General features: G+C 50.0%; 6 protein-coding genes across 18 annotated transcripts in view; 4 read left to right on the top strand and 2 right to left on the bottom strand.

The window, feature by feature from the left end:
* The first annotated feature begins 9,043 nt into the window (after nt 1-9,043).
* EIF4B (eukaryotic translation initiation factor 4B) lies at nt 9,044-34,451 on the top strand. Of its 4 annotated transcripts, none has more exons than XM_079937621.1 (15): nt 9,044-9,191; nt 17,516-17,653; nt 18,905-19,113; nt 21,130-21,246; nt 23,089-23,143; nt 23,827-23,961; nt 26,518-26,655; nt 26,758-26,931; nt 29,924-30,152; nt 31,330-31,421; nt 32,264-32,477; nt 33,010-33,065; nt 33,642-33,747; nt 34,019-34,088; nt 34,222-34,451. In XM_079937621.1, the coding sequence occupies exons 1-15, from the start codon at nt 9,179-9,181 to the stop codon at nt 34,300-34,302; spliced, it is 1,827 nt and encodes a 608-aa protein (XP_079793747.1). In that variant the 5' UTR covers nt 9,044-9,178; the 3' UTR covers nt 34,303-34,451. The 4 variants fall into 4 exon arrangements, with proteins under 4 accessions (XP_079793747.1, XP_079793746.1, XP_079793745.1 ...); XM_079937620.1 differs by having other exon boundaries at nt 33,639-33,747; XM_079937619.1 differs by having other exon boundaries at nt 31,330-31,436.
* Nucleotides 34,452-39,820: 5,369 nt separating this feature from the next.
* Nucleotides 39,821-56,981, top strand: TNS2 (tensin 2). 8 transcript variants are annotated; one of them, XM_079936744.1, is made up of 30 exons: nt 39,821-40,823; nt 43,414-43,587; nt 45,248-45,356; nt 45,857-45,894; nt 46,787-46,825; nt 47,114-47,152; nt 47,306-47,355; nt 47,604-47,775; nt 48,053-48,103; nt 48,396-48,518; nt 48,606-48,670; nt 49,497-49,580; nt 50,137-50,249; nt 50,344-50,404; nt 50,668-50,743; nt 51,000-51,129; nt 51,218-51,283; nt 51,365-51,478; nt 51,674-52,885; nt 53,027-53,177; nt 53,300-53,889; nt 54,005-54,094; nt 54,409-54,534; nt 54,740-54,832; nt 54,959-55,036; nt 55,205-55,282; nt 55,692-55,860; nt 55,951-56,019; nt 56,126-56,155; nt 56,342-56,981. In XM_079936744.1, the coding sequence occupies exons 1-30, from the start codon at nt 40,749-40,751 to the stop codon at nt 56,478-56,480; spliced, it is 4,404 nt and encodes a 1,467-aa protein (XP_079792870.1). In that variant the 5' UTR covers nt 39,821-40,748; the 3' UTR covers nt 56,481-56,981. The 8 variants fall into 8 exon arrangements, with proteins under 8 accessions (XP_079792870.1, XP_079792866.1, XP_079792864.1 ...); XM_079936740.1 differs by lacking the exon at nt 43,414-43,587; XM_079936738.1 differs by lacking the exon at nt 43,414-43,587 and having other exon boundaries at nt 47,586-47,775.
* Nucleotides 56,982-57,105: 124 nt separating this feature from the next.
* SPRYD3 (SPRY domain containing 3) lies at nt 57,106-72,135 on the bottom strand. Of its 2 annotated transcripts, none has more exons than XM_079936745.1 (11): nt 72,030-72,135; nt 70,398-70,544; nt 69,314-69,389; nt 68,728-68,852; nt 68,289-68,424; nt 67,211-67,396; nt 60,375-60,524; nt 59,887-59,944; nt 59,152-59,271; nt 58,894-59,066; nt 57,106-58,570 (listed from the first exon to the last, which is right to left on the bottom strand). In XM_079936745.1, the coding sequence occupies exons 1-11, from the start codon at nt 72,050-72,052 to the stop codon at nt 58,436-58,438; spliced, it is 1,329 nt and encodes a 442-aa protein (XP_079792871.1). In that variant the 5' UTR covers nt 72,053-72,135; the 3' UTR covers nt 57,106-58,435. The 2 variants fall into 2 exon arrangements, with proteins under 2 accessions (XP_079792871.1, XP_079792872.1); XM_079936746.1 differs by having other exon boundaries at nt 58,900-59,066.
* A 7,398-nt stretch (nt 72,136-79,533) lies between these two features.
* IGFBP6 (insulin like growth factor binding protein 6) lies at nt 79,534-83,505 on the top strand. The gene is made up of 4 exons (XM_079937910.1): nt 79,534-80,083; nt 82,189-82,328; nt 82,485-82,604; nt 83,191-83,505. The coding sequence occupies exons 1-4, from the start codon at nt 79,756-79,758 to the stop codon at nt 83,311-83,313; spliced, it is 711 nt and encodes a 236-aa protein (XP_079794036.1). The 5' UTR covers nt 79,534-79,755; the 3' UTR covers nt 83,314-83,505.
* Nucleotides 83,506-84,779: 1,274 nt separating this feature from the next.
* On the top strand, nt 84,780-95,205 carry SOAT2 (sterol O-acyltransferase 2; the record flags this gene model as incomplete). The annotated part of the gene is made up of 15 exons (XM_079937492.1): nt 84,780-84,888; nt 85,341-85,396; nt 85,907-86,043; nt 86,395-86,454; nt 86,803-86,910; nt 89,337-89,613; nt 90,016-90,085; nt 90,659-90,743; nt 91,248-91,293; nt 91,506-91,635; nt 92,069-92,166; nt 93,497-93,595; nt 94,118-94,253; nt 94,801-94,946; nt 95,155-95,205. The coding sequence occupies 15 exons, from the start codon at nt 84,780-84,782 to the stop codon at nt 95,203-95,205; spliced, it is 1,608 nt and encodes a 535-aa protein (XP_079793618.1).
* A 15,496-nt stretch (nt 95,206-110,701) lies between these two features.
* CSAD (cysteine sulfinic acid decarboxylase) overlaps nt 110,702-118,587 on the bottom strand; it is a gene marked incomplete at its 5' end in the record, with an annotated part of 9,049 nt that continues 1,163 nt past the window's right edge. Inside the window, 10 exons of one of the 2 annotated variants that reach the window (XM_079938087.1) lie at nt 110,702-111,081; nt 111,868-111,957; nt 112,118-112,169; nt 112,325-112,524; nt 112,945-113,026; nt 113,310-113,374; nt 113,457-113,573; nt 117,089-117,143; nt 117,457-117,536; nt 118,007-118,122. In XM_079938087.1, the coding sequence (XP_079794213.1) occupies nt 110,908-111,081; nt 111,868-111,957; nt 112,118-112,169; nt 112,325-112,524; nt 112,945-113,026; nt 113,310-113,374; nt 113,457-113,573; nt 117,089-117,143; nt 117,457-117,536; nt 118,007-118,122 (1,031 nt within the window). In that variant the 3' untranslated portion in view covers nt 110,702-110,907. The remainder of the gene's footprint in view (nt 111,082-111,867; nt 111,958-112,117; nt 112,170-112,324; nt 112,525-112,944; nt 113,027-113,309; nt 113,375-113,456; nt 113,574-117,088; nt 117,144-117,456; nt 117,537-118,006; nt 118,123-118,587) is intronic. The other variant, XM_079938088.1, reaches the window with a different exon arrangement.

Genomic DNA, 118,587 nt, shown 5'->3' with positions numbered 1-118,587 from the left:
TCAGAGCTGTCCAGAGGAAATGGAACCAATAGGATACACAGGGATAAATATAGGAGGAGGTTTATGATAGGAATTGGCTCACATGATTATGGAGGTTGAGAAGTCCCATGATTTGCTCCGTACAAGCTGGAGAACCAGGAAAGCTGGTAGTGTAATTCAGTCAGAGTCCAAAGGCCTGAGAACCAGAAGCACAGACGTCTGAGGTCAGGAGAAGATGGATGTCTCAACACAAGCAGAGAGAGCAAATTCATCCTTCCTCTGCCTTTTTATTCCACTCAGGCCTTCAGTGGATTGAATGATGCCCACCAGCATCATTGGTGGAGGTTATCTCCACTCAGCCTACCAATTCAAATGCTAATCTCTTCCAGAGATACCCCCACAGAAACACCAAGAAATGATGTTTTACCAGCTATCTGGTCATCCCTTAGCCCAGTCAAGTTGACACATAAAATTAACCAACACAGAGCCCAGGTTTAGCCAAGGTTCATCCAGGCAGCTTGTGCTGGGTAGAGTCAGACAATTCCTGAAGCAGTCCAGAGGGGAAAGGACAGTCACAGCTAGGGCAGAAGTGGTGGAGAGAGAGCAGAAGACAAAGACGGGAGAGGTGGGTAACCCGCCCCTATTACCCTCTGCCTTGCTCACCAAGTTCCAGCCAAAATGGTCTCCTTGTTGGACTTCAAACATGCCAGGCATGCCTCCACACAGTGTCTTTGCCTTTGCAACAGTCTTCCCCGGAAGTATGTAAGTCTCATTCCTTCACTTCTACTCAAGTCCCCTTGACCACCAAATATAAAATAGCACCCTTCCCCCATCATGACACTCCCTAGTTCTGTTACCTTGCTTTACTTTTCTCCATGGCATTTATCACCATCTGACCTAATATATATTTGTTTATTTTCTGCCCATTCCCAATAGTGTGCAAGCTCCATGAGGGCAAAGATTTTTTTAGTTCACCGTCGTAGCCTCAGTGCCTAGAATAGGGCACACAGTATGAATACTCAATAAATAACTGCATTGGTTTTAGATGGGTAGGTTAATGTGACATCAACAGTTTGAGACTGTGACATGGAAGACAGTAGTACCTTTAACAGAGATAGGAAAGTTGGGATAGAAAAGTGTTTGTTCAACATGGAACATGTTGAATTTGAGATATATGAGATTCATTGAAAATTCAGGACTAGTCCAGAGCAAACCTGCAGGGAAGTGGAAGGCAGAATCCAAACCTCCAAAGAGTAAAACAAAAGCTGAGAGGAAAACGGTTGAAAGGAGGAGCAGGATGGAGAGTCAGGTACAAAGGGCACAACCATAGATGGTCAAGGACATAAATGGGAAAGTAAATCACTAGGTCAGAAACCATGAAGAAACATTCAGGTTGAATATGAAATATGTCAGGAAAAGGTGACTGGGGTCAAGGCCATGAGAAAGAACCATTAGGTCTTTTACAGGCTGCATTTATCTGTGCTGGCTATAGGGAGCCAGGTAGGACTCATGGCTTAGCACTCAAGAGCTGCCCTCCACAAGTTAGACCAGGGCGAGAAACCCAGAGTTGGAGGCATCTGTTGAGCTCATCAGGAGCTGTGATACAAAGATCTGGTCTCTGCCCCATCTGAACAGGAGTGACAACAGAAGCTTTGGGAACTGATGAGTCACTAAGGAAGAAAATGCAGAGCTCGAGTTGCAACTAGTGGCCCCAGGGTTAAACTGACCCCCAGGAATGTTTTTCTTGTGTGTGTGTGTGTGTGTGTGTGTGTGTGTGTGTGTGTGTGTGTGTGTGTGTGTGTGTGTGTGTGTTTTGCGGTATGCGGGCCTCTCACTGTTGTGGCCTCTCCTGTTGCGGAGCACAGGCTCCGGACACACAGGCTCAGCGGCCATGGCTCACGGGCCTAGCCACTCCGCGGCATGCGGGACCCTCCCGGACCGGGGCACGAACCTGCGTCCCCTGCATTGGCAGGCGGACTCTCAACCACTGCGCCACCAGGGAAGCCCACCCAGGAATGTTTTATTTGGGCTACACAAGGTTTTATTTTTCAAGTTAACATCTACTTTTTTATTTAAATTTACTTAATTTATTTATTTGGTTGTGCTGGGTCTTAGTTGCAGCCGGCAGCCTCCTTAGTTGTGTCTTGCGGGCTCCTTAGTTGTGGCTCACGGGCTCCTTAGTTGTGGCATGCGAACTCTTAGTTGTGGCATGCATGTGGGATCTAGTTCCCTGACCAGGGATCAAACCCTGGCCCCCTGCATTGGGAATGCAGAGTCTTAACCACTGTGCCATCAGGGAAGTCCCTAATGTCTACATTTTTTTTTTTTTTTTTTTGGCTGTGTTGGGTCTTCATTGCTGCGCACAGGCTTTCTCTAGTTGTGGCGAGCGGGGGCTACACTTCACAGCCGTGTGCGGACTTCTCATTGCGATGGCTTCTCTTGTTGCAGAGCATGGGCTCTAGGCACATGGGCTTCAGTAGTTGTGGCTCGTGGGCTCAGTAGTTGTGGCTCACAGGCTCTAGAGCACAGGCTCAGTAGCTGTGGCACACGGGCTTAGTTGCTCCACGGCATGTGGGACTTCCCAGACCAGGGCTCAAACCCGTGTCCCCTGCATTGGCAGGAGGATTTTTAAGCACTACACCACCAGCGAAGCTCCCTAACGTCTACTTTTAAATGTTAAGAATTTTCAGCAAAAAATCCTTATTTCTGGTTTATCTTGCAGAAACTGTAAGATCTGGTGACACTGGGCTAACATTCCAGTTGATAATAAGAGTCTGAGCTGAGTTGTGACTGCTGCCTTTAAAGGAAGTGTATAGGGTAGGCTAGGCTATGAAATAGAAGGAGCTTAGAATGAAGATTTGTTTCTTGTTCACTCAAAGTCCAGGGTCAGTCGGGCAACTCTCCGGAGCAGCTTTCCTCCTGGCAATGACTCAGGGATCCAGGCTGCTTACACCTTATGGCTCTAGTTTAACTTACGGTCTCCATGATCAGCAGGGAGCAGCAGCTGTTCAGATCGAGCTGCTCCAGAGCTTTTAACATGCTTCCTACTTGATGGGACACAGCTCCTTCCACTGACTGTCTATCTGCCAGAACTAGTCACATTTCCCCCAGTAGGGAGCTGAGAAATGGGGAGCTTATGGATTTGGGGTGAGCAGTAAATGTCTCTGCCACAGGGAGCAAGTGCTCTGTATGCAGTTTGCCACAATGCCTACCTACCAGGCTGCTTAAATGTTCCCATTAGCTGCCTGACTCCTGGAGGCATCTGCATCCATAGCCTTTGGGGCAAAAAGAGAGGAGGGCTGGTAGAGAACCTTGTGGAAGGTTACCAGAGGCTAGCTCACAACAGAACCCTACACTGGCAGGTGTCTTTCTGCCTTTCCTCTCCTCCCCAAGGTAGCTGGTTATCGAGAGAACCCACACCCACACCTAGCCATCCCTTTCCCACTTTCCTGGGCACACCACTGAGGGATGCCTGCTTTTTCTCCAGAGATGAGGATTCAAAATGTTCTTGTGCTCCAGCCATTGCATATTTCAAATTCCTCATAGTCAAGAATATTCTTCTATATTCTATCCACTTTACTTCCCCTTGCATTGCGTTTTTCTGTTTACCCTTGTTCTGCAGAGCTGAGTAGGAACAGAGCTGCAACAAGAACCTGCACTACTAGGCTCTAGAAATTACGAATCCCCATGTGAAACGTTATTCAGGAAGATAATTTATGTGCTGTCCCTTTAAAGTGCTTGCTTTATATATCTTATTTTTCCCCTCTGGTTTTTAAAATTATTATCATTTGTTCCTCCTTTTCTGCCTTCTTTTGGATTAAATAACTTTTTAAATCCCACATTAATTAATTTATTGGATTTTTAGCTATACTTCTTTGCATTATTTTTTTCCCAATAATATGGGTTTAATTGGGAAGTAAAATTAAATGTCCAGCAAGAGGAATTAATTGGAACAAACTGTTTTTCACAGCTAAGCATAAAATTAAAACATAGCAAACCAGCAGAAGTGAAATAATTGGTTTATAATGAATTATCATTTTTAATCACCGAGAGCCCCCAAACCTACTCATTTTCCTTTTACAGTAAATTTTATTTTTAGATTAATTCTAGTTTTCCTTATTACAAATGCAATACTTACAATTAAGATACAATTAAGTGAAAAAAAGTCATAGGAAAATCACATGCTTCCAGATATTTTAATGTATCCAGATACCACCACTAATAAAACCTTGATGTTTATATTTCCAAATCCTAGTCTATGTTTAAGTTGCTTAAGTAAGTTTTATTGACTTTAGGCACACTATCATAGTTTACACAAGCATCCCATCAATTGTGAAACCCTAAAGGTTTCCAACTAACCCATTCTTTTCTTTCCTTTTTTTTTTAATTGGAGTATAATTGCTTTACAATGGTGTGTTAGTTTCTGCTATATAACAAAGTGAACCAGCTATACATATACATATATCCCCATAGCTCCTCCCTCTTGTGTCTCCCTCCCACCCTCCCTATCCCACCCCTCTAGGTGGACACAAAGCACCGAGCTGATCTCCTTGTGCTATGCAGCTGCTTCCCACTAGCTATACATTTTACATTTGGTAGTGTATTATTTCTCTGCAGTTTTTTTTTTGGCTGCGTTGGGTCTTCGTTGCTGTGCGCGGGCTTTCTCTACTTGCGGCGAGCAGGGGCTACTCTTTGTTGTGGTGCACGGGCTTCTCATTGCAGTGGCTCCTCTTGTTGCAGAGCACAGGCTCTAGGAGCTCAGGCTTCAGTAGTTGTGGCTCACGGGCTCTAGAGCGCAGGCTCAGTAGTTGTGGTGCATGGGCTTAGTTGCTCCACGGCATGTGGGATCTTCCCGGACCAGGGCTCAAACCCATGTTCCCTGTGTTGGCAGGTGGATTCCTAACGACTGTGCCACCAGGGAAGCCCTCTGCATTATTTTTAAAGTTCCCGTTCTAAGGCTTAGAATATCTATCCTTAACCTTTCATAGCCTACTTAGAGTTAATATTGAATCTCTTCAGACAGAAGGACCATCACCCTTTACGCTATAGTTGTAATATACACATTACACCTAAATACATCATAAATCCCACAACACAATGTTCTAAAATTTGCTTTTAACAATCAGATGCATTTTTTAAAAAATAAAAGGGAAAAAAGTCTTCTATATTTATGCAGCAATTTACGATTTCTGAAACTCTCCATTCATTCCTGAAGATCTGAATTTCCTCTGGTGTCATTTCCCCTCAGCTTTCTTCTTCTGGCACTCTAAGAATCTTGTTTCTCTGCTTTCAGGACTCTACAGTTCATGGGAAGCCCATCGCCATTCAAATTATTGTTCCCCTGTATATGATGTCACTTTTTTTCTGAATGCTTTCAAGATTTTCTTGCTATCATTGGTTTTCAGCATTTTGACTATGATAAGCCAATGCAGTTTTCTTTATATTTACACTCTTCAGGGTTTGCTGAGCTTCCCGAATCTTAACCAAATGTGGTTAACCAAATCTACAGTTTGGGGGTATTATTTCTTCAAATATTTACTATCCTATCTCTTTCTCTCCTCTCCTTTCGAGACTTCAGTAACATGTTCTATCTTTTGATATGGTCCACAGGTCCCTGAGGCTCTGTTCACTACCTTTTTTCCAATTTTTTTTCCCTCTCTTCAGATTTGATCATTTCTGTTGATCTACCTTCAAGTATAGAGACTCTTTCCTATCATCTCTCTTCCACTCTTAATCTCATCCATGAAATTTATTTCAGATATTGTATTTTTCAATTTGAAAATTTCCATTTGGTTCTTTCCATATTTTCTATTTCTCTGCTGAAATTTCCTACCTTTTCATTCATTACAAGTATATTTTACTTTAACTCAACAAGCACAGTTATAATAGCTGCATTAAAGTCCTTGTCTGATCATTTCAACATATGGCTCATATCAAGGTTGCCCTCTGTTGTCTTTTCCCTCCAGAATGGGTCACATGGGCTTCCCTGGTGGCGCAGTGGTTGAGAGTCCGCCTGCCGATGCAGGGGACACGGGTTTGTGCCCCGGTCCGGGAAGATCCCACAGGCTGCGGAGCGGCTGGGTCCGTGAGCCATGGCCGCTGAGCCTGCGCGTCCGGAGCCTGTGCTCCGCAACGGGGGAGGCCACAACAGTGAGAGGCCCGCGTACCGCAAAAACAAAAACAAAAACAAAAACAAAAACAGAAGGGCTCACGTTTTCCATGTTCTTCACATGTTGAATAATTTTAACTGTATCCTATACATCATGAATGTTACGTTTTGAAGACTCTAGATTCTGTTATATCCCTCTGTGGCAAGCAGAATAATGGCCCTCTCAAAGATGACAACATCCAAACTTCTGGAACCTGTGAATATGTTATATTACACAGCAAAAGAGAATTAAGGCTGCAGATGGAATTACAGTTGCAAACTGGATGACCTTAAAATAGGAAGATTATACTGGATTATCCAGGTGGGCCCAATGTATCACAGGGGTCCTTAATAGTGAAAGAGGGTAGCAGAAAGAAAAGCCAGAGTCAAAGTGATCAATACAAGAAGGATTCAACCCAATGTTTCTGGCTTTGAAAATGTAGGAAGGGGACCATGAGTCAAGGAACATGGGCATTTATACAGAAGGTGGAAAAGGCAAGGAAACAGAATCTCCCATAGAGCCTCCAGAAGGAACGCGGTCCTGTCAACACTTTTATTTTAGCTCAGTGAAACCCATTTCAGACTTCTGACCCAGAATCGTAAAAGAATAAATTTGTGTTTTTCTAAGCCCCTAAATTTGTGGAAATTTCCTACAGCAGGTACAAGGAACTAAGGCATCCTCCAAAAATGTTCATGTTTTCATTTTAGCAGGCAATTAAATTGGTTGGACCCAAACTACAACCTCTCTCTCTCACATGAGGTAGATGGCAGCTCAGATCTCAGTTCAATTCTCTCTCTTTTTTTTTTTTTTTGCTTTCCTCAGCTGAATAGTTCATGCATTCATGCTTTAACGACCAGCCAGAGACTTGGGCAGAATCAACACTAGAATTCAGGCTCTCTTCTTTACGTATTCCCTCCTGACTTTCTGAGACAGAGACTAAGTAAATTGCATCACCCAAGTGTTCATGCCAAAAAGTTGGGAGAGTTCCCTCTCCTGTGCCCTTCACATCTAATCAATCATGAAGTCCACTTCCAAAATAGATCTGCATCTATCCCTTTCCATCTCTTCATTCATGCCTAAAACACCAACTTCTCTCATCAGGATTACACCAGGGTTGACTTATCCAGTAGGCACAGCAGGCACAATGCCTGGGCCCCACCATACTTTAAGGGGCCCACAAAAACATTTTAGTTTATTTTTAAATTATAAGAAAAAAATAGGAACTTCCCTGGTTGTCCAGTGGTTAAGACTACATGCTCCCAATGTAGGGGGCCTGGGTTCGATCCCTGGTCGGGGAACTAGATCCCGCATGCCACAACTAAAAAAAATTAAAAAAAAAAAGATACCGCACACAGCAATGAAGATTCCGCATGTTGCAACTAAGACCCGGTGCAGCCAAAAAAATATAATAATAAAAATAAATAAATAAATATTTTTTAAAAAAAGAAAAAAAGAAATGTTTAGGTCAAAGAAAATGTATAATATTAATATATTGGTCTTTATACCAGGACAATCATAAAATATAATTTTTAATACTGTTTTTTGGAGAAAAGGGCCTATGAAGGCAAAAGTACCTAGAGTCCATGAAAAGTCATTATGAGGTCCTGGCAGCAAGAACCTTTTAACTGGTCTTTCTCTTCCATGAGCGCATGTGTATAATCCACTCTCCATTCACTAAACTGAGTAATCTTGTTGTCCTTGCTTAAAGTATGATTTCTATACAGTAAGGTGCACAACCCTTAAGTGTACAACCTGACGTACATAAATATACACTTATGTAACCACCACCCACATCAAAATACTAAATAATCCTTTTCCAAATTTTATTCAAGTCATGACATTCCCTTGCATAAAATCTTTCCGTGCTTTCCCAATCCACTTGGAATAAAATCCAAACTCCTAAACCTGGTTCACAGAGCCTCACATGATCCAACCCCTACCTATTTCTCAAATCTCATCTTGTACGACTCTCCCCCCTCCCTCACCAAACTCCAGCTACCAGCTTTTAAATTCCTCCACCTGCCAACATGTTCCTGCCCTGGAGCATTTGATCTGGTAGTGCACCCTCTACCTTCTGCTAAAGCTCTTCACGGGTCTGGCTCTTTGTAATTCAGATCTCAGTTTACATGTCACTTCCTCAGAGGACTTCCCTGACCATGCAATCTAAAGTTGCACAAAATCACTTTTATTAAGTCACCTTAATTACCTGCAGAGTGCTTATCATTTCTAATATTTTATTTATTCACTGCTTATTGTCTCACTGAACTGTAACATCCTTTGGAGCAGTTTTATTCTCCGTTGTACCCAAAACGCCAACAACAGTGCCTGACACATGGTAAGCGCTCAATGAAATTTTTCATTGAATTAACTACTATCTATGATAAAAATATAGCATTAGCTAGAGGTAGCATGGATGGCACTCGGCTGTGAAATCCTAAGGGCCTGAGTTTGACTTAATTTAGTCAGTAAAATGAAGGCTTAAAAGAGGTAAAAGCCCGTGGCAAGTAAGCGTTCAATATTTGTTACTTATTCCTTCTAAACATGCCCAATTAAAACCATCCTTAAGCAGAATACTGGGTTTGTTTTGCTTTAACAAAAAGCGATTTACCAAGAAACTCAAAATCTTCCCTTTCAGGAAACCAATTGTGGCACGCCCATTCTGAGTTCCAGCCCGCTGCCATTCGGTGCCAGAGAGGTGGAACCTGCGATCGCGGCCCCGCCCCTTCCGCACCGGCCGGAAGTCTGCGGATCAGGAGACCCCGCCCCGGGCTCAGACCCTGCCCCTCGTCCGCGCGTAGCTCTACGTAAAGCGGGGTTTCGCGACAGCCCAGGCCCCACCCCTTTGGCCACATGTCGCGCAGGTCTTCCCGTCGGACGCCGCGCCACCTCCTCGCGCTGCTTTACGAACCCAGAGCGGCGCCGCCCCGCCTCCTGTGTCCCTCCTCGCCTCCCCGCCCCCTCCCAGTTTTGCGTCTCCTAGCCCGACGCGCTCGCTATAATCACGTGACTGCCCCATCCGGGTCTTTTGCGTTCTCTCTCCCTCTCCCAACATGGCGGCCTCAGGTGAGTGAGCGGCCGAGCGCGGCCAAGGACCGGGGTCCGAAGCGACTCACCGACCCTGATCCATTGGTTCTCTGGAGTCGGGGGATGGGCGGCACCGCTTCCCTTCGGATTTTGGGGCTGCGGCAGGCTGGCGGCTAGGCCATGTGAGGTTATCGCCTCGGGATGTTTGGGGGGAGGGGAAGGACACCTTCCCCTCCCCCTCACACCCTTTTCACCCCGTATGCGCGAGGTTGGACTTGGGAGCAATGGTGGACTCTGGCTTGACTTGGAGTGAGGAGGCGGCGCAGAAAGAGCCGCGGGAGACGTGAGGCCTTCGCATAGACGTGAAGCACTGTGTCCGCGTGAAGGCGTGGTGGAGGGAAAGAGGCGGTTGGCGCGCGGACGGGTGCACACTAGACCAGGTCTCAGAGGCGCGAGGCCTTTGCGGACGGGAGTGGGGGCAGGGAATAAAGGGGGGGCAGTTAGAACGCGAGCGCGAGTCGGTGGAGGGGCGGGGGAAGGCGGCGGTGCGCGTGCGCGGTAGAAGAGACGAGGGTAGTGGAGACGGGCGCTCCTTAAAAGCACGCGCGAGAGCCCAGATGGGAAGGTTTACGCACCTGTGTTGCTTTCTTTTTAGGTCCTTCCACTTTCAGACCTTCCCCTGTTAGAGTGTGACCCGGCCCTTATATTTTTACAGGGGTAAATGTGTTAGGTTTGGAGGTTGAAGTTACTGGAGTTAGATGGGGATGGGGAACCCGATGTGGGGCGCCCACGTGTTGGAGGAGAGAAACAGGGTGGAGACCTACATTTCTTCTAGGCTGTTTTATACAGTCAACATTTTTACTGAGTGTGAGCTATATACGTGCCAGGCACGATTCTAGGTATTGGAGATATAATGGTGAGCAAGATCTGATCCCTTGACAACTTCCATTTTGATTTTGGTCGAGTTTTGATAGCCCCAGTGGTCGAGTTGGGCTTTTTTTTTTTTGGAAGATATTTGCACAACTGCTTGGGGGTGCTTTTAGAATATTAGTGGTTGGAGTTGATTTCTTTGACTTTGGGAGAGGGACTATCACTGACATGCAAGTCTACTTGCATTTCTGATGGACTTAGTGAGCTGTGCCAACATTTCGTAGCAGTAATTTTAGTTTGGCAGATATGGTCTCTTTTCCCTGGCATGACCCTGCATTCTACAAAACATTTATTGAACAACTGTTATCTCCGGACACTCATTTCTCACCACGGATTTCTCTCCACTGTTACATAGAGATGTATGTCTTTGAGGAAATTGAGGTGCATTTGAACATAATACCTTTTATTAGTGTAGCGCTTGACGTGGACCTAGCACTTTTTTGTATGTTGTGTAATTTGATGTTCTGTGAGATAACATAGGCAGATATTGGTGTCTCCCATCTGAGGAAGATGAAATGATTCGTTCAGGTCACACTGCGTGCTGATGGCAGAGTAAGGTCGATATCTTTGAAACTTCTCACTCTTCTCTATTATCAACTTGGAACTAACAAGGTTGGCTTCCATGTCATCCTAAGTTTGGGATGCTGCCCAAGAGCTTCATCTGAACTACTTATTTGGCCTGAATTTGCCATCCTGATGGCTTAGTGTCATAATCTAGAGAAAAGCCTGTATTCCCTTTCTCAAAACTTGTGTGGAATTTTTAGAGGTGGAAGACACCATTAACAATCTGTCCTTCATTTTACAGAATTGAGTGAAATCCAGACTGATTAAACTGGATGTACTTAGTGAGGTCTCCTCCTGTTCTTCCACTTTACCTGCCTGGAAGCCCTCATCTCATTTCATTCGGTTCCATGAATCTTTAGCTTGTGTAGTATGTGTAAGTTACACTTATGCTAGTATCCAGGTGCAAGGTTGCATCTGACAGTCTGCCCTTGAGAAACTATCAAATTTCTTTCCCCACTTTGAATCCTTTCCCATTGCATTGACTTGGTTGAGTGACCAGTATTCCCACATGACTGTATTAATGAGTCCGTAAAATTAGTGTATTTTCAATATACTTCTTGAGGGTGCCTGGTGTCTTGTTGAAAAAACAGATCTTACATTTTCTTAGTGAAAATACATGATAAAACTTCATAGGCCTCTTTTACTGATAAGTGAGACCCAAAAATTCTTTGCAGTAATACCAGTATCCAGTGTGACCCATTATTGAACTTCAAGAACAGGAGGTGTCCCAGAGCTGACTATTGAATCTACTCTCCTTACCTATGGGGGATCAAATGTATTTGATATGGGTTAACAGTTTTTGAGACTAGACTGCTTTGAGATTGTAAATAGTGTATCTATGCCCACACAAGGCCTTTCATTTGCATAACACTTTCCAGAATTATATGTATCATCTTGATTATTTTTTATGGGGTGAGGATAGTGTCCAATGGTTGTTTTCATACAATTCTGACCCTTATGGTGAAAAATAGTTTCAGTGGTTGCTATTATATGCTCTTCACGTATTACCTATTTTCATATCCCTTCCTGTATCATGTTTGTTATTCTGGGAGTAAGATACCCAGATTCAGAAGGCCAAGGTTAAAACTCCTTATGAAAATTCAAGTACAAATACAGAGAGAAGTACCAAGGTAAAACATCATATTTCTAAGTAATGTCACTTTTTAAAAAATGTATATATTTTTATACAGCTTTGAGGTATGTCACATACCATGTATAGCTTGAGATAGGATACCCTACTACATTGTATTTGTCTCAAAACATCCTAGAATTTGTTTTCCTGATCATGGGGGAAAGAGTTAACTTAAGGATTTGGGGTTTGTTTTTTAACTGCTTGTTTGTAATTAAGTATATGTATGTACATTTATAAGTGCACACACCAAAGTCAGTTTCTTAGGTTTGTAATGGATATTGCTGTGGTCCTAATGGTAGGAAAATGCCTAAAGCAAGAAGTTATTCTTGAATTTTTATAGCTCCTCTCTTAAAGAAAAGCTGCAAGGGCTTCCCTGGTGGTGCAGTGGTTGAGAGTCCGCCTGCCGATGCAGGGGACACGGGTTCGTGCCCCAGTCCGGGAAGATCCCGCATGAGCCATGGCCTCTGAGCCTGCGCGTTCGGAGCCTGTGCTCCGCAATGGGAGAGGCCACAACAGTGAGAGGCCCGCATATCGCAAAAAAACCACAAACAAAAAAAAAAAAAAAAAAGAAAAGCTGCAAGTACTTTGTGTAGTGATCTATCTGCATGATGTTGTATTGGACACTTATTTTATATATTTTATGTAAGTGATCAAATTGAGTAGTGTGGAGAGGTAAGGAAAAGACAGTGTGGCATTTTCCTCAGATTGTGTCAAGATGAAGAAGTTGGACAGAGAAGAGAGGTCCCATAACAACTGAACATAGGAGTCAAGGTGGTGGAGCTTATTGGTCCTGACTTAGACTTTATTCTCTACTCTGCTAAACAGTAGCATAGTAAAGGTTGAAGCCTCTCAACATCATGATACTGTACTGCATTGTATGAAATATCTTTTTGTGCTGGGCTCTAATCAGCAGATTAGTTCAGTTCTAGGCACTCTGGTACTTGAGTAGATTGCATTTGTACAGTATTGTTTCTTTAAGGAAATATTTGTTGATCGTTAACTAGCTTTTAATTCTGGAGACTGGCAGGATTCACTTCCCAGAAAGAAACACTTTTCCCATTAGCAGTCATTTCTCTTCTCCCCTCACCAGCCATTAATCTTACTGGGTTTTTGTATTTACTTATCCTGAACGTTTCATATAAATGGAATCATATAGTGGGTGGACTTTTGTTGCTAGCTTCTTTCTCTTAGCATGTTTCAGGGTTCATCCATCCATATTGTAGGATGTATGGATACTCGTTCCTTTTTATTGACAATTCCGTTGTGTGGACATCTACAATTTATTTATCTATTCATCAGTTGGTGGGCATTTGGATTGTTTCCAGTTTTTTGCCAATTATGAATAATGCTGTGATTTTGTACGGGCTTTTATGACACTTTCTGACTTACTTAGTCTTTTTTTTTTTTTAATAAGTTTACTTATTTATTTGTTTTTGTCTGCATTGGGTCTTCGTTGCTGCACGTGGGCTTTCTCTAGTTGCGGGGAGCGGGGTCTGCTCTTCTTTGTGGTGCACGGGCTTCTCAATGCAGTGGCTTCTCTTGTTGCAGAGCACAGGCTCTAGGTGCGCAGGCTTCAGTAGTTTTGGCTCGTGAGCTCTAAAGTGCAGGCTCAGTAGTTGTGGCGCACGGGCTTAGCTGCCCCGTGGCATGTGGGATCTTCCCGGACCAGGGATCGAACCCATGTCCCCTGCATTGACTGGCAGGCAGATTCTTAACCACTGTGCCACCAGGGAAGCCCTCCTAGTCTGTAGTTGCTAACACATTCAGAAGACTTGATAACCCTGTAAAGTAAGTGGGACTTAGTCTGGCAAGATCTAAAATTAAGAAACTGAATTTTTGACGACTTACCTGAATGTTAAGAGCTATGTGAATTCTCCTTCCTAAATAAGAGATACTAGTTTAAGAAAGATGGAGAAGTAGGGCTGCATTGTACAACAAATAAGCTTTATTGATTAAAGTACTTTAAGGTGTCTTCTGTTTTGTTTAAGGAAAACAGCACTTCCACAGATTTTATCACTCCAGTGTCTGTCAGTTCGTGCTTTTATTACTAATACAATGGAGTTAACAGGACAACATTCTGAGAAAAATAAAGGAAGCATTTTTACTTGCTACAGCCTGATAGTCCTGAAGACTTGGTTGAATGTGGTCACTTTTCTGCTGATGTGCTTTATATAGGGCTAACGTTTCCTTTTGTTTGTCTACTTATTTATTGATATGAAATTACCACTTAGAGCAGTGGTGCTCAATCATGGGCAGTTTTGTCTCACCCATCCCAGAGGACATTTGGCAATGTCTGGAGACATTTTTGTCACAGTGGGGTGGAGGGGTTGCTACTGACATCTAAGTCGAGACTGGAGATGCTGTTAAATATCATACAATGGACGGGACACCCCATCGCCCCCCAACACAGAATTACCCAACCTCAAATGTCAGCGATGCAGAAATTGAGAAACAAAGAGTTAAGCTGATCAGTTGTAGTATTTATTTTTATATGTCATAACAAAGCTTGTTTTTTTAATTAAGAAGACTGTAATTGTAAGATCTTTTCTTTAACCTAGATGAGTATATAAAGACCTTCACAAGAACCTAGTACTTAGTGAATAAATTACAATTGTAATGAGACAGGCAGTTAGAGGATTTAAGAAAATTTCTGGGACATATTATTTTTTTTCCTCTTAGTCCATGTGGATTTGGTCTTAAGTAATTGGAATGTGTTTTGTTTACCAGGTGGTTGGTTTAACTTTAACCAATTCACATAAGATTTAAAGAAAACTATAAGAGTTGGACCAGTTCAATCATTGTATCAAGGGATTGATACCCCTAGAGCATTAAATGATGCTTTACTTATAAAGAAGAGAACATTGTTGAAATCCTAAACATGGAATGGACCTAGATATTGAAGGAGCAAAGCACAAGGAGGATTTAGATAACATTGTTTCTCGGTTACTGAAATAAAATACAGTGGAACAAACATTTAGGTTTATTCATTTTACTTTTTAAAGGCTTGTTCCTTTAAATCTGCTTATATTGTGATTGAGTCAATGCTGCTGCTAGATTTAAAGAAACGGAAGTTAGGGATCTTGTGGAAGAATTTTAGCCTGTCTTTAATTGAAGACTGTCCATCATGCCACAGTGATTCTCAGCCAGAAGTTTTTGGAGGGGCCAGTCACAGAATCAGGGGAGAGGGAGATGTATGATTTGAAAAGACATTCTAAAACAGTGCTTTAATATTTTTCTTTGTCATGATATTTATTATTTTGAAATTTCAAATAACATTAAAGGAGAGTGTGAGACTTGTTTGTCAAGAGTCAAGGGGTAAAAGTTGAGAAACTCTGATTTAGAAAATTGATGTAAGCCAGAATCAGACCAAAGGGCGGGTTAATTCCAGACTGTGCTGTTTTGGTATTAGATTCATATATAAAACAAAGGGAAAAGGGATCCCTCAGTCAAACTCTTACTATTCTTATGTTGGACTTGACCGCATTGTATGACTGACCACCAATTCTATTTTTATTTTCTCAGTGACCAGACAGATCATGATACTACGTTAAGCCCCATGAAGCTAAAGATCTCTAGCTAGCATCATACTAGTCCCAGACACTTATTTTTAAATTGGACGACTAAAATAAGCCTATACATTATAAGCATTCTACCACAGAGGTATGCTTTATGTCTTATTCAAATTAAAATTTCCCCTAGGCCTTTGCATATGAGCTAGGAGCAATATCAGTGCTATAGGACTTAAACTTTGCATAGCTGCTTTCTTTCAAAGCATATAATAGATCCAAAATATAACCTGGTGATCATAAATTATAGTTTTGGAGCAGCGTTAGTGTTAAGTCACTTGAGAGAGACATGGAAACTTCACGTTCAAGACCGTCTTTTCTCTGTATAATTACAGCCAAGTTTGTCTGGTTTGCACATTGAGACCATAATCTCAGTGTGCAAAATGAGGTCAAGTCCAACATAAGAATAATAAGAGTTTGATTGAGGTATACCTTTTCCCTTTGTTTTATATATGAATTTAATTCATATTGTGTCCAGAATGTTCATAACATTCGTAGCAAGCAGGTCTTTAGTTCCTGAAAATGGTATTTTAAAGGAAAGGCAGGTACCAGGTGAGAGAACAATCTTCATTCAGTTAAGCAAATGGTGCATCAAGTTACAGATTCTTCATCCTCTTGGATGGAAAATTTGTTGAGAATTGGAACATGGAGGAGGAACTCATCATTATAAAAGCCATGAAAATGATCTTTGTTAACAGCAGAGCTGCTTGTTTTTTGTCTTAATTATGTCGCAGCTGTTCTCGGGGGCCAGTTTTAGAACTTCAGTTAGTCCTTTCAACTCTTCTGCGTTAGCTGCTGGTGGGTGCCATCTCAGAAGTTCTGAGGGCTGGAGAGTTAAAGAGCCAAGGTCAGGCCACTAAGTGGAGCCATTTAGAGATTCCTAAAGATTTCATAACCATGGGAAACATTTAAATTGTTGGTTCTTAGGGATTTCCTATGTTTTCCCTTTAGTATAATATCTCATCTTCATATGTGGTATTAAGGTAGGGAAGGAGATTTTTTTTTTTTTTTTTCTAGAGGGCAGAGAAATCAAGCTGTGTATATGAGTCTTACAATTTGAACACTTTCAAATGACAGTGAGTACATTTGCCCTGGTTGTGATAACCTGCCATAGAACTAATAACAAGCTTCTTAGGAGCTGGGGCTCCCATGGGAAGAGCCCTAGACTTGGTATCCAAAACCTTAGGTTTAATTCTAGCTCTGCCATCTAATATCACTGTAACTTTAGGATGGTCATTTAACCTCTGTGAGACTTGGTTTCCTTCTCTGTAAATTGATAGTAATGATTCCTTCCTCATGTGGTTATTTTACGAGTATCAAACAATTCTCCAAAGTGTCATACAGAATATATTATTAGGTATAGGGATTTTGTTTTATTTCTTTGTGTCCCAGGAGCAATAAATGTAGTAACCTACAAAAATCTCAAATGCTACACAAGTGAATATAGTAGGAAATAAAAGGTTGCTGCCCCCACCTCAGTTTTACTCCCAGAGTAAGTTTGAAAACCCTTCTAGACCCCTTTGCATCCGTATGCATAATGTATATTTAAACAACAGGGACTTACATAGGGGCTTCCCTGGTGGCGCAGTGGTTAAGAATCCACCTGCCAATGCAGGGGACACGGGTTCGAGCCCTGGTCCAGGAACATCCCACACGCCACAGAGCAACTAAGTCCATGCACCACAACTACTGAGCCTGTGCTCTAGAGCCTGTGCGCCCCAACTCCTGAACCCTCATGCCACAACTACTGAAGCCTGCACACCTAGGGCCTGTGCTCCACAACAAGAGAAGCCACTGCAATGAGAAGCCCGCGCACTGCAACAAAGAGTAGCCCCTGCTCGCTGCAACTAGAGAAAGCCTGCGCGCAGCAACGAAGACCCAACGCAGCCAAAAATAAATAAATAAATAAATTTTTTAAAAGAAAGGGGGACTTACATAATATGTATTCTGTAACTTTTTATTTTTCACATCTCGGACTTTCTGTGCCAGTACATTGTGCTTTCTCCTTTATATCTGCATGGAATTCTTTCACAGAAATGTACCACAATCTGAACCTTTGATGGGCATTTATTGTTGCTTTCTTTATAAATACATTTAACAATAGTGCATTGTACAACTCTGTAAATACCCAAGTATTGATGAATAATCTTTCTCTGGCCCTTTTAAAATAGCAAAAAAGAAGAATAAGAAGGGGAAGACTATCTCCCTAACAGACTTCCTGGCTGAGGATGGAGGGACTGGTGGAGGAAGCACCTATGTCCCCAAACCAGTCAGCTGGGCTGATGAAACAGATGACCTAGAAGGAGATGGTAACTTTTCTTTTGTTTTCCGTCGTGTTTGGAATTTTCATTACCTTCTAGACAAAATCTGTTCCACAATAATTGTTCTCACGTGTAATTTGGAAGGAATTTAACTAATTTTGTAGAACCTATGTTTATGTATTTTGTAGAATCTTAGGTTTAGGCTCTAAGAGTTTGTGATAGGGGCTAAAGTGGTGATTCAAGAGAGCTTAGTGCTAATTCTGGCTATTGTAGTAACATGGCTTTCTCAGCGTACTATCCTTTTAAGCTTTATTTTCTTCATTTGTAAAGTAAGGACTAGATTATTTCATTTTAGGTCTGAAATTCTGTGATGTCCTCATAAAGTAATATGCAGTATTAACCTATACGGTCTTTATACTCAAGAGTCAAGGAATAATTTGTTCTAAGAGCTATTAGTATGAAGTCAGGGCGTCCCTGGGTAAACAGAACTGGTCTGAGGAAAAGGAATAGGAATAGGAATTATGGTGGGAAAATGCAGAAGAGTCATTGGGGTATCATTTGAATTTGTGCCTTCAAGGAATAGCCAGGAACAGGTAGGAGCTATAAGATCGTTGGGTATGACGTAAGTCTGATCACCCATCATTTTTCTCTAAAAGCTTTAATTGCAAACAGAAGAATACTTTTGTGACCTGTTTTTCTAACAAGAAATTTCATCTAGATCATGTTTTCCATAAGTGTTGATACCTGAAGTACAAATTCATGGGCAGTGCAGTAGGGACAGTATCTCCTAGCTCCACTAAGATTACCATCCTACTACACTACCATCTGTGTGACCTTGGGCAAGTTACAAAACCTTCCTGAAATCTTAGTTTCCTTTTCTGTAAAATGGGAAACAAACTCACATGATTATTACAAAGGTGAGTTGGGATATAATGAATATGAAGTACCTGGCACACGGTAACATTCCATAAATAGTGATTGATATTCTCTCATTTCTCTGCTGCATAAGGAATAAGTTATGATTCTGTTAACAAAAGCCTGGGCCTTGAAAGGCCTTGAAATACTTAGAAACAAAGAGGCAGTAAATAGTACTGAGTCTTTGCATTGCTATCTGATTCTGACATTTCAGAAGCATTTTGTCTGTAAAGGGTCCTTATTGCTGAACCCCCCTACCCTTTTTATCTGTTTATTTCCTGATATAGCTTATTTAATACTTGGCGCTTAGCATATGTCCTCTTATTCTACAGTGGCAGTAAGGGAAGTTTCTTCTAATTTCTTATGTCTACTTTTCTATCCTAGTTTCAACCACTTGGCATAGTAATGATGATGACGTGTATAGGGCACCTCCAATTGACCGTTCCATCCTGCCCACTGCTCCACGGGCTGCTCGGGAACCCAATATCGACCGGAGCCGTCTTCCCAAATCACCACCCTACACTGCTTTTCTAGGGAACCTGCCCTATGATGTGACAGAAGACTCCATTAAGGAATTCTTTAGAGGATTAAATGTAAGTGTAAAGGTTTTAGGCAATTAACTAGATATGGAGGGTACTGTATGGGTAGTGAATGTCTCTGAATTTCTGTGTTGAGAAAGGATCTGAGGTTATGTCTATACTTGGAAGAAACAGGTATGTAATTTAATGTTGTTTAGGCCCTTTGGCTGAGAATGTTCTCATCCAAAACCAGTTGGACAGTCTTATCAGCAAATTTAATACCTTATTGATATAGAGAGAATCTCTCAAAAATATATATCCCTTCTCTATGAAATTTAAAGGTGACATACCCAGTTAAACGTTGGAAAGTGGAAGAAAGTTTCTCTGAACTCAGCTGTTCTGTTCTTGACATTCAGGCTTATATCAAAATTACATTTTCATTTTTTATATGAATACGTTTAACTGAGCAGATGTGTAGTTTTTATTAACAGAGTCTGTTCACATATAATGGGATTCACAGGCTTGCTTAAAAAGCTTAAGGCAGGATGTTTGAAAACACTGACCTAGAAGTTTCCAGAAAGACGAAAAAGTGAGTGTGAGGTGCTAAGAATCCTTTTTCTAAACTTTGATGAAAAAATACTTAGGATTTCAAAAATGGAAGAATGAGTAATAATTTCCAATTCTATTCGGTTTTTCTCCAGAGTCTTTGCTGAAGAGAAGACATTAAAAACTAGGTTTCTTCTAAGAAACTGCTCCCCTTTCACTTTTTTGTTTTGGCTGCGTTGGGTCTTCATTGCGGCATGTGGGCTTCTCTAGTTGTGGGCCCCAGAGTGCTTGGGCTGTCTAGTTGCGGCTCGCAGGCTTAGTTGCCCCGCGGTACCTGGGATCTTAGTTTCCCAACCAGGAATCAAACCCACGTCCCCTAAATTGGAAGATGGATTCTTAACCACTGGACCACCAGGGAAGTCCCTCCCTCGTTCGCTTTTTTTTTTATGAATACAGCACGTTCTTATTAGTTATGTTTTATACATATTAGTGTATATATGTCAACCCTCCTTCGCTTTTGCTATGTTGGTTGACTTCTTTACTAGATCCTGTTCTCTGCAATGGGCCATCAACTTCTGTAGCTGGCTTTTCTTGTGTGATTATTTTTGCTAACAACTTACAAATTTTACTCTCTGTTTAATTATGTAGTACATCTAGAAGCATGGCCTGTTTTGGATTCCTCTCTAGTAGCCTCTTTCTTCTGTAGAGTGTTGAATAATCTCTGGCCTGTTCAGGCTTTTCACCTTTATGCTCTAGAATTGGTCTGTAGCTACTTCCTTTTATTTTATTCCCTTTTTATTTTGTTCCTTTTCCTGCTCTCCTCATAAGTTGAGTTAAACTAGAATTTAAAAGCGACTGTGACAAAATCTATATCTCAGGAGCCCAGAATAAAGTATCAAATCAGTGATGCAAAAGATAGCTTGAATATATGCAAAATATTGGAGAAATGAAGAAATAAGTAAAAAGAGTAAGAAAACAGACATAAAAAGTGAAAAGTACAATTCAGTGGTTTACCATCTCAGAATTCGGCAGAAGGGGTAAGTATGGTGAGGGTGTACAATCCAGTGTTTGATTCAGCCAAGCTATTAATAATGAAGACAGTAAGTAATGTTTCTCAGGTAAGTCAGCTTGCCAAAAAATATACTGCCCAGAAAATTTTTTGGCAAAAACTGAGTCAAATTTCTGAGGGACAAAAATTGGAAATAAACTAATTGTGGAACACAGGCAGTTCCTCTTAATTGAAAAACAACTAAAAACTAGAAATGTAGAATGAAGCAGAAGTCAGGGGTACAAGGAATACACTGAACTCCTTAGTTTTTTAAAGGTTAAATTCATATTGTTCAAATTGAAAAGGTTTAACAGGGTATACGATGAAGTCTCTCTTGTATCCCTCTGTACCGGTTTTCCTCCTGGAGACAGCCAGGTTCTTGGGTATTCTTCCGAGAAATCCACTGCATACACAATGGTAAAAAAAAAAAAAAAAGATGATGATAAATGAACAAGAGCATTGAATTAGGAAATATTTTTTGTTTCTTTCCTCCTTAGATCAGTGCAGTGCGTTTACCACGTGAACCCAGCAATCCTGAGAGGTTGAAAGGTTTTGGTTATGCTGAGTTTGAGGACCTGGATTCCTTGTTCACTGCCCTGAGCCTCAATGAAGAGGTAAATAAACTAAGGGTGGGAGGTGAGGGCTGGGAGCTAACAGCTCTTGTGTTTATCAAACTGATAGTTTTTAGGCCAGGTCAATAGCTGTTTCGAAGGTTCCCATAGTACCTACAAAGAAAAGCCTGGATTATTTATCAATATACCGGTTAACATTCAACATCTAGCACGTCACACCTCCCTTCTGCAAGTTCAGCAGGGCCTAGTAATTCAGGAATGTGTTTAGGTGGGAAATTGTGAAGAAATCCACCACGAAGTCCTTAATAAAATCTCACGTTAGCTTACGCACAGCTTTGCCTCAGCTCTGTGGCTTTGCTTTTTCAAAATAATATGACCGGATCAAGGCAAATAGAAAAATCATGTTATTTTAGTATTTAAAGACGTTACCTCATTTTCAGGGAAGTAATTTTTTATTTTTAAGAGGGCTCTTCTGGGAATCTGTTACAGGAGAATGACAGTGAACATTCAGTCCTGCTTTGTAACATTGCCCATAGATATTTTTTAATCCAGACACTAGAGGTTCTGTGGGGAGAGGAGATTTAGCTGTTGTTAATACATGAGGGGGGATGGAGATTAAATCTAATTGAAATACAGTTATTTAAGTGATTGGTGCCAGGTAGGGATTCCTAGGCTAGCCAGAGCAGGATATTGAAACATTTAGTTACTTGTTAGTGATGGAAGTTTCTAATCCAAGAACTGCTTTTTTATCTCTAGTGAGTGACTTTAGAAATCAAACTGATTATATATCGAAAGAAAAAAAGGCTGGTTTTTTTCTCTTTTAATTCCAGAAACATCTCATTGTTCGTTGAGAAGGTGATTTCCAATGCCATTTGTGCCATAATTCTATGGTCCATGTCTGCCATTGGACGTGATTGAAAGCAACTCCTCTTAAAATATTTTTCCTATCTCATAACTTGAGTACCACCACGATAATCTGAAGCAGATGTCAAATAGGAATAAAATTCATGTATTTAGTTAAATATATGAAAAGCAAAAGTTGTTTGAAAGTTTTTCTTCTCAGGTCATTTTAGGTTTTAGTAACATTACTAACTTTTACCTCTCAGTCTGAATAAGAAAAAGAATACCATACAATTGTTATTATCTGAAGTTTGCTGAATTGACTGTTAAATAGTGTTGTCATGGTCCAGACTTGGGAGTTAGTTTGTATTTAGAGATATCATCATAGTGGTATTTAATATAATTCCAGGTGTTCTTAACTAAATTTCATTGTTATCCTTCTTCAACTGTAGATTCTACTATGAAAAGAGAAAAATATCATCAGTAGAAATAATTGGGTTCAAAGTATATAAATAGTGATGTGGGAAAGGGAAATCAGAGGGTATCCTGGAGGAACTGATTTATCGTAAGGTAATACTGAGTGAAAGAACTTGAGATGATAAACAGACCATGCTTTATGCAACTTTGCTGGTGCATAGTAGGGACTCTACAAATGTTTGAATGCATAATTGCCCTGGACCCAAATAATACCTTTTATTTAGCTAGTTGTCTAGAAATGTTTTTAATTTATTACATGTGACAAATTGCCTGTGATAGTTAAAAAGTTAAATCTATTCTGTGAGGTTTGACTTTATAAAAATAGTAAGACAATTGACCTGACATTCATTTAAGCCCAACTTAAATGTTAATTCTAAGGGGTTATTTTATATTCAAGTCTTTATAAAGGATTCTTTAGCCAACAAATTGTAGTGTTGGCTAGATTACAGTGTTCTTCCTTTATCTTCCTTCCCCCAGTGCTTCTGCTATGCCCAGACGTTCAAGGTCACTCATGGGATTTGTGCATAATGGGGCAAAAGGTTGGTTAATATGGTCCTATGCTCTCAGTCTCTAGGTAACAGGAGAATTCGAGTGGACGTTGCTGATCAAGCACAGGATAAAGGTAGGAAAGATGATTGAATGTTTTGTTTTGTCACGGTCCTGGGAAGACAAAGCAGAGGTGCCCTTCCCCAGAAACTTGTAGTAGAGGCAGATAGTGGGGGCCACCTTAACCTTGAGCAGTAGTTCTTGACTGAGGATGGTTTTGCTTCACAGGGCATATTTGTCAATTTTGGGAGACATTTGGGTTGTCACAACTGTGGGGAGGGCTCCTAACGTCTAATAGCATCCAGGGACTATCCTGTAATGCGTGTGACAGCCGCCCCAACAAAGAATTGTCCAGCCCAAAATGTTGGTAGTGTTGAGACTGAGAAACCCTGATTGACCTAGATGAACGTTAAATATATACTAAATAGATTACGTACTTAGCAGCACACTGGACACAAGAGGAGCCTGATTCATGTATATTTCAGGGGGTTCCTGGCCTATCTTTAAAAAATTTTAAGATGCCTATCCAGAAGATGAGACAGGTAAGCATTAAACCAGTAGGAATAAATGTGAGGAAGGGAGTCACTTGGTTGAGTTGGAGAGTACACTTACGGGGCCTGGGGCGACTTCGTGATGACGCTGTGGGGTAAGCAAGAAGTGCAGTATGTGGGGGCAGGAGGGGGCCTCTGTGCATATGAGAAATAGCTGGCAAAAGTTTTTGTGAGCTAACCTGTGTTTTTTCATTTTATATATCTGTAGACAGGGATGATCGTTCTTTTGGCCGCGATAGAAATCGGGATTCTGACAAAACAGATACAGACTGGAGGGCCCGTCCTGCTACAGACAGCTTTGATGACTACCCACCTAGAAGAGGTGATGATAGCTTTGGAGACAGTAAGTTCATTTTTATCTAGTTAGTTTCTTGTGTATTCTGGAGGGTTGTTTTGTAATAGGACAAATGTGTTAATGTAGATGATCACCATAGCAGATAAAGAGGAGGGTAGCAGTAGATGCAGAAAAAAAATTTAAGATGCCTTTTAAAATAGCAGAAAATTCATTACCTTCAAAAATACTAAATGTCTACCACGTGCCAGATACTTTTGTAAGCTCAGGATACAGCAGTGAACAAAACAGACAAAAATACTGTCTTTGTTGGACATTATTTAAACCAAGCGAGAGAAACAATATGCAAATAAAATGTAATTTAGAGAAGGGGAGTAGAGAATGTCATGGGGTAGGAGCTGGGATAAACTTTTACACACACCACCTAAATCCAATAAAAGCTTTTGTAAAACGTTTGTGGAGAAAATGCTACAACTTTATTGAAATACATGAAGAAAGACTCAACACTGTCATTTCTTTTTTTAATGGAAAGGACCTTCTGTTGAGTAAAGAAATGACTAAGTGGGCTTCCCTGGTGGCGCAGTGGTTGAGAGTCCGCCTGCCGATGCAGGGAACACGGGTTTGTACCCTGGTCCGGGAAGATCCCACGTACCGCGGAGCGGCTGGGCCCACAAGCCACGGCCGCTGAGCCTGCGCTTCCGGATCCTGTTCTCCGCAACGGGAGAGGCCACAACAGTGAGAGGCCGGCGTAACGCAAAAAAAAAAAAAAAAGAAATGACTAAGTAGTGGTTTGTCTATATAATAGAATATTTGATAGCATAACATACATGTGATGACAAGGATAAAATTCAAGACCTGTTTTGTTTGGCCGCGCCAAGCCTCTTGTGGAGTCTTAGTGTCGTCCCCCTGTCCGTCTGCATCCCCCCTGCCCTGGTCCGGGGATCAAACCCTTGCCCCTGCACTGGAAGCGCGGAGTCTTAACCTCTGGACCACCAGGGAAGTCCCTTAATTTTTAAAATTTAAACTACCTGCGGATGAATGTTCATGTAGACAAAGTGATGTCCTTTGCAAAATGAAACCATTGTTTTAAAAGGAAGCTGTCATAAAACTAAGATACTTCTTAGGGCTACTCACAATTAAACTCAAAATGTCTTTTAAGTTTTTTTGTTTTGTTTTTTAATTGGTTCATGTTTAGACATTGAGGGTTTTTTTTTTCCATATAAAAATCTGGGTTTCTGACATGTCACCTGAAGCTAAATAGCATGCAACGATTTTAATATTATAAACAACAATCCAAAGAACCTTCTTATATGTATATCTGTATAAAGTGTCCAGTTACTTGCTCAGGTTAAATTCCTAGAAGTTAAATTGCTGGCCCAGAGGGTATACATGTTTTTTAAATCTTTTAGTATATAGTTCCGAAACAACTTTCAAGGCCTTTGAACTATTTTTAACTCAGCAGAGTAGGAATTGACTTATTGTGCTAAACTTTGCCACTACCAGATGTATCATTTATTTTAACCTTTCCATTTGGGCAGTAGAAAACAATGTCCCGTTTTAGTTTCTGTTACTTAAGCAGTAACAGGTAATTAACCAGTTGTCATATGTTACATATATTTTTCTTATTTTGTTTGCCTCTCAGATTTGTGGTATGTGTATTGTTTTTCTGTGCTAAATTTTTTGTTTGCCGGGCCACGTGGCTTGCGGCATCTTACTTCCCCTATCAGGGATGGAACCCAGGCCCCCTGCAGTGGAAGCACGAAGTCCTAACCACTGGACCACCAGGAAATTCCCTCCATGCTAAACTTTTTAAGTAGTCTTTGGTTCTTTGGTATCAGGCATGAAAGATTCCAACTATATTTTCTTCTGGTGCTTTGTGCTTACATTTTTAGTATTCACATCTTTAATCCTGGAAGTTCATTATGGGATATAAAGTAGTCCCCGCGCCCCCTCATCTGTGGGGATACATTCCAAGAACCCTCCTGGATGCCTGAAACCTCAGATATTACTGAACCCTATGTTTTATGCTATGTTTTTTCCTATACATAACAGTATACTGTAATAAAAGTTACATGAATCTGATCTCTCTCTCAAAATATCTTACTGTCCTATACTGTACAGCGTGGATATGCTGGACAAAGGGATGATTCACATCCCGGGCAGGTTGGAGGGAGACGGCACGAGATTTCATCATGCTACTCAGAACAGCACGCAATTTAAAACTTAACGAATTGTGTATTTCTGGAATTTTTCATTTAAAATTTTTGGACTGGTTGACCACAGGTAACTGAAATGTCAAAAAGTGAAACCACACATAAGGCAGTACTACTGTATAGAGATTTTTCTCTCCCCTAACTCCCTCCTAAATTGTTAGCCCAGCAACATTTATTGAATTAGTGGAGAACTTTTTAAAATAAATACCAAGGAAACTTTAATTCAATACAAATTCTTCTACCTTGGATATAATGCGATTTTTTTTTTAAATAAAAACAGACACAGCAGTGAATATGAAATCATGAAAACAAACTGACCTAATGGGCTGTGTTTGTTCTTATCAGTATGTGTCAAAGAAAAAGGAATGACGATACCTGTCTCTTTGCTCTCTAGAGTATCGAGATCGTTACGATTCAGACCGATATCGTGATGGGTATCGGGACAGTTACCGTGATGGCCCACGCCGGGACATGGATCGATACGGGGGCCGAGATCGCTATGATGACCGAGGCAGCAGAGACTATGATAGAGGTCGCTGTAAAACACAATTAAGTTAAATTGCTTTCTTTTAAGAACTCCTTTCTTGCCTTCTCCCTTCCAGTGTGATGATCACAATTTGGGATATGTTTACAGGCTACGATTCCAGGATAGGCAGTGGCAGAAGAGCATTTGGTAGTGGGTACCGTAGGGATGATGACTACAGAGGAGGCGGGGACCGCTATGAAGACAGATACGAAAGACGAGATGACCGGTCATGGAGCTCCAGAGACGATTACTCTCGGGATGATTATAGGCGAGATGATAGAGGTAATCATTTGCTTTTGCTTACTTAATGGGGCATTACCGCTAGAGGAACTGGTTGGGAATTTTTCAGTTATGTTTCAGATCCCTTAAGTGGGCACAGATAGAACCTACACATAGTAAAGGTTGCATTGGAACATAATGGAAAGAGCATCAGATAAAAATGGACATAATGGAAATAAAGTCTAGTTCTAACCTGTTTTAGCATATAGATTTTTTCAGTTAAAATTTAATTGGGGCTTCCCTGGTGGCTCAGTGGTTGAGAGTCTGCCTGCCGATGCAGGGGACACGGGTTCGTGCCCCGATCTGGGAGGATCCCACATGCCACGGAGCGGCTAGGCCCGTGAGCCATGGCCGTTGAGCCTGTGCGTCCAGAGCCTGTGCTCTGCAACGGGAGAGGCCACAGCAGTGAGAGGCCCGCGTACCAAAAAAAAAAAAAAAAAATTTATATTGTATAAACAAAGGAAAAAACATTTGCCAGACGTTCTTATAGTATGATCTCACTTAAAATAGGCTGTTTTAGCCCCATTTTTCAAGTGAAGGAATGAGACTCAAACATGGTCTCATAGCCAGTAATTGGTTGGCACTGTGGGTTAAAAACCAGGTGTTGCTTATTTCAATGCCATTGATACCAAGTAGTTGATACTCATTAATTAATGGTGAGATGTCAGTGTACCTATTCTAAAATTATGCCCCTGATATTGTATCATTTATATAAAACATACAGTGTGTTACAACTCTGACCTCTCAAAAATTATTATAAATGGCCGCCATTTGTTGTTCTGACTTGAGTGATGTCATTTTATGTATGTATGTATGTATGTATGTATTTATTGGTTGCAACGGGTGTTCGTTGCTGTGCACGGGCTTTCTCTAGTTGCGTCGAGCGGGGGTTACTCTTCCTTGCGGTGCGTGGGTGTCTCATTGCAGTGGCTTTTTTTTTTTTTTTAATTTATTTTTGGCTGTGTTGGGTCTTGGTTGCTGCACACGGGATTTCTCCAGTTGTGGCAAGCGGGGGCTATTCTTCATTGCGGTGCGCGGGCGTCTCATTGTGGCTTCTCTTGTTGCGGAGCACGGGCTCTAGGAGCACAGGCTTCAGTAGTTGCGGTGCACAGGCTCAGTAGTTGTGGCACACGGGCTTAGTTGCTCTGTGGCATGTGGGATCTTCCTGGACCAGGGCTCAAACCCGTGTCCTCTTCATTGGCAGGTGGATTCTTAACCACTGTGCCACCAGGGAAGTCCCTAAAATTTATTCTTAAAAGCATTGATGATATCTGTTTCCTCTATTTCCATGCAAGAAACCTGGAAATAATAGCTAACATTTATTGAGCGTTTATGCTGCACCAACAATGAGCTGAGTGCTCATACAGGTATTATTTAAGTATTCTATGTGGTAGATGTACAGTTATCGTCTTCCCTTTACTTGTGAGAAAAGTCGAGGCTCAGATGTAGTCTTCATTGACTACTGACCTTTGCCTCTCATGCCATTTCTTGCCTCCCCCAATGGCTGTACACCTGATTTCCAGCCCCCCTTCCCCCCGATGATCAAACCCCCAACTCCTTCTAAGATCTGTCCCCCTTGTCCTCAGGGTCACTGCCACTACCTCTGTTCAGACTTCATTGCTATGCCCACGTTACTAACATTTCCCTGCCTCACTCCATTTTCACGTTGGCCCAAGTAGTCTTTCTGAAACGATATCTAATTAGGTTATTCTCCTCCTTCTAAAACTGTATCTTGTCTCTTCATGGCCTGAAAGATATCCCTTTGTACCTCTGACGTACAAGGGCCTTCACTGCTGTACCTCTTCAGTGTTGTCTCCATCCCTTCCACAAAAATTGCCCAACCATCATATTCCGGACGTTAGCATGGTATCTGAAATATAGGTGTTCTAGTTATTTGTTGAGTAGGTAAACGAAATTACCAAAGGAAGAAGGAGATATTGTGTACCATAGTGGGAGGAGCAGTGGAGTTGCTTCAATAACGTGGATTTCATTCTTTGGTCCACCAGGTGTTAGCTGTGTGACTTCAATGAGTGCCTCTTTCTGACCCCAGTTGTACCCTATTCACATAGGTAATGGGCTCTTCGCAGGGTTATACAGATGAAAAATGTATCTCGGAAGTTATATAAACTACCAACTTAAAACCCTTGTAGAAAATTTAAATCTTGTTAAACAATACCCTCTTTGTTTGCAGTTGCATAGATATGTAGTAAAAGACCAAAGACGCATAAGAACGATAGATACCAAATTCAGCATACTAGTTATGAGAAGACAGCGCAGCACTAAGCATGTTATCGGGAGGCTTCAGTGGTTTTTGTGGTGTCAGGTGGTTGATGTACACAGGCTTTCTTTATATCTTTTATGTATTTTGTGTCTGAAATACTTAGAATAAACACTGATTTTGAGAAATACAATATCCTTGAAGCACTCAGGTTTATCTTGAAATATTCTGACAACTTGGATCCAGGAAGAAGTCAGACTCCCTTACAGTTTATATTCTAATGTTCGGTGTTGCATGCTTTGCCCTATGAATCACCATCAAATTTATATTCTACCCAGAGATAAGAATATAAGAACTAGAGCCTCCGCATCATACTGTTACAAGTTTGTCTTAACCTACTGAAGCAATCCATCTTCCAGACCACATTTTTTAACAAGATACTTTTCATCCAATATCTTATAGTCAAAAAATTTCCCCCAGATAATAGTAATCATGATAAATGCTTAATTTACCGTTGAAATTTTTACTATTTTTAGTCTTTCCCTCAGTCTGGTACTGCATCGTGGATGTGGTAGTGGAAAGATTAATTGGACTTGGCTCTTTGGGCCACCCATTTTTAAATGATCTCCCTTTTTACCTTTGCTGGATTGGCTAGGCCACTCACTAATCTGAATCCCAAAAAGCATTTCGTTAAGAGGTATGTCTGGAAATCTGGCTTTCAGCCATCGGCTTCTGATGATTTTCAAAAACTATTACTTAGACTTTCATTTAACTTAGGTCCCCCCCAAAGACCCAAACTGAACCTAAAGCCTCGGAGTACTCCTAAGGAAGATGATTCCTCTGCTAGCACGTCCCAGTCCAGTCGAGCAGCCTCTATCTTTGGAGGGGCAAAGCCTGTTGACACAGCTGCTAGAGAACGAGAAGTAGAAGAGCGGCTACAGAAGGAACAGGAGAAACTGCAGCGTCAGCTGGATGAGCCAAAACTAGAACGACGGCCTCGGGAGAGGTGAGGTTGTCTTGTATTACGGATTTCACATCCATGAATCCAGTGATTCTTTTTTTTTTTAATCCTGAGTCTTTATTTTAACATTTATTTATTTTATTTATTTGACTGTGCCGGGTCTTAGTTGCAGCACACAAATTCTTATTCGTGGCATATGGGATCGAATTCCCTGACCAGGGATGGAACCTGGGCCCCCTGCATTGGGAGTGCAGAGTCTTAGCCACTGGACCACCAGGGGAGTCCCCAATCCAGTGATTCTTAATGGGGGGCTTACATCCCCACGGGGCACTTGGAAAATTCCTGTGGGTGTTCCTGGTTGTCACTTACTAGCATTAGTGTGTGGGGTGGGGCTGCTAGGTGGTCTGCAGCGTGTGGGAAAGTTTCTTTACCCGATGAAGAGTTGTTGTTTATCCCTTATGATTTTCGAAAGGCCTCCTGGGCCCTGGTGGTACTTTAATACAAGAGTCTGCAAATTGTGGCCTGTACCTGTTTTTATAAATAAAGTTTATCTGGCCCTTTAAGAAAAAATTTGCCAAACCCTGCTTTATTGTGTAGAGTAAAACTCCACCATAGTGACGTGAATGGATTTACCTCTTTTCAAGTTATTAGGGATGGAGTAGACAAAATGTTTTCACTGATACTAAGTGTAGGCTGTAAATTATTTTCCAGTTATTTTTATTTGTGTGTATGTTGGTTATATTATCTGTTATTTCAGGATAGTGTAAAGGAGTGTTTATTATTAAAAAGATGGCATGACATCCAATAGGGTAGACACCTCCTATAATACGCTAAAAAGCTAGGCCTGGTTTTGAGCAATTTGCGGAATTGTGTTACCACTAAGGGAGGGCAGAGTCGTAGATTATGTAGGTTATGTAAAAGCAGAAATCCTCTTTGGATTTCTTTCGGTTAGCAGCAGCATATATGGATCTTTCTGTAAAAGTGAAGTGGCGTAAAGGAAACTTTGGAAAAGCAGGGGATACCTGTATTTAGAACCAAAGAATGCTAATGTCTGCTGCTTTCAAACGGTTTGCGCAAAAGAGACAGGTGCATGCACCCACACGTAAATAAAGCCAGCACGATAAAATATTAATAAGCGATAGTTCCTGAGGGGTCGGCATGGGTCCAAGGTGGCCTTCACTGAGCTGGACATGATGTATTTTGTCAAATCTCTTTTATACAGACACCCAAGCTGGCGAAGTGAAGAAACTCAGGAACGATCGAGGACAGGAAGTGAGTCATCACAAACGGGGACCTCATCCACATCTGGCAGAAGTAAGTCAGACCAGGGTGGGTATCTTATTATTGCCCTTTTCCATAACCTATCCATAACCAAATTATGCAGAGATCTTGGAGTATTAGCATAGATTGATCTGACTTTCACATCTGCTTTGAAAAGTCTGAGAAATGTGCACCAGAAGAGACTTTCGTTATGGGTGTATGTGCACTTGTGCATTGAGCCTCTATGTGGAAGTTGATCAGTGGTCCCTCGAGTTTACAATTTCATTGTAGGTCCCCTTCACACACATATGTGTATCCTTCTTCAAGTACCAACGTTCTAACATGGAGAATACAGAAAGATGATAATCCTAAAATAAAGAATTCTCATTCCTAGGAGAGGTCAGATAGCTATCCTTGGAGTGTCATTATTTTTCCTATTTCTCTTGCATCAGTAAAACATTTTTGCCAGAGGACATTTGGAAACCAGTTTGGGGATAATTGTATCTATTGGGAATCAAATTCAGCAGGTCTGTATTTAAGAATAATGATGGAGGGGCTTCCCTGGTGGCGCAGTGGTTGAGAGTCCGCCTGCCGATGCAGGAGACACGGGTTTGTGCCCCGGTCCGGGAAGATCCCACATGCCGCGGAGCAGCTAGGCCCGTGAGCCATGGCCGCTGAGCCTGCGCATCCAGAGCCTGTGCTCCGCAACGGGAGAGGCCACAACAGTGAGAGGCCCGCGTACCGCAAAAAAAAAAAAAAAAAAAAAAAAAAGAATAACGATGAAAAGCAGTAAACTCGGATGTGGACCGTTTGCCACTCTGTTGAGGTCTTAATAGATTGTTGTCCAATAAGCCCTTTTCTCCTGATGCTTTGACCTTCCCATTCTGACTTCACAGATGCACGAAGGAGAGAGAGTGAGAAGTCTCTAGAAAATGAAACACCCAATAAAGAGGAAGACTGTCAGTCTCCAACTTCTAAGCCTCCCAAACCTGAACAGCCTCTAAAGGTAATGCCAGCCCCTCCACCAAAGGAGAATGCTTGGGTGAAGCGAAGTTCTAACCCTCCTGCTCGATCTCAGAGCTCAGACACAGAGCAGCAGTCCCCTACAAGGTGAGTCAGCTTGGAAACATAGCAGTTGGTTGGCTATAGACTCTTCAGTGCTGTGCTATCGTGGTGGAAGGTGCCCTGTGGGGTACTGGCCTTATGGCATCTGATAAGTTCTGCCATCTTTGCTGTCATAGTTCAAATTCTGTGGTGTGCCGGTGGTTCAGTTTTCTGGAGTTTTGATAGCTGGTTAACATCACTTTGGTGACTCAGTCTGCACTCACTATAAATCGGAACCCGCCAATGCCACATTCTGGCAGTACAGCCTTGGGGGTCACATCACTTCCCTAAGTTTTAGGATTCTCATTTGTAAAGTAGAGGGATAAGATTAACCTAGCATGACTATAATAATTCTAAAGGACATGACATTTGGTCAAGTTCACATAATTGCTTTCATTGTTGCTTTCCCGTATTTTAATGTTTCACAGCATTAAGTATGTATTTTTGGTTCTCTGTAAAACTTCACTTGAAGTAGAAGTTTCTCATCTGTTCCTTCCCTAAGATAGCTGATGGATGTGATTACATGTTTTCCTTCTAGTGGTGGAGGGAAAGTAGTTCCAGCTCAACCATCTGAGGAAGGACCAGTAAGGAAAGGTAAGGCCAAGAGGGGAATAGGTTATTCGCCCAGATAGAGGCCTAGATAAAAAAGTCCCCATAGAGGAGTCACAAAATACTGAATATCATTGTATTTTGCACCCATTTTTTTGTGTTAAAGGTTCTTTGATTGTCTGCCTTTTCTTTCCAGTAGAGGGCAGGAGCGGCCTCTTTGGAGAAAACATAGAGCCCTGCCCTTTCCCGGTAGAACATTTCTTTGAAAGGGAAAAAAAAAGAATCGGAAGGAAATTGACATGCTCAGTCCAGATTAGAAATGTTGCCATCTGCAAGGCCAAGGTCACTACACAGCATCATAGTCCTTATTTCCACTTTGCTTTTTATGATGGCATAACCCCACGGTGGAATTTTTTAGTGGATCTTGTTTGCGGTGTGTGTGTGTGTCTGTGTCTGATAATAGAAGGGAAGAAGGGCTTAGGAAGGAAATCTGGATTGGGGGTAGTTTTCATTTCCCTCAGTACATATGGGCACACTTCTCTTCAGCTTAAGGGAAACCTGGGAGAGGAAGAGTGTCTATTTTACTGACTTCCATTTATTTTTGTGTCTCCACTCAAGCAGATGAAAATAAAGTAGATGGGGTGAGTGCCCCAAAAGGCCAAAGTGGAAATTCCAGCCGTGGTCCAGGAGATGGAGGGAACAAAGACCTCTGGAAGGAGTCAGATAGGTACGTGTGTTCCCTCCTCATTTGTAATCTTTGATATGATGCTAGATACCTGTGTCTTTGTATGAGAAAGTTCTTGGTTCTCCAAGCCTTGCCAGATCTCCCACTGTGAACCCATTGAAGTCAACCAATATAGTCAGTTACAATTCTGAGAATCTAGATGACAAAATGTCTAGATAGCCAGAACTGTTGATTGGAGGTGCCTATTCAGTACGTCAGAACTGCTTGTGAGTATCGGGAGAGTCCTCTCCTAAAGTTGTTCATGTCTCTGCAGGAAAGATGGCAAAAAGGATCAAGACTCCAGATCTGCACCTGAGCCAAAGAAAGCTGAAGATCCAGCCTCTGTGAGTGTCAAAGACTTGCCCTCAACTTCTTGTAGCTTACTTTTGCCATTGAAATCCTGTACATTTGGGGCTGCAAACAGAGTGGTTGGAAATAGGCATTGCTGCTTGTTCTTATCGATCGTGTCTATTACAGAAGTTCAGTTCTGCAAGCAAGTATGCTGCTCTTGCCGTTGATGGTGAAGATGAAAATGAGGGAGAAGATTACACCGAATAGACCTCTGCATTCTGTGCTTTCTCCTAGTCTCTCACCACCCGGGAACATTCGAGAGCAAATCAAACCTCTATCCAGACAAGATAAAATAAAACTCACCATCTCCTGGATACCTTTCTTAACTTTTTTTTTTTAAAAAAAAAGAAACAAAATGAAATTCTTTTGCATGCTGCTGCAGCCTTTAAAATATTGAACTAACTGGAGACTCACCAATGTAGCCAGAGAGAGGCGTACAGCTTTTAATGCTGTAAGTTTAAAGTTGTGGTGCATTTTTATGACACGTGCAGTTGCCTGTGTGATTAGTGCCTAGGGGCCTCCGTTTAGCAAGATGGCAGTGATAGTGATGCAGTGTCTGGAATCTAGTTGGGCAGTAGGCAGGTATAAGGAAGAGTGTGAGGTTTCTACCTTTAATTCTTATCCCGTTGTGGCATACATGAATTAGCAAACAGTATCTGAATAAACTCTCCATTCTTGGCAAGGTAGGTTTAGTCTCTGATGTTGTTTTAGTCTCCAGGAGGCTGCCAGCCCCACCTCTTATTTAATTCTGAGTTACTGGGGCCAGCCTAAGGGGGAGTTCCTTCATTTGTGCCCCCCAGGGGGGTAGGTGGGAGTGAGTCTACAGGCCACTGAAGAATAGGACTGTTTGGTGACCAAAGTAAATGGGGAAATCGTGATTTGAAAAGAAGCTTGGGGATTTGATGAATTATTTTGCACCAGTAACAGGGAAAATGGTATGACCTCCAGTAAACACATAATCGTTTACCTCCTGGAGCAGGAAGCACTTAGGGGTTGTGGGAATTCCCAGGTCTTTTATGTGTCCTGGTTTCACCCTTTCTTAAACCCTGTCCCTTCTTAAAGTTCAAATATATCCACATTCTGTTGAAATCTTGGAGCTTTAAAAATTTAGACTCTTGTCATCATCTTATGTTCATCTTTCCTGTTAACCTTCCTACAGGCAGCTTCTGCTTAAGTCACATACTTGACCTCCTAAGCATTCTCTAGAGCCCCTGGGAGCTGTCCAATGAGGAATCATCACTGCTTTTTCTCAAGCAAATCTTGCCTCCTTCATGTTTTGACACTCCTTCCCTCCAGCCATTCGTGCTCCTGCTGCTTTGACCCCTTTTACACCTCAGAAAAGAATTACCAGTCTTAGGTGGTGAGCGAGGGTGGTTAAATTGGGAGCCTTTCTTACAACCTTGATTGGGGTTTGAGGGGCTTTTTAAAAAACAAAAGTTTCCTTCTCCAAGTGAAATCCCACACCAATGTTTGGATTTATAATGTGGCCTAGACCAATGTGTGTTTTTTTTTTGGTTCTGTTTTTTTAGCATCCCCTTGAGAGAATAAATGATAATGGAGAAGAACAATTTCACAAGGTCCTGGCTTCTCTTGCAACACAGTAGCTTTACTTGCCTGCTTTTATGTGCACCTTGGTACTGTCAGCTCAACAGATGGTGTCCTTACAGGCAATATTGGTACCTGCAGAGGAAAGACACCTTGGTCTCTTCTCGCATCAGTCCTAGGTTAGACCCTTTACAGCCGTGCAGGGGTGCTGGTTTATGAGTGCTGCAGCAGTGAGCATAATGAATCATTTACCCAGTGGACATAAAAGACATACCAAGTGAAGTAACTTTAAATAATTGGCTTGGAGTGGGTAGTAGCTAGGAAGTGGCTTTTAGAGATACCCAAGGTTGAGAGGGTATTTTTTTTTAACCATTTGCTATAGATGATGAAAAAGTAGGGTTTGCCCTCTTCATGTCTGCTTCCAAATAGATGTGTCCAAAAAAGCTGTTTTTTCCCCCATTCCTCTACCCTGCCACCCTGTTAAAACAAACAGGGATTTATGACCCGCTCCTCAATACATGTAAAATTTGTACAAAAATATCTTCTATGAAAATGATTTGTAATCTGTAGACTTAATACCTGGGAGATGTCTTGAGATGTAAAATCCCATCCTTTAGGTTGTGGGGTTTTTTGTTTTCTCCAAATAAATCTGATCTTTAAAGTTCACTTTAATGCTTAAGTGTCTTGGCGTGCATGCCTCATGCTGTGTTTTTTATTCCATTCCCTATTGATAGTCTGCTCTACACACACACACACACACACACACACTATTCCACTCCCTATTGATACTCTGCTCTACAGACACACACACACACCCCTTTCTGAAGTTCCCTCTCAGTATTGGATACCATTTTATGCAGGTGGAGGGTGGGAGTACAAGAGGAATCTGTTGATTGAGGCCCCAGAACTGGGAATTTGCGGAGCACAGGCTCTGGACGCGCAAGCTTACCGGCCATGGCTCATGGGCTCAGCTGCTCCGCGGCATGTGGGATCTTCCCGGACCAGGGCACGAACCCGTGTCCCCTGCATCGGCAGGCGGACTCTCAACCACTGCGCCACCAGGGAAGCCCTCCCCTCTGTTTTTACCTGGTGTTTACCTTTAATACTTGAGAGTATCTGTGTTCCATTTCCTGTACCGTTTATTTTAGTCATAAGATTAAGCGGGAACTCTAGGGATAAGTCCTCATGTCCTTGAGGGGGTGTCTCCATAAACCTCCACCGTTCAGTCTGGAGAGGTGATGTGTCTGCTGTCCTAGGCTATACCACACAGGCAGAGTGGAGTTACGGTTGACAGCGTGGTGTGGGTTACAACTGAGGCCACTTTTAATGCACAGGCAGCGGGAATTTTCCAAACAGCTAGGGACAGACTGTTCATTGTTGCAAGGCAGGAAAGAGGTTAGAACAGTGGCAGAGAATCCTTAAGGTCACAAGGGGGTGGGAGCACAGAAAGCCACGGAAACCTCAGTCGACAGTTTTGGGGACTTGGAGCCAAGAGGAAGTGTGGGGCGGGAGGTGTAAGGAGATGGAAGCACAGTGACACAGGTGGCTTTCCTGGGCCAACTGCAGCAGCAGCTGCTCTTGTAGTTTATTGCTGGTGCGTTGACTTCTGAAGTCGAGCAATAAGTGGCTTGGTGTGCTGTGATCCCTGTGGGTAGGGAGGAAAAGCTCCGGCCCAGGCTACCTGTACCTACAGCCTACAAGGCAGCGCTTGCATACTGCAGCTCCACCGCAGGCAGCAGCCTCAGTCACATCCTCCAAAGCCTTCATTTCAAGCCACTCCCCTCACTGTGTAATACTGAGGTCTTGGTAAATGATGATGGAAAAAAGGGTGAAGCTAGGAAAGGCTGACCGGAAAGAGGTTCATGTTGGTTGTGCACAGAAAAGGCAGGGAGGAAAACTCCCTGTACTATGGCCCAACAGGGTACTCAAGTTCAAGGGAAAGGTAGGCACCGGTATGGCCCCCATCCTCAGTCATAAGAATGTGTGGACTCTTTCAGAAGCCCAGCCGTGGAAACGGGTCCCAGGATGGGTCAGCCCTGTCAACCTACGTAAATCTTGAGCCATCAGAGGCTGCAGGTTTGGCATCAACTTCAGTCTGGTCGGGTCCCTCGTGTATTCCAATCCACACGGCCTAGTTTCTTCTAAACAGAGTCAAACACTAGGCTCTGGATCCCAAGGCAGGGTCCCAGTTAGTGCTGAGGGCGTCACCTCGAGCGCTAAGTGAGCTCACAGCATCTGGTTTCTCAGGAAGTGGGAGAGCTACATACACATCTGCTCCTGGGAAGCATTATTTCTCAAATAAAACCTTGTTTCTCAGCAACAATTTGTAGCCCCCAGGGCCACAAGTGTGGAGGGAAGACGTGCCTTCCCTCACCCCCCAGCCTCAGCAGAAAGAAAGAGTTTGGAAGAGGCGAGCTGTGCAGCTCCCCGCCCAGCTGCAGCAACCTCCCAGCTGGACAATATATCCTCTGTCCTCAGCTAGGAGATCTTGCCTCTGGAGACAGCTCTTCCCCTTCCCCCACTCTTCCTGGTTCCCAGAGCCCAAACCCTCCCCTGAAGTTCCCCTGACCTCTTCCAGCCAGACCAGCCTACTCCCTCAATGCTCTCCTATAGTCCCCCACCCCCAGGATCTGAGCACACTCAGTCACAGGCATGGGATCACCCCAGACCAGGGAAGAGGGGGTTCAGCCTTCCGTGCCAGGATGGGCTGCCCCCTGCATAGTTAAGGTAAGAAACCCTGCATGAAGGGTCAGAGGGTGTTGCTCAACTTGTTTCACCTTCACTAACATGATCCTGCTTTTCTCCTCCCTTTCCCCTTCCTTTCTAAAGTCCCCTCTGCTCTGAGCTGGTAGTCAGGATGCCTGGCTGGCCCTATGTGCCACGTGCCACCCATTATAATTTCACCCCCTCCAAGCCACCTTCTATATTTTCTCACTCTCAACCTTCCTCATCAGCTTCCCCCCTTCAGCCCCCTTCCGCCGTCCCCACATTGAGAGCAGGAATCAAGTCTGGGCTGGAAGTTCCGCTACCCATCTTACGACCCTCCCCCAATTCCTTGGAACCTCAGAAGTGCCTCTTAGCGAGAATTCCCTGGCGGTCCAGTGGTTAGGAGTCGGGGCTTTCACTGCTGAGGGGCCGGGTTTGAAAAAAAAAATTTCCTCTTAGGGGCAGCAATACCAGCATGAGTGTGAGGCTCTGGCCCTCCCATCATTCTGGGATCCAGTCAAGTACGTTTTCTCTGGGTCCCAGTCTCTCCTTTGGTACCTCTAAAACCTACCCTTTGGCGTGCATCCCAGGGCCCAGCCAAAGACCCTAATGAACTCTGGAAAGAGCAAGATTTTAAAAGAGGTAGACTTAGGCTCCAAAGAACGGAGTGAATTTTCCTATCTTGGCTATCTCGATTACATAATCAAATCTTACCAAAATACACAGAACGACCTTCAGCCCTGCCCCTTCGCCAGTAGCCTCTGATCCCCGTGGTTCTCCTCTCTCCTCTGGCCTTCTCCAGACTCTGGCCTCTCACCTTCTCCCAGTGCCTCCCTACCTCTTCCCTCCCCCGCTCCGTTGGCCCCCAGCCCTTCCTCCAGATCCCAGTGACTCCTGCCGCTCTAATCTCTGCCTATTGGACACCAACTCAGTCAAGAGCAGTAAGATCAAGGCTCCCCGGTCCCAGCCACACCTACCCCTCCCAAATGCCAGTCTCTGGGGGACCTGCATTGTCACCATCCGCAGCTTCCCAGCCTCTTCCCTGCCGCCAGATTAGCATCAGGTGCCCCACTCCCTCGTAATCAGAACCAGACTTCTCAGCCTTTGCCAAAGGCTAGATGAGCACAGAAAAGACCCAGCTGAGAGAGGAGACAGGGAGGGATAGAAGGCCTTAGCGCGGGCGATACTGGCTGCCTTGAGCAGGTATTGGGCATTGAGGTCTGGGCACCGGCTCCTCAGAATCCGCCTGCCCCCCTCCCCCACCAGTTTTCATCATGGAAAATCCAGTGGGGAGGGTGAGGGAGAAAGTGTCAGGAAGTGCTCACTGCTAAAGAACACTGGGGAACCTGGGAATGGGAATAGATTGATTGAGCTTCTAGAAAGACATCCTTTCCCTCTACCTTCCCCTCCAGGGTGGCACAACTCAAACCAGCCCCACAGCCCATTAACTCAGCTCCAGGAAGTTCCTATCCAGTACCAGATCCAGACACTGCAAAAGAAGTGAATGAGATTAGACCACAGAATAAATTTCCATGTCCACTGGAAAGCCTGGAACTTGAGTTAAATGAGAGGAAGACTTTAATAGAATTATCCTAGGGAACAGGAATGACAGTCCAGGTCCAAAGCAGGGCGATGTTTGGGCCGACTGGAGCAGCTTAGGCGTGGGGTTGGGAGGTTGAACTTGACCTGAAGGTCCTCAGCTGTGAGTCCTTTGGGGCAGACTAGGTGGCATTCGAGAAGTCTCCCGTGGCAGAGGACCAGAGGAGTGCGTCCAGCGACTTGGGACATAAGTGATACCAGATGCCTTCGTTTGAAGCCCCGGTGGGTAGGTGGCGCTAGCCCCACTAGGCTAGGCCGCAGGTGGCCCCTGATTTCGGGGTCAGGCCCACTCCCAAACGCATTCCCGTGGAGGGGCCGAACTGAGAGAGGCCGAGGCAGTCCTCTGCACCCTTGTTTCTAGTGCCTTCTGGACCTGTGTCCACCTTTTCTTCTGCGTCTGTTTGGCTCGTAAGTTTTTTTGCCTGTGTCCCTCTGGGTCAGTCTCTTCCGGACTCTTTGAGATTTTCCTGTCCCTGTGTTCTCCGCGTCCACCTCTCCCAAAATCTCTCCCCGCATTTCTGTCTCTTCCGATCTCCAAGGGTCTCTGCCAGTCCCCGCATGCCTCCTTCCCAGCTCCTGGGCGCGTGGGTTCGCCAGAGAAGGTGGGGAGGAGAAAAGGAAGAAGGAGAAGGACGAGGGGCGGGGAGCGGGCGGCACGTGGGGATTGGAGCCCGGGAAGGAGGGAGAGAGGGAGGGAGAGGAGCCCGCGGGAGGGAGGAGAGGGCGGCGCAGGGAGCGGCAGGGGCGAGCGCAGCGCGCCCGCCCCGTCTCCTCCGCGTCCGCTCGGCGCGGGCCCGGACGAGATGGGCTGGCCCGGGGGCTCCCCCTGCTGCTGCCCCGCCCCGCCGCGCCCCCGCCCCGCCGGGCGCCCCCCGCAGGTGAGTGGCCGCGCTGCGCCGGGCAGGAGGGCGGCGGCCTGTGCGTCACGGCCCGGCGGGCAGTGCCGGGGGCGGTCGCCAGGGGGCGCGGGGCCACCGGGTGGGGCGAGGGGGCGCGGGGAGCGGGGCGGGCGCGCTGGGCCGGGGGTCGGGAGCCGCGGGGCCGGGGACGGCAGCGGGCGGGGCCCGGAGGCCGGAAAGGTGACCAGGGGGCGGGGCCGGCCCGCGGTCACTCCCCGGCCCGGCCGTCTCGCCTTCGCCCGTCCCGGGCGCACACGCCGCCGCTCCGTCCCGCCACGCACGCGCTCGCGCCGCCCCTGCAGGCCCGGGACCTGGGCGGGAACTGGCCGGGGAGAGTGCGAGTCAGGGTTTTGCTATTTTACTTCACATCTGGGGAAACCGAGGCAGATTCGGCTTCCACCGTCAATTCTCCAGGTCACCCTGGGCACACTCGCACACTCCGCCTTCCCTCCTTGTCTCCTTCCCTGGGCCTCACCCCTCCTCGCGGCTGGGCTCCCAGCCGCTCATCCAACCACAGCTATTTCCAGGAAGGGGGAGTGTTGGGTGGAGGGGGTTCTCCAAACAAACCCAGGGCTTGGGAAGTAAGAGGAGGCCAGGCTGGGGGACAGACTGACGGGCTCTGGAAAGTTCCAGGCGGGAGGAGGGTGAGGGTCCCAGGGGTCTGGCCTGGCCTTCCCAGGCCTGCCCCAGCGAGCTGCTTTTCCTCTCAGCACTGCCTGAAGGCTCAGCGCTCTCCCATCCCATCTCACTTCAGAGGTGCTCCACAGGGTGGGGAGGGACTCAAAGCCATGCTTCCCTGGCCACCCAACATGGGGGCTAGTGAGCCACCCACGAGGACAGGAGTGAGGGTCAGAGAAGGTCTGGGGACCTGTTGCCAGGTGAGGGGACTTTCAGCCTCGGGAGTCAGCAGGAGTAGAGAGAAGCCTGCTGGAGGGGTCCTGGCCAGGGTAACGGTAATAGGAGGGGAGAAGGGCCATCCCACCACTACCACAGCACCTCTCCTGATCCCAGCAGGGCTGGGGACTGCACCAGGCCAGGCCCGGTTGCCCACACTGGCCAGGGGCCTGGAATGTCCTGGGACCCAGCCAGGGCTGGTGGGGTGGGAGTGTGTTGCAGAGCCAGTGCCCCTCTCCAGTTACAGGCTAGGCCTCCCTCTGGCTAAGGTACCCTGGGGGCAGACTTCCTGACCTGGAAGGAGAATTAGAGCTTCAAGGGAGAAGCCTCAGGGTAAACCCAGTCCAGGCAGCCCAAGGAAGTGTCCTGATTGGGCTCATCCCGGCAGCAGCGGCAGGGTTAGACCAACCCAGATGGGCTCGAGGGAGGGAGAGGGAAGGTTAAGGAGGACCTGGTGGGAGAAGCCAGAGCTGGGGGAGCTTCCAGAGCCCTGGGACATTCAGTAATACGCTGCAAATGGGGGCGGGACACGCACGTTTGCACATTCTTTCAAGCCACTGGACTGTTCCACTGGACTGCTCTGGGGAGCTGCTGTCCAAGGCTTGGGGCTGAGGACCCCCAGGCTATTAACCCCTTATACTTTCGGAAGATTACTCCCCCCCATCCTTTCCAAGGCCCCAATCCACCTCCTTCCCTTAACTTCCGGGACAGGAAGCTGGCCGCATTCCCAGGAGGGAGGCAGGAGGCCCGCAGAGGGGCGTGGAGTATGTGTTGGGAGGGGGGCCTCCTGTCCGGTTCTCGGGCCCTGGGACAGCTGCTGAGGAAGGAGAGCGGAGCTGGGAGAGCCATGAAGGTAGCGTTCAGGCTCGGGAGGGGGGGGGGCGGGGGGGGCCCAGACCTAGAGCTTGGGGTGGCAAGGCTCAAAAGAGCTAGAGACCTGAGAGAAACAAGCCAGAGAATAGGTGAGTAGGGTACTGTGTCAGGAGCAGAGCAGCTGGGGAGCTCTCAGGAGAAGGGCCCCAAATGCCTCGGGCTGGGGCAGGAGAATGGCTCGCTCCTGTGCGCAGAGCGGACTCTGGCTGGAATTTGACCTTCCAGTGTAGATGGTGGGGGCAGGGGGCCAGTGCACGTTCTCCTTTTCCTATTTCTTCACAACTGGTAAAACTGAGGCAGGAAGCTGGCCCTCAGTCCCATTCTCCCTAACCCTCAGGATGCACTTCAGTCCTGAGCTGGCTGGGGTGGCAATTCCCAGCTCCCACTCCCCCCACCAGAGTCCCCAGAGAGCCTGAGAGTTCAGGCCGGGAGGCTGGCCTGGCTGGGACGCGGTGTTCCCCGCTGGCCCTTGAGCCCTGCCCTGAGACCTAAATTCCCACCCCGCCCCTGCCCCGCCCCACTAGGGGCTGGATCTCAGGATCCCACAGATGCCTGGATAGGGCAGATCCCTGGGCATGGGGCAGCTCCAGAGCAGGGTGGGCTGGGGGCAAAAGATCCTGGGCTGACACTCCCAGCAGGGTAGATCCTGGGAATCTGATCTCCTGGCCTCCCCCACTTCCTACCCCCCCCACCCGCCCCCACTTCCTGGAGCAGCGACCTGCCCCCTTCCCGCCTGCACTCCCCTCCACTTCCAGGGCTGGGCTTCTCCTCACACCAGCCAGACAGCCTACTCTCCACCCAGGGGAAGTGGCTGCCTCCGCCAGGCCGCTTCCAGGAAGCCCCGGGCCAGGCCCCAGCATTGTTCGGGCCCCACGGCCGGCACCCCAGGCAGCCGGACACCATGAAGTCCAGCGGCCCAGTGGAGAGGCTGCTCAGAGCCCTGGGGAGGAGGGACAGCAGCCGGGCCACCAACAGGGTAGGAGGGCCCATTGGCTGGACAGAGGAGGGGCAGGGGCGGAGGTGTGGGCAGTGGGGGAGGGGGCCAGGACTCAGGCCAGACCCCCTTCCTAGTTTCGGCTTCCTCAGCCTTCTCCCCTTATCCCGCATCCCCTCGCATCCCCTCGTTACGCTATCGCTCTGGAGTGGCCAGTCTGGCTGTGGCGTGAGCAGCAGACGTTAGGGTTAGAGCAAAACCTGGTGTCCCTTTCAGCTCCCCTGACACATTCCCTGCCCTAGCCCAGGCCAGCCCTGCACCCAGGAAGGTATACATCATCGTAGGACCTTCCTGGGTACTATTCTGGAACCCCAGAGAGGACGTCCCTAAGCTGAGAAGTTTGAGGGAGATGGGATGGGGGTGGCGAAGGAAGGGAGGGAGGGAGGCGGCCAGGTCTCAGGAGTGCTTTAGACAAGCGGGGGGAGTTGACTGGCTTTCCACTGCTATCACCTGTGTGCGCCATTAATGCCCAAATGCACCCAGGCTTCCTAGTGGGTCTGGCAGAGTTGGTCCAGCCCAGAAGAGTTCAAGTTGGGTTTAATCCAGAAGCTTCAGGGACAGCCAAGAGACCAGAGGTGCTGCCTGCATCCCCAGGCTGAGGGGCCTGGAGGCCCCTTCACTGCCTTTCCCCACATTTTCTCAGCCTCACCCCAAAAGAAGCATCTCAGGGCAACATGAGACAATACAATGGGGGAGGGAGGCAGGAACTTGAACGCCAGAGAAGGAGAAAAATAGGTAGAAGAGAGAAGAGGCAAGGAAGCAAATGGTCCCCAGAGGATGGGAGGGATGGGACAAGGTAGGCCTGGGCCATAGGGGGCATCCCAGCCTCCCCGCTCACTGCACTCTGGGTGGGGAGGGGCCCAGGAGCATCTGCTCCACCCTCTCCCCCTCCAACGCTGGAATCCCACTTGAACCTCCTCAAGTGACGGGACACTTACTACATCCCGGGCACTTACTACATCCCGGAGCAGTAAGGCAGCGAAATATTTCCAAGTCATGCCTCCATCTGCCTCTCCCTCTGAGCGTTACCGCCCCCTCCTTACACAACTGCTGCCTGCCGCCTGGGTGCACAATGAGTAAACATGTTGTTCTGACACTAGGGGGAGGAGGGCGTGTCAGCCGCCTGGAGGACTGGGACATCGGGACCAGGGGAGCAGGCCTGGCTGAGGCCCTCCTGCCGGGTCAGTCTGGGTGCTGTGTGACTGACACCGTACATTCATGTCTGAGCCCCTCCCTGCTCACTCTACCGAAGCCTCCAGCTGGGGAGGGCAAGATGGGAGGAGAAACAGGTTGTCTTCATAGCAGAGTCAAGGAGCACCATCCCCCCCACACCAGGACGGAAGCTCTAGGGCTTGGGTGGCAGTGACCGCAAGGGTATCACACACCAGGGCCACGTGAGGGGCCTAAGTGATCCCTTGGGGAGGAGCTGACCCAGCTAGGGTGACGCAAGGGGCCAGGTTCTATGCATTGTCTAGGACAAGCCCTACAACTGCCCGGAAACAGCTGTGGCCAAGTGCATTCTACGAGTTTGGGGGCTTTATTGGGATGGAAGAGAGAAACTGTGCAGTGTTCGGGCCCCGGCCTGGTCCTGGAGATGGGCCCGTGGGAACTGACACCTCTGTCTGTCTGTCCCTCCACCTAGCCTAGGAAAGCTGAGCCACATAGCTTCCGGGAGAAGGTTTTCCGGAAGAAACCACCGGTCTGTGCAGTGTGTAAGGTGACCATCGATGGGACAGGCGTCTCATGCCGAGGTGAGGCGCCCTGCCCTATGCTGTGACTCTGCGAGCATCACCCAGCACCACTGGGTTGCACAACCCCAGCAGGCAGACCGCAGAACAGAACCCGTACTGCGCGTGCTGCCCCTGGGCTGGGCCACGTGGGAGCCAAGAGGAACTGCGTCCCCTCCAAACAGCCCTTGCTCCCCCAGCACCCCAGGAGACCCAGTACTCTAAATCACCTTCCCACGTCACCTGAGACTGGAGGCTTTCCTCCCTTGCTTCCTCTTCACCCGCACCCACCCTAGAACGTTACCCCTGGCTCCCTCCCTCCCTGGCCTGGGCAGTAGGGCACCACTGCCATGCGCTTCCCTTGAACTCTGCCCCTGCTCCCCCACTCCAGCCAGCTCAGTACAGCCGGAGTCCTGGAAGTCCCAAGGTCTAGTTCCAGGGCCTGGGGAGATGGGAGAGGGCCACCCCTTCCACTGCCCCAGTGGGCCCCTGCTAACCCCTCTCCTCCCCTCCATCCCCTCTAGTCTGCAAGGTTGCGACACACAGAAAATGTGAAGCAAAGGTGGGTACCTGCTGTGGGGAGGGGGACTGGGGTCCCTTCCTCCTCTGAAACAGGCTTCTCCGACCACACTGGCATCAACCCTCCACCCTTCTCATCATTGGGGAACCCCTGCTGGGTGGGAGAGGGTACTGTACTGGGCCCTTTAAGAACCATCCTACTCCACCCCCTGGAGGGCTGGCCCAGGCAGCGCAGACAGCGACAGCGCAGCGTTTGTCTTGGTGCGGTGCCCAGGCTGCAGCTGGCGAGTGGATGGGGGGTGGGGAAGAGGAGGAGAGCGAGGAGGAGGAAGGGTGGGGTGGGTGGGTGTCAGAGCAGGATTTCGGAGACTGGCAGCCGGATGGGCTGTGCCTTCCTTCTGGGGAAGGGTCCTCAGGATGCCTGAGTGGGTCTTGTCCTGGGCCCTGGAAAGGCTGGGCAGAAGGTGCAAGGTGTAGATAGCACCCACTGTCCACTGGGAACCTGAGACAGCTGCATCTCTGGGGAGGTGCCCTGGTCCTCCTCCTGCAGTGTGAGGGGTCCTAGGGCCTTGGAGCTGGCTTTGGGGAGCTGTGTGCCCAGGGGCGGGGTCTCCCAGTGAAAGAGGCCAGTGTCCATCCCTAGCCATGGCCTGCCTGCATGGCTCTATATATAACTCCTGCCCTGCAGCTGGATGAATGGGGGTCTGTGTGGGCAGGGGGCTGGAAGCCAAGAGTAACAAGTGGGGGGCCCAGGGGTGGGGGACCGAGAGGCCAGAGGGGAGGCTCCCTTAAATAGAAGAACCTCAGTTGCAGCCTGCGCCCATCTGCTGACAGCCCCTCCAACTTCTCGCTGAAGCTGAGGGGTGGCCCCATCCTTAAGCCTGGGAAAGCCCATTTCACCAGCAGCTCAGCTCCTCACTCCCGTCTCCTTCCAGGTGACTTCGTCCTGTCAGGCCTTGCCTCCCACGGAGCTGGTAAGTATGCTCTGGGATGGGGTGACCGAGGCAAGGAACCTGGCTGCGGCGGTGTCCAGAGGTCTGGTGGCCACAGAGAGGGCCCCCAGGAGGTTACCTTGAATGGACTAATGTGGATAGTGGTCAATCCTGAGGCAGTGGGAAAAAATTTGAGCCCTCTGCTATCGTCCTCTTGGGCCTGCTGGGGGCTAGGACTCCGCCCCCCCCGCAGTACATTCCTCACAGGGACGCCGGCTGGTCCTCGCCCCTTCCCTAACCACTCCCTTTTCCTCCCCCATCTCCCTCTAGCGGAGAAACACGGCCCCTGTGAGGCGCATAGAGCACCTGGTAAGGTGATGCTGGAGGAGGGGGGCGGAAGCAGACAGCTCTGGGACTAAGGACCTAGGTTTCTTCTGAGGCAAAAGTTCATGGAACTCTGGAGTGGGGAGCCTAGAGTGAGGGGCACAAAAGACGTGTGCAAAGTCTCATCTCATCCACCAGGGATCCACCAAGTCTCTGAACTACTCAAAGCAACGCAGCACTCTGCCCAGGTAAGTGAGGGCGCGGGGTGTGGTCCCATAGGAGCCCCTTCCGCTGGCCTCACACCTCAGCCCAGGGCAGGGCCCCCCAACAAAGCTCTCCAGGCCAGCGCCGCCCCCCAGCTGGTCCCACCCACTCTCAGGACCCAGGAGACCTCACCTGTAGTCAGCCAAACACCCTTCCTCCACACCAGCCTCCAGTGCCCGCCCCACCCCCACTCTCCGCCCTGTTCCTAACACAGGCTTCGCCTCCTCCCCAGGAGCTTCAGTCTGGATCCTCTCATGGAGCGCCGCTGGGACTTGGACCTCACCTACGTGACGGAGCGGATCCTGGCCGCCGCCTTCCCCGCGCGGCCCGACGAACAGCGACACCGGGGACACCTGCGCGAGCTGGCTCACGTGCTGCAATCCAAGCACCGCGACAAGTACCTGGTGAGGGGCGGGACCTGCCTCAGTCAGCCAACGAGAGGGCTGGGAGGTCCAGGCCCCTCCCTGACGTCACGCCGCGGAGGCGGAGCCCCGAGTGGGCGGGGCCCGGGCGCAAACCTGGACCGCGGACTGGGCTGTACGAGCTAGGTTGGGCCTTAGCGACCCCCTCATTTTGGAGAAAGACCCTTCCTTAGGGTCACAGCGGGTGATACCACCTCCAAGCATCATCGCGCCTCGCTGCCTGGGGTCACTTCGCCTAATGACCCCACTTTACTTGCAGCTCTTCAACCTTTCAGAGAAAAGACATGACCTGACCCGCCTAAACCCCAAGGTAGGAGGGGATTAAAGCCATCACCCCCTGCCTCCTCGGTATTAATAGTAGCAATTGCTATCTACTTCACTCTGAAGCACTTTCCCATATGACACGCCACTTGGGACACCCCAAAGCATGGTGCATCAGGTATCAACCCATTGTCCAGGTGAGGGAAATGTTGAAGCTGCCATGGACACAGCCAACAGGCCCCTGACCTTGTCTCCAGGCCCCTACAGCCTGTCCCTCTTCCACCCCCACCCACCTCTTCTTTGGTGGCCACCAGCCCCAGTCCCACTCCTGCACCCCTCAGGTCCAGGACTTTGGCTGGCCTGAGCTGCACGCGCCCCCGCTGGACAAGCTGTGCTCCATCTGCAAAGCCATGGAGACGTGGCTCAGTGCTGACCCGCAGCATGTGGTCGTACTGTACTGCAAGGTGAGCTGGGAGCGCGAGTTCGCAGGGCTGGGGTGCCCTCAGCCAGGAGCCCCAGCAAGCCCTGCATCCCTGTCTCTTTGTCCTTAGGGGAGCAAGGGCAAGCTCGGGGTCATCGTCTCTGCCTACATGCACTACAGCAAGATCTCTGCAGGGTAAGGCTCCCCAGCCCCGAGCGCCCCCTTCCCCAGTGACCCTTCCTCCAGCTGGCCCTTGACGAGCCCATCTCCTCTGAAGCCCACCTCAGTGTTCAGAAGAGCCATTTACTATAAACTTGACCTTTCCACCTCCTTCTTCTCACTTGTACTTCACCACAGTTTTCCTAGGGCTGCTGTAACACAGTGCCGCAAACTAAGTGGCTTAAAACAACAGAAACCTGTTGTCTCAGTTCTGGGGGCTATAAGTCTAAAATCTGAGGTGTCAGCAGGGCCACACTCCCACTGAGACTCTGGGTAGAGACCTTCCTGGCCTCTTCCTAGCTCCTGGTGCTGCCAACAGTCCTTGGTGTTCCCTGGCTTGCAGATGCACCACTCCGATCTCTGCCTTTGTTGTCACATGGTCTTCTTCCTGTGTGTCTGTGTGTCTGTGTCTCTTCTTCTCTTCTTCTAAGGACACCAATCATATTGGATTAAGGGCTCATCCTACTCCAGTATAACATCATAACTAATTACATCTGCAACGACCCTATTTCCAAATAAGGTCACATTCTGAGGTACATATCTTTTGCGGGGACACGATTCAACCCATAACATGGTCATATTGTCCCATTTTACAGAGGAAGAAACTAAAACTCAGGGAACAATTGCCCGAGGTCCAACAACTAGTAAAGTGACTGGGGTTTCTAGTTCTCTTCACCACCACTCTGGGCCTCCTCTAGACTTGGGGGAAATCGCACCTCTCTTCCCTCCCCTGGGGCTTAGGGATGGGAGACCAGGTTGGAGACCAGCCCCTAAGACCCCACACTGGTCCCACTCTCCCCAGGGCGGACCAGGCGCTGGCTACCCTTACCATGCGGAAGTTCTGTGAGGACAAGGTGGCCTCGGAGCTGCAGCCCTCCCAGCGCCGGTGAGCAGCCTAGGTGGGGACGGGCCAGAGGAGCAGTTCCCTCCGTGGCTACGAAGGCCGAGGTTCTCGCATTCATGCTGCACACCTTCATGGAGCGCCTCCTGTGTGCCTGGGATTGTGCCAAATGCTGAGAACGCAGAACAAGCACAGGGTCCCTGCCCTCACGGGGCTTATTTACATGCTAGTGGGGTAGACGGCAATAAACCTGTGAATAAGGAGACAAGGTCGTTTTGGATGATGACAGGTGCTATCTATACAAAAATAAAGCTGAGTCTCGTGGTGAACGGAGACTCACAGGACAGTCAGGGCCCACCGCTATATAACGTGAGGCAGAGATCTGGGGGAAGAGCATTCTAGACAGAGGGAACAGCAAGAACAAAACCTCAGAGACAGCAAGAAGGATGGAGGTTAGATGCAAGGAATATATCTCTGTTGAGCTGGAAGATGGGAGGGAAGCGCCGAGGAGAAGGTGGCTGGGGCAGCGTTCGTGGTTGAGATGACACCAGGGGATCTCCAGAGGAAGGGGCTTATGTCCTCCTTGACATCCCCCCACCAGGTATATCAGCTACTTCAGTGGTCTGCTGTCCGGCTCCATCAGAATGAACAGCAGCCCTCTCTTCCTGCACTATGTGCTCGTGCCCATGCTGCCAGCCTTTGAACCTGGCACGGGTGAGTCTGCTTGGAATGTACTCCGGGGAGCGGGCTGTCGCCCACCCCCTCCACTCAGCACCCCTCACGTGCCTTCTCCTTCCTGCCCCTCCAGGTTTCCAGCCCTTCCTCAAGATCTACCAGTCCATGCAGCTTGTCTACACGTCTGGAATCTAGTGAGGGCTCTGTTCCCGGGCCCCTGCTTCCCTGCTCCCTGGGTCCCTGTTTCTCCAGCCTCCCCAGATAGCTGGGCCTCCAGCCGCTGCACCCACAAACTAATAGCATCACAGAATCCGTTTTATAGGTGGGGAGGCTGATGCTTACGGGGCTCTCACTAAGGCAGTGTTCAGTCTCCAGTCTCCCAACTGCCTCCTGGCTCTTCACAGCCACCCGTGTACCCGAGTGCCCCTGATTCACCTCTGCCCTCTCTCTTCCCCAGTCATGTTGCAGGCCCTGGTCCCCAGCAGCTTTGCATCAGCCTGGAGCCGGCTCTCCTCCTCAAAGGCGATGTCATGGTGAGGGGGCCTTAGCGACAGGGAGAGTCCTGGGGGTGGGGTGAGGGGCGGTGGTATGAGCCGCCAGCTGCACAGTCTCTGGTGAGCCATCAATTCGAGGCCGATGGGAGGGCAAAGAGGGCATCCTCCTGATGGGGAGGTCCCCCTGGGGTTCAGGCAAGGCAGAGCCGTGGCCAGATAGTCCCCAGGGTGGAAGCACTGAGGAGACGTGAGTGGACACGAGGGCCTGAACGCCGGTCTCCCTCCCCTCACCCAGGTGACGTGCTATCACAGGGGTAGCCGGGGGACTGACCGGACCCTCGTGTTCCGAGTCCAGTTCCACACGTGTACCATCCATGGACCACGGCTCACCTTCCCCAAGGACCAGCTGGACGAGGCCTGGGCCGGTGAGTTGGAGACAAGTGGCTTGGGGGCTGGAGCCCAGGTGAGGGCGGGCGGGCGGGCGCCTGGTTCCTCACTGCCCACTCCCCGCAGACGAGAGGTTCCCCTTCCAAGCCTCGGTGGAGTTCGTCTTCTCCTCCAGCCCAGAGAAGATCAAAGGTGAGAGCCAGGCCTGGCCCCGGCTGGGGGCGGAGGGGAGTCGTCCCTCCCTGCGCCTCACCCCCGGGTGCCCTTCCGTAGGCAGCACCCCACGGAACGAGCCCTCGGTCTCTGTTGACTACAACACGGCAGAGCCTGCCGTGCGCTGGGACTCTTACGAGAACTTCAACCTGCACCACGAGGACAGTGTGGATGGTGTGTGGGGCGCGGGGCGGCAGGAGGTGGAGTTTTGGGGGGCACACTCTTCCCTCCCCAGGCAGACACCCCTCCCAGGAGACACCCCCTGAGCTGGAGTCTCCTGCGCTGTCCCCTGTTAACACTCTCTCTCTCTCTCTCTCTCTCACCCCCTTTTGCCTGCTTGCCCTCCCTCCCGGACCTCTCCCCACCCAGACTCCGTCACCCATACCCGGGGGCCCCTGGATGGCAGTCCTTACGCCCAGGTGCAGCGGGCCCCCCGCCAGACCCCGCCGGCGCCCTCTCCGGAGCCGCCCCCGCCCCCGCTGCTCTCTGTCAGCAGCGATTCTGGCCATTCGTCCACGCTGACCGCCGAGCCCGCCGCCGAGTCCCCTGGCCGGCCACCCCCGACAGCTGCTGAGCGGCGGGAGCTGGAGCGCCTCCTGGGGGGCTGTGGCGTGGCCGCCGGGGGCCGGGGAGCTGGGCGTGAGACGGCCATCCTCGATGATGAAGAGCAGCCCCCGGCGGGCGGAGGCCCCCGCCTTGGAATGTATTCGGGACACAGGCCTGGCCTCAGCCGCCACTGCTCCTGCCGCCAGGGCTACCGGGAACCCTGCGGGGTCCCCAATGGGGGCTACTACCGGCCAGAGGGGACCCTGGAGAGGAGGCGGCTGGCCTACGGGGCCTACGAGGGGCCCCCACAGGGCTATGCTGAGGCCTCCGTGGAGAAGAGGCGCCTCTGCCGATCGCTGTCCGAGGGGCCGTACCCCTACCCGCCTGAGCTGGGGAAACCGGCCAACGGGGACTTTGGCTACCGCGCCCCAGGCTACCGGGAGGTGGTGATCCTGGAGGACCCTGGGCTGCCTGCCCTGTGCTCATGCCCCGCCTGTGAGGAGAAGCTAGCGCTGCCCACGGCAGCCCTCTATGGGCTGCGCCTGGAGAGGGAGGCTGGAGAGGGGTGGGCGGATGAGGCTGGCAAGGCCCTCCTGCACCCGGTGCGGCCTGGGCACCCGCTGCCCCTGCTGGTGCCTTCCTGTGGGCACCACCATGCCCCAGTGCCCGGCTACAGCTGCCTGAAGCCGCCCAAAGCAGGCGAGGAAGGGCATGAGGGCTGCTCCTACGCCATGTGCCCCGAAGGCAGGTATGGGCATCCAGGGTACCCTGCCCTGGTGACATACGGCTATGGAGGAGCGGTTCCCAGTTACTGCCCAGCGTATGGCCGGGCGCCTCACAGCTGCGGGTCTCCAGGCGAGGGCAGAAGGTATCCCAGCTCTGGTGCCCACTCCCCCCGGGCTGGCTCCATTTCCCCCGGCAGCCCACCCTACCCCCAATCCAGGAACCTCAGCTACGAGATCCCTGCAGAGGAGGGAGGGGACAGGTATCCGCCGCCGGGGCACCTGGCCCCAGCAGGACCCTTGGCATCTGCAGGTGAGGGCACTGGGATGGGGAGTGCCCAGGGCAGAGGAGGGCTCTGGAAGATGGTGGGGGAAGGCACAGAGTGAGAAAGAGCTAAGCCAGACAGAAGGGGCTCTTCCTGGCTCACAGCCCCTCCTCTCACCTTCCCTGCAGAGTCGCCGGAGCCGGTGTCCTGGAGGGAGAGCCCCAGCGGGCACAGCACCCTGCCTCGGTCTCCCCGAGATGCCCAGTGCAGTGCCTCTTCTGAGCTGTCCGGTCCCTCCACGCCCCTGCACACCAGCAGCCCAGTCCAGGGCAAGGAGAGGTACCCAGAGGGGCTGGGCAGCTCAGGCACCTCTTGGTCCGGGCAGACCCTGAAGCCTGGGGTGGGGGCAGCTCTCACGGGGTTCTGCGGCTCTACTAACCACCTGCCCTCCCACCCCGCAGCGCCCGACGGCAGGACACTAGGTCCCCCACCTTGGCGCCCACTCAGAGACTGAGTCCCGGAGAGGCCTTGCCACCTGCTTCCCAGGGAGGGGCTGAAAGAGCTCCAGAGCTGCCAGCAAGAAGTGGGCCTGAGCCTCCGGCCCCTGGTCCCTTCTCCCCAGCCTCCCCGCCCAGCTCACCCAACGACTGGCCTCAGGAGAGGAGCCCAGGGGGCCGTTCGGACAGCACCAGTCCAAGGGGCCCTGTACCCACCACCCTGCCCGGCCTCCGCCACGCCCCCTGGCAGGGACTTCGAGACTCCCCGGACAGCCCAGACGGGTCCCCCCTCACCCCTGTGCCTACTCAGATGCCCTGGCTTGTGGCTACCCCAGAGCTGCCACGGAGCTCACCTGTACCTGCCTTCCCTCTGGCTGCATCTTATGACATCAGTGGCCCTACCCAGCCCCCACTTCCCGAGAAGCGCCACCTGCTGGGGCCTGGGCAACAGCCGGGACCCTGGGGCCCAGAGCAGGCATCGCCACCAGCCAGAGGCACGAGTCACCATGTCACCTTTGCACCTCTGCTCCCGGATAATGCCCCCCAACCCCCAGGTATAAAGGCCTTCAGGTGGCTGGGGCCACCTCGGGAGAACCCTTTTTCCCAGGGAGGGGCATGGCATGGGGACTGGGGAGCCCTGAGGCCAAGCTCAGTCCATCCCTGTCCTAGAGCCCCCTATGCAAGAGAGCCAGAGCAACGTCAAGTTTGTCCAGGACACGTCCAAGTTCTGGTATAAGCCACACCTGTCCCGTGACCAAGGTGAGAAGCCAGCCTGCGCCCACCCCCCGTCCAGGGCTCTGGCTCGGCTTTGGAGCCCATCCCTCCAGTCGGTGCCTCTTCTCCGTCTCAGCGGGCCTCCTCTGGGCCGAGCCTTTCTCTAGCTGGTGATTCTGGGCTTCGGGCTCAAGGAGGTCTAACACTGTCAGCGCTCTGTGCGCTGACTCCCCAGCGGCGTCCCGGGTGCTGTCGCCGCAGCTGTTAGGGCCAGAGGCCTGGGGAACTTGGGCAGCAGAGCGGAGGGGCTCCTTGGGGCTCAGTCGGCCGCTGAGAAGACTTCTCCCAACCTCCTGCAGCCATTGCCCTGCTGAAGGACAAGGACCCTGGGGCCTTCTTGATCAGGGACAGTCATTCATTCCAAGGAGCCTATGGGCTGGCTCTCAAGGTGGCTACGCCCCCACCCAGCGCCCAGCCCTGGAAAGGTACAGAATGGTCAACCGTGAGGGAAACGGGGAGTGGGGTGTGGGGAGGTACCAGAGGCCAGACAAGGCAGGGTGGGCCATGTCGCTTCTTAGTGGGGAGAGGGAGCAAGTGTCCTCTCCTGCTCGGGAAAGAATTCCAGCAGGCGAGAAGCAGAACCTGGAATCTGACGAAGCCTTCCTCTCCCCTCCCCTCCCCTCCGCTCAGGGGACCCCTTGGAACAGCTGGTCCGCCATTTTCTCATTGAGACTGGGCCCAAAGGGGTGAAGATCAAGGGGTGCCCCAGCGAGCCCTACTTTGGTGAGAAGCAGGGGCTGGGAAGGCTGCACTGGGCTGGTCCAGGGAGGCCAAGAGGCGTCAGGAGGGAGGAGGTAGACCGCGGGTATCTCCGGGTGCCTCGAGACCCCACTCGCCTCTCCCCTGCAGGCAGCCTGTCGGCCCTGGTCTCCCAGCACTCCATCTCCCCGCTGTCCCTGCCCTGCTGCCTGCATATTCCCAGCAAAGGTGGGTGTCCGGTCACCTGTCCTCCCACCTCTCCCCACCCACTGCAGGCAAAGGCAGAATCCCTAGGCCCTGGCTTCCCGCCTGCCTGCCTGCCTTCCCTCGGGGACGGCAGGGGTTGCTCTCCATCTCCCAGCACTGCCACTCCCCACTGGCCCCCGTTTCCCGCAGATCCTCTGGAGGAGGCCCCAGAGGCCCCAGCGCCCGCCAACATGAGCACAGCGGCAGACCTCCTGCGCCAGGGCGCCGGTACGGGCCTCTCCCTCCTTTCCTCCCCCTGGGCACCAAGGGGGCCGTTGCTGATACATGGGGCACTGAAAGGCCTTGAGGTGGGTGGGTGGGCCCTGGCGGATGCGTCTAACCCCTGAGGGCGGGGGAGCCCTGCATCTGTAGGCACAGTGGGAGAGGGAGTCCTTGCTCTAGGCTCTGTGGGGAGGGGGCTTGTTAGGACGCAGGTTCTCAGGCCTCTTTCCAGCACCTCTGACTGTGGATCTGGGGGAGGCACAGAATCGGCCTTTTTAACAGGTTGCCTGTGTGACATGCATCCCGAGCGCACTGGCTGGGGAAAGTGCGAGAGCCGGTGGGGTGGGGGGATCGAGGGGAGATAGACCTGGGGGCAGGCAGAGCCGCTGCTCCCTCCAACCCCCCGCCCCCCCAGCCTGCAGTGTGCTCTACCTGACCTCAGTGGAGACGGAGTCGCTGACAGGCCCCCAAGCGGTGGCGCGGGCCAGCTCCGCAGCTCTGAGCTGCAGCCCCCGCCCCACGCCAGCCATTGTCCACTTCAAGGTCTCAGCCCAGGGCATCACGCTGACGGACAACCAGAGGAAGTGAGTGTGCGTGCCAAGCCCCCCCGGGGGGGGGGTGCAGGCCCTGGGGCCCCGATTTCCGGGTGACTTTCCCCACCCTCCTCCTCACAGGCTCTTCTTTCGCCGGCATTATCCAGTGAACAGCATCACCTTCGCCAGCACTGACCCTCAGGACCGGAGGTGACCCTCTCCCTCCCAGCCCTTTCGCCCCACAGTCCCCAGCTCAGCTCTTCCGTTGGTAGCTATTCCCCGGGTGCATCCCTTCACAGTTCTTCTCCTTCTGCAGATGGACCAACCCGGACGGGACCACCTCCAAGTAAGCCTCCCTGGGAGTGCAGTCGCCCCTCCCTGGCATGGCATGGCATGGCACTGGCGTGGCACTGGCGTGGCACTGGCATGGCACTGGCGTGGCATCGAGGCACCTCCTTCCTCCCCAACCCTGGCGTGGCAGTCCCTGTGGAAGGGATGCTAAGCCCTCCCCATCCTGCCTTTGTACCCCCAGGATCTTTGGTTTCGTGGCCAAGAAGCCGGGAAGCCCCTGGGAGAATGTGTGTCACCTCTTTGCAGAGCTTGACCCAGATCAGCCTGCAGGCGCCATTGTCACCTTCATCACCAAAGTTCTACTGGGCCAGAGAAAATGAAGGAAGGCCACAAGCTCCGAGCCCACATCGACACTGCGCCCCTCTCAGCACCCCACAGCCCTCACTTCCCCTGGCCTGGACCCAGGAGACCCGGGATCCAGCCCCTCCCCTAGGAACGGGGAGCGGACACCGGCCTGGGACACTGCTCTCCTTCCCCGCCCCCAGCCTGCTAAGCAAAGTGGACGGGCCCATGAGATGACCTTGCATGTGAGCAGATGGCAGAGATGGGTGTGTGAAGGGTGAGAAGGCATCAGCAGTGGAGCCTGGAGGAGATGGGGATGGCCCTGCCTGCGCGAGAACATCAGCGCTGGCGGAGACAGGCCCTGCTAGCTCCACCCAGCTGCAGGTCCCAGCATGGCAGGGAGAGGGGAGAGTGTGGGGAGCAAGGCACTCCCTCCTCTGCCTCCCCTCTGAGCAGAGAGATCAGAGTGGGATCACATGAAAAGGGGGCTAAAAAAGAGTCTATTTTTGTCTAATAATAAAGAGTTTCTATAACGTTTAGTCGGAGTTGGAGTCATGCCTTGTTTCCAGGAAGGTCAAAGCCTCAGGTCTCCCAGGGGCACACCTGTGCTTCTTGGGGCATCCCAGGCCCAAGCCAGGCCCATGGGACACACACGATGCCCCTCCCTGGCCCCATACTGGTCCACACGTGCCTGGTGAGCAAGTGCCCTGGGCCGCCCCCTCCTCCAGCCCTGTCCCTGGTCCCCTGTACTGGAAAGGATTCCCCTGTCCCGGCCGTACTGATAAATATGGAAACTCCATCTTTATTGGCTGTATAAACATCTCTGGTCTGTACATACATTTCATACATCATAGTGCAGGGCCTGAAGGGAGGGCCGAAGGGGAGGCCCCAGCAGCACAACACCTCACCCCTTTTCTCCAAGCCCTGCCCACTCTGCCCAAACCAAGGCCTCTCCCTCCCAGAAGTCACTGAGGAGGGGACAGGGGTCAAGCAGCTAGGAGACCGGAGGGCTTGGTGCGGAGGACACGTTAAGCGCTAGAATCAAACACTGAAGCGAAACAGGCAACTGGCACAGGCAGCAAGCAGGGGCGGGGGCAAGGCAGGGCAGGGGAGCGTGGGCCCCGTGCCCTCGGGCTCTCGCTAGGGCTCTGGGGTCCCGCCCCCACCACGTGGGAGAGACAGGCTCTGGAGTCTCCGCCTGCCTCCCCAGGAACGAGAGACGGGTGCCAGAGGTGAGCCAAGGAGGGCAAGGGGGAGACAGGAGCAAAGGCCCCAGTCCCCCGATTTGATAGCCCCTCTCTCACCCCATCAAACACGTCATGGACACCATCTATGTGTGTACAGCTGGGGGAAGCCAGAGACTCGCATTCTCGGGGGGATTGTGGTGCCTGAGCAGGCAGTGAGGGAGGAAGCTGGCTCGCAGGGGAAAGAACGGAGACCCTCGAGTAGTCTTCTCGGGACACCAGTCAGTGGAAGGAGACAGAGGGCCCAAGAGAGCGCCCCCCCAGCCCAGCCCGGGGGGATGACAGCGGCAAGTGCTTCACACGACGAGGACAGGAAACAGGAAAGAGGATGAGAAGAGGAGCCCTGCGGTAAACAGAGGACGGGGTGTCCTGCTCCACCCTTGCCAAGCCTCACGCCCAACAGCAGCTGAGACGGGCGCTCACTCCTCTCCCCTCACACGGGCCAGGGTGGGAGGGGCACGCGGGAGCCCACGGCCAAAGCCAGTGGGCCCCACCCATGAAGCAACACCATCCTTTGGGCTGGTTCCTGTCCAGCCAGGAACTCTCGCCCAGGGACTAACAACAGGGGCAGCACCAGGTCAGAAACATGGGCACAGAGGAGCCTGGCAGGGGCCTGATCCGGTAGGGCAGAGGGACAACACACCCCCTGGGGCCTGCTGGGTAAGCAAATCCTCGGGGCGTCAGGAACGGGGTACCTGGCTCTGCAAAGGGCGAGGAGAGGGAGAAGGGGCAGGTCCAGGGGAGAAGGCCTAGCCACTCAAGGGGTGCAGATCCACTTTGACTTTCTCCCCACAGCTCAGCATCCCAATTGTGGGGAAGAAGCCCCCAGAAGGTACGACAGCATCCTTCTTCCCAATGATCTTGCCATTCCGAGTGAAGAAAACCTGGGGGTGGAAGAGAAAAGTGGGATAGGCAGGCTCTAGCCTCTCCTCTGAGGATGCTGGAGCTACGCAGGCCTGAGCCGCGTCACTCCCAGCTCGCACCAGCGTTGGCGAGAGACAGAGGACGATGCAGGAGGTGACCACGAGAGGGCGTCCCGAGGCCGGAAACCGGCCTCCCAGCCAGTCTCCGCACTCAGCAGCCCCACGCCCACAGCAGCCAGGGCTTCCCCTCTCCCCTCCCTGGGCTCCCCTCCCTGGGCTCAACTAACACCAGACCTCACGGAGGCCCAAGACCCCTAGTCCAACCCCAGACACACCCCACTCACCACCACCTTCTTGCCCTCGTGCTCCTGTTCTATCTCTTCCCCATCATCTTCCTCTTCCTCTTCCTCCTCTTCTTCTTCCCCTTCCTGGTGCAGGTACATGACGTTCCGGACATTCCGGACAGCTCGGGCGGTCGGGGACAGGATCACTGTGTCACAGCTGTCATCACTGTCACCTGGGGGCCAGGAAACCTGAGCTCCTGTGGTACTGCCCCCACCTTCTGCCCGACCAGCCTGGTTGGCCATGGTCACCCCACTCACCCTCACTGTCCAAGATGTAGTCCCGGGGGAACATGATTCCACAGCCCATGATGTCCCCTTTGTAACAGCGTGGCCCAAAGGGGTCCCCCACACCACTGCCATGGAAGATCTTCCCGTCATCTGTCGGAGGGAGGGGAGAGGACACACACCTGAGGGAGGGGCCGACACCCTACAGCCCCTAGAGCGGCCCCTGCTTAAAGCTGAAGTGTCCCTCCCTCCCTCGCTGGCCCTGAGGAAGGGAGGAGAGAGAATGAGGGCACCAGATTAAAGAGAGACACACATCTGTCCCCTCAAGGGGCTAAGGGAGAAACTCCGTTGGGAGCTGGTCAGAGAGCGGGGGCCCTCGGGAGGGGAGGGAGAGGCGGGACCAGGAACTCACAGCCCCTCCTTTCTAAAGGAAGCCCTAAAGGAAATCAAGCCGATCAAAAAAAAAAGAAAATGCAGAATCTGCAGGAAGGGTGCAGAGGGAGCCAACTCAGAGGCCTGGAATGTCCAGTTTGGGCCCAGATCCCCCACCCCTGTTCTGCTCCCCTGGCTTTTTGGGCTGGGAGGAAAAACACAGATGAAGACAAAGCGCTAGCAGCTTGGGAGGGGAAGAGCAGAGAGCGGCAGGGGAAAGTCTCTCGGGCCAGATGCTGAAGGCGAGGCCCCTAGTGTGGGGTCAGGGAAATGGATGTCCCTGTGCCCCTATACCCCACCCCACCCCCAGCTTCCCCAGGGCAGCCCCTCACGCACCTGCATGGTAAGCCACAGACCCTCTGCTCCAGCCAGGGTGCCTGTTCTTGGGATAATCCTACACCAAGACAAGAAAAGAAAGCTGTGGTACCTCGCACAGGAAAGAGGATGCGAGAGTGGCTTACGAACCACTTCTGAAACAAGCTACGACCCAGATGGCTGCTCCCACCCCGGCAACCTCACCCCTTCAGGCACTGGAGGTCGCAGGGGAAGGTGCGAAGGTGCTTGGCTTTCCCAGCCAGGGCTGCAGGCTGCCCCCCACCCCACATCCAGGCCTTGGTGCGTGTGGTGCGCTCACGACCCTCTCTCAGCTCCGAGGTGACTTGGGGTCTGTGCCCTCACACAGCAGGCACATACGGCCTGTTCTGTCTCGGGTTAGACCTCCCTCTGCAGCCCAGCCCCTTGATCTCCCCAAGAGCTCCGGGCCCCGGCCCAACAGCCCCAGAGCTGAGCAGCTCCACAGGCCAAAAGCCAGCACTGGCGCCCACCTTCCGGGCCAGCCCCAAGGCGATGTAGCATTTCTCTCCAGGGTCCACGATCTCCACTTCGAAGTAGTGGCTACGGGTGCTCAGCGGGTGCCGGGCCTGGGCCAGCCCCACGTCCACGATGCTCTTGCCCTTGCCCAGGTACTCCAGTAGCTATGGGGGAAGAACCAGGGGTGGGGGGCAGGCTAGCACCCCACCCCTGGAAACCTGGTTCCAGGGCCATCTGGGGACCAGTTTTCCTGGGTCTCACAGAAAGCCCTGGCCGAAAGGGAAGGGATCCTGGAGGCACAAAGTGGGCCTCAGGGTTCCAGGCAGGCATGGGAGAACAGGGATGGGGGCAGGGGCGTGGAGGTGGCAGCGCAAGCAAGAGGGCTGAGCCCCTGCTAAAGGCTGCGCCCACCTGCCTACCGAGCCAGAAACCCTCTCCTTGCTGTGGGGACCCGGCGAGAGCAGCACAGCGATCCAGATGGCCGAGTGCCAGGACCACACAGGGGTCTGTACACTCTGCCATCACTTCCCTCAATCACCCTTCCAGGAAAGGGCCACCCGGGGGCTCTGAACATGGAGAAGAGGAGAAGCAAAGGCTAGGCTGAGAGGAAGCCTGATGGCTTTCTCAGGGTGCCTCGGGCGGATAGGGAGGATGCAGAGGTTAGGGGCCAACTCCAGACGTCTGGGGGAGGGGAGACGAGCCCAGAAGCCAGTTCTGCCTGGGATGGGACTGATATAATTTCTCAAGGTCTTTGTTTTACTTGGCTTTGAACAGAGCTGTTTGTAGCGGGGTCGAGGGGAGCCAGGGAACCGAGGACAACCAGCTCTTCTTCATTTAATGCGAGGGAGGGGAGCAGGCAGAGAGAAGCTAGAAAGGCAGGCGTTCCTGCCCCCAGCCCCTCACGGCTCTTTCAAGCTGGAGCAGGGGTGTGGAGGGGAGTTGACTGATGGGCTCTTGGGGCTCTTCGGCCCCACAGTGATCCTGCCTGGGCATGATGGGGCGGCAACCCCCGATCTGGGAGGATTTATTTATCAGTTGTCATGGTGATAGTAGGGCTGTGACTCAACCCCATCCCCTCTTTCCCCCACCCTCAGCATCACCTGGGATTCCTTAATCCCTTTTTAATTAACCAAACTGCCCCTCAAGACTTTCTTCTACCCTCCCACCCCTCCGGCCCTGAAGAAAATTCACTCCCTGAGGATCTCCTCCACTTATCCCTGGCAAGCCTCGGGACACTGGCCTCTCACCCCACAAAGAACTCCTGCCTGAACAGGAAAGGCATCACACTCGCCTGCACCAGTGCCGAAGCCTCCATGTGTCTTCAGCAGAGGCAGGCGCTGCATCCTCAGCAACCCCTTCAGGGAGGCAAGAGAGGGACTCGGCCCCCTTCTCAGCCCTGGATCCCCGAAGCCCTGTCACCTCAAGCCCATTCTCCCCTCCTCCCCAGAGAACTGGAGGCGGGGGACAGGGGGCACCAGGAGAAAGGCCAGAGGTGTACAGGAGGCCACCTAAACTTTCTTCTCTCCTTCCTGCAGCCAGGACCATACATGTTTCGGGCTACACTGGCTCTGTGATATTCATTCTCCTAGCCCAAGTCTCCATTGTCTCACACTGCTTTCTTCCATCAGAAAGGGGTCCCCTGCAGGTGGTCTTCTGATTTACTGGGTATTATGAAGGCCCACACTGTTTACATTCTATTTCTGGTCCTCTGTATGTTCTCGGCGTGGCCTGGGTTCCTCCTCTGCATCTCTCCCCACAGGGCCCGGAGGGATGTGGTATGATGCACATTAACTAACATAGACTCCACCCAATCCGAGCAGCCCCCAGCCCAACCTCTCCACCCTGCATTGCAGAACTGGGTGGGGGATCCCACAGCTGCCCTTGACCCACTCCATCCAACTGGCCTCTGCATAGGAAACACAGTGTTCTCCACTTCCAGAGCCAAGAGACAGCAGACCCAGATCCTGATCCTTGGGAAAAACCCGCCCAACCATTCCCTCTGCCTCAGCCCAGAGGAGGGCAGGCTGCCGGTTTGTCTGTGGATAGGGTGGGGATGGTTCCTTAAGCTAAAAGGCCAGGAGGATGAAACACACTAACGTGGGACTCTAAAGCCCACTCCCCAGCCCGCAGAGCAGCTCAGACAGGCTGCTGAATGCCTGGAAGACTAGGGCCATGCACAAGCCACCTCTTCAAGAGAGGAACCACCCACCCCTTAGGGTGTAAGCCCCTGGATTCATCTGTTCCTCTGCATCCACTCTCCTGCCCCTGGGCAAAGTCCTCCCAAGCCCTGGGAGCCTTCTCAGAGCACTCAGAGGAGCAGGTAGGGGAGAGTCTGGCCTCCCTGATAGATCCTTGCTTGAGTGCACTCCTCCCCTCCTTAGACTAGGACTGGTAGAAACCTAGAGAAGATGAGAGGTTTAGCACCTAGAGTCTGAGTTGCTAGAATCTTGATGCTGGTCCCTCAATCTGTGCCTCAGGTGCCTCTTAGTTTCTACATTTTTTTGGCCATGCCACAGGGCTTGCGGGATCTGAGTTCCCGACTGGGGATCGAACCCGTGCCCCCTGCAGTGGAAGCATGGAGATCTAACCACTGGACCACCAGGAAATTCCCAAGATACTTCTTAGTTTGAAAGAGAATCAAACAGACCTGGGTTCAAATCCTAGCTCCTATTACTTACTAGTCACTAAACTCAAGCAAGTGACTCTCACTTCTTTAAGCCTCAGATACTTCATCAGTAAAATAGGGGTACCACTACCCGCATCTCCAAATATGGGTACGATGAAGTGAAGTGAGTGTCAAGGGCTTAGCCTGGAGCCTGACCCCCGGTAGGTGATAAATGCACACGTCAGCCTTTCCCTGACTCAGGAAATGGGAGTGATACTGGAATATCCCAAAGTTCCCATGCTCCCTAAACATTAACAGTCTACAACAGACTGGAACTGCCAGTCACAGAGAAGGAAAGGTTCTCTCACCTCAGCCCTTACCCCCAACTAGAATGCTCCCTTGGGCTCCCAGGACACTCCTCAGATGACTCCATCCCAAGGGGCCAACTGTCTTCCTCCCAGTATTTCTCCTCAAACAATACCCCCAATCAACAGGCATGCTCCTTTACATCTTTGGTGGGGGTGGGGAACTCTTTCCTTAAGGCTCCCAAGACCCCCTCCCCACCCCACCTCCCTCCACACACAACGGAAGCCTTGAGAGGCCAAACAGGTCAACTCCACAGAGCGGAGCTGCAGACCAGAGTGCAGAGAGCCTCCTGCACCCCGCCCCCTCCCTCATACCAGTAGCCCTTCTCAGCCTCCTCTCCTGCTGCCACCCGCCCTCCTCCTCTTGCTAGCAGAGACCCTAATCCCTCTTGACAGCAGCAAGGGAGGACTCAGTGCCCGGAGGGCCTAGAAGCAACTGAAACACGAACCAAGAACATGCTCCCCACCGGCCAGCTCAGGCCCCAACACGGTCTCCTCCTGGGTTGGGCCCGGGGAGGACCCCTGAGAGGGTGGGGCCTCATTCACCCCACTTTGTGTACCAAGGCTGTTGCCCCGTCACTAAGGAGTTGTTAGAGGAGCTATGAACAGAAATGAGAAACAAAGACAGAACGAGTCTAATCCCCCAGCCCTACCTACTGCCCCCCCCTTGACACATTACCTCACTGTGCAAGGCCTGGGGACAGGAATGAGGGGTAGCACCCCATGCCTGAGCAAATGCAACAGCAATTCTCCAGCATCCCGGAGCTCAGGGAAGGGGGCGCTCTTTAGGAGGGGAAAGTGAGGCCACAGGAAGCAGGGAACGACTTCCCTCTGGAAAGAGCCGGTCTGTCTATATACAGATCCTCAGATCAAACAAACACAACTAAATATTAACAACTCTCGAATCTAGATAGTGGGGATACAGTGGGTGTTCACTGTGCTATTTTTTCAACTTTCCTGTATGTTTGAAACTTTTCATAATGAATTGCTGGAGGAAAAAAAAGGGTCAGGAGTTGAATTCACTCTTCTGTATGGGAAGAACCAGTGAGAAGGGAGAAAAGAGGATAATTGAGACTACAAAACTGGGAGAAAGGGCTATAGGAGTAAAAGAATTCCAAGCTAGCCAAGTAAACTCACCTGGGAGGCCCCTGGCTAAGCCACTAGATGGGAGAAATCCCCAGGGACATGGGAGTTTAAGCCCAGGAACTCTGGATTCACCTTATGAGAAGCGAGTAGGAGAGATTGGCTACAGAAGAGTGGGCCTGGGCAGAAGGCAGCAGCATATATCAGACAGTGGAAGAAGCTGGGGTAGGGGTCAAGGAATGAATATCTGGGCTTAGTTCTGCTGCTAATTCGCTGTTTGACATTTGATCAAGTCTCTTCACTTTTCTCTGGGACTGCTTTCTCAGCAGTACAAGAGGATATATGGGAATGTCGGGCAGTCACGACAACTGGGGCGCAGGGGGTGGGGGTGGGGTCGGAGCTACCAGCATCCTGGGTCTGGGAACCAGGGATGCTAAATGGCTTGCACATCAAGGAACTGTCTCACCTCAGATGCCCACAGTCTCTGCACTGAGAAACCTGGACAGGATGGCATCAAAGCCTCCTCCAGACCTTTATGGTTCTATGGGGTGTCCTCCTGGGAACATCACCTGGGGCAGGAGACAGGCTGCAACAACAGCAGAGGTCTGAGGTCTCAGGGAAGGGCTCCCCACAGAGGGGGACGTAAAAACAGGAAGGGCAGAGAGGAGAAGCAGCTGTGCTGGACATCTTTAGAAATAGGAGGCACAGGCACAGCCTAATGACCTCTCCCAGGCTCCTCCAGGCTGACACCACTCTGACTGCTGGATCGGAAATACAGTGGATGGTCAGAGGGACAAAAAGGATGAGGCAAGAAGGTCAGGAGGCAAGAGTGGATGGGGGGCCGAGGGGCTGGCACAAACTGGGTAAGTCACCCTCATTTGAAAGATGAGGTAGTTGGCAAGACTAGAAGAGAAGCCTGCGTCCCTCAGGAGGCTCATGCCCACGGCTGGCCCAGAGAAGCAAGTGCGCAGGGAGCAGTGTGCCTACCCTGGCAGCTGTCCCCAGCTGGGGTGCGGGTTTGACAGAAGAGCTACACTGAACAGCTTAAGTCAAGAAAGAAAAAAATCCTTAAATGTGTGGCCTGAGGGCACTGGGGGAAGGGCAGGGAGGAAGGAAGGCTATTTATAAATGTCTACAGGATTCCGCATCAGTTAGAAAAGACTGCCTGGGAGGAGCAGGGAGCAGAGTGGGGACAAGTCCAGGCAGGGAAAGGGTGCCAGGAAACAACTCTTGAGGAGAGGTCAAGGATGAGAGCTGGAGCCTCGCCCTGGCTCAGCCCCAAGCTCAACTCTGCAGATGCCAAAATGATGGTGGAAGGGGAAAGGAAAGGAGGCATGAAGGTCAGGGAGTGGGCATCTGAGGCCCCCTGGACCCTAGTGCCAGAAGGGGGTGCAGAGTGCCCGAAGCTGCAGGAGGCCACACTTTCTGCCATTTTCCTTGTGTTTGACTCACCTTGAACTCCAGAGTGGAGAGCCTTACTCATAATCCACCCACTCCCCCCCCCCCCACCCCGCCGCTTCTGTTTTGCTATCAAAGGCTGAGTTGAAAACAGCCTGGGTTGGGGTGAGAATGCCAGAGGGTGGAGGAAAAGGTTGAGCGGGGAAGGAGGGAAGGAGCGAGAGGGCCGCAGAGGGACAATTCGAAGTGGAAGGCCCGAGCAGCCCACTAGAGGTCAGGGCCAGACCCCTAAGTCAGCATCCATTCACTCCCAAACCAGCAAGAGGCACAGAGGGTAGATATGAAGAATTTCCCTCTCTCAAGGTCCATACACTTCCCAAGAAAGTTTAAAATCTAGGCAGGGGACTAAAGCAGGTATGGTGAGGTGTATAAAAAGGCCAGCTTTGGAGGATCAAGGACTCTCACTGAATCATTATCTGCCTCTCTTCTCATCCTCTATAAAATGTAGGAAGGCAGAAGAGACTGTCATTGATGCTTACTCGAAAAAGAACTCAAAGAACCTTCCCCAGCATGAGTGGGATTTGTGACCACACCTGCTCCACAATGCAGAGAATGGAAAACTGTGCTAGCTGGGCTGGGATCAAGCCAAAAGGGTGTTCCAGGCATCCGGCCTCCAAGTCAGCCCAGCCTCTCAAAGGCAGGCGTGCAGGGCAGCAGCGTGCATGGGGTGGGGGGTGGGGGGCCTGAAGGAACCAAAGAAGGCAAAGGAGAGCTACTGGCTACTGCTCGTTCCTAGGGTTAAGCAACTAGGCTGAGCTCTCAAACAAAGGGAAGGCAGGAAAGAGGACCACCGCTAAGGAGAACACAGATCTGGACTCAAGAATCATGTCAGGACGCCAGGCTCTCCTGACAAAATTCCCACTTTCCAAAACGCTACAAAAGACCCTGTCTTGGGACTTCCCTGGTGGCGCAGTGGTTGAGAATCCGCCTGCCAATGCAGGGGACATGGGTTCGAGCCCTGGCCCGGGAAGATACCACATGCCACGGAGCAACTAAGCCCGTGCGCTGCAACTACTGAGCCTACACTCTAGAGCTCACGAGCCACAACTACTGAGCCCGTGTGCCGCAACTACTGAAGCCCTAGCACCTAGAGCCCGTGCTCCGCAACAAGAGAGGCCACCGCAATAAGAAGCCTGTGCACCGCAATGAAGAGTAGCCCCCGCTCGCCGCAACTAGAGAAAGCCCGCACGCCACAAGGAAGACCCAATACAGGCAAAAATAAATAAATAAATAAAGTAATTTTTAAAAAGACCATGTCTTCACTCCCTATTCTAAGCAATCCTGACATGCTTCTGTGGACCCCGGGATTCTGCCCAGCCCTACCCTTCCCCTTACTTACAGTTCCGCAGACTCTGACGTCGTGCAGCCGGCCCCACTCGTCCTCGTAACTGTCCACCATCATGACACTGTCGTCCTCGCGGCCCAGCTCAGCGTTCAGGTGCAACCGCACCTCCTCACCCAGGGAGTGCATGCCCACTGCTGGGAACAGCCCATCGGGGGACATGGGCATGATGGTGGAGCCCACCTGCAGCGGAGGGAGGGGAAGGAAGGGAGGGAGCTGCCGCCTGGCTCACCTTTCCACAGCTCATCTAATTCTCACAAGGGGACTTCTGAGATGATGCAACCAGTCATCATCACACACGCTGACAGGTAGCAAAACAGAGGTACAGAGAAGCATAAAAAGCTGCTGAGTACTCCTAGCTGAGCAAGGTACCCACGGAGCTAAAAGGCAAACACAAGTCTCTTGTCACCCCCCCCCCCGCCCCCCGCAAACACTTTAGGTACGCGTGAGTGTGGACTGGAGCAGGAAAGTGCTGAGCATAGGTGCTTAAGGAAGGAAGACCACTAGGCTGGCCGGCGGAGGCCTGAGAAGGCAATTTCTCAAGGTGGGAGACGGGGCTGGGGAGAAGAAGAAAGAGAGCTGGGGTCTCTCCTATTTGCTCTTATCCCATCCCTTCACCATCACTAGTCTCTCTCTGAAGAGGGAAGGAAAGGAGAAGTGAAATAAGGAACACGAAACACAGAAAGGACATATCCCCAAAAGCATTCAAGTCAAAAATCCCAAGAGGACCTCCAGCTTATGCAGCCAGGTCATAACCTCCCCATCTTTTTTTCTGCTCAAAACCTTCCCCCATATCACCAGTTCTGTCCCCCACAGTTTCTGCCCCTCCTCCGCTGCACAAACCTGCCCCTCTGCGTCCATCACCTGGGGAATGTCCCAGCTTCCCCCGGGTGTGGGGAGCATCTTCTCCTACATGCAGGAGACCCCAGGAGAATCTGAGGCTGAACTGAAGAAGATGGGAAAAAAGCCCGTGGGGCCCTGAGCAAGCCCCAACTAGCAGACTCTTTCTTATTACTCACACAAATCCCTGGACAGCTTCAAGCCGTTTAAATCCCACTCAGGATGTCCCACTTACCCGCTTCCCATTTTTGGTGAAGAAGATCTGGGCAGTCTGCACATCAAAGGACACTGGCTCAATGCCACAGCCAATCCGGTCCCCGGAGTTGCACTTTGACCCAAACTGGCGGCCCTTGGCCCGGCCATTGTACAGCCTGTGGACAGAGCAGCACAGACACAGGACCCGAACCCGGCTTCCCAACCTCTCCCCAGTGCTCCTGCTTCCATCACTCCGCAACGGCATCGACCTATGTTCTCGGGGGAGCTCCACCCTCCCCTTTAAGTCTGCAAACCTCCAAGGGTAGCCAACAGGCCACCTTCCTGTCCCTATCAGAAAGGTCTATGAAAATACCCCAAGACCAGTGAAGGAATAGCCAAAGCCACCCTGAGGTAGTCCATTATATCCAAGATTCCCAAATCCGTAGGAAAGGGGTCGGGTTCCACAAAAGGCAACTCACTTGCCATCATCAGCATGGTAGGCTACAGAGTCAGGCAACCAGCCAGGCTGGTGATCCAAGCTGTAGTACTGAGGGACCAGTCCCACAGCAATGGTACCCCGGACCCCGCTGTCCACAATAGACACCTGGAGGGAGGAGAGCAGGGCACAGTTAGCAAGGAGGGGAGTTAGACATCAAAGGGGGCTGAGGCTCAAAGAGCAAAAGACAGGGGAATCAGAGAAAAAGTCAGGGCACTCAGAGGGAGAACTGGGGAAAGTGGGGGCCCACGTTACCACAATTACTTAGAAAACAATTTCCAAGCTATGGAAAAAGATGGGAGATGGAGTAGATGCTGGGCCTGGGTTAGAGGGTGGGAAAGGACATGGGTCAAAGTCTACCTAGGTGAAGCGCAGGAGAGCAGAAGGGACAGGGTGAAAGGACTTTAGGGTGTCTCTCAGATTAGGCACCATGCTATCCTGGGCCCTTTTCCCAGCCAACAGGATAATCCTGATGGAAAATGTAAAGGACCAGTCAAGAACCCAGTAAAAGAGCGCCTTGGAGCTTAAACATCTCACCCCCTGCTCTGCCCACCCCCTGCCTTGATCACCTCAAAATAATTGCTGTCCTTTGTCAGGGGTCGAGAAGCCACGTAGCAGCCAACTTCACCAGAGTTTCCATGGTAACTGAAGGAGGAATGAAGGGGAAGTTCCATTAGCAGCCTAGTCCAGGGGTTGGGGGGAGGGCCTCAGCATCCCCAACCCCCACCCTGTGAGGGCCAGCACAGAAGAGAATCCATCAGGCCATACTTCAGGACATCTGCACAAACACCATAACAAGATACTTGAGGTCACCCACCCCACCCGCCACCTCCAGCCAGGGCCCAGCCCACACCAGACCAATGCAAGCCTGGCTTCTTCACTGCCGGTGGGGAAGAGAAGGCGGAGCCTCCCTCAGTTGCCTATTAGGGGTCTCACAACCCTGTCTAACCTCAGTCCCTCATGCTGCAGCTTCGGCCCTTTTCCTCTGGCTCTGTCCTCGGTGGAGCTGGAGAACGGCTGGTCTCTATCCTCGGGACCAAAGCCCTTTGCAGATTGGAAGACAGTTACTCAGTCCCCACTCCTCAGCTTTCTTGTCTCCAGGCTAGATAGCACTACTTCCTCCCCCGCTTCCAGTGACAACTTTGTGAGAGAATTAGACTCGGATGGAGTCAAGGGAAGGGTTCAAGGCAGAAAATAGAGCGAAACAAACACAAACACACAAACCAAAGGGTTGGAAGGCAGTAAGCAGGATGCACTACAGGACTGTCCTTCACAAAACAGGAAATCCACTGCCTTTGAAATGGCCATTCTTCACCGATCCCAACTACAGAGATGCAGGCAGGAGAGCCCGGCATCGCACCGACTCACTGGAGTCCTTTCAACAAGGCAGCTGGGCAATTCCGGAGACCCCAGCAGCCTCCACCTCTGACATGACTGCTTCCAATGCAGACCAGGACAGAGGTACCCACAGACACAGGCAGAGGGGGGTGCGGGGTGAAGAAGCATATACTACTCCATTCGGAAAGGCCCCCAGGGTTTCCAGCATACCCCTCGCTGTGCAATGCAGACAGTCCTCTGCCTTTGCAAAAGCCCCTTTTCGTCTCTAAGATCTGGCACAGAAAGGAAAATGTGGAAGCACTCCCCGAAACTCACCTCAGAGTGTCTCCATCTACAAGAATGTGCTTGAATCTCTCCTGATATCGGAAAGCCCGGACCTCTCGAATCTCCCGGATCCGCCGGCGCCAATTCAGAAACCGGTAGTGCAGGTTGAGGTCATCCATCTTGTTCATGAGAACAAACCTGCCAGGGGGAAAAGGAGATTGAGGAGGAAGAAGCAAGGCGCTGAGCAAAGTACCTCAGCCTGTTCCACCCAGAATGCGGAGAGGACACTGGACTTGAAGCCAGTTGCTCAGATTGACCTCAACAGTCCCCACCCTCATCCTTTCATTCAGCAAACATTTACTGAGCTCCCACTATGTGCTCCTACTGTCCTAGGTGCTAGGGATACAGCTGTGAACAAGATGGATGGGATGTCTGTTCTCATAGCACTTCCATTCTATTGGGGGAGGCATGACAGCAATAAACAGACACGACAACGTTAGACAGTGGAGGAAAAAGCAGAGTGCTCTGATAAAGAATAATGGGGTGAACTCTATGAGATGAAAAGGTGACAGGCACGTAACAAGCCCAAGAAAGAGCATCCCAGGCAGAAGGGACAGCCAGGACACAGGTCCCGAGGGGCAAGGCAGTTGGCATGGTAGGAAAATAGAAAGGCCAGGTGGCTAGTGTGTAGGGAATGGGAGGGAGGGAGAATGTACCAGAAGAGGATGGAAGGAAGGTAGGGGCCAGATCAACGCCCTACAGACCATGTTAAGGAGTGTGAATTTTATTTCAAGTGTGATGGGAAAGCTCTGGAGGGTTTTATGCAAGAAAATTATATGATTTTAAGGTTTATCAGATCGTAAAGCTCATTCAGGCGGTTGGTTGGAGACTAAACTGATCCCATAAGAGGCAAGAACAGAAGTGGCAAACAATTAATTAGGAGGCTGCTGCAGCTGTTCCAATGAGAGATGGCATCCCCAAAGATGGTAGCAGTGAAGATGGAGTGGAGTAGGATGACCCAGGTATTTAAACCACTAACAGTGCTAACATATGAATGAATGAATGAATGAATGGACGAGTTTTTCCCAAAGCGACAAAAAGGGGAGGTACTTTCTCTTCCCATCCCCCAAACCCTTGGACAAGGGTTCCATCCAGGCCTGACTGTGCCTTGCACACAGCAGGGGCTTAGGAAGCCTCGGCTAGGCTGAATTCAATCCCAATGCGCATATTACACGCTCCTGCAGTAGCTACAAGCCACCGCGTGACCAAAAGGGTAGGCAGATGTGGGGCAGCCCTAGAATTGGCCTCCTTGGCACTCGGCCAGGGGGCTCGACCCCAGGTCGATGTTGGCGCCCAACCTAGGGGCATCTGCTTGCCTAGAACCCCACAGCCTTGGCGCCGCCGATACGCGGCCGCACCGGGCCCCGCCTCCACCCCGGGCACAGCCCGATCACTCAGACGAGACCCGGGGGAAAGGGGCCCTAGCCCGTCAGTGTGACTACGCCCAGCCTCCCCAGGCCCTGCACTGGGCCAAGGAGGGTCCCCAGGGAGGAAGACCAGTGACCAGAGCGCAAGACCCCGCCCCTGACTCCGAAGCCTCCTCCCAAGACCCCAGCCTCCCGCCTCAGGCTCCGTGGAGACCGACCCGAGGCCTCGGGGACCCCGCCCCCGATCCCCGCCTACCGGGGCCGCCGCGTCCTCCTCATCCATAGGCCTCTGAGCTCCGCTCACTAGCTCTTCGGCCGCCGCCACCACACACATCCGGGTCCCCGCCCTTCCAACGGTCCCCGAGACCCGCCCCTTTCCACCCACCCCGGCCAATCTGCAGCGGCTGAGGACAACAGGCACCTGCAGAAGCCAATCGAAGGACGCAGGCCGGGTCGGGCGCGGCCCGGTGAACCCGGTACCTAGTGCCGGGTAAGGGGCTACTAAATACGGGTGTGGAGAGGGTGGGAGGCGGCGACGTGGCAGCGTGGACGCCACACTGGGCGCCCTGGGCGCTGACTGGCCGGTCAAGGGGCGGCTCCCTCCGGGCGGGGTGGGCGGGGAAGGTCGCTGCGCACCCACAAATACTGCGACTGTTGCCTCAGCGCTCGTTCAGTGTTAGTCGTGAGGCTAAGAGCTTTGAAGGAATGTCCTTTTAATCCGTTCAACAACCTTATGAAATGAGTCTTATTAAATCCTTTTTGTAGATGCAGAGCCTGAGGCTGGCCTCCACAGTTCGTGTGCCTGTTAACATATACTTTGTATTCTCCCGAGCTCCATTTCATGTTACCTTTCCTTCATTCTAGGCAGGGCATTCCCTTCCTGGAGGAGAGAACTTCGGATGCAAAAAGCAGTGGCATGAAACGGCACGCTGTTCAGGAACAGAGGGGTTGGTGTAACTTAAGGAAAGTTAGGCTGGGGCCATAATGTGAAGGGAAGAAAGATACTGACATTTATTGAGCACCTACTAAAGGGTGATTATTGCCGTTCTGGGGAGGACTTCCCCGGTTCCTCCCATCACCGAATTTCTCTATTCCAGATAGGAAGGTTTTCCCTCCTCTGTATTCTTTTTTTTTTTTTTTTAAATAAATTTATTTATTTAGTTTTGGCCGCATTGGGTCTTTGTTGCTGTGCGTGGGCTTTCTCTAGTTGTGGCGAGCGGGGGCTACTCTTTTGTTGCGGTGCGCTGGCTTCTCACTGCGGTGGCTTTTCTTTGTTGCGGAGCACGGGCTCTAGGCATGCAGGCTTCGGTAGTTGTGGCACGTGGGCTCAGTAGTTGTGGCTTGCAGGCTCTAGAGCGCAGGCTCAGTAGTTGTGGCTCACGGGCTTAGTTGCTCCGCGGCACGTGGGATCTTCCTGGACCAGGGCTTGAACCCGTGTCCCCTAGCATTGACAGGCGGATTCTTAACCACTGCGCCACCAGGGAAGTCCTCCTCTGTATTCTTATACCATGTCGTTTGCACCTCATTTGTAGCACTTATTACAGTCTTACTTTTATTATTAAAGTAACTTCTGTTTGTAGATCTGTCTCTGCTGGACTGTGAGCTCCTTCAGACCCCTGAGAGCTATCCTATTCTTATCATAAATAGGTGCTGTACAAATGTTGAATGAAATGGAAGCCATCCTCTCCTATACTATAAACAGTGGCCACTTGGCATAATGGAGATAAGGTGTCAGAAATAGGTGTAGACCAGACATTAGGAAATCTGGATTAGAACCCCAGATCTGTGACTGACATTTACTTGTCATGTTTCCTTAGGCTCCTTAATCTGGGACAGTTATTCAGTCTTTCCTGAAGAGTAGATGCCAATTATCTTGTTTAATATCCCTCAGTTTCATTTTAGCTGATATTTACTCATTATTAGATTGAGGTTATGCATTACCAGCTTTATCCAGATCTGTGATTAATTTTGAGTTAATTTTTTCTTTTTTTTTTTGCATATGGACGTCCAGTTTCTCCAGCAGCATTTGTTAAAAAGAATATCCTTTCTCTACTGAATTCCTTTGCACCTTTGTCAAACATCTATTGAACAAGTAAAAAAGAAAAAAAAAGTGTTTAAAGAAAAGGAAAAAAATTAATTTACTGTATTTTTGTGGGTCTATTTCTAGGCTCTCTACTCTGTTCCACTGATCTGTTTTTCTATCTTTATGTTTTGATTACTATACCTTTATAATGAGCCTTGAAATCAGGTAGTATAAGTCCTTCAATTTTGTACTTTTTAAAAGTTGGTTTGAGTTATTCCAGATCCTTTGCTTTTCTATATGAGACAATCAGCTTGCCAATTTCTACAAAAAAGGCTTCTGGGATTTTAATTGGGATTACATTGAATCTGTTGATCAATTTTGGGAGAACTGATGTTTTAACAATATGGAGTCTTCCAATCCATGAGGATTGCACTGAAGTCTCTTACTCTAATCCAGTACCACAGGGTTCATTCTAGCCTTCCTCCCTACTTCTCTCTGACAGTGAGAAACCCAATATCCATTACTTATTTGCTCAACCCCAGTACATATTAAGCAGTTGCAAAAATTTTAACCCATGAGAAACAAATTTATCAACTAGAGTACAGTGTTTATGTAGAGTGTAGAGTATGCCATTACATTTATCTTTAGCCTTACAGTTTCCAGTCATAACACTGTTTTCCAAATTACTTAAGTCAGCACGTTTTTTTTTTCTCATCCCCTCAGTGTGTTTTTGTCATACATATATAATACATTTAGATTCACCTGTTACAGTCTGCATTCTATCCTGGAATACCCTCCCATCCCGATTGGTTTTTTAGGTGTTTATTAAGTGTGTGTTGGATGGACAGATATTAATTCTAAGCTCCTTGGGAGCACAATTCCTCCCTATTTATGTCCATATAATGTAGTTACATCCACATAAATAAATGCTCTATCAATCTACTGAATATATTTTTATTCATGTAATTACCAAAAAAAGCAAAACTCAGACTCCCAGTTATTATTTCTTCTCCACTAATGATTCCCAACTCCCAACCATCTGGCTGACTCCAGCCCAGTCTAGAAAACTGCTCTGCTCCCTTCCCAGTTCTCCTTTCTCTGATATCATTGGGACACTGGGAATCTAGACAGAACAAATCATGCACACACATTCACACGCATGCCTCTTTCCCCTCATCTCTGTTACACAAAGAGGTGCTTTCCTATCTGAGATGCCCTCCTCCCTCTTCTCCTAAACTCTTTTTTTTTTTTTGGCCTTGCCATGAGGCATGTGGGATCCTAGTTCCCCGACCAGGGATTGAACCCGGGGCCCTCAGCGACGATAGCACCAGGTCCTAACCACAGGACTGCCAGGGAAGTCCCCTAAACTCTACTTTAAAGCCCTATTCTCAGGACTTCTCTGGTGGCCCAGTGGTTAAGAATCTACCTGTCAATGCGGGGACACGGGTTCCATCCCTGGTCTGGGAAGATCCCACGTGCCCTGGTCCTGGAAGGTCCCACATGCTGCAGAGCAACTAAGCCCGTGTGCCACAACTACTGAGCCCATGCGCCACAACTAGTGAAGCCCGCATGCCTAGAGCCCATGCTCCGCAACAAGAGAAGCCACCGCAGTGAGAAGCCCTTGCACCACAACGAAGAGTAGCCCCCGCGCGCCGCAACTAGAGAAAGCCCGCACTAAGCAACAAAGACCCAACGCAGCCAAAAATATAAATAAATAAATAAATAAATAAAAATAAATTAAAAAAAATAAAGCCCTATTCTCCGGGAAACCCTCTTTGGTTTATCCTGGGGCCAGGTTTCCCTTTCTTATTGAACTCTGACCACACTCCAGCCTCTCAGTCTCTTTGGCCTTTACTTGGAGAACAAGGGGGAGAAATAGGAAAAGAGAGAGGAGGGGTTAAAGGAGTTGGAGAGCCACAAGACCCCCTGGGGTGGGTGGCCTGGGCTAGCTCAGAAGTAGAGGAGCCTCCAGAAGAGTTACAGTGCGCCCGCTTCACCTCTCAAGGCCCTCCCCCAGGACTGCCTTTGCTCCCACCCAAAACAACAACTTTTACCTGTATCAATTCCGAACTCCTTATATGAACTGAGAGCTGGGGTGTCCAGAGGTGAAGAAGATGTGGGGCTCCTGTTCTCAAAACACTCAGAATCTGAGACTTCCCTGGTGGCGCAGTGGTTAAGAATCCGCCTGCCAGTGCAAGGGACATGGGTTCGATCCCTGGTCCGGGAAGATTCCACATGCCGTGGAACAGCTAAGCCCGTGCGCCACAACTACTGAGCCTGAGCTCTAGAGCCCATGCGCCTAGGGCCGGTGCTCTGCAACAAGAGAAGCCACCACAATGAGAAGCCCTTACATCGCAACAAAGAGTAGCCCCCGCTCGCCGCAACTAGAGAGAAAGCCCGTGCACAGCAACGAAGACCCAACGCAGCCATGAATTAATTAATTAATTAATTTTAAAAAACCCCAACACTCATAAGCTAACTGGAAAAATAAGACACAAGAAAAGATAAGCAAAAATTTAAGATAGCAACACAACAATGTGGATGAATTAAAAGAAAGGCAGACAGCTGGCTGAGCAGGTGGGGATGAGGTGGGAGAATTTGGTTGTGGTGAGAGGAATGGTGGGGAGAATTTCATCCTTATGAGCTAAAAATTTGGAGTTCAGGGGAAGAAATTACCTCTGGGCACCACACCTTCCCTTCCCCTAATCTCAGTTCAGACTCAGAGATGAGAAACTGCCAGGAGGTTTCGGAGAAGGTGATCCCACCAGATGGCTGAACCACGGTGTGCTTCCCGGGCCAACCGTCCACAGGGTCATGATTGGCATATGAGAGCATGGGTCCTTGCGGGGAGGGGGGCATGGAGTACCGCCAAAGGTCTTTGAGGAGGAGAGAGTCACAGGAACAAGACCAACTGGGAGGCTGTGTGTGGGACAGATGGCAGAAACCAGAGGCTGGAGACCAGCGGAGGTTATCGCAACAGTTCCCATGAGACCCACACCAGACTTAGGCCATGTCATGATGTGGTCATTAAGCCTCCTCTCTGGTGCTTTCTGTCTGTGGACTGTGCCACTACTTGTCTTTCCTCAGACTCAAAGCTCAAAAGGATCCAGGCAGGCCCCCTCCTTTACCCCTGGTTGTCAAAAGGAAGTCAGCACCTGGGGGTGCTGTGGATTTGGAGGGATGGGCTGGGTGTGAGAGATGCCGAGCATAAGGGAGCAGCACGACAGAGTGTAACCTGCAAGAGGAGAAGGAAGTCCTGTCAAAGTTTATTTATAAAAAGCCTAAAGGGCTTCCCTGGTGGCGCAGTGGTTGAGAGTCCGTCTGCTGATGCAGGGGACGCGGGTTCGTGAAGATCCGAACCGGGGAGATCCCACATGCCGCGGAGCGGCTGGGCCCGTGAGCCATGGCCGCTGAGCCTGCACGTCCGGAGCCTGTGCTCCGCAACAGGAGAGGCCACAGCAGTGAGAGGCCCGCGTACTGCAAAAAAACAACAACAAAAATAAATAAATAAAAAATAAATAAAAATAAAAAGCCTAAGTAACAGCCCCAGCCTTTTAGCCTTTTCACAGCCCTGACAGAAGCTTTCCTCAAACTCTTCTCTCCACAGAGGCCAGACAGAGTCCCAGAGTGTGTGCACCTTGGCCCACACTCCATCCTGAGCACGCACCATGCGCTTCCTACCTCTGCTCTGGGTGCTGAGGTGAAGGGCATCCCAAAGGGAGGGAAAGCAGAGTTCAAGAGTCTCAGTCTGCGAGAAAGAGCCTGGTTAGACCCCAGCACTGACAGCACAGCTCGCCGCTCTGGACATCCATACTGGAGGCGTGGGGTCGAGGCAAGAGCAGTGCTGGGGTGGCGGGTGGGACTGGGCTGTGCCGTGGCTGTACTTAGACTGCGTGGAGGGACCAAGCTGGGCAGGGGGTAGCAGTAAACAGGGGAAATCTGTAAGGGTGGCGGTGGTGATGTGGGAGGGGGAAGGGGGAATTCGGGAAGGCAGCGGTAGATGTGAGAGGCTAGCAGAGTATTGGGCTTCTCTGCAATATAACCTACCAAAGAATACAAACTTCTTTAAAAAGCCACACTGGGATCCTGCAGGGAGTATGGCCAACTCTTCCCCATCTCAACTTTCCACAGACCTTTCCATCTTATTCAGAAGCAGCAAGATGGAGCTGAGGAGAAAAGCCCTAGCTAGAACCATGTGCAGGGCAAAATAAATCGTGATAAGGACGGAGGGACAGGATGGAGCTCGCTACCCTGGGGTCAGAGCTTGGAGGAGGAGGTCCCAGAGCCTCCAGAGAGAGGAGAGCTGCTCCTCCCACTGCCCCAGCAGCCACCCCCCCACCCCCCCACCCCCGCCTGCCCAATCTGCGTCACAGTCTCAGGGCTACTGGAAGACGCTGCTCCCCAAATGCTGGTTCTAGGGTCCCAGGGTAGCCCTAGGGGGCGGGCTGGGAGTAAAGTTCTTTTTATTTTGTATTTACCTAAAAGTTCAGGAAGGCCTTGCTTACATTCTTGCTTGGAGGACCAGAATTTAAACTTAGTCACTGCCCAGAGCCGTTGTTTTAGGAAAGAATGAGATGGCCGGTGTTGCGTAACCCAGAGCTGGGTGGGTGTGGGTTGCAGAAGGAAACGGTCCTTCTTCCTCCCTCTAGGAAGGAAGGCTCAGCTAGGAGTCTCAGATGGGCGGGGCACTGCCTGGAGAAGGGCGGCCAGGGGTGGGGAGGTGGGGTAGACAGACCAGCGTGTGAAAGCTCGGGGAGCAGGCAGACTGAACACTCAGACCAGTCACCATTCAATCCCCCTGGGTAGAGCACAGCCTGAATAATCCAGAAAACCCAAAGGGTGGTACTGGGTGGGTGTGGAGTGGAGGACAGATTCTGGGAAAGGAGAGGAATGGAGGGGTGGGCTGACCTGGATGAAGGACAGCGTGGGTTGGGGATCTGCTCTCTGGCCACTGTCCCTAGGAGCACCCAGAGTATGGGTTCCTCTAATCCTCCCCCCCCGCCTCTCCCCCCCGCCTCTCCGCCCCCCCCCCCGCCTCTCCGCCCCCCCCCCCCCCCCCCCCGCCCCGCCACTATAATTTCAGCTGGCCAGTCCCCCGTCCCTACCTCCCAGGTGTTCAGCTAGTTCTGCGGGCACGCTCCGCCCCCTGCAATCCCTCCAGACTCCCATGGCCCCAACACAATGCTAGGATTTCTGACAGTTCATTCAAGGTGTGCTTCCGCCTCCCCCCACCTCACCCCTTGCTTCCCCCAACCCCTTCTATCATCTTACCCAAGTCTGGCCCCCAGTACCCGCCTTCCCCTGTCATATCTCAGGGAGACCTTCTCTTGCTCCTGCCTCAGCTTTGCTCTTCCTCTCCTCGCCCCTGGTTTACTCTCTTCCATCAGCGGTCAGTTCTCCCAAGACCCCACTCTCCGTCGTCTCCGCCTTTTCTCTCTTTTCGCCCGCATTCCTCTCATGACCCCCACACCATCCCTTCTGCGTCCACTTAAGTCCGCCATCTTCTCACTCCCCATCGGAGTCCCTCCGTCTCCTTCATCCGCCACACATGTACCCGAACTGGATTTCAGGTTTCCCCTTCACCCCTACTGCCGCTTCTACCCCTCCTGCTTCCACCCCTTCCCACCCTCCAGGGCCTCCAGCCAGCTGTCCAGCTCCCAAAATCCGGGCGAGATTCCCGGGAACAAAGCAAGAAAAATCAGAGTAATTTGGGAAGTAAACAGAAACCGGGAAGGGAGGAGGTAGAGAAGAGTGGGGAGGACCCAGGTGGAGGGGGGGGGGCCTCTCCAGTCCCACCCAGTTTAGGGAATGCCCCTGCCTTCTCCACCGCACCCCCCCTTCACCTGGCTCTTAAAGGGCCCGGCCCCTGCCGGCGGCTACTTAAGGCAGAGGGGCGGCGACGGGCAGCAGCTGCGCTACGACTGCTCTGGGAGGAGTGGACGGGGCAAAAATCTTGACCATGACCCCCCACAGGCTGTTGCCGCCACTGCTGCTAACTCTGCTGCTCGCTGCCCGCCCAGGAGGCGCCTTGGCAAGGTGCCCAGGCTGCGGGCAGGGGGTGCAGGCGGGTTGTCCAGGGGGCTGCGTGGAGGAGGAGGATGGGGGGCCGCCGGCGGAGGGCTGTGCGGAAGCTGGGGGCTGTCTCAGGAGGGAGGGGCAGCAGTGTGGGGTCTACACTCCAAACTGCGCCCCAGGACTGCAGTGCCAGCCGCCGGAGAAAGACGAGGCGCCTTTGCGGGCGCTGCTGCTGGGCCGGGGCCGCTGCGGCCGGGCGCGCGCGCCCTCGGGTGAGTCCGCGCCCCGCCCCTGCCCCGCCCACGTGAGGCCCGCAACTCTGCCGGCAGGGTCCGGGAGGGATGCGCACGGGCAGCCCTGCTATGAGGGTCCTGAGATTGACGCTTCCTCCTCCCCAACCCTGGTGGGAGGTACATTTTAGGGGCTGAAGGGGCCAGTGCGGGGAGCTTCTAGGAGTCTGGGGTACGGCTGGGGGCCCTAGGGATGAAGCAGGGAGATGTCTGAGCCCGCAATCCTTTTTAGCCCCGTCAAAAAGGGGTTTCCCTTGAGGGGAAAGGGAGGAATGGAAGGGTTTAGGGACGTGCTGTATGCCACAGAGGCCCAGCTCCTTCAGCTCTAGACCCCCAAGCTGGAGAAAGGACCCAGGCATTGTTACCAGCTTCCACTTGGAGAAAGAGGGAAGAGAACTCCAGACTCCCAAATCCTACACACACTGAGAAATATCTCCTCTTAATATCAGGGTGTCCAAAGCACCCGAACATGGGGTGGAGAATAGAAGATGGCTCAGATCCAGAGCAGTTTCACACTAGACTAGGGTCCGATGGTTGGCGCTGGCCCTCCCCACGCCCCACCCGGAGCGGGGGGGGGGGGGGGATAGAGGTGGGAAAAGAAGGAGTCTGCCAAATCAGGGTTATGATTTAAAGCTTCTCAGAACCCTCCAGCCACCCCACCCCACCCCACCCTAATCCAGAGAGGAGAATAGAAGGCTGAGTCATTGGGTGGGTGGGACAGAAGTGAGTCAGAACCTGAAAGATGGGGGGCAGCAGGGAGATGGGAAGAGGAGGAAATACAAACGGCCCCCACCCCAGGGGCATCTGAGCTCCCAGTTTTTTCCACAGGGAAGGATGGGAAATCAACTTGGAGTTTCTTTCAGTCCTAAATGCCTGAGTCCAGGCTGCTAGGGGTCTTCCTGGAAAGAGGTGGTCTGATTGGGTCAGAGGAGGCAGCTGGCAGCATGGTCGCGGTAGGATGCTGAATAGGGGGAATGAGGGGCAAGGTCTGAGGAGTGTGGAGGAAGAGGGATCGGACTCAGGATTGCAGAGGAAATGGTTCTTGGCTTTCGAGTAGCAGGCAGATGGGAGCAACTTCAGGGCTCATCATATCTCATTTTACAGCTGGGGCAAATTCCAAACAGTGCCCGCTCCCCTCCCTGTCTTTTCTTTGCCCTGACACCCTGACTTTCCCTTCCCATCCTGAGCCTTCCCCAAACCCCCCAGTACAATGTGTGAAACTTTCTCCAGAGCCAGGAGCTGCCTGCAGGTTGGAAGCCGCTCATTCCTGCACCTTTGCAGCCTGCCCGCCTTCTACCTCCTGGTTAAGGGCTGAATCACACATGCTCCTGGGACCACTGGGGTTGAGCTGGGCTGAGTCTCAGGGGACCAGAAGGGAGAGGCCCCCACTGCAGTGCCCCCAAAGTAACCATGTCTCAGCCCTGGGAGGGGTGGGCTGAGTCACAGCAGGGTCACAGCGGGGACACACATTCCACTTGGGTCCCTGCTGACCCCCTCTCACCGCCATTGCTCTTCTGCCCCATCTCCCTGGCTTGGTGCACCCCCTGCTGGCCTCTGGTGGAACAGCCCGGTCTTTTCACCCAAAGCCCCAGGCTCCTCGATCAATGAACGTATTGATTTTTGCTTTCCAAAGTGCTTCTCCTTTATAAGCCTTAAAGCCTTAGTCTGCAGGGGACTTCCCTGGTGGTCCAGTGGGTAAGACTCCATGCTCCCAACGCGGGGGGCCTGGCTTCGATCCCTGGTCTGGGAACTAGATCCCGCATTCATGCCACAACTGAGAGTCCGCATGCCACAACTAAGAAGCCCACATGATGCAACTAAAGATCCCGCATGAAGAAACTAAGACCTGGTGCAGCCAAAATAAATAAATAAATAATTAAAAAAAATACTAGTCTGGGGATATTATCATGAAAGGTAATATTACCATCTGTCAGAGAAAGAAACTGAGGCCAGGAGAAGGTAACAGTGGAGCCAAACTGTAAACCCCCTCACTACTCTGAAAGCCCCGCTCGTTTACGCTCGGCTCTGGCCTTTGACATCTGGTTGATTTCCAGCCTCTTCTTCCCCATTCCCCATTGTGGCTGTAGGGGAGAATCCTAAGGAGAGTAAGCCCCAAGGAGGGACAACTCGCCAGCAGGACATGAACCGCAGAGACCAACAGAGGAATGCGGGGACCTCTACCACTCCCGCCCGGCCCAATCCTGGGGGCGTCCAAGACACTGAGATGGTGCGTTTGGGGCTGCAGGGAACGGGAGGGGTGGAGAGTCCTGGAGATTCCCATCTGAGACTGCTCCCTTGGGCTTGGCCGAGTCTTCCATCCCAATCCTGGGAGCCTGGCTGGTGGGGCCAGCAGGCTCTGCAGCAGAGCTATCCCTTCCTCCAGGGCCCCTGCCGCAGACATCTGGACTCAGTGCTGCAGCAACTCCAGACCGAGATCTACCGCGGGGCTCACACCCTCTACGTGCCTAATTGTGACCATCGGGGCTTCTACCGGAAGCGGCAGGTGAGGCCATTCCTCTCCTCCCTTGGTCTATCAGTACAAGGGTCCTACTAGCAATTGGGTAGGGGGGCTTACACAGTTGCATAAATAAGACACTTGCCCTGCCCTTAGGGCTCTCCCAACTTTAGGGCCCACACAAACATAGAGAATAACCAACCACAGCTATGGGAGAGGAGTTAGACTATCTAAACAATGCCTAACTCAGAGGTTAGACTATCTAAGCAATGCCTAACTCAGAGGTTCACAAGCGTGAGGAGCAATCAGAATCACCCAGGTGTGAACACAGGTGGCTGAGCCCCGCCCACAGAGCCTGAAAATTTGCATTTCCAATGCGGCCTCTAGTGATGCTGATGCTGTTGGTTTGGAAACCACACTTTGAGAACCACTGTTCTGGCCTAGAAGAACAGGCACAGTTTGGTGGGTGGAGGAGAGAAGCCATGCAAGGGAACCCAGCGGGCTTCGCTGTCCCGAGAACACTCAGATGTTTCCACAGACTCAGACTCAGGAGTTGACAGCCTGTCCCCCAACCCACGGGGCCCCTCCCATCTCTCCTGGGCCACACCTCTGATTCTTGTGCCTCTCTCCCCAGTGCCGCTCCTCCCAGGGGCAGCGCCGAGGTCCCTGCTGGTGTGTGGATCGCATGGGCCAGCCCCTGCCCGGGTCCCCAGACGGCGATGGAAGCTCCCCATGCCCCACCGGGAGCAGTGGCTAAGGCTGGGTGGGAGGCTGCATGGCCACTGGCAGGAGCGTGGGGCTATCATCTTGGGTTATTTGTTGAGTGCTGAGTAACTCAGGGGCCCAGAGCCCCACACTCCACCTGCAGGCCCTGCCCCATTGTCAACCTCACACATGGAAAGATTGTTGGTGTTGGCTGGGGGTGTTAATAAAGCTGTGTTGGGGGTCTCTGGCCTACGTCTCTGTGTTCACCTCTCACATTGTGGAGTCCCTGGCCCTTCTCTCTACCCCTGTCCAGCCTCTTATAGCAGCTCTCTTCTCCTGTGGACTACCATCTGTCCTTCCTGCCACACTGGGAATGACAGAGACAGCCACTGGTAGATGTTTCATGGCCTCAAACCTCACCCAACTGCCCACCCGGGAGTGGAAGGCAGCAGGTGGGGGCAGGGAGACACTGAGGCCGCGGCCTTGGTCTGAGGTTGTGACCTTGTTTCTAACACTGATCTTTGGACACAAAGGGAGAGGAAAGATTAATAGTTAATCCCCACCAGGAACCCAACAAAGAGGAACTATCAAGGCACTTACCCTTCTGTTACTTCTTCAGGAAATTATTATTTATTGCACTCTTGCCATGGGCTACGCCCTGGACCATTTTATGGACTGCCTCATTTTATGCTTACCTCATTTTATGCTTACGATAACCTTATGAGGTAGGGACTTTTAGCCCTGTTTTTCAGAGGAGGAAACTGTAGCTTAAACTATTAGGGTCATCTGCCTGAAATTCCACAGCCAGTAAATGACTGAGGGAGGATTTAAATCTGGTTCTTCCATATGTGACAATGCCTGGCATTCCTCAGGTGCTGATTAAGTGATTGTTTTGCCTCCTTTCTGCCTACCTGCTAACCCAAGCAGGTGTAGGGAAGAGGTGGTGTTCAGGGCCCCCAGCCCCTAGCCTTCCCTGGAGGGGCGACGGTACCGCAGTCGTCACAGGTACCAACCTCACAGAATACTAATCACATGCACAGAAATCTTTGTTGACAAGGTTCTTTCACGTACCTTATCATGGTCTATGGGAGCTGAGTGCCTCATACCTGAAGATGTTTCTGACTCCTTCCCAACCTTCAGCCTACTGAGAAAGGGATTGGGAAGCAGCCATACCAGGTGATAAGCCTCAGAGGGGCAAAGTCCCCCTCCCCATGACATGGATGGGTGCAGAGCTCCCATTCCTATGGGAGGGAGCTGGGCATCTGGGTGGTGGTTGGGCTATTTGTTCAGGGGTTGTGTCCATCCCTGTGACAGCCGGTAGAGCAGAGCCTCTAGCTGAGATGGTACTGCCTTCCGGAAGGGGATCATGGATCGGATAACCTATAACCCCTCCTCCTGAAAGGACTTTAGTCTTTGGAGCTGTCAGAGGAGCTGAGTGAGATAAGAGCTCTGCCAGGCAAGCCTGAAGGAAGGAAGGGAACACTTACCAGCTGCCGCTGCCCAGTCAAGACACACATCATGGAGCCAAGGGCGGCCCAACTGCGGAGGAGAGAAGGGCTAGGAGGAGAGAAGGAAGACCGGCCCTCCAGAGAAGGGAAGCCCCACTTTGGGAATGCAGAATGCCCAGGTGGGGTTGCAGGTGGGGTGCACTGTCGAGAGGGGGTTCCTGCTGTCTACCTTCAATCCTTCCTGCTGTCCTGGGAGGCCAGTGAAGGCAGATCCCAGCCTCTGCTCCCTAACTAGCCAGCTAGGGAAGGGAGGAGAAAAGAGCTATTCAGTACCTTGCCTTATCTTTCTGACTCTTTTACCCCCGATGGTGATTAGAGTAGCTTCCCGTTCCCTGGGTACCCTGTTTCCAGGAATGTCATCAGGCTCCCCGCTTGCCAGTGACCTCCTCACTCCCTGCTAAAATAACTTCCCCTTCTGATTGCTCCCCCCGCCACCATGATACTAGATATTGACTAGTTGGGGGTGGGGAGGCTGCTGAGCACACAGAAAGCACTTCCTGGTCAGAGGATGCCTCTGGGTCTGCACTAGGCAGCAGAACCCTCACTCCTCCCCTTTGACCCCTTATCCTAGGAAACAATGAGACACATAGCGGCCCAGATTTGCTACAATGGACCCGACATATGCAGGTGAGGGAGGTCACAGGTCAAAACGGACAGGTCCTGGAGTAGAGGGATGGAGGGGGGAGGACTGGCTTAATGATAAAGACAGGTTTGTTCTCGGGTTCAAACCCCTCAGGTCAGAGCTACGAGTTAAGATGGAGGGGTTTGAAACACAGGTCATCGGGACAGGTGCCAAAGGTCAGCCAGTGAACAGTCTTCTGTTAGTGGGGCTAGAGGTCAGGAGAGGGAAGGCTGGGGTCAGGGAGAAGAGAGTAGGATCAGAGATGACAAGGTGGTTGAGGTTCAGACCCAGAGTCTGAAAGTATCTTTCCTGGATCCTCACTGCTGCCCTGGGAAACCAGAAGGAGTTAAACTGGGGGTGGAAATGTCTGGGCAGGAGCCATGCTTGTTCATCTTTCCATCCCTAGCACTTAGCAATGTGCCTGGCATGGAGGGAGGCTCAGTCAATGCTTGGTGAGTGGGAGGATGGCTGACTGGATGGAGGGACCGCGGGCCCTGCCCTGCTTTGTCCTGTAGGCTGTGAAGACGCAGTTGCTGGAGCAAGCACAAGGTCAGCTGACGGAGCTGCTGGATCAGGCCATGTGCGAGGCTATTCAAGCCTACCCGCCACAAGACAGACCAGTGCCCTCCATCCCTCCAGGTTCCTTGTGCAAGTAAGAGTCTGAGCAGCCAGGGGGCTGGGGAGGGGCTGCACAGCCCCCTCCGTCATAAGGATTATGAGCCACAGATGCTATCCCATGTGCCCTTTGCCAGCACTGATGTAACTCCAACTTCAGTCTTCCCTCTTCTCCCCTTATCGCCTCTGCCTTCCTGACCTCCACTGCTGGGCTTTGGTCTGCCCTGGCCCTCCCTGACCTTCCACCCGGTCCTGCCCGCTGGCCCTAACCCTGACCTTCCCCTACTACTGCCCTCGGCTCCCAAATATTGACGTCCCGCAAGGCCCTACCCTCTGCCTACTGCCTTCTTCCTTTGGGTCCTGGCCCAGAACAACTGTCTCAATTCAGGACCCGGGAGCCATCCCTGGGGAAACGGAAAGTTTTCATCAACCGCAAGTCCCTGCTTGAGTAAGTCGGGGGTGAGGACGGGAGGAGAAGAAAAGAAAGAGCTTTGTCTGGGGAACCAGGGCACCTCATTTGTCATCCTCAGGCTCTAGGTGGTTTGGGGGAGGACTTGGAGATGTTTTCTAAGGTTCTGTTTCTCTATTTGCCTTGGGTGTGATTGTGGAAGAAAGGCCACCAGGATGAGAATTGTCTGGGCTGGAAAGAGCTTTGGACAGAAGTCCTAGCCATATTGCAGCCCATAGCTGCAAGTTCCCAATCGCTAAGTCCCATCCCCACTTGTGTACGGTGCCTGAGCTAGTCTGCATGACCTTGAGGACTCTCCCACTGACATTCGGGCCCCTGTCCTTCCAGCGAGCTGATGGAGGTGCAGCATTTCCGCACCATCTACCACATGTTTGTCGCCGGCCTGTGTGTCTTCATCATCAGCACCCTGGCCATCGACTTCATTGATGAGGGCAGGTAGGCACCCCTCCCACTCGGGATAGGCCCACAGATAAGATCAGACCACCCGGGTTCCCAGTGTTCCACTTGCCACCGGCCTGAGAGAGCACAGGCCCGTTGGATTATTAGACACACATCAGCATTGCTTTCCAACCACCTTCCCACCCAAAAAGTCCTCTTAGCACAGCCTTGGATAGCCTTTGGCCTGTTTTTCCAGAGTTAGCCCTCTGGGAACACTACTCCCCCACTCAAATTCTTCTCAATTGGACCCTTGTCCTGAGGCAGACATGCACGTATGTACACACACAAGCATGGTTCCCGCCCCACCGCTCTCACACAGTCCTTTCCAAGGCAGTGGTGTTCGGCTCAAGTAACCTCCAGTGAGCCCCTCCTAAGTACAAGCCCTGGGGGGCAGAGAGATGAGGGGCCAACCCCAGCCCTCTCTGTGAGGCATTCCCAATCTTGTGGGGAGGACAAGATCTTGTGCACACAAGTGCCTTGGTGGGTTGCTTCCCCCAAAAAGCACCTCCCCACTCTGGGGATGAGCCTCAGGGAGCTGTAGACCCCTGGGGGTCTGGACTTGCATGACCCCACCTCACCCTACATATGGCTTAGGAAGCAGTAAAGGGAAGAGGACCAAGCAGCTGCAGGTTCAGCAAAAGCACTTCCTTTTGGCAAACTTGTTGTTCATCCTTATAATTAAGGATCAAATCTCAGGAAAGGTTTCAAATATATGTAAGATGGCTCCTTCTCCATCACCCCCCTCCATCCCAGACCGCTCCCCAGGGGTAACATTTTTAATGGTTTTGAGAGCTTCCCTCCAGAGCATTTCGATGCATCCACTTCCAGATGTATATAAGAACCAAGGGAATGTATTTTATGGAGGTTTACATTAATAAGATACTTACTGTACCTATTGTTTCCTTTTCACTCCCTAATGACCCATATTAGAGATCTTTCCATGTTGGTCCATTGATTTTAATGACTGCAGAGTCTGGAAGTGCCAGCTTTTGTTCATTTAGTTCTTTACTAATGGACGTTTGGGTCGCTTCTAATTTTCTAATTTTTCACCATTACAAACCATACACTCTTTTTTGGCTGCACAGCGAGGCTTGCAGATCTTAGTTCCCCGACCCTAGGGATTGAACCCGGGCCACGGCAGTGAAAGCACCGAGTTCTAACCAATGGACCACCAGGGAATTCCCCAAACAGTATACTCTTTTTTTTAATTAATTAATTTATTTAGCCAATAATAAATTAGCTAAATTTATTTAGCTAATAATAAATTATTAATAAATTTATAATAAATTATAATAATTATTATAATTAATTAATTTAAAAAATTTTAATTAATTAGGCTGCATTTGATCTTAGTTGTGGCACACGGGCTCTCTAGTTGCCCTGCAGCACGTGGGATCTTAGTTCCCTGACCAGGGATCAAACCCACATCCCCTGCATTGGTAGGTGGATTCGTAACCACTGGACCACCAGGGAAGTCCCAAACCGTATATTCTTTTTTTTTTTTTTTTTTTTGCGGTACGCGGGCCTCTCACTGTTGTGGCCTCTCCCGTTGCGGAGCACAGGCTCCGGACGCGCAGGCTCAGCGGCCATGGCTCACGGGCCCAGCCGCTCCGCGGCATGTGGGATCTTCCCAGACTGGGGCACGAACCCGTGTCCCCTGCATCGGCAGGCGGACTCTCAACCACTGCGCCACCAGGGAAGCCCCTTTTTTTAAAAAAAAAATAAATTTATTTATTTTATTTACTTATTTTTGGCTGCATTGGGTCTTCGTTGCTGTGCACGGGCTTTCTCTCGTTGAGGCAAGGGGAGACTACTCTTCGTTGCGATACGTGTGCTTCTCATTGCGGTGGCTTCTCTTGTTGTGGCTCGCAGGCTCTAGAGCGCAGGCTCAGTCGTTGTGGCGCACGGGCGCACGCGGCATGTGGGATCCTCCCAGACCAGGGATCGAACCCATGTCCTCTGCACTAGCAGGCAGATTCTTAAGCACTGTGCCACCAGGGAAGTCCCCAAGCCGTATACTCTTACTAAGCAAACAAAACACTCAACAACCTGCTTTCTATTAATTCAAGTCTACAGCTCCAGACACTCCAAAAGTACAAAACTAACAAAAATCAAAGTTAAACTCTAGGCACCTCATACCCTAACACCGGTGGCATGGGATGTACTGAATCCTTCTGCAATGCCACAGAGGGCTCTATAGGTTATTTGGAAGCAAAGCCATCCCATGATTGAGTCTCCTCGGGCAATGCCCTGTTGCTAGAAGTCCTGGGCGACAGAGGTGCCATCTTGAACAATTTCAGAGATGGGGAGCTCACAACCTTGGCAAGATGCCTCAGTTTATCTTCCAAGAGCTCTGACTGCAGAGGAAGCGGACAGGATGGGCCTCACACCTGTCTACTTTGTCTCTCCTTCCCCACTCCTAGGCTGATGCTGGAGTTTGACCTACTGATCTTCAGCTTCGGACAGCTGCCCTTGGCGCTGGTAACGTGGGTCCCCATGTTCCTGTCCACTCTGCTGCTGCCCTACCAGGCTCTGCGGCTGTGGGCGAGGCCCCAGTCCAGAGCGGCCTGGACGCTGGGGTTGGGCCTGGGCTGCATGCTGCTGGCCGGCCACACAGCAGTGCTCAGCATCCTTCCAATCCATGTAGCAGTGGAGTATCAGCTCCCGCCAGCCTCCAGCTGTGTCCTAGTCTTTGAGCAGGTAGGTGATGGGCGGGACCAGTGGTGGGCGGGGCCCCTGGGAAGGAGGGCATTGGATACTGTATTGGTGGGGGTGGAGCTAGTTACCAGGGGCGGAGTCCTTTGCGAGGGATCTGAGCCAACCAGGAAATGTAAACGAACGAACGGACACTGCTGTGCAAATATAATCGATTGGGTTGGCCAGCTGGAGTCTCTGCCCTTTCCGGTACCCCTTTACCCTCGATTCATCCCAGCAGCCGTCTGTGTTAGGCTATAAGACAGTCCAACAAAAAGATAAAGTATGGGCTTTGACCGTACAAAGTTTACAATCTGCCTGCCCCTCTCCCGTAAAAGAGACACAGAGAGGTTAAGTGATCTGCTCAAAGTCCCACAGCACCTTAACCTCTTTCCCATTCCATCTCAGGTCAGGCTCCTGATGAAAAGCTACTCCTTCCTGAGAGAGACTGTGCCTGGGACACTTCGGGCCAGAGGAGGTGAGGCCTTCAGCAGGCGCTGCTGTGAACTCAGTCCTCTTGGCTGGTTGCATGAAGCCAGCAGTTGCAGGATCCTCATAAAAGCTCCAACCTCCTAAGGCCATCTGGCCCGCGGTTCACAGCTCCGGCCCCCAGGTGGGCTCTGTGGGCCTTAGTCATTCTCTTAGGTCCCACCTCTGATACCCCTCCCCTGCTGCCCACGACTCCCGGCTCATTCTTATTAAGACCCAGGGTGTGAGCGCCTTCCATTAGGTAGTCAGAACAGAAGGAGAGAGAAGTGGGTGGTGCAACTTGTGGGTGCCACATGAAGCTCTGGCCACAGCAGGTCCTGTGCCAGAAAATGGGGGTGCCTGGAATGGAAGCAAAAGGAGGGCGTTAAAGAGCAGGTTCAGCTCCTGCCCAGTTTCACCTCCCCCACTCCACCTCCAGATCCAATATCCAGCTCCTCACCGCCCTCACCTCTGTCCTGTCCAGCTCTATTCACCAGTCCCACTGCCCTTCCCCAGCATCCCACCCAGCTGTGTCCTCTCTCCCTTCCCTCTTCACTGACGGACCCCTCTTACTCCTCCCCAGGTGAGGGGATCCGGGCCCCCAGTTTCTCCAGCTACCTCTATTTCCTCTTCTGCCCCACACTCATCTACAGGGAGACTTACCCCAGGTAAGACCCTGCACCCCCTCCCCCAAATGCCCAGGCCCGTCAGGGATCTAGCCCTTCTACTCTCCTCTCCCTGAGGTCTTTCGCCTCATCCCAGACACTGGCCACTTTCTCAGGCAGCACCCCATAATAAAAATGGGAAGTAAGGAGCAGGTATATTACTCCTTCTCCTTGCCCCAGCTCATGGTGACACAAGGGTGACTAACTGTCCTGGTTCGCCCAGGACTGCCCCAGTTTTAGCACTGAAATTCTTACATCCTGGGAAACCTCTCAGTCTGGGGCAAACTCCAGATGGTTGGTCTCCTTAGTAGACACTCAAGCTAAAAATCCACTTGTCGTCTCTGTTATAGAAGGTCCAAAGTGTTCTAGACCCCCACCTCTCCAGGTAATCCTCCCAGGCCTGAGCAATTGAGGGGGCTGCGGAGAGAGGGCCCAGGTGCTGGGCCCCGGCCCAGGCAGGAACAAGATAAAAGGATGAGAAACATATTATCCCCATTGCTGCTGCAGGACACCCAACGTCAGGTGGAATTATGTGGCCAAGAACTTTGCCCAGGTCAGAAGACGGGGTCAAAGGGTGGACTACCTGTGACTCATGGTGGCTGAGGGGACATTTCTGGGAGTGAAGTAAGGGAGGCCTGGGGAAGAGGTCAGAGGGTGGCGCTAAGGAAAGAGGATGCAGTTGCTGGGCCACAGTCTGATTTCAGAAGGAGGGGCAGCGACCAGTGATTCCTTTCAAAGTTATGCGTCCTCCACCCCCCTCCCCAGGCCCTGGGCTGCGTGCTCTACGCCTGTTTCATCCTGGGCCGCCTCTGTGTTCCTGTCTTTGCCAACATGAGCAGGGAGCCCTTCAGCACCCGTGCCCTGGTGCTCTCCATCATGCACGCCACCTTGCCAGGTATGCCCACCAGAGGCAGGGCTGCAGAAGGCTGCACCCTGGGGAAGACTTAGCAGGGAGCCCCTCCCTCCGCTCGCTCACTCTTAGTTTCAACACCTCTTCCCTCTGACTCTCCCTTATCTGCCCCCTCCTGTGGTTGCTCATCGTCAGGGTCTCACTTCAGATTGCCACCTACTCCCTACCTTTCAACCACTCTATGAACTCCCAACAGGCAGAGGTTTGGACATTCATCTCTGTATCCCCAACATCTGGCATGGGCTTCATGAGCAAATGGAATGAATGAATGAGTGCATGAATTAGTGAATGATTAACAAATGATTGGTGGGAGTTGGGGCCCTGGTTGCTGGGTGAGGGCTTCCTGGGGGAACCCCTGGAGCTTCGTGGGGGATTGGGGGGCCAGGCTGACTTGCAGCCCCTTGTCTCTACTTACCAGGCATTTTCATGCTGCTGCTCATCTTCTTTGCATTCCTTCACTGCTGGCTCAACGCCTTCGCAGAGATGCTACGATTTGGAGACAGAATGTTCTATCGGGTGGGGCCTGGACCTGGGCTACTTGGGAGCTGGATGCAGGGAGGGCTAGGGAAGGATGTGGGGAGGATGGTGGCTATGTTGGCTGTCACCTAGTTACCGAACCAGGTTCATTTGACCAATTCGCAGTAAGCCAAACACTGAGACGCCAAGATTTACAGCGGACAGAGGGTTTATTCACAAGGCAGCCAAGTGAGGAGAAGGGAGAACAACCTCAGATTCGCCTCCCCAAAGGCCAGGGGCTTGAGATATTTATGGGATAAAGAAGCAAGATGATCTTAGGTGTGGGGAAAAGTGATTGGAGGTAGGGAAAAGGTGAGGTAATCGGTGTTCTGCACAGGTGTATCTGAGTTACATGCTTCTTCATGGGATGCATGTTAAAAAATGGAGGCAGGGCTTCCCTGGTGGCGCAGTGGTTGGGGGTCCGCCTGCCGATGTAGGGGACACGGGTTCGTGCCCCGGTCCGGGAAGATCTCACATGCCATGGAGCGGCTGGGTCTGTGAGCCATGGCCGCTGAGCCTGCGCGTCCGGAGCCTGTGCTCTGCAACGGGAGAGGCCACAGCAGTGAGAGGCCCATGTACCGCAAAAGAAAAAAAAAAAAGAAGAAAAAAAAAATGGAGGCAATTAGCATGATCTGAGGGTGGAGTTTTTGGCCCTCTGATGTCAAAAGGTCATTCATCCGACACCTGTGCAAGCCCAGTTTTAGGGTCAGTGGTCCCAACCAGTCTTAGCCCGCTTGAACTAGACAAGAGCCAACTCCAAGTTCCTGGAAAACTTATGCCCCCTGTTACTATAGTGACCCATACATCAGAGGTGTTATCTATACGGGGCAGTTAAGGGGTCAAAAAAAAAAATTTAAGGCTTAGTCAGTGAAGGCAGGTTACAGCAGAAGGGTTTTTTAACAAGCTGTTCCCTTACCTGCTGTTCTGTAAGACGAGCTCAAGAATTTCCATCAGCCACCAGTTTCTCTTAACCCTGTGGGGCACAATTTCAACATCAGCTGTGCTGTCAATCTTCCACAGTGAGAAATGTGCTCCTCTGGTTACGGTTGCATTGTCACCCCTCTACCCCCTGACCAGCCAGGGCTAACTGCTCTTATGGGGATGCTAATTTGGAATCTTCTTCTCCTGAAAGGGAGAGTAGGAGGCAGGGCAAGGACCCCAGATGCTGAAGAGGGAGTTGGGAGGTTGCTTGCTGTCTCTCTCCTGCTGGGAGCCAGCCCTTGTGGAGAACACTGGGACAGGGGGCAGGAAGCAGGGGAGAGAAGCTGGGGCCTGGGCAGAGACAGGGCCCTGATGCTCACCTCCTCTCCCTCCCTGAACACCCCCCCAGGACTGGTGGAACTCGACCTCCTTCTCCAACTACTACCGCACTTGGAACGTGGTGGTCCATGACTGGCTGTACAGCTATGTATATCAGGATGGGCTGTGGGTATGGGCTCTGCACACCCCGTCAGCTCCCAAAGTTAATGGAACCTCTCTGGGATATCCTCTCCTTCCCTTTCTCTGCACCATTCATCTTTTCCAGACCTAAGGGCCCCTTTGACTTTCACCTGCCCCCATTCTACCCAACCCAATGGGCAGAAATTCCTTCTTATGATCTAACTTCCTTCCTTCCTTGTCCTCAACTACACCTCCTCCACAGGGCATTTCTCCCCTCCTTAGCCTTCTAAGGAACATGCATATAGCAATTTTCAGTTACCAAGAATTTTCACATACTACATAATCTGCCCTGTAACCCTGAGAAGTGTTATTATAGCCCCTTTTGAAAGTTGCATCTAAGGCCTGATGGACTAATAAAATGCTCTTAAATAGGACATGTCAGCCCTTCTGATCGCAAATCCCATATTCTTTCCACTGTACTACACGACCTCTGGCTTCCTTAAGGAGGGGGCTCTTTGTGGAGGGGGCTTAGGGAGACTCACTCCACCCTCCTACCCCCGGCTCCTGCCAGCTCCTTGGTGGCCGGGCCCGAGGGGCAGCCATGCTGGGCGTGTTCCTGGTCTCTGCAGTGGTCCACGAGTACATCTTCTGCTTCGTCCTGGGATTCTTCTACCCTGTCATGCTGTTGCTCTTCCTTTTCATTGGAGGTGAGCTTGGCCTCTTTATGCCCCTGGAGAGGGAGACAGCCAGAGGGAAGGGACCTGGAGTCCCGCTCCTGGAGATTCCAGACTGATGGGAGAGGCCACGTACCCAAGACAGAAGGGGGAAATGTGTGTGCCTTCTGGGGGAAGGCATCAGAGTTGTGTGTGAGAGTTGGTGGAGGGGGGGCAGGACGGACGGACTTGGGAGCAGGGAGGGAGGCAGCAAAGGGATATCCTGGGGGATGTGGGAAAAGACCTCTGGCTGGAGAGGAGCATCTGAGCAGGGCACACGTACAGGGAGACAAAGGGGAGAAAACTGGTGGGAGGTTGGGAGGTTTAGTAAGAGATCCAGGATACTGAAGTGTAGACTGAGGAATCCTCGTTTTACATGAGCCACTTGAGACCTCCGTGAGCTTTTGGAGCTGGGTTCAAGATCTTCCTCAATGGTGCCTTCCTGTTCCAACTCTTCCCCGTGCCCTGAGATAGGAAGGCAGCCAGGAAGATTAGATACAGGTATCTGGAGCTGAGGTGACAACATTTCCTCCTGCGTCAGGGCCACTGAACTTCATGATGCATGACCGGCACACGGGCCCAGCGTGGAACGTGCTCATGTGGACCATGCTGTTTCTGGGCCAGGGCATCCAGGTCAGCCTGTACTGCCAGGAGTGGTATGCACGGCGCCACTGCCCCCTGCCCCAGGTAAGGGACCATGACCCTCGCTCAGCTCCCCACCCAGGAGGACCTGCCTCCACTTCCCAAGAGCCAGCCCCCTCTTGTTGCCCAGTTCCACAGCCACGGTCAGGGGCCAGGGCCCGGTTTGGGGGTGAAGGATGGGCTCCCATGTTTTAGATGCACAGGGTGGGCACTGGGAGGGACCTTATTCACAACTCACCTTTCTCTGGCACAGACAACCTTCTGGGGGCTGGTGACACCTCGATCTTGGTCCTGCCATACATAGAAGTCAGGGCACACTCACTGCCCAGATGACACCGCCAAGTTCTCTGCCTGCAAAGCCTGGGACCCGGGCTCCTCTCTGAATTCCCAGACCTAGCTCTGAGTCAAGGGGGCCTGCCATGCCTGACCCCACCAGAGAACTCCAAGGACTGAGATCTGTGGACCTGTGGACAGGTGAGCACAGACTCAGAATGGTGGTAGCTCTTGAGCCCCCAGCCCCGTGGGTTGGGCAAAAGGCCCCCTCTCACTCCATGGCTGTTCAGACTGGGGGAGACACGAAGGGTCTTACAGATTCGGTGAAGGTGGGGTGACTTAAAGCAACTCGGGCCGTCAAGGTCTGAGAGGTGTTTGTTTCTTTCTTTGTGCTCTTTACAATACAATAATAAACTCTTTGTATCGCTTTTTATTCATTCGTTTATTCATTCATTCATCATTTGTTGAAGACCCACTTAAAAAAAATTCTTAATTGAAGTATAGTTGATTTACAGTGTTGTGTTAATTTCTGCTGTACAGCAAAGTGATTTCATTATACATATATATGCATTCTTATTTATATTCTTTTCCATTATGGTTTATCCCAGGACAGTGAATATAGTTCCCTGTGCTATACAGTAGCACCTTGTTGTTTATCCATTCTATACGTAATAGTTTGCATCTACTAACCCCAAACTCCCAGTCCATCCCTCCCCCACCCCCACTCCCCCTTGGCAACCACAAGTCTGTTCTCTATGTGAAGACCCACTTTTGACAGGCATGACTGAAGACAGGCCAAGTCTGCAGAGGCAAGACTTTGTGATGGGAGGGGCTGAGGCTCTTAGGTGACATTCTCCCTTACCTATTCTATGCCACCCCATCTCCCCAAAACTCAGCCTCATCCCCTCTTCCACCTCTACTCCTTCAGATCACATTTCCCCAACCCTTGAATCCTCTGCTCCTGGCAACCTCCGGCACATCCCGAGAGGGCATATGGCTGGGCCTCCTTTCCTTCAGAGGACACAGGAGAGGAACCTCCTGTACAGACCTTAGCCAAATCTTTTAACTTCGTGAGCCTCAGCTTCCACAGCTATAAAATGGACATTTAGGCAGTTCCCTGGTGGTCTAGCCGTTAGGGTTCAGCGCTTTCACTGCTGTGCTCCAGGTTCAGTCCCTAGTAGGGGAACTGAGATGCCGCAAGCAAGCCACGCGCATTGCGGCCAAAAAAAAAAAAAAGGACACTTAGGTGCTTTGTGACCACCTAGAGGGGTGGGATAGGGAGGGTGGGAGGGAGACGCAAGAGGGAGGAGATATGGGAATATATGTATAACTGATTCACTTTGTTATAAAGCAGAAACTAACACACCATTGTAAAGCAATTATACTCCAATAAAGATGTTAAAAAAAAAAAAAGGACATTTAAGTTAGAAGTGTCTTGACTATATGGGGACATACTGTTCCCTCATGCCCCTTTCCAGTCTACTTCTCAGCCAAAGGCAGCTACTTCCTGATTTCTACCCTCATATATTAGTTCTGCTTCTTTTACAACTTCACGTGAATAGAGCTCTACAGTAGGTACTCCTGTAGGGAGGTAGTCTTGCTTTGCTGAATATAGCTCTTAAGATTATTCCATGTTTTGATTGTATCAATTGTTTGTACTTTCTTCCTGCTCAGCAGTATTCTATTTATGAATATATCACAATCGGTTTATCCATTTACCTCTTGATGGACATTTGAATTGGGGTTGCTATGAATAAGGCTGCTCTGAAGATTCATATAGAAATCATTTTGCGGGTAAATTTTTTCATTTCTTTTGGGTAAATGCCAGGAAGCAGAATAGCTGGATCATAGAGGTGATACACGCTTGACTTTACAAAAAGGTGCAAAACTTTTTCCCAGTGTGGTTATAGCGTTTTACATTGCCACCAGCAGTGTATGAGAACTCTAGCTGGGCACCGGACTTCTCACCAATGTTTGATTTTGCTAGTCCATTTTTATTTTGGCCATTCTAGTGGAGTGTAATTATATAATTTACATTTCTCTGATAATCAATGGCATTGAACACTCTTCCATGTGTTTATTGACCGCTCGTGTATCTTCCTTTATGAACAATCTATTTAAGTCTTTTGCCCATTTAATTCTTTAATTTTTTAAATTTTATTTTATTTATTTATTTTTGGCTGCATTGGGTCTTCACTGCTGTGCGTGGGCTTTCTCTCGTTGTGGCGAGTGGGGGTACTCTTCGTTGCGGTGCATGGGCTTCTCATTGCAGTGGCTTCTCTTGTTGTGGAGCACGGCCTCTAGGCAGGCGGGCTTCAGTAGTTGTGGCTCTCGGGCTCTAGAGCACAGGCTCAGTAATTGTGGCACACGGGCTTAGCTGCTCCAAGGCATGTGGGATATTTCCGGACCAGGGCTCGAACCCGTGTCCCTGCATTGGCAGGCGGATTCTTAACCACTGCACCACCAGGGAAGCCCAATTACCATAGACATTTATTTTTATTTTATTTTTTGGCGGTGTTAGGTCTTCGTTGCTGCGTGTGGGCTTTCTCTAGTTGCGGCGAGTGGAGGCTTCTCTTTGCTGTGGTGCACAGGCTTCTCACTGCGGTGGCTTCTCTTGTTGTGGAGCACAGGCTCTAGGCACGCGGGCTTCAGTAATTGTGGCACGTGGGCTCAGTAGCTGTGGCTCGTGGGCTCTAGAGCTCAGGCTCAGTAGTTGTGGCACACAGGCTTAGTTGCTCCGCAGCATGTGGGATCTTCCCAGACCAGGGCTCGAACCCGTGTCCCCTGCATTGGCAGGTGGATTCTTAACCGCTGCGCCACCAGGGAAGCCCTGCCATAAACATTTAACAGTATAATATTTTGCCAGGTTTGTTGCTCACTGCTTTTTCTTTCTCCTTTTCATCTTCCTCTATCTTGACTTCTCTGTTCTTTAACCAAAATTTTCTTCAGTAGTTTCCTCAGGTGAGATATGGGATTGATATACTCTCTGAATCCTTTATATCTCCATATATCTTTCTTTTGTGCTAACAAGTGAATGCTTCCTCAGCTGGGTATGAGATTCCGGGATAGCCATCCTTTTCTCTCAGTATTCCTACTGTTAACTTCCAGTGTTGCAGATGAAAAGTCCTGTGTCAATCTGATTCTTTTCGCTTTGTAAATAACTTACTTTTTCTGTCTAGACACTTGAAAATATCTTTCTTTAATCTTGGAATTCAGGAGTTTCATGCTTAGATGTATGTCTTCTCTTTTTGTATCTTCCTATGCTCTTTCAGTCTGCAAGCTCAGAACTTTCTTCAGGTCGGCAAAATATTCTACTTTTAAAGTATTGTCTCTCCTCCATTTATGCCTTTTCTTTCTTTTGGAACTAAAATATTTGAATGTTAGGATTACTGGTCTCTTCTCCAAATCTCATATTTTCCTCATTATTTCCATCTCTTCGTATTATTTGCTCTGTGCTTTGAAATATTTTTCCACTTCTTCTTCCAAGCCACTAATTTGAGTCCCGCCAGTGACCAGACTTCTTTCTTTCAGTAAATAGGCTGATTTTTTTTGTTGTTAAAAAATAATGTTTTTTTGGTTCCAGAAAGTATTTTGGGGGTACACTACTAGAATCTCTTTAGCTGCTCCTGATATGTTCTTAAGTTGTCACGTACCTCTTCAGTGGTTCCTGTGCTGTCCCCAAGACAGGAACACCAGCTATAATGACCTCATCCCTGTAGGGCCAAGGCCCTCTGAGTCATGTTCTTCCAGTATCCCTACAGTCCTGACCTCTGCTCAGGGGCTCTCCAGAGCTGGTCTCCAGGCTCCTGTGTGTGAAAATGAGGAAGCTCCTCACCTGTCTCCACACCAGGCCTTCCCCATACTAATGCCAAGTCCAAGCCTTCATTTGTATACCCTGATGCCACTGGTCCCAGCAGCAATATGGCTAAAAAGAAGCACATGTTTGGAGATGGAAGTAAAAAAATCCCCTTAGAACAGTGGTTCTCAAATTTGAGGATGCATTAGAATCATCTCCAGGGCTTGTGAATATGGACGGTTGAACCCCACCCCAGGAGTTTCTGATTCATGAGGTCTGGGGTACGGCCTGAGAATTTGCTTTACTAACCAGTTCCCAGAGAATGCTGTTACTGCTGATCCAAGAACCACGCTTTGGGGCTTCCCTGGTGGCGCAGTGGTTGAGAGTCCGCCTGCCGATGCAGGGGACACGGGTTCGTGCCCCGGTCTGGGAAAATCCCACATGCCGCAGAGCGGCTGGGCCCGTGAACCATGGCCGCTGGGCCTGCGCGTCTGGAGCCTGTGCTCCGCAACGGGAGAGGCCACAACAGTGAGAGGCCCGCGTGCAGCAAAAAATAAAAAAAAAAAAAAGAACCACGCTTTGAGAACCACTGTGCTAGAATACATCAAACCAAGCCCTCCTCCTTCATCTTCTTCAAAATTTTACCTTTTTTCTCCGGTAAGGAAATTAATCCAATAGCAGGGAGATATCATCTCCTTATTTTATATTGGGTTCTTCAATTTGTCCATGATATGGAGGCTTGTACACATCCAGACCCCCTCCTCCACCAAAGCTCTCACGGGCCCTTCAAGACCCTGACTCCCAGTCTGAGAAGGGTGCCCAGGTAAGGATGCCTTGAAGCTGGGCTGAAGTGGAATAGAAGTGTCAGGGGAAAGGAGTCCTGAGCCTGTGCAAAGGAGGACCCCTTTCCCCTGGCGGCACCCTTGTTTTACCCTTGTACCCAGAGGGCAGCATCGGAGCTGCCCGGCACTCCCTCCACAACCCACTGGGGTCAGGGGGGACTCGGGGTGGAAGCGCCTGGAGTGGGGATGAACGTGGGAGGCAATGAGGGCTCTCTGGCCACCCTCCTGCCCAGTGGGGCTCTGCTCCCGGGCTAGGAACCCCGTCTTCCTGTCTGGGGTCTCCTCACCCTGCCCCACCTGTGTCCCCAAACTCTGTGCCCACTCCCTTGCTTCAATCACACTCTCTTTACCCCTTTGATTCTGTCCTGTGTTTTCTCCAAATTTCCCTGCCTGTCCAGGACCCCCCGTATAACACCCACTCCACTCTTCTGTGGTCCCCCAATTTGTGCTGGCCCAGTGGTCTATGAGCTCCATCACACCTTCACATCAAAGGCCAGTCTCTCTCACCATCTCAAACACTTAGTCCTTTTGATGAGTTCTGGGCACCACCCTGTCCTTTTCCCTATCAAATTTCTCCCATTGGCATCCGGATACACTCCTCTACTACAATCATCTCTTCACCCCACATTCTCATCGAGCTGTCTCACTTCTCAGCTTTCTGTCATAGCCAAACTTCTGGAAAGAGTTGTCTGAGCTCACTCTTGCTGGCCTCTCACACCCATGGGTCTCCATATTTTAGTACGAGTTGCTTACTCCAGTTCCCGTCCCTTACTGCCATTTCCTCTGCACCATACGTATCCGCTCTAATACATGACAAACCTATATGTATTCTTGAAAAATACGGTGTTGTATTGCACCTTTTTAATTTATATAAAGTAATTCCAAAAATGCCATAATTCTTATCCCATTTCATCCATCGTTTTAAAAGATGTACAGGGGTGTTACAGGTAAAGTTAGTTAATTTCTGCTGATAGTTCATTCCATCATATGCATGCACCACATTTTATATATGTCTTGTTTTTTTTATATAGTCATCTTTTATTTATTTATTTATTTTTATATTTATTTTTGGCTGTGTTGGGTCCTCGTTTCTGTGCGAGGGCTTTCTCTAGTTGCGGCAAGCGGGAGCCACTCTTCATCGCGGTGTGCGGTCCTCTTCACTATCGCGGCCTCTCTTGTTGCGGAGCACAGGCTCCAGACGAGCAGGCTCAGTAGTTGTGGCTCACGAGCTCAGCTGCTCCGCGGCATGTGGGAGCTTCCCAGACCAGGGCTCGAACCCGTGTCCCCTGCATTAGCAGGCAGACTCTCAACCACTGCGCCACCAGGGAAGCCCCTATGTATGTCTTTTGGACATTTAGTAGTGGATATTTAGCATGGGCTTGAGGAAACAGGGGTTCTCTATGGAATTTCCTAGGAACTTGTTCTTAAGACCTATTTAATTTCACTAAGAACAGCCAGGTGTTCTCCAGAATAGCTAGACTTAGAGCCATTTACATGCTCACCATCAGTACATGAGGTTTCCTCCATTTTAAGAACAGGAGGTATCTAACTTAACTTTGCATATAAATAGCCAGTTGTTCCACCACCATTTGTTGAAAAAACTATACTTTCTCCACTGAATTGCCTTTGCAACTTGGTTGAAAACCAATTCATCATATATGTATAGATCTATTTATGGACTCTCATTTCTTTTCCATTGATCTATAATTATGCTAATACCACACTGTCTGTTTGTTTTTTTTTAAAGGAAGTGGGAAGGAGAAAGGATTATTTATTTATTTATTTATTTATTTTTGGCTGCATTGGGTCTTCGTTGTCGTGTGCGGGCTTTCTCTGGTTGCGGTGCGCGGGCTTCTCATTGAGGTGGCTTCTCTTGTTGCGGAGCACAGGCTCTAGACGCGGGGGCTTCAGTAGTTGTGGCACACGCGCTCAGTAGTTGTGGCGCATGGGCTTAGTTGCTCCGAGGCATGTGGGATCTTCCCGGACCAGGGATCGAACCCGTGTCCCTGCATTGGCAGGCGGATTCTTAACCACTGCGCCATAAGGGAAGTCCCACTCTGTCTTGGTTACTGCTTGTTATTAAGTCTTGAAATCAGGTAGTATAAGTCCTATTTTTTCTTTTTCAAAGTTGGTTTTGGCTATTCTAGATCACTTGCGTTTCCACATGAATTTTAGAATCAACTGTTAATTTCTACAAAAATCATACTGGGATTTTGATTGAGATTACATTGACTTTCTAGATCAGTTTGGGGAGAACTGACATCTCAGCAATACTGTGTCTTTCAATCCATAAACACGGTATACCTCTCCATTTAAGTCTCGTTTAATTTCTCTTAGCAATGTTTCTAGTTTTCAGTGTATAGAATTTGCACATTGTTCATCAGAGTTGGCCCTAAACATTTCATTTTTTGATGATATTGTAAATGATATTGTCTTTTAATTTCAACTTCCAATAGTTTGTTGCTAGTATATAGAAATACAATTGTTTTCTGCATTTTATATCTTGTGTCTTATAACCTTGCTAAACTAGTTCTAGTAACATTTTTGTAGCTTCATCAGAATGTTCTAAACAGATGATTGTATCACCTGCAAATAAAGACAATTTTACTTTTTCCTTTGCAATCATTATGTCTTTTATTTATTTTTCTTGCCTTATTGCCTGGGTAGAACCTCTAGTACAACTTTAAATAGAATGGGTGAGTGTGGACATCTTTGCCTTGTTCCTGATTTAGAGGGAAAGATGTGTATAGATACATATATACATATATATGAGCTATTTTATCAGCTTTATTCAAATATAATTCACATACCATTCAATGTATCCACATTAAAAGGGTACAAGTTAATAGTTTTAGTACATTCACAGATCTGTGCTACCATCTCCAGAATCCATTAATTTTAGTACATTTTCACCACTGTCTCAAAAAATCCTGTACCCATTCCCCCAATCCCTCCAGCTTTGGGCAGCTGTTTCTAAAGTGACTGCACCAGGTTACAACCCCACCAGAAGTGTATGAGGTTCCAATTTCTCCATACCCTCACCAACACTTGCTATTTCTCTTTTTAATTATAGCCATCTTATTGGGTATGAAGTGGTATCTTGTTGTGGTTTTTATTTGCATTTCCCTGATAATAATGATGTTGAGCATTTTGTCAGTTGCTTATTGGCCATTTATATATCTTCTCTGGAGAAATGTCTATTCAGATCCCTTGCCCATTTTTTAACTGGGTTATTCGTCTTTTATTGCTGAGTTGTAAGAGTTCTTCATCTACTCTAGATATAAGTCCCTTATCAGAGCTGTGACAAAGCGAGAGAGAGGCATGGACATATATACACTACCAAACGTAAGGTAGATAGCTAGTGGGAAGCAGCCACCTAGCACAGGGAGATCAGCTCGGTGCTTTGTGACCGCCTGGAGGGGTGGGATAGGGAGGGTGGGAGGGAGGGAGATGCAAGAGGGAAGAGATATGGGAACATATGTATATATATATAACTGATTCATTTTGTTGTAAAGCAGAAACTAACACACCATTGTAAAGCAATTATACTCCAATAAAGATTTTTTTTTAAAAAGTCCCTTATCAGATATATGATTTGCAAATATCTTCTTCCATTCTTTGGTTTTCTTTTCACCTTGATGCACAAACTTTGAAGCACAAAAGTTTTAAATTTTGATGAGATTCAATTTAGCTATTCTTTTCTTTGGTTGTGTGTGCTTTGGTGTCATTTGTAAGAAGTATTTGCCTGACCCAACCTCACAAAGATTTACTCCTCTATTTTGTTCCAAGAGTTTTATAGTTTTAGTTCTTACATTTAGTTCCATGATCTATTATGAGTTAATTTTTGTGTATAATGTGACAAAGGGTTTCGACTTTGCATGAGGCTATCCAGTTGTCCCAGCATCGTTTGTTGAAAAGACTATTCTTTCCTCTAATGAATTGTCTTGGCGTCCTTGTTGAAAAGCAATTAAGTGGAAATGTGAGCGTTTACTTCTGGATTCTCAGTCTATTCCGTTGACCTGCATGTGTATCCTGTAAACCACATTGTCTTGATTACTATAGCTTTGTAGTAGTCAAAGCTTCCATTGTAATCAAAGTTCCATTCAGGACACGGTACTGTCTCATTGATGTGTGACAGTATGTGGCAGAAGGGAATAGCACCACAACACCTCCAGTTGACAGTAAAAACATTTAAACCTCTGAGCCAACTTTAAAATGTATGCGATTATAAGTAAAAACTAAAAATACCATGCTACAAACTAAGGAAATGTGCAAGCTCATTATACTGGCACCAGATAATTTGCTAAAAATGAACTTCAGGAATTTTTCAAAACTAGGCCATCAGACTACTGGATTCCTCTAACATGTGGAAACTGGATCTCAAGAACCAAAAAAGTATCAGTCTAGAAAAGAAAGAACAGAATTATTGCATTTGGGGTATAAAATTAAAGAGATGCTGGCTTGTACAAACAAAAGATATTCCTCATTAGAATAAAATACATCTTCTGCTTAAGAGACAGACACTTTTGTGGCCTTGTCAAGAACCTGAGCTTTGCCCAGCCTCAGCTGCCTTATTTGTAAAATACGGTTTTAAAAAATCTACCTAAAGGCCAAGGTTGTACAGATGAGTACCTGTTCTGGCTTTTTAATTGCAAGACCAAAAATTCTATGAAACTTGGAATGCTAATGCTAAACCAGGGTCTGCAAGAGCATTGCCATCTTCATACAATACCCAATCTGCAAGCATCCCAACTCTGTACCTCACCCCCCACCTACCATCCTAGTTTATCAACCCATTCTCTCTGCTGCCCCTGTGCTAGCTCTCAGGGGAGCCGCATTTCCCCCTTTAGAACTCTGGCTTTTTGTTTCCCTTAGCACAGTTATGATGGGTTAGGAGATCCAAAAGGATGTTAGTTTAAATTTTTTAATTACATGAATAGGGACTTCCCTGGTGGCACAGTGGTTAAGAATCCACCTGCCAATGCAAGGGACACGGGTTCGAGCCCTGGTCCGGGAAGATCCCACATGCCGCGGAGCAACTACACCCGTGCACCACAACTACTGAGCCTGCACTCTAGATTCCGCGAGCCACAACTACTGAGCCCACGTGCCACAACTACTGAAGCCCGCACTCTTAGAGCCTGTGCTCCACAACGAGAGAAGCCACCGCAATGAGAAGCCTGTGCACTGCAACGAAGAGTAGCTCCCCTCGCTGCAACTAGAGAAAAGCCCGCGCGCAGCACCAAAGACCCGACCCAGCCAAAAATAAATAAATAAATAAAGTACATGAATATATCCAGTACCTATGAACATACCTGGTGCCTAGATTGTGGTTTCTAAACGCCATTCTCCACTAAAAGGAATCAGGGCTCCTTGCTGATTGCAAGAGTGGGCAAAGAAGGGACAAGATTTTTGCTGTGCCAGGAAAAAAGGCAGTGTTTTAAAAAAAAGTCATGTTAAAAGGACATGGGAGTCAGATTAAAGCAGCTCTCTATGGTCAAAACTGGGACAATCTGAGCATTAAAAATAAGTAAGGTTAGAAATGGATTATAAGTTACTTAATAAAACAAGGGTCTGGGACTTCCCCGGTGGTCCAGTGGTTAAGACTCTGCGCTCCCAGTGCAGGGGGTCTGGGTTGGATCCCTGGTTGGGGAACTAAGATCCCACATACCGCAACTAAGCCCGTGCGCCGCAACTAGAGAAGCCCGCGCACTCCAATGAAGACCCCCCGCAGCCAGAAAAGAAGGGTCCATATTGAAAAATATATATGACTAAATGAATAAGGGGAAAGGAGGGCTCTTCTTTATAGTCAAATGCCAAATTACAAAAGTGGAGGGAATGTTGGAGTTAGAAAACCACCATTTGGCAATCGTTATGATAAAAGTTGGTTTGGCAAGCATCGTGAATGGATACTAAGTCTAGATGGGGAAAATATGAAGAGGAACAGGGTATCTGCAAAATCTCAAAATGTCTCCTTACAGATTATTAGCTGCAAAGGGCACAATAATAACCATGCCTTGGAGAAACCAGACACCACCTTGACCACTTTTGACTTTGATCAAAGTTACATCACCAGTAAGGAACAGATGGCCATTGTGGCCGTTGTGATGTGCTTCTCTGAAAAGGATACACGTGACAAGTCATATTGCAGCTTAGAATGCTAACCTGAATCCAGTCGTGAGGAAGCCTCAGGAAAAAACAAACTGATGACCATTCTATAATATAACTGGCTTGTATTCTTTTAAAATGTCAATGTTAATGATAAAGAAAGGCTGAGGAACTATTTTAGAGTAAATAAGAGAAGAAGACATGACAACTAAATGCAATACATGATCCTGGACTGGGATCTTGTACTGGAAGGGGAAAATGCCGTAAAGAGCATTGTTGGGACAATCAACAACTCTGGAATATAGACTTTATCTATCTACCTATCAATTTATTTATTTATTTAGGCTGCGTCGGGTCTTAGTTGCGGCATGAGGGCTCTTTGTTGTGGCACGGGCTTCTCTCTAGTTGTGGCATGTGGATTTTCTCTCTCTAGTTGTGGCGTGCAGGCTCCAGAGGGTGTGGGCTCTGTAGTTTGCGGCATGCAGGCCCTCTCGTTGAGGCGTGGGAGCTCAGTAGCTGTGGCGCACGGGCTGCCCCGCGGATCTTAGTTCCCCGACCAGGGATCGAACCCGCGTTCCCTGCATTGGAAGGCGGATTCATTACCACTGGACCACCAGGGAAGTCCCTGGAGTATGGACTTTAGATGAAAGTATGGTGTCACTGTTAAATTTCCTGAATTTGATCATCATATCATGGTTAAAATAATATTCTTGTCCTTGGGAAATATGCACTAGAGTATTAAGAAATAAAGAGGCATATTGTTTATATCTGACTCTCAAATAGTTCTGAAAAAAATAAGTTATAGTACATACATAATGATAAAGAAAATTTGTCAAAATGTGAAAATTGATAAATTCAGGTAAAGAGTATATAGAAGTTCTTGCAACTTTTCTGTAAGTTTCAAATTATTTCAAAATAAAAAGATTTTTAAAAGGTATATAAAGAGGAAAAATAGCCAACTTAGGACCTAGGGCGCATAAGAACAGTTCCAGGTGTCCAAATTCTGACTTTACTGTTGTTTGCACCCTTTCATCCACTCTCCTAAAAAGACTCTTACCCCAACCTTGCCATACCCAAGGTGCCCCACCCGGCTTTTAGCTTCCCAGCCCTTGGCCTACCACCCTGTGAAGTCACCATTTTCCCTCCCCTGTCATGGGGAGGCTAGCCTCTTGAATACTTTGACCCCTTTAAACAAAAGAAAAAACCCACTCAAACATTGTAATTCACCCAGGTGTTCCCAACGAACTTGCTTCCTGTTTGATGGTAATACGATTTCTCCAGGCCAAGGGCAAGATGGGTGACCGAACCTGTGAATGCCTTCATTCTTCCCGCAAGCAACAGATCCACAGCATACGGTTAATAAAATGGCCCTGATACCCACACACTATGAACTATGTACACCTGTCAACAGAAGCAGACTAGACCCATGGTTAAGAGCCAGAGGAAGATGGTCTGAATTTGGCTTTGACTCACCACTTAAAAGTTGTGTGACTGGGCTTCCCTAGTGGCGCAGTGGTTGAGAGTCCGCCTGCCGATACGGGGGACATGGGTTCGTGCCCTGGTCCGGGAAGATCCCACATGCCGCGGAGCAGCTGGGCCCGTGAGCCATGGCCGCTGAGCCTGCGCGTCCGGAGCCTGTGCTCCGCAACGGGAGAGGCCACAACAGTCAGAGGCCCGCGCACCGAGGAAAAAAAAAAAAAAAAAGTTGTGTGACTGAGAGCAAGTCAACTAGTACCTGGAGCTCATTAACCATTCACTTAACATTACCCACCTTGTAAGTACAAGACTCCACTTTGGGAAGCAATGATACAAAATCTCTGCTCCCAGAGCTTACATTCTAGCTGAGTGAGACCGGGGCAAGCAGGTGCAGGGGAAGTAAGTAAGTAAGTAAATAAATAAATAAATAAATTATAGTGTATGCCAGATGCTTATACATGCCATGGAGAAAAACAAGGCAGATGTAACAACAGAGGGTGAAAATGTAATTTTAGATCAACAATTCAAGGAAGGCTTCAATAAGTCAGTGACATCTGAACAAAAATCTAAAGGCAATGAGGGAGCGAATCATGTAGATGGGTGAACACTCAGGCCAAAGGGGCAGCAGGTGCAAAGGGCCTGGAGCAGGGACAGGCCTCAGTTGAGGGATGATTGCTTTAGTCTTAGGTGGGCTCTTGGAAGGCAAGACAAGGAATTACGCACAGCAGGAGCTCAGTATATGTTGATGGGAGAGAAAAAGGAAGAGAGAGACTACCATACTATAACCAGAGATTTTGAGATTGAATTTTGGGAATGGAGGAAAAGAAGAATCCGTTTCATAAAGCTGGAGAAAAATAGGTGATTCACTGATTTTACGTCCTGTCTTTCTAGCCTTCTCTTTTTTTTAAAAAAATTTATTTAGTTTTGGCTGCGTTGGGTTTTCATTGCTGCGTGCAGGCTTTGTCTAGTTGCGGCGAGTGGGGGCTACTCTTCGTTGTGGTGCACGGGCTTCTCATTGTGGTGGTTTCTCTTGTTGTGGAGCACGGGATCTAGGTGTGTGGGATTCAGTAGTTGTGGCGCATGGGCTCAGTAGTTGTGACGCATGGGCTTAGCTGCTCCATGGCATGTGGGATCTTCCCCAACCAGGGATCAAACCCGTGTTTCCTGCATTGGCAGGCGGATTCTTAACCACTGTGCCACCAGGGAAGTCCTCTAGCCTTCTCTCTTTTTTTTTTTTTTTTGCGTTATGCGGGCCTCTCACTGTTGTGGCCTCTCCCATTGCGGAGCACAGGCTCCGGACGCGCAGGCTCAGCGGCCATGGCTCACGGGCCCAGCCGCTCCGCGGCATGTGGGACCCTCCTGGACCAGGGCACGAACCCATGTCCCCTGCATCGGCAGGCGGACTCTCAACCACTGCGCCACCAGGGAAGCCCCTCTAGCCTTCTCTTAAACATACTTCAGAGATGGAGATGATTCAAGGAATTTGAAGATTTCATTTTTGTTTTGCTTTCTGGCTTTGCTTTGAGCTGAAAAATAAGGACTTTTTTAGTTTGCTTTTACTATGTTTAAGACATTTTTCAGATAAATAGAACTCTTTAAGATTAGGGCTTGGGGCTCAAATTATTAGTACTCTTAAAACAAATTTATTATTTGGAAGAAATTAGATACCATTTATTGCAAGAATAACAAGTTTACAGGGAAATTATTAGTAATTTATGAATAGAAAATCTTTTTTCCCCCAAATGGTCAAGAGAATTGGGTTTGAGATTTGGATGTTCTTTTGCTATGGTTTGTATGGTCTGTATTTGCTTCTTCAAATAACTTTGGATGACTCTTACATGACCACGTTATTGTTTTCATAAATGGTATTTTTAGGAATTGGAAATAACAGAAAGTTCTGGTAGACTTGCCACTTGTCCTAAATAACTTGTGTAGCTAAATGCCTCTTTCCCAAAAAGTGACTGAAAAGCAACATCAGACCAGTATTTTAAGTGTTAAATGGATGTTTTTATGTAAGACAGTAGCAATAACAGAAGGCATAACAGTGGTTGGTTCCGTTGCTGGGCTTTTTTTTTTCAACTTGGTTTCTGTTGTTTAAATTACAGAAGGAACATTCTTACTTTTTTGGTGTGTGTGAAGATTTTTCAAGAGTGATAAGTGGACAAGGTTCTCGTCTCAAGATACAACAAGTGCCCATTTTGTTTTCAGTGTCATTAAAGTATAATTAACTTTTTAAAATTAATTAATTAATTAATTTGGCTGCATCAGGTCTCAGTTGCGGCAGGCGGGCTCCGTAGTTGCGGCTCACCAGCTCTGTAGTTGTGGCAATGTGGGCTCCTTAGTTGTGGCATGTGAACACTTAGTTGCAGCACATATGTGGGATCTAGTTCCCAGGCCTGGGACCAAACCCGGGCCCCCTGCTTTGGGAGCACGGAGTCTTATCCACTGCACCACCAGGGAAGTCCCAAAGTACAATTAATTTTAGAATAACTCCACTTTTGATCTTTTCTCTCCCACTCAAGATTTTTGGGAAAATTTTTTCCTATTTTTAACCTCTCTTATACCTTTACTTTTTTACAAATTTGCATTCTCCACTATTTTGTTGAAAGATAACAAACTTCACAATATACCAAAATAATACAGCTGAAAATTTAACTTTATTATTTTCCTATTTAAAAGTAATAGAGGGGGGCTTCCCTGGTGGCGCAGTGGTTAAGAGTCCGCCTACCAATGCAGAGGACACGGGTTCGAGCCGTGGTCCGGGAAGATTCCCACATGCCGTGGAGCAACTAAGCCCGTGCACCACAATTACTGAGCCTGCGATCTAGAGCCCACAAGCCACAACTACTGAGCCCGTATGCCACAACTACTGAAGCCCACGCGCCTAGAGCCCATGCTCCGCAACAAGAGAAGCCACCGCAATGAGAAGCCCACGCACCGTAACAAAGAGGGGCCCCCGCTCCCTGCAACTAGAGAAAGCCCGCGCGCAGCAACAAAGACCCAACGCAGCCAAAAATAAATAAATTTATAAAATAAAAAGCAATAGATACTCCTTATAGCATAAAAGGGGCGCACAAAAGGTATAAAGAAGTTAATTTTCAAATTACCTGTAATCCCATCCCAGAGAAAACTATTAACATTTTGGCATATTACATCTCATCAGTCTTTTCCTATGTATTTCTGAATGCAGCTCAGATATTACCATATATAAAGTCTTATATCCAGCTTTTTCACATAACATTATATTAAAATTATTTTTCTCTTATCTATAAAAATCCTCTTTGTAAACATAATTTTAATGGCAGAGTAATATTCCATCATATGGATATACTATCATTTATTTAAACATTCTCTTAATATCAAATACTTAAAGGAGAGTTAGTGGGTCAAAGCACATAAAAATTAAGACAGCTTTGTTTCCTGGAGAGGTTGTTCTTGAGAACACGGGGAGGGGATACAGGGAGATGGTAAGGGTTGGGGGAGGGGTCCAGGCCAGCAGAGAAGGAGCGGCTCAGAGGTCCTGGCCCAGCCGTTCCAGTTCATTCAGCAGGAAGTCCATATCCGCCCGCGTCAGCGCAGGGTTGGCCACGACCATGCGGAAGAAGTTGCCCCGGGTACCATGGGGCTGGTAGCCAATCATCATGGAGCCCTTCCTCACCATGCGCTCCTTGAGGATTGGGGCCACCTGTGGGAGGAGTGGAGCAACCTTCCAGCTGCAGCCTGGGGTCAGGTGAGGGGCTGGGCTCCCCAACTTGCACCTCCCTCCACCCAGACACCTTCCAGAGACAGCAACTCACGGCTCGGATCCTGACGTGGCCCCAGTTTACCCTTGCCACCACATCCAGCCCACTGGACCTTCTCTACCTCCTGCATTCGTTCACGTCTCACCATTCTTCACGTTACCACGTGGGCCATTTTCTGCTAAATCCTGACTTTTTACTGAATCTCAACACTGCTTTTTCAGTCTAACTTCAAGCCTTCATCATCCTCGACACCTTCTTCTCCCCGTTCTGAATTCCTATAACATTTTTGATGTTTCGTATCATCTGCAGCACCTAGTACCGATCTATCCTTAGCGACCAGGACATACCTCCTGGCCTGACAGGGTTGCTCTGTCCCCAGCATTAGTGAGCAAAACTCCAAGATCTTTCTGCCTCACGTCTCTGTCCTGAGCCTGAGCTCCCAGCAGAATGCCCCACACCATGGATCTACGTACTTCACACTGGTGACTTTTCTTGTAATGCCCCTCTCCGTCTTCTTCTTACTTTCCAGAAGCATACCTTATCCCCCATTCCCAGCCTCACAGAAATGAGGACAAGTGGGTGTCGTCTTCCAGTTCACGGTCCCCACCTCAGGAGCAAGAGACTAGCCAAGGGAACTGCCATGCCACTTACAGCCAGCAGGGGGCGGAAACACACCAGCTGCATCGGTTCCCTAATGGGTTAACCAGAGCAGGGAGGAGACTGCCTACCGTAGCCAGCCTTTCACCGTAATCCGGACTCCCCTTCTTCTCCCGCAGACTGGGGGGCACGAACCAGAAACACACGTTGACAAATTCAGGCTGGGAGGAATGAGGAAGAGGAAGGTGTGAGCTGAGGAAGGGGGACCGTTCCCCTCTCACTGCCCCTCTTCCCCAACCAGGGCTCTGCTGGGGAAGAGGGGCAGTGAGAGGGGAATGGCGGGGGGACGGGGGATGAAAAAGAGCACAAGGTCGGTCGTACCTCCATGACCAACTCAAAAGTTTCCCGCTTCTTCAATTCCTCCACCAGGTACCTGTGAACACAGAGTGAGACACCATGGGTTGAGGAGGAAAGGCAGAGATACAGAAACAAAAGCAACCCAGAGAGTGAGTCAAGAGACACTAAGAGCAGGAAAGGGGTGCAGGGCTGGAGCCCAGAGAGGGGAAACGGGACTGCCCCCACTCCTACCGGGCAAGGGCAAAGGCCTGGTCCACACGCCGCTCCAGCCCCTGCCCGCCCTGTGCCTTCCACATGAGCCACAGCTTCAGACAGTCCACGCGGCGGCCACACTGCACCACCTTGTCTCCAGTGTCCAGAGCCACATCGTAGAACTTGTCCTGCTGGAACAGGTAGCTGGCCTGGGACCCGTGGCAGCGCTTGAGCAGGTTCTGTGGAGGGTGAGGAGACAGTCAGACCCACTCTCCCCGCCGAGGTTTCCTCCAGAGCTGCACTGGGCCATTTCTTAGCTCAGTCCACATGCTTCTTTCCCTGGAACCAGGCGGCACTGATGGGACGGCTGCCAGCTGACTGAAACCCTCTCTCTGGGTTTTCTTCCAACACTCAGAGTTCTTCCCAAATGACGCAGGATCCCTCCGATTACGACTTAAGCCGGGAACTTTTTCCTTTGCACGAAGACAGGGGAGTGAGGGAGTCCACTACAGGGGATTAGGGTGGTCACAGATATTCAGCTTCAGATGGCATGGCAAGGAGAACGTGGTAAGGCCAGGAGCTCCTCTCAGGTGGGATAGAAAAGAAGACAGAGGTCCAGGGTGGGAGGTGGCGCCAGGGCGGGGGAGGGGCAGACCCACCGAGGTGTCCCGGAGAAGAAGAGCTGAGCACTGCAGGCCTGCGGAGAGGAGCTTGTGGGGATTCCAGGCCACGGAGTCAGCCCTGGGGTGGGCACAGCAAAGCAGGGTCAGCTGGCTCCCCCTCAAGCTGCCCAACCAGAGCCCCAACCTTTCCAGATCTCCAGTAAGAGGGGCCGGTCTCACCCCGGCCCAGCAGAAGAATTTCCAGGTCTGACGTCTGACCTCCCAGCCCCAATCAACCATCTCTCCAATCTCCCTCCTACCAGCCTCCTTCCCCTACCCCCATCTGAGCTCCCTGGTCCAAGACTACTCTCTGGATCAAGGATTTGAAGGGTGAGATTCAGGGTGTAGGGGGCTGTATGCACCTCTGGATCCCATTCAGGAGATGTCTATGTGTCTGTGACAGCAGGACACTCCCTCCCCAGGCGGCCTGTGGAGCAAAAGGAACAATGTGGGCTTTGGCCTTGGCCTCAGTTCAGCCCACCCCATCCTCAGGCCTGAGTACCACTCACATCCACGTGCAGCCACAGTCCATGACGCTGGCACACGTCTGCAACTGCCTCCAGAGGGTCAAAGGCCCCCAGCACGGTAGTGCCAGAGGTGACACTGACCAGGAATGGCACAGCACCCTGTGGCAAAAATGCAGAGGGAGAAAGAGGCTGTGAAGTCATCTCAAGAGCTACCCAGAGCCTGGTGCTGAGATCCAGCTCTGTAAATTCTTCACACGCCTGACCTGGGCCCTTGCAACCTTACAACGTGTTACTGTCCCCTTTAATTTGCAAGTGAGGACACTGAGATTCAGAGGAGTTAAGAAACCTGCCCCCAAGCTGAAACCCAGAGATGGAGTTCAAACCTAGGTCTGTCTGATGGTCTATTTCCAAAGTTCATACTCTTTCAACAAAGTTGAATGTCTTACTGGAAGATCAAAATGCTATTTTAAATATCCTAATAGTACAAACGTTTATGAGGAACTTGAATTAGTATTCAAAAAACTACAACAAAGAAAAGCGCAGGCCCAGATGGCTTCACTGATGAGTTGTACAAAACATTAAAAAAAGAACTGATACCAGCTAGGGCTTCCCTGGTGGCGCAGTGGTTAAGAGTCCGCCTGCCAATGCAGGGGACATGGGTTCGAGCCCTGGTCTGGGAAGATCCCACATGCCGCGGAGCAACTAAGCCCGTGTGCCACAACTACTGAGCTTGCGCTCTAGAGCCCGTGAGCCACAACTACTGAAACCCGCATGCCTAGAGCCCGTGCTCCGCAAGAAGAGAAGCCACCGCAATGAGAAGCCCTCACTGCAGCGAAGAGCAGACCCCGCTCGCCGCAACTAGAGAAAGCCCGCGTGCAGCAACGAAGACCCAATGCAGCCAAAAATAAACAAATTTAAAATTAATGAATTAAAAAAAAAAAGAATTGATACCAGCTCTTCATCAGCTTCCAAAAAAAAGAAGAGGAGGGAACACTTCTGAATTCATCCTATGAAGTGATTATACCCTGATACCAAAACCAGACAAAATATCACAAGAAAACTACAGAATATATCTCTTCTAAATATAGACATAAAAATCTACAAAACACTAGCAAAATAAAATCAGCAACATATAAAAATAATGATACACCATGACAAAGGGGGATTTGTCCCAAGAGTGCAAGCTTGGTTTAACATCCCAAAATCAATTAATGTAATACATCCTATCAATAGAATAAACGAAAAAAACCCACATCTCAATGTGGTTTATTGATCATCTCAGTAGACACAGAAAAACATTTGACAAAATCCAAAACTCCTTCATGATATAAACACTCAAAAAACTAGGATTTGAAGGGAACTTCCTTAACCTGATAAAGGGCAACTACAAACACACCCACAGCTAACATCATACTCAATGGCGAAAGACTGAAAGCCTTCCCCCTAAGATCAGGAACAAGACATGGATGTTCACGCTCCTCATTTCTAGTCAACATTGTGCTGAGGTTCTAGCAGGGCAATTAGGTAAAAAAAAATAAGAGCCATCCAGATTGGAAAGGAAAAGAGCAAAATTATCTGTATTTACAGATAACATTATATTATACCGAGTAAATCCTAAGGAATCCACTAAAAAAAAACTATTAGAATTAATAAATGAGTTCAGCAAGTTCGCAGGGTACAAGATCAATATTCAAAAATCAGTTGTATTTCTACACATTAGCAGTGAACAATCCAAAAATGGAATTAAGAAAACAATTTCATTTATAAGAACATCAAAAAACAATAAAATACTTAGGAATAAATTCAACAAAAGAAGTGCGAAACATATACTCCGAAAACTACAAAGCACTGTTGAAAGAAATCAAAGAAGACCTAAATAAATGGAGGCATTCCATGTTCATGGATCTACAGATTGAACACATCCCTATCAAAATCCCAGCTGGCTTCTCTGCAGAAATTGACAAGCTGATCCTAAAATTCAGATGGAAATTTAAGGGACCCAGAAAGCCAAAACCATCCTGAAAAAGAACAAAGTTGGAGGACTCACACATCTGATTTCAAAATTTACTACAAAGCTATATGAAGACAATGTGGTCTATAGGATAGACATGCAGATCAATGGAATAGACCGAGAGTCCAGAAATAAATCCTCACACGTACACTCAATGGATTTTAACAAGGATGCCAAGACAATTCACTGGGGAAAGAACAGTCTTCTCAAAAACCGATGCTGCGACCATTTGCATGTGGAGATATATACATATTTTTTTTAATTTATACTTAAATACATAGTTGAGGTATTTTCATGTTAACATATATATTCCCATCTTATTCTTTTAAATGGCTGCATACTACTCCAACAATAACAACAATCGCAGCTAATATTTGTATACTGCTTCACTGTTCTAAGTGCTTTACACATAATTTAAGCCTTACAACAACCCTATAAGTTCTATATTATGCTCATTTTACAAAGGAAGAAACTGACACAGATACATCATAATTTATCTATTGATGGATATTTAAATTTCTTTTTTAATTTTACACTTCGCTCCAGTGCACACAATGCTAAGCACTTGTGATGATGATTTATAAACTAATCCTAGCAGCAGGACACAGAGTCAGTGGATAGATACATTTAAAATGGTATAGGACTTCTCTGGTGGTCCAGTGGCTAAGACTCCGTGCTCCCAATGCAGGGGGCTCGGGTTCGATCTCTGGTCAGGGAACTAGATCCCACATGCCACAACTAAGAGTTCACATGGGACTTCCCTGGTGGCACAGTGGTTAAGAATATGCCCGCCAATGCGGGGGACGTGGGTTCGAGCCCTGGTCCGGGAAGATTCCACATGCCATGGAGCAACTAAGCCCATGCGCCACAACTACTGAGCCTGCGCTCTAGAGCCCGCAAGGGGGAACCCCATGCCACAACTAGTGAAGACTGCGCGCCTAGAGCCTGTGCTCCACAACAAGAGAAGCCACCACAATGAGAAGCCCGCACACCTCAAAGAAAAGTAGCCCCCTCTCGAAGCAACTAGAGAAAAGCCCGCACGCAGCAACGAAGACCCAATGCAGCCAAAAATAAATAAATAAATTTATTAAAAAAAAAAAGAGTTCACATGCCGCAACTAAAAGATCCTGCATGCCACACCTAAGACCCGCAGCAGCCAAATAAATAAATATTTGTAAATAAATAAATAAGTAAATAAAAATGGTATAGATAGTGCTGAAACGCCCTCCAAGACGGCTGCAGCAGCTCCCATGTCCCCTAGTGCGGAGGGGCGTGCAAGGGCCTCCACATCTCCCATTGCTCCAAGTCTGCATTGCTCACCACTGGCCCGCACATCTTCCTGAACTTCCTGCACAGACCCTGCCAGCTCACAGAAACCTTCTGGGCTACACCTCAGGTCCCCAACATCCTCCCTGCGGTGCCCCTTGGGACTCCACTCAGTGACTCAGTCCTACCCCTGCCCTGCGATCCGATGCTGCCCATGGGTCTCAGCAGGACTACAGTGTCCTTGCTCCCCAGGCATCCCTTCAGCCCACCAGGGAAACGGGCACAGAGATCAAGGGGAGGGATGAGGGGAGCCTTGAGTAGGCACAGGCCAAGGAACCCTCCAAGAAGGGAACAGAAGGGTCCTGTTCCACTGCCTCAGCACCCCTCACTCACTCACCTCGGCCTCAGCCAGACCGATCTGCCTCTCCAGATCCTCAGGGATCATTTTCCCTCTGGAAAAGAAAACTTAGTGGGTAGGGGAGTAATAGGTTCTCTAGGCTGGGCAGCAGAACTGTCGAGAGCAGGGTAATGTGCAGTTAGCAATGCAGAGGCCACAGTGTTGATTTTTCCCTAAGAGGGGTAAACAGATCTCAGGGGACAGGGCGGAGACTCTAGCAGGCACTGGTAGACAGCAGAGGCAATTCGGTGGGAACAGCGCAGGGAGAGAAGTCCGCCGGAGTGTGCGCCAGAGGCCAGAGCCCCTGGCAATGAGAAGGCACACGGCGCCAGGCTGGGTCTGAGACATGCAGACAGAAGGACCTTCACCTCTCATCTGCCTTGACCATTCGGACACTGTCGGTGCCAAGTCCCAGAAAAGCAGCTCCTTTCTTGACAGAGTAATGACACTGTGGAGGAAGGCAGAGGGCAGGGAGGGTGGGGAGGAGAGAGACTGGTCAAACAGATGAGACCCTGTAGGCCAGGGCTTCTGAAATACTCATGGGCCTACAAATCACCAGTGTGTCTGGTTAAAATGCAGATTCATCTTCAGTAGGTCTGGGCTGGGGCCCGAGATTCTGCATTTCTAACAAGCTCCCAGGTGATACTGATGCTGCTGGCCCATGGCCCATACTCTTAGCAGAAAGGGTGTGGACTGTGTACACTGCACTGGATGCCCCTCTGCTACCCCCACACAGAAGGCAAGGTGAACGGGGAGTGTTTACACAGCCCCCTTGGTTGGAAGGAAGCACATCCGCCTGGGGGCAGGCTGGTCTCGGAAGAGATGGGTCTGAGCAGGCAGAGGATCTGACAGGTGTCGGACTCAGCTGGCTGGAGATTAGAATCGGGGAGCCCAGGGTAGGCCTGTGCCTCTTCCCACCTCCTCTGATGTGAAAAGGGCCAGGGGCGGCAGTGCCCAGAGGCCCCTCTGTTTGCAATCCGGGTAGCGCTGATAGCGGGCCAGGTTCACAGCATACATGTTGGAGATGGAGCCACCTGTCACAGGGAAGGGGTGGTGGCAAGAGGGAGGGGCAGTGGGTCAAAACTGGAGCTTGGCTCTCTTGACCTCTCCACCCAGAAGAACTGATCAAAGAAGCACAAGTGATTGGCTACCAGGCCACGAGTTCTGAGGGCTCGACAAATGGCACGCTGGTAACCCAGACAGCGGGATCTGCAGATCCCGACTCCCCCTCCTTATCCGGGGCTGATCCCGGGATCCACCCCCCCCACCCCCCCACCCCACCCCCCCCACCCCACCCCCCCGCCAGGACAGCAGGCACTGATGCCATGTATTATTTGGCAAACATGAGGATACGGGGGACTGGGCAGCTTCTCTCTGGTTTGGCCGGAGCCCAGCTGGAGAAGAAACAAAGAAGAATCACCCCTCCCTGCCAGCTTACAGCAAGAGAACAGTGGGGAAGGAGGAACCCTTGAAAAGGCCAAAGAAAGGCCCCCCTCCTG

Source organism: Stenella coeruleoalba (genome assembly GCF_951394435.1).
Source record: "Stenella coeruleoalba genome assembly, chromosome: 11".
Lineage (NCBI taxonomy): Eukaryota > Metazoa > Chordata > Mammalia > Artiodactyla > Delphinidae > Stenella > Stenella coeruleoalba.
Note: the sequence above shows the minus strand (reverse complement) of the source record. Positions and strands in the feature narration are given on the sequence as shown.

What these genes read in the sequence shown, in the direction of transcription:
- TNS2 (XM_079936744.1), top strand. Translation starts at nt 40,749, where the DNA reads ATGGGCTGGCCCGGGGGCTCCCCCTGCTGCTGCCCCGCCCCGCCGCGC. An exon ending in CCACGAGGACAGTGTGGATG is followed by an intron (nt 51,479 to 51,673) that starts GTGTGTGGGGCG and finishes CTCCCCACCCAG; the next exon opens with ACTCCGTCACCCATACCCGG. An exon ending in CAGCGCCCAGCCCTGGAAAG is followed by an intron (nt 54,535 to 54,739) that starts GTACAGAATGGT and finishes CCCTCCGCTCAG; the next exon opens with GGGACCCCTTGGAACAGCTG.
- SPRYD3 (XM_079936745.1), bottom strand. Translation starts at nt 72,052, where the DNA reads ATGAGGAGGACGCGGCGGCCCCG. An exon ending in GTCTGTGGCTTACCATGCAG is followed by an intron (nt 59,272 to 59,886) that starts GTGCGTGAGGGG and finishes TCCCTCCGACAG; the next exon opens with ATGACGGGAAGATCTTCCAT. An exon ending in ACGAGGGCAAGAAGGTGGTG is followed by an intron (nt 58,571 to 58,893) that starts GTGAGTGGGGTG and finishes TTCCACCCCCAG; the next exon opens with GTTTTCTTCACTCGGAATGG.
- IGFBP6 (XM_079937910.1), top strand. Translation starts at nt 79,756, where the DNA reads ATGACCCCCCACAGGCTGTTGCCGCCACTGCTGCTAACTCTGCTGCTC. An exon ending in CCGGGCGCGCGCGCCCTCGG is followed by an intron (nt 80,084 to 82,188) that starts GTGAGTCCGCGC and finishes TTGTGGCTGTAG; the next exon opens with GGGAGAATCCTAAGGAGAGT. An exon ending in GCGTCCAAGACACTGAGATG is followed by an intron (nt 82,329 to 82,484) that starts GTGCGTTTGGGG and finishes CCCTTCCTCCAG; the next exon opens with GGCCCCTGCCGCAGACATCT.
- EIF4B (XM_079937618.1), top strand. An exon ending in AATTCTTTAGAGGATTAAAT is followed by an intron (nt 19,114 to 21,129) that starts GTAAGTGTAAAG and finishes TTTCCTCCTTAG; the next exon opens with ATCAGTGCAGTGCGTTTACC. An exon ending in CAGCAGAGACTATGATAGAG is followed by an intron (nt 26,656 to 26,757) that starts GTCGCTGTAAAA and finishes ATATGTTTACAG; the next exon opens with GCTACGATTCCAGGATAGGC.